Source organism: Arvicola amphibius, chromosome X (assembly GCF_903992535.2).
Source record: "Arvicola amphibius chromosome X, mArvAmp1.2, whole genome shotgun sequence".
NCBI lineage: Eukaryota > Metazoa > Chordata > Mammalia > Rodentia > Cricetidae > Arvicola > Arvicola amphibius.
Window position 1 is genome coordinate 4,320,357 of NC_052065.1, and position 144,179 is coordinate 4,464,535.

Here is a 144,179-nt window from a genome sequence, read left to right on the forward strand (position 1 = left end):
CACCTCACATTCTTCTGGAAATATCAAGATTCCCAAAAAATATCCTGCTCATGGTAAGAGGAAGCCTTGTTAGTCAAGTACACATTTGCTCTCACCACATCTCCTGACATCCCATTAGTCATTAGTCAAAGCAACTCACCCAAGCAAGCCCCATGTGTCAAAGAATTACCTCCCTGGAAAGAACTTCAAAGTCTCTGGGCAAAGGGTATAGGTTCAGGAAGATTGGAATGAAGAGAAAAAAATCATCCAATATATTCAGTTATGCACTGTTAAAAAGTTTTCAATGAAAAGACAAGGATAAGGCAAACAAAAAAACTGATTTGTATCCTTTACTGGGTTTCCTAGTGTAAATACGTCTACTGTAGTTGGTTTTAAACTATCAACATGACCCCAACAAGCACAAATACAGGACTAAACATATGTAATGGTTTCTAGTGGTCAGTCCAGCATAGCATTGAATCTGCACCTTAGTCAAACCAGTCCCTCCATAAACTACTACCAGTCATCTGTCATGCTATTCTTTCTAATCCAAACCCATCTATCTTTATATCCTTTCTACCTTTCACACAAAGTATTTTTGAGAATTTCACACATGTATACAATAGAATTATAACTACTCCTCCATTTCATCTCTCCAACTCCCCATATCATCCCTGCATATCCCCTTCTAAATAAATGTCTTTTTTGATAACCCACTAAGTACAGTTATTGCTGCTCATATTGCATGGGTATGGGGCCATCCGCTGAAGCATGGGAAACTTATCAGTGGTCACATCGTCAAGAAAGAATCCTGCCTTAGCCAGCAACTGCTCAATGCCAGTAGCTCCTCAGCAAGGGGTGGGGCATGGGGGATGGCCTACTTATCTATGCTGGAATTTTGGCTGGCTTGGTATCATGATACTGTGCTGGTAAGCACAGCAGCTGCGGGTTCTTGGTTGTGACAATCATGCTTTGCCCACAGAACAGTATTTCACAGCACCTTTCCCCACTCTTCACCTCTTACTTTCTTTGCACCTTCTATCCCTTATGTTCCCTGGGGCTAATGCTGCTGTCCCATAGGGTTGAGCATACAGTCTCTTACTCTCAGCACACTTACCAATTGTGATTCTCTGCATTGATTGATGCCCACTGCAGAAAGAAGCTTCTCTGAGGCTGAGCGCAGCCAAGGTCTTTGCACATAGATATAAATATTTAGAGGGCAATTTGACAGCATGATCATTCAGCAAAATAATTCTACCATAGGGCCTATGACTTCTTCAGTCATGGGCATTTGACTAGTATTACAGTACCGGGCGTGAAATGCCCACCTGGGGAGAAAGCCTCAACTCCAATCAGAAAGCATTTAGTTACTTCATAACCAGCATGCTTTGTCTTTCACAAAGCTCTCTTAAAGTAACTCTTCCATCCTGGCATTTTCATAGCACCTTTTTATAGGCAGTTTATTTTCATTCGTGTTTTTGTGGTATGTATAAAGCGCCCATCTTTCTTGCTCCCTGCCTCCAAAGTAGTGTGAGGTAAGGGGTATTTGTACTACGTCTGGAGATCCTGGTGTCCTTTGAATAGAGTATGTGTTAGTAACTGTATAGTGGATGGGTGGATATAGGGAGACACGCCAAAAGATAAATAAGTTACTTAGACTTACAACACCAGTGATATGAACAACATCATTTAAAAAAGAAAAAAAGACAGCTAAGAATTAACAAGAAACCAGCCTCCCAATCATGGAAATTCTTAAACTGCGTGATCAGAACTTTTCTTCCGACCGTAATCAGAACTGAGTATTTGAAATCCCCCACAAAAACTAATTCTGAAAAACAAAACAAAACATTCTCTTCTTCAACATTAGGGAACAGAAGCTCTGACACCCACAGAAGTTTGGAAGCCTTCAGTGACTACAGCAGTGGCAAATGAACTGCTTCATATTCCATTACAGTTTTCCAGAAATCCTCCATTTTTATTGTTAAGAGGAAGCCACAGCTACAACCACCTGGCAGCTGTCAAGACCTGGGAATTCTCATTAGTGGCACCAGGATGGTTTTCTGTGGAAAATGCCCTTTTTCTGTCCTATCATCAAAGTCCTCCCTGTGAGTGGGGCTGTCTTCCAACTTCAGTGCAAAGCACAGAGAGCCAGTCTGTTTGGAAATGAGATCATTGCTGAGGCAATTTTGAGAGTTTGTGATTCAAGCATACTCCTATTGTGGTGTTTGGAAAATGAAAAACTAAGATTTTCATTTCTGTTGCTTTTCATCTTTTCTTAAAACCCTTGTATTGCCAGGAGAAACATAACAAAAGACAGGTAGCCCCTTTTCTCTCAAACACAGCATCTTTAGGATGGAGATATGGCCCTGGATCATCAAATATACATACATAAATTCTGTTTTTCTTAACAGTCACAAATAGTTTTGTATATGTAGGTAGAAAGCTTACAGGCCTAGATAGTACCCCACCTTTTTAGTGAGGCAAATCGTAGGAAAACATACACACTCCTCTCTTGATCTGCCAATGTCAATAATCTGCTGTCGTAGGGTTCAAGACATGGCTCAGAGGTTAAGAGCACTTGCTGTTCTTGCAAAGGACCTGGGCTGGCTCCCAGCACTTACACATAGTGGCTCACAACCATCTGTAATTCTAGTTCCAGAGGTTCCAATGTCTCCTTCTGACTTCCATGGGCACCGAGAATACAGGTGGTACACAGACATAAATGCAGTCAAAATACTCCTGCACAGTAAGTAAATAAGTCAAAAATAAATCATTGTCCTAGGAACACTTATATCATGTTGGTAGGATTGTAAATTAATAAAATCACAATATAAAATAGTGCGTAGGCTCCTTAAAAACTAAAATCAGAACTACCATAGAGTCCAGTGATTCTACTTTGAAGTATGTGTCCAAAGAAAATGAAACCTGTACATCCAAGAGATATTTTCACTCTCATGTTTATTCTAGCATTATGTATAAGGTCCCAGAGAAAAATCAACAAAGGTACATGTAGCAGATGAATAAATCAGGCAAATATCTTATTTGAACAAAGTAGAATATTATTTGACCATAATGGGGATAAACTCCTGTAATTTCCAGTGAAATGAATGGAACTGGAGGACACTGTGATAATTGAGGTAAGCTCAACATAGAAATACAATTAATATATGTTTTTCTTTACAGTGGAAGCTAAAAGTATTGTAGAGGAAGAAGGTAGAATAGTGGTGACTACAAGCTACAAAGATCAGTAGCAAAGGAAGTTAGATAGGGGTTGCCTAACAGATATCAAAATCCAGGTAAATAGAAGAATTAATTTCCATATATATCAGAGTAACTTTAGTTTAAAGGGTGTGTTTTATAAATGGCTATGAGATCTAGATGTTCCAAATACAAATAAATAGCTGGTATATATCTAGAGGCATGGAAGTGCTAGCTATGCTGATTTGATTATTGTATGCCATATACATTTATTAAATTAACAATACCCTAGAAATATGTACAGTTATGAGTCATTTAAAATACAACAAAATTATCCATCCTATAAAGCACCTGCAAATTTAATGATGTCATTACTTTTTTACTGCTGAGTAATACTCCGTTGTATAAATGTACCACAATTTCTTTATTGATTCTTTGGTTGAAGGGCATCTAGATGGTTTCCAGGTTTTGGCTATTACAAATAATGTTGCTGTAAACATAGCTGAGCAAGTGTCCTAGTGCTATGATTGAGCATCTTTTGAGTATATGCCCAAGATTGATATAGCAGGTTCTTGAGGTGGATTGATTCCCAGTTGTCTGAGAAACCACCATACTGATTTCCAAAGTGGCTGTACAAGTTTGTACTCCCATCAGCAACAGAGGAGTCTTCCTCTTACTCCACATCCTCTCCAGCATAAGCTGTCATCAGTATTTGTATCTTAACCACCTGACAGGTGTAAGATGGTATCTCAGAGTTGTTTTCATTTGCATTTTCCTGATGGCTAAGGATGCTGAGCATTTCCTTAAGTGTCTTTCGGCCATTTGAGATTCCTCTGTTGAGAATTCTCTGTTTAGATCAGTACTCCATTTTTAATTGGTATTTTGATGTCTAGTTTCTTCAATTGTTTGTATAGTTTGGAGATCGGTCCTCTGTCTGATGTGCAATTAGTGAAGATATTTTCTCATTCAGTAGGCTGCAGTTTTGTTAACCATGTCCTTTGTATTACAGAAGCTTCTCAGTTTTAGAAGATCCCACTTATTAATTGTTGCTCTTAGTGTCTGTGCTACTGGTGTTCTGTTCATGATGTAGTCATTTGTGCCAATGAGTTCAAGGCTACTTCCTACTTTCTCTCCTATTAGCTTCAGTATAGCTGGCTCTATGTTGAGGTCTTTGATCCATTTATACTTGAGTTTTATGCACGGGGATAGATATGGATCTATTTGCCTTCTTCTACATGTTGATATCCAGTTATGCTAGCATCATTTCTTGAAAATGCTTTCTTTTTTCCATTGTAAAATTTTGACTTCTTCATCAAAAACAGGTGTCCATAGGTGTTTGGATCTATGTCAGCATTTTCAGTTGAATTCCATTGACCTACCTGTTGGTTTTTATGCCAGGGCCATGCTGTCTTTATTACTATAGCTCTACAGTAGAGCTTGAAGTCAGGAATGGTGAACCTTCTGGAAGTTCCTTTATTGTACGGGATTGTTTTGCCTATCCTTGGTTTTTTGTTTTTGTTTTTCCATATGAAGTTGACTATTGTTCTTTTTAAGTCTGTGAAGAATTGTGTTGGAATTTGATGGGGATTGCATGAATTTGTAGATTGTTTTTGGTAAGATGGCCATTTTTAATGTTATTCCTACAGATCAATGAGCATGGGATATCTTTCCATTTCCAGATATCTTATCCATTTTCTTTCTTCAAAGACTTAAAGTTTTTGATATACAGGTCTTTTACTTGTTTGATTAGAGTTACCCCAAAGATATTTTATATTATTTGTGACCATTTTAAAGGATTGTTATTCTACTGATTTCTTTCCCAGCCTCTTTATCATTTGTATATAGGAAGGCTACTGATTTTGTTTGAGTTAACCTTGTATCCAGACACATCACTGCAAGTATTTATCAGTTGTAGTAGTTCCCTGGTAGAATTTTTGGGGTCACTTATGTATACTATCATATCATATGCAAATAGCAAAAGTTTGACTTCTTCTTTTCTAATTTGTATGCCTTTGATCTCCTTTTGTTGTCTTATTGCTCTAGCTAGAACTTCAAGTACTGTATTGGACAGATAAGGAGAGAGAGGACAGCCTTGTCTTGTTTCTGATTTTAGTGGAATCACTTTGAGTTTCTCTCCTTTTAGTTTGATATTGGCTATTGGCTTGCTGTATATGGCTTTTATTATGTTTAGGTATGTTTCTTGTATCCCTGCTCTCTCTAAGACCTTTATCATGAAGGAGTGTTGGATTTTGTCAAAGGTTTCTTAAGCATCTAATGAGATAATCATGTGTTTTTCTTTCAGCTTGTTTATATATTATATTAATTATATATTTCTTTCAGTATGGTGGATTACATTGATATATTTTCATATGTTGAACCATCCCTCCATTTCTAGGACGAAGCCTACTTAGTCATGGTGGATGATTTTTTTTATGTGTTCTTGGATTTGGTTTGCCAGTATTTTATTGAGTAATTTTATATCAATGTTCTTGAGGGAGACTGGTATACAATTTTCTTTCCTTGTTACATCTTTTTGTGGTTTGGGTATTGGGGTAACTGTAGGCTCATAAAAAGAATTTGGCAATGTTCCTTCTGTGATATGAGATTTCCCTCTGTATGCTGTGATTACCATTGATGAATAAAGAAACTGCTTTGGATCTATAACAGGGCAAAAGTTAGGTAGGCAGGGAAAACTAAACTGAATGCGGAAAAGAAGAAGGTAGAGTCTAGAGAGAAGCCATGTAGCCCAGCTGGAGACAGACACGGGAACTTTAGCCCATAAGCCACAGTCATGTGGCAATACATGGATTAATAGAAATGGGTTAATTTAATATGTAAGAGTTACCAAATAAGAAGCTAGAGCGAATGGGCCTAGCAGTGATTTAACTAATATAGTTTCTGTGTGATTATTTCATGGCTGAGCAGCTGGTGACCAAAAAGCAGCTCTTTCCTTTTGTTTCTATTGCATGAAAAAAAAAATGAGGAGTATTGGTATTAGTTTTTCTTTGACATTTTGGTAGGAATCTGCACTGAAACTATTTGGCCCTGGCCATTTTTTTGGTTGGGAAACTTTTAATGAGGCCTTCTATTTCCTTGGAGGCTATAGACCTATTTAAATTGTTTGTCTGGTCTTGATTTGATTTAATTTTGGTATGTGGTACCTAACAGAAAATTGTCCCTTTTTTTAGATTTTCTAATTTTGTGAAGTACAGGTTTTTGATGTATGACCTAATGATTCTCTGGATTTCCTTATTGTCTCTTTTTATACCTACCTTTTCATTTCTGATTTATTAATTTTAATATTCTCTCTCTTCCTTTTAATTAGTTTGGATAAGGGCCTCTATCATCTTCATAAAGTTATTTTTAAGGTTGTTTTCTTGTGCTTCAGCCAGATTGTAATATTCAGGTTTGCTGCTGTAGGTCACTGTCTTCTGCTGGTGCCACATTTCCCTTTTCTTGTTGAATGTATTTTTACAGTGGTGTTTATGCATCTAGGGTTGGGATGATTACAGGTATGGGTATTGATTCTTGTGTTGTCTTTGTTGGATGGTTGTTTTTTCTTCCTTTATTATCAGTTTCCTTTATTGTTTTCTGGCCTGAATGATCAAGGGTTCTGGTGATTGGCAGGTCTTCAGGTTCAGTAGCATTGTCTCAGCTGAGTTTTGTGCAGGATTGGGTGTCTAGATCCAGCATATCCTTCTTTTTTTCTCGATGGTGTGTGAATGTGCCTATGGAGTCTGTCCATCCAACTGGTGTGGCCTGTACCTTTGCCTATGGAGCCTACTAGAGTTACAAGAGAGGGCTTGCAATGAGGAGAATGATGATGTGGTTGGAGCTGGACAGTGGAGTGGACCTGGGAGGAACATAATGTAGCGGAGGCTGGTGATGGTGGTGCAACCTGCAGGCAGGTCTCTCATCTGTTGGCCGGCTGTTGGGGTCTGCTGTCTTTCCCGTCTTAATAACACAATAAACCTAGATTGGTTCCAACTCCAAATAATGTGTGACCTCATTCATTCACATAAGTAACAGCTGTATGTTATACACTTTATGCAATTTTGATAGTCCTTAACCCAAAGATATCAAGCATAATTAAAAGAAAAATAAACAAAAACAAAATAAAACTCAGTCCTAAGAAGATAAGAATCAATAAAAATACACATAGTTGAAACTGGGACTTCTCCATCTCATCAGACACATACACTGAAATATTATTAAAAAGTGAAGGGAGTCATGTGAGCTATGGATTCTAGTAGATCTATTTCCACACACTTACTGAAAATCTCAAGAGTCCTTTAAAGTACGCCTTAAATAGCTCTGAAAATCTCCTGGGATAACTCATTCACATTATGAAGATATATGCACTCTGGCCAAGAACCTGGAAGTCCAATGAGCTGGAGTTTTCTCGAGAGCTCTTCAGCAGTGAGTAGGATCCTGGGTTTTCCAATATTGCACCTATATTTGGAAATTCCATTTTTAGTTGCTATTGAGACGTTCTGCTCCCTTTGAGACTTACGATAGTGCAAAGTACAACTCCAAATAACAAGCACAATATTTTTTTTCAAAATCCTCAGGTACTTTTAACATCCATGCTATTACTTATTAGCTGGGCAACCATTAATCGAATCCTCTTCCTTCTTCATTCATGGTTGTCTGGGTCATGAGAGGGCCTCCCCACTAGCTTAGAAGACAACATCAGATAATCTTCAATATACTCAAAGACTCTGGCTACTCTGGTAATACTTAAACAGCTTTTACTAAGATAGCACAATAGAAGATGCCAGAAAAGCTTCCTATGGGAAATCACACTCAGACACAAAGACACCCAGACTAAAGACTAAAAGATGAAAAAAGGAGATTCCAAGTAAAAATAAGGAATGATGATAGTCATGAGGCGAAGTACTACATTTTGCTTTAACCCCTGCATTTCGTGAGCCACTGAAAATTTTGGAACAGAGGATATGCAAGTATATCATGTCCAGGTTGTAATATGTATTAATGTATCACCAATCTACTTTGTGTAAATGCGTTATTTAATTTAGATATACCAATTCTGATGCTTATTTGAATATTTTAAACAGACAGTGCAAGTTATAGTAATACCTTCATAAAGCATAATTGCCAATGAATTTGAAACAGTTCTTTGAATTAAAATGAATTATTTTTCAAGTTTCAGAAGCACTAAGGATGAATGTTTACATTCAAAATGAAGGCACACAACTGAAACCCAATTGTGAGGAGATGTAGTAACTGACAGCAATTAGAATAGGAAAGAAGCATATTAGACAAAAGTAAGCCACAGATACCACAGTAAATGACAAAGGCTATTTTCTTCAGGAGAGCAAAATAAGCAGTTTGAGTGTGAACAAAATTTGGAAGACACTAAGTTGGGCAATATTAAGAGAGGTAGTCAAGCTGGACATGGCGGTGCAAGCCTGTAATCCCAGAACTCAGGAGGTTTAAGGCAGGAGTGTGTTGAGTCTGAGGGCTGCCTAGACTACACATCGGGGAGGGGGAGGGTTAGGAGGGATATTTCCAGAAAGTATATAGTATATTTACTATGTGGAAGAATTTGGAGACAGATGAAGGAGGGGAGAAATGGTGAAATGATATTACAATTTCAAAAATGAAAGACATGATTTAAATAAATAAAATACCACTATACATCAAAAAATGTCTTGCCACTAATGCTCAAAAAAGATTTAGTGAAACAGACTACCTGAAATTAAAAAGAAAGGTTAAAAGTCTAGCTTTTTCTTGTTTTAACAGTGAAAAACAGAAAAGGGTTTATTCAATGTGATCCCATTGGGAAGAGGGACAAAGAGATCCAAGTCCATCTGCAAGGTCTCAGTCAAGGTATGATCCTACCCAGCATCGACCCACCAACTTCTAAGCTTCAGCCTCATGTTGTAACGAGGTCTAGCAAGTTGTTAAAATGGTGAAATCTCCAAGTTCCTCCTCTGCCTGGCAACTTTTCCTTCCTCTAGCATGGCATTTCTGGGGAAATATCTATTTCTTTGGGGTCTGTTGTTTTAATACTTTGAAAACCAGATTGTCTCTTTAGAATATCTTCACTTTTACCAAGTCTATTACAATTCCTCATTTTCTGTTTTAAAATCTCAATTTTGAAGTGGAACATGTTTATGTCTGAAACAAATATAATAAAGAGAATGCAAATAGGAACCAAGGTTAGAACACATTTAAAAAAATATGACTCATACCTTGATCCAGCTTACATTCTTGCATAAAAAGAAAACCATTTTAGATGGAGAAAAGGAAAAATACTTATTATTTCAGTTGTGGTAAATGTTTTAGAAAATTGGATGGAAAAGAATTTTAAAAAACATTTTGCAAAAAGGTTTTCAGGTACGCCACCAAACAAATGCCCTTGGAATACCAAGACCTTTACTGCAATTTCAAAGATCAACTGATTCAAAAATTGAAAAGCTGCATGTACTTTCCTGTCACATCCGATGAGTCATGTAATATAAGTGACACTGTCTAATTAATACTTTGGGTACATTTCATCTACAATGACTTATTGATTTAACAACAACAAAAAAAAAACCAATGGTGTCAATTAGAGATCTAACGATCTAATTTATCACATAGATACTTTCACTATTTCCCATTTCTCAAATGAGGATTTCAGCTAGACTGAGCAAAATTAGTTTTTTTATAACATGATGTTCTGCTATTTAACTTTTAAAATATGGATTTATTGGATTTTTTTTAACAAAAGACTGAAGTTTCCCTTATTACTTTGTTCTGCTGTATAATACATATTGAAAATATTTGTGCTCAGATTTTTGAAGCAAACATAGGGAAAGTGTCATGGATACAGTTATTAAAATTGTTCTGTACACATGCAAATGCTATGACTCATTGCCAGTTTATGAATCTGTTAACAGAAATAGAAGACAATGATCTTCTGTTCTCTGCTAGTGCTTATTGACTGAGCTGTGGAGGAGCTTTGCAAAGATTCATTGTACAGTGCTTTTAAATCCAGTTCAAGCTATCCTCTAAGCAGAAGGAACACTTGCCAAATATCCAATAATCAAAGACAAAAATTGTAGTGGCATTTACATTTTTCATTGACACCACTCTGTACATGAATAAATTAAACTACTTGCCCCAGCTTTGTAGAGTTATAATTCACACAACATACAATTAAATCATTTAAAGGGCACCATTCAATAGCTTTTTTAACATAGTTATGCATTTAAGTAACCATCCACAATCAAACTTTCAAAAATTTTCATCACCCCAAAACAACCCCTATGCATGTTGGTGATCATCCTCCATTTCCCCCAGCTTCCCCTTCCTGACAGCTTCTGGCAGCTACAAAGTTGGTTTTGGTCTCTATGAATTTTTTCATTGTGAATATTTCATATCAGTGGAATCATACAATGTACAGACATCTGTTACAGACTTCTCTTGATGATCTTAATGTGTTTAAGGTTGAAATGTTAACAAGTACTTCATTCATTATTCCTGAGTAATAAATTTATTACTCTATTGTATGGATATAACATATCTTTGCCTGCATTTATCAGATGATGGTATTTCTACCTTGAGGCTTGCCCTAGTATCATTTCCATTGCTATGATAAAACACCTTCACCAAAAGAAACTTGGGGGAAAAGGATTTATTTTAACTCACAATTCCTGGTTATAGTCTACCATAATAGGAAAGTTAAGGCAAGAATTCAAGGCAACCAGTTACATTACATCCAAAAATCAAAAGCAGACAGAAATGAAAGCATGCATGCTTACTGCTCTGCTCACTTTCCCGAGCCATGCATAATTCAGGACCCAAACCCAGAGAATGATGTCACCTACTTTCAGGGTAAGTCTTCCCACAGCGATTAAGGTAATCAAGAAAATCATTTACAGCCATGAGTAGAGGCCAAACCTATCTGGACAATCCCTTGATGAGACTCTGCTATGGGGAGCCCACCCTCTAGAGATGAGCAATCGGACACAGCTTATAGCCAAATTGAAAGTCTTTCTTCCAGATTGCTGGAACTACACTTATTCAGAACCTAAGTATAGCCCAGAGTGTTCAGAGCACGGAGGTTTTGAATGCAAAAACATGTGAAGGCAAAACCATGTCCTGGCATCTTGCTTCGCAGCTGTAGGGGGATTTCACAGAAGCAAGTAGTTTAGCAGAAGCTAAGTTAGCAGGAGCATCTTAACCTTGGTTCCTAGAATAGAGTTTGTAATTTTCCATAGCATTCTCCATGGAGGAGATCAAATAATAGTTAAACCTGAAAAGACCTTAACAAGATGAAGGACTCTCTACACTATTTGCCCTGTCCCATTTCCAGGTGATTCTAGTTTGTGTCATTGATAATTCAAGTAAGCATCACAGGGCTATTAAACAATACTGCTGTGACTATTTACAGACAAATTTTCATAGCTACATTTTTCTTTTCATTTTTCATGTGTACTCTAGCATAATTGCTGGGTAATTTGGTAATTCTGTCTTTAATTTTCTGAATTGTGAAAGTCTCTTACAAAACAATTACACCATTTTCCATCCTTACAACAGTGTGTTAGAGCACTAATTATTCCATCTTCTTATTGTAACTGTTCTCATTAATATAACCATACTAATGGTTCTAAACTTGGATATCAATGTAATTTTGATGTACTTTTCCCTAGTGGATAATGATGTTGAAGAATGAACTAAATTTGAAGCTCCAATGGGAAAAAAAACTTTATTGGATGCTAGACAGGTAAAAAAAAATTGTTGTCATTAGCTCTCTCTTCTGTTTTTGCCGGAAGATACATTTTCTCAGCTTCCTGTTTTAGCTTCCTGCTGCCATGTCTTTCTCACAAGTCTGGAAACTCCTCTTGGAATTGCAATACCTAATAAACTCTTCTTTCTGTAAGTTTCTTCTAATCATAGTATTTTATCACAACAACAGAGAAGAAACTATTACAGAAGTTGGTACTAGAGAGTGGGCTGCTCTGTTTTAAAAAAATGGCTGGCTATTTTGTTTTGGTTTTTGAAGAATGTGAAAGACTTTGGAGGACTGGGCTAGAAAAATGTTTAAATGCTGTAGGCCAAGCTGAAAGTGTTGTTCTAGCAGGAGCCTGGAAGACAGAGGTGCTAAGAGTGCTGCATGGGGGAGGCCAGATCAAGAAGTTACGGAGGGGGACAGCATTAGAAAGTGAGCTAGAAGCCATCCCTGTGATATTTGCAGAGAATCTTGTTGCCTTTTGTTGATGTCCTAAGAGCTTACCTAAGGCTAACTTAAAAAGGCACGTGCCACTTTCTTTAGCGGAAGAGAGATCAAGAATGCATGACACATAACCTGTGCCATAGTTATTAGCAATAAGATTTATGCAGATCTGTGATGAAAAGGAGCACTAGTAGGTCAGAAATACAAAATGTACACTTTGGAGAGACAAAGGGCACTAGGAATCTTATTGTTGCAGCTAAGGCTTATGGCAAAAAAAAGGGGGATTATAATAAGCACAGTTAAAGAAAGGGTTCCTATCTGTACTGGAGCAACAGGTAGGGTGTCTTTCGGGCAAGACTTTCAGCTAAGTTTTCAACTTGTGAAAGAACAAAGCCTAAGGAGTCTTCTGCCACTAGAAAACAACCACATACAAAAGCGGCTACAAAGGTGGTTCAAGGGGAACAGGGATCATCCTAAGCTGGTAGTTGAACTTGGCAGTGTCAGCCACGTGGTACTGACTTTAAAGGCATGAAAGATGGGAGAAGAAGGCGGTCATAGATTCTTCTGCTGTTTAAGAGAGCCACTGCCTGTCACTGGGGCCAGGTAGCATGTGGCACCGGAGTGCCAGCACGAAGGCCCCCAGAGACAATTGTGTGGAACTGTACAAGTGAAACCCGGGTTGAAGTGAAGTCTCTGAACTGTTGGAGACATCAGATCTCTGACACATCTGCCATGAAGGGCCATGAAGGACTGCATATAGGAAGTGAAACTAGGCTAAGAGAGAAGAGAGAGATTTACATCAGAGGCAACAGAGCTGGAGGAGCTGAGCCATCCAAGTCCTTTGAAATTAAAGTCCCATGCACTGTACATGGAGCTGGAGGATTGATTTATCAGTCTTACTTTGATCCAGTTTTTCCTCACTATGCCTCTCTTCCCCACTTCTGCAGTGGGAATGCATATTCTGTGCGATGTATGTTGGAAATATGTGTTGTGTTTTGTTTCCTTTTGTGGAGGGTCATATTTAAGAGATTACTCTGACACCCACAAAAGACTTTGGACTTTGAAACAGTGTTGAGAAAGGTAACAACTGTGAGTTTTTTTTAAAGTTTCCTAAATGCATTTAGCATCATGATATGGCACCAAGTCTCTGAGGGCCAGGGAGTGGAATGGGGTTCTTTGGATGAGAAATGGCCCACATAGGCTCAAGTATTGGTAGACTGGCTTCCCAGTCTGTGGCACTGTTTAGGGGGTAGTACAGCCTTGCTGGATGGAGTACAACTTCAGGGCAGGACTTGAGAGTTCATAGCTTGAGCCACTTCCAGTCCCCTTTCTGCTTCATATTTGTGGTTGAAGATTAGATCTTTTAGCTTATTGCTTTGACGGGTTGCTCCCAAGCCTTCTTCACCATTATAGACTCTCCTTCTGGAACCACGAGTCCAGATTACCTTTTCCCTCTGTTTAAAAAATTCATCACAATTAAAATATTTTCAGATTGTGCATCACTAATAATGTTTTTAATCACTTTTCTAACATAAAGCAATATGCAGAATGTTTCTGTTATAATTGAAATCATTATGTAAGTTGGCTGCAAAAAAATCTACTGGAAATTTTGTAAGATACTCATTTTTTATTTTAATAAGATTTGTTTTTCAATTTTGAACTGCTTAATCATACTGCGTTGACACAAGATTTTGTGAATTTACTTAACTTAGACAGATTTATTTTTTTTTAAACTGGTATGTCTTTTATTCAAAGTCAAGCAACAAGCCCACTTCATCAATGTGCATGCAAATGCCAAAGAGAGATGACTTTTTATTTGGTTACCTATTGGAGAAGCTTTCAGTATGCGGAGAACAATTTGAGTATAAGCAAAACTTTTTTTCAAATGAAAGTTATATGAAACCTAAATTCAGATGAATCATGCCCAATGAAAACCCAGCCCATAAATTAAGAACTGCCATAAGTTAAAAGAATATCAGTCTTCAAAGACTCTGATGACATGGTAAAATGTTTTCCTATATAGGGTCAAATAAGTTATGCTATTGAAATTAATTTGACCTGTTTCCTTTTCTCTTTGCCATGATTAAATTCAGTGTTTGTCTTAGATAGCTAGGATACAAGGGGCAAAGCTTTGTGTGCAAAGAACTATTATGAACAGAAAACAGGAAAGCAAGCCTATTAGGCATTCTGTCAAGACTGGATCTTGTCTGCTGATTCACTGTTTACTTTGGTCTAGACGAGCACTAACCACAGAAATGCTCACAAATAGAAGAGGGTAGAATCTGGATGAAGATAATTGGAGGCCAGTTTCAGTTGTTATGCTTGGGAGTTTTGAAAATTCCCAGTCATTTCTTGAATCTCTAGGATATCTGATAATAGTTAACATGTGTAATATCTGAATATTGAAAATATTGAAATATATATGCAATCATTATCATAACATATGCAATGATTAAAGCAAGTCATTGTGACCAACTGAGGAATACATATACCCGAAGTGGGTGATCATTTGTACTTTGCCACCAGCAGGATATAACTAAAGGACTGAATGGGATTAACACATTCCACAAAGAGTAAATTAGAAATGTTGGCACAGAAGCGAACTAAATGGAAGATTATAAAACAGGTAATAAATAATTATACCCTTTGTATGATGTACATATTCTAGTTTTAAGTATGTATTTAAAATGTAAGTATATATACATAGATATGTGTTCATATGAGTGGTTTACAATGTACATTAACAATATTAAAAACATTTATTATGGACAGCAGAATTATGGGTAAGTATTGTTCTTTTCACTTGACTGTTTCGTTAAATTATCTACAACAACTATATACTCCTTTTGTACTAAGAAAAACATCTTTCAAAAAGTAATCTGAAAACCTCCTATCAATGTAATTGAAAGCAGCAGTCTTCTGAGTAGAGCATAAGCAGAAATGGAGGAAATTACAAAGAATAAACAGTCCTTACCTCTCCTCCACACACAGCACAGAAATGAAACGGCCTTCCAACAAATTCAGTCTCAGATTCTCCAGCAGCCACTCTGGGTTCAGCAGAAAAGTGCACATTTCCTCGTGGTTGAATTGAAGATACACTGTCCCAGACCCACTGCAGCCTGGCAACACCAGACACTTCTAACCTCACTTAGGATGGGGCTTTCTGTACAGGGCAACACACAGCAGTGCACCACCTAAGGTTAAGCTTAGTGGTACAATTTCCGCCCCCACCTCCCACCCCACTCCCATTGTTTCTTCTTAGGAGAACTTGCATACCCCATTAATGAGTCAGAAATTTGTGCTTCTTTTGTACATTGCTCTCATTCTCGAATAACATATTGGATTTATTTGCGGGAATAAAATATACAGAAAATGTTTTCAAGTCAAAGGTAGCATGTGAGCTTAACGTGAAATGTCCAAGAACTAACGATTCCCATGACCAACTACATACTGAAGGACTTTTCTCCAGAGACCTTTGTGGTTATAAAGCGGTTCTCGCCCTGCTTGGAAGCCATTCTATTCTCTTTGGCTCTGAGAAGGCCATGGACTCCGCCCACTACATTCCTGCTGAACCAGCTGCTTATCACACCATTAGTGGGCATAGAAGAGAGACTAAGAGGATACATGAGAAAAAAAAAATATCTTGTCACCACTAGCTCACTTTTTTTTTTCAGCATCATCTCATCAGAGTATTTTTCCTTTTAGAGGTGGCATTTGTTCGTACAGCAATATCCCCACCTGCCGAGTATCATCCTCCTCATCCTCATCCTCATCCTCATCCTCCCCAACCCTGTTCTCTTCCTCATCATTATCACTGTAAAACATCCCAACCTCGTCCCTGTGCCCCATCCCCTGCCAACCCAGGGGCAACAGTATATTCTCTTAGTTACAGCCTCTGGTTTGTCTTGTCTCTATTTTATTTTTCTGAATCTTCAATACCTTATTAGCAAGTCACTCTATTTAGTTTCCCCTGCTGAAGCTGCTAATGTGCTCTGCGTCTCCTGACTAGACAATTCAATTGCCTAAAGGTGAAGGACACGTTATTAATGGGACATATTAAGCAAATACATTCCATTCTAACAGTTGAACTCATATTTGAGGAGATCAAACATGCAGCTGAAAATATGTCTTTACAATGCACGCCAACGTAGGTAAATATCACCGAGGGCTGCTATACAGACATTTCAACAATACCATGCCACTGTGTCAGGAGTCGTGCAGTTGGTTGAAGAAACCTTCAGAAAAGAAAAGAATTTCGGGGGATGAGTGGCACAGTCTCTCAGAAGGAAGGTCAGTTCTTTTGTGAGCAATGGCATTTGCATAGTCTCAAATAGGAGGACAAATGAGTCACATGTACAAGACAACTAGAACAGTGCCTTCTTTATCACTCTCCTCCGCAGTGCTTCAGCTCAGAGCCTGGAATGTTGGAGATGATCAAGAAATATTTGCTTAATGATTGAAATAAAAGACTGGTGGGATTATTTCCCTGGTAGTGGGTAGGTTTGACCTTGGAAATTTTACTTGGAGGTAGCAATTTAGTATCATAGCGAGTTCACAACAATAGGAACCAGGATGCTGAAGATCTTTTCTTTCCTTTTTTTTTTTTTTTTGCCTCCTACAGGATGAACAGTAGGCAGGTGGGAAGTCGAGAGACAATTAGGAATAGTTGCTTTAGCGTAGAAACAATCCCAGGACTTTAGCACTGAGAATAACAATAGTAGGGAGACGAGACAAAGGGAAACAGAAGGAAGAGTGGACAACGTCTGGATATGAAGAGAAAAGTCAAGAGGGACAGCCTCTACAGAGAAAGACACACTGCTTGGGTTTGGGGAAGTAGTATGCTAATTTAGGTTATCCAACTATTTGTTGGGGGCAGTTATTGTTCTTGGAGGTGGTGGAGGTAGTGATGGTGAGTTTATTGTTTATCTTCATCATTTTTGAACCAGGATCTTGTTATCCAGCCCCAAATGGTTGGCCTGCTATTCACTATAACTCAGGCTGGTATAAAATGCCTAGCTGTGCTCCTGTCTTAGTCTCCTGAGCACACCACACCTGGTTCAAACTCAGTGTTTAGATGGTGTTGGTGGAATGTACAAATGGAGATTACCCACGAGCAGGTGGAGAAATGGTACTAAAAGAAGGTGAAATTTCAGGTCTGGGAATGAAGATGTTCAGCCACATGGTCTCATTGACTTTAATGGAGTAGACAGTTAACAATGCAACAAAGGGGCCCCAAAGTGCAATGAACCTCCTCATCTTCTTGGAGGGCTGATTCAATTTAGTGACCATTGATTTTGTTTAAAAACTGGGACTAAACAAACAAAATAGGTTTTAAACTGAAGTTGGACAATTTAGATTGAATTCAATATCTGCTGACAATAAATAAGGTTATAAAAACACCTTCTCCAGACTGCCTTAAAAACAAAACTGATTTTCAGATGACTAGGGTAGTGTGACTGAGGAAATGAATAAAGTTATTGGGATGCTATTTATTATTTGAGCTTCTTTCTAATCTTACAGTTTCCTAGACCGGTGGCTCTCAACCTGTGGATTGCAACCCCCTTGGCAAAATTCTATCTCCACAAATTTTTACATTGTGATCATAACTGTAGCAAAATTACAGTTATGGAGTAACAATAAAAATGATTTTATGGTTGGGGTCACCACAACATGAGGAACTGTATTAGAGCTCACAGCATTAGGAAGGTTGAGAACCACTGGTCCAGAATGACTTCTAGTGGTTAGTGAATTCATTTAATGTCATATACAATGGGAGCCAAATAGAAATCAATTCAGGTCTGAAGTGGGTTTTGTGTCATGTCTCCTTCAAGGTAATGAGCAGCGAAGGGAATGCAGCCTTTTAGATGCCTGGTTCTTCCCACGGTCACGTACTGTGCTGAACTGCCCCTGGCCATCCTTTGCCCATTTTTACTGCCTTGAAACAGCAGAAAATATGGATGATTAAGACTGAAGAGAGCTTATTTTCTCAAAATTACCACATTTTAGTATTTTCTGATATTTCCAGTCAACAGAATGCAAATTCTCAATTATAATAAGAGAAACATTGTCAAAGTATGGCATTCTGTGATATACCCATAAGAGTTTAGGGATACTGATTGATTCATAAGCATAAAACTACTATACTGAAACCCATTACTTTGTAGGTCAACTGAAGAAATTGATTTTTTTTTACAAATCTAGTTTTCCCAAAGTAAAATTTTAAAAGAAGATTTTTAGACATCATTTTATTGAATATTCACAGTAGTCTAGTCTGTTATGGGTAAACTGAGTCACCCCCTCCAAATTCATAAATTGAAGTCTTAATCTCAATACCTCAGAACATGACCTTACTTGGAAATATAGGTTTTAAGATGAGTCATACTGAAGCAAAATGGTCTCCTAATATATTATGAATTTTGTCTTTATATATTAAAAAAGAACACTCTGCGAGCCATAGCTAGGCTCAGTACCACGTAAATATTGAAGTTGTGATACCGTAAGCCAAGAAACTACCAGAATTTGGGAGGAATAGCTGGAACAGACCTATACTTAGTATCTTTAGAGCAAGCGTGGTCATATCACTTTGTTTTGGCTTTTTGGCCTCCAGAAATGTGAAACAGTTAAGTTTCTGTTTTTTGAACTGCTCAGCTTGTAATACTTTATTGTGGAAGCCCAGAGAAACTAATACATTATATTATCCTTTATAAATGAAGACCAAAGAAGCATTAGCTCATAAATTGGCTTAAGAAACCAGACTTAAAAAGCTTGCATAACTATTCCCTTCCCCCAATGTCATCTTTTCAATTAAATAGTGGGGGCAAGTAAGGGTTACAGTAAAAAGATCATAATGATAGCAATAGTCCACTCAGTAAGTCCCTGAACGTATATTGAACCAATAAAGATGAGAAATTGTCTTGGTACATACCTCAGTAACATAAATGAATACTTACAAACACTAATACATCAGAGACATCTAGACCTTAACTACTGTACTCAGAATCATTTAATGAGAGCTGTGATGTTTGGAACCTAAGATATAGACATACAAATTTCAAATCTCAGCACCAACACTAACCAAGAGCTTCTTGTCCATTTCAGTACCAGTTATCTCCTGAGTAAAAGGTGTGCAAAGCTTTCGAGCATCATGAGGACTAAGCAAAAATGATAAAAATGCACTCTTAAAGCCATATGGTGCCAGGCAAACAAGACCACCCTGGCTGAGCTTCACCTTCCCCATAGATATAAGAAACTGAGAGCATCTATTCTGGCAAGGAAGAATGTAACTTTCTCAATGTTATGAACATTTTTTCTGCTCATTATTCTTAGTTCACATACCATAATGTATACTTTCATTTGCAGTGGGTGTGCTTTTTGCAATTATAAAGTCCTGGAAGTCCCGCCATTAACTCTAGCAGAAACACAAAAAGTGAGCTTGTGGATCTTAGCGTATAGTTCTAATTGGAAATCACTGCTACAGTATTTCACGAGAAATTAACTCAGACTTGCAGCTAAGAAAACAAATGCTTTGTTGCAGATTAGTTGGAAAGCTGCATTTTGTCGATTCCTTTTCAATGTTTCCAGTGACTTGGCTGACCTAGAACTGTATTGTGCCTCCCTCTGCCTCACTCGGGTATGGTGTTTTCTGATGCAGAGGAGAAGGCAAAGAAAACAGGCTTTTTGTTAATAAGGCCAGGGGAAGGTTTCCATTTTTATTGAGGGCAGCACTGAAACAAGAAAGACATAAAGGAACTACTCCAGGACTTATCTGCTAAATGCACCTGTTTGCGGCGGGTGAACATCAGTGCTGTTGGTATTAAAATAGAAACTGAATCCCCTTCTAGAATAACTGAGGTGTTGCAGAGGTGTGGGGGAAAGAGAATCTAGGCTGCCTTGCATTAACTTAATAAAGCACATTGATACTGTCGTACTGAACCTATCGTGTGAATCAAAACTGAATTTGAAGCAAAATGTATGCAAATTACAATGTTTTCTTCAAGTGTAACGTTTCAAAACCGCTTAGCCACATACTTTTCCCAACCCAATAGCAACAGAATTTTTAGAAGCGTAATTCAGACATGCTTCTTTGGTGAACTCTCTCTGTACCTTCCATTCATGAGTCTTAGCAACCTAAATTATTTAGGAATCCAAACATACCCAGTATATAAATATGAAGGATGCTTTGACAAAAATATCTCAACAAGAAGTGGTTTAAAGAAGGAAGTTTCGATTTTAGTTCACAGTAGAAAGGTGCGGTAACAATGGTGGGGAACTCATAGCAGCGGTAGCTTGAAGCAACTGGTTTACATTGTATCTATCCCAGGAAGCAAATCACGATGAATGCTGCTGCTCAGCTATTTTCTCATTTTTTAAACTGTGTAAGACCCAAGACCACGGACTGGTACCCTCATAATCAGCGTGACCCATTTAAATTGGTCCAATATGGAACAAGACACACAGAGAGATTTGTCTCCAAGGTGATTCTAGATCCTGTCAAGTTAGCAATCAATATTGCCCATCACAAGACCACCATTTGTAAACTTGACACCCAAACATAGCACTACAAGGGGAGGAGTCCCGCTTCCCAGCTTCCCAGCCAGCCACGGAGTGGGTGTAACTGAAAGTAAGATGTACTGAGGTACAAAAAAAGGAAAAAGCTTGAGGCTCATGGCCATCTCACAATACAGAATACAAGCAATTCAAAACTCTCCGTGGTGTTTAATAATTCCAACACCAAGTCTGACGTCCAATTTTTATCTGCTATTCAAGGCAGTTCCTTAAATGTGAACTCCTATAAAATAAAATAAAAACCAAGTTACCTGGTCCAATATACAATGTCACAGAATGAAAATTTCTGTTCCAAAAGGACAGAATGGGGTCATGGCTAGGAATAATCAGACCAAAGCAAGACTAAAACCCAGTCAGGCAAATCCAAATTCTAAAGCTTCATGTTGGGCACCTGGGACTCATGATGGAGATCATTTAGGGTCCAAAGATCTTGAGCCATTCCACTCTTCCAACTCTGCTGCCTACAGCATACATAGCCTCTCTTTTAGGCTGGCCCTACTCAACACCCATAGTATTCCTAAACAGACATTCTGTAGTTCTGGTATTTCCAATACCCTCAGGTACATGTCTCAATTTAAGCATCATCTTACCCTCTTCATTAGACAGTTTCTCAAGGTCATCTTACAAGGACTCAGACTCCAGTACACATGGACTAGACCCAGAAGTTCTCTGAAAGCATGGAACCAGACTCTTTAAGTTCCTCATTCTCATGACTGCAAAACCAAGACCATGTGAATGCTGCTGCCAAGTTCTGGTGTCAACACAAGATGCAACCTGACTCCTTTGACCCACAGCTGTAGCAGCTTCTGTATGTCTTGGTGGCTGAATCTGGAAAATAACCATCCTATGCAGTTGTTTTCAAGTAGGGAACCCTCTCAGTGGTGTTTTCAGTTCAAGTTGTCTTTTTTCAAAATAAATTTGTATTTTCATACGTTAGAACCTTTGGTGGATGGGATCTTGCCTGTATGGTACCTTTATTACTGTCCTGGTGAGTGCAAGGAGCTTTCTCTTTAAGAATGATAGATGTGTTGTCTTCTGTGCTCTCCTGTACAGTTTTAAACTTGCTCCCTGAACTTCACATTTTCAATAACCTTTTCATCATTGTAGATCTGAACAAGAGCATTAAGCAGTAGCCATACCGTAGACTGAATGCTACACTGTCTTGAAATTTCACACATCAAAGAAATTAGCCTCATGAACACTCTCAGGACGTGTAATGCAGCCAGATTTTTTTTGTCAGAATTTAGCCAAAATGGCTTTTAGACTAGTTCCTGATCCCCTTTGAGACCTTATAAGCCAGTCCTTTGCCACCCATGTTTCTCTCAGCATTCTGATCTTACAAAGTTCTTTCAGAATGTCCCAGGAAGCTCTACTTCTAGCATACTAACTTGAAATTCAAAGCTCTCCCATATTCCTCATGCATACCAGTTATAAAGGCATAAGAACCAAATGACCATGTTGATACAAGCCATGACCACATTTATGGTACCACAATCTGTATTACTTGCGGTTCTTTTGATGAACAGAGCTGATAGAGTAAATATAACACAAAGGGGGTTTATTAAATTGGCTTACATGATCATGGGCTGAGAAGCTGGTAGACAAGGCTGGATGCCTCAGCAGCCCCAATCTGATGCTGAAGGCCTCCAGGGTTCCTGAAGAGCCATTACTCTTCAGTCCACATGAGGGCCAAAGAAGTCGGGTTCTAGTGTTAGCAAAAGATAGCAACAACATTTGCAGCAATGGATCTGATAGTAGATGCACATTCCAGGAGGTGAGAGGGCGAGCAGATGAAAGGCAGTCCTACTTCTGTCTCAGATGGCTTTATACCTGGGCTACCACTGGAATGTACTGTCTACTCTGGAAGAGGGTCTTTTCCCCTCAAGTTAATCTTTTCAGAAAACACCCTCTCAGACCCATCCAGAGACTGGATGGGTCTTAACTGATCCCAGATATAATCGAGTTGACAAGATTAACCATTGCAGCGGTGCTTGTCCACACAGATGCATTTTGGCTGGTATGTCTGCAGGTCATCTGGAGTCTGCACTATGGTACACTGGAGTAAACACTGTAAAAGGCAGTCACGATCCACACACCTCCATCCTACTTCCTGGGGCCAGGGGGATGTCTCAGATATATACCTCTGTCAGTGATTGCAGAAATGCAAAAGAGCCCAAAGAAACCCACAAAGCCTTCCCAAGCTCAGAATTAGTGCACTGGCATCTGATTATCCAGGCCAAAGCAAGCCATAGTGCTAAGCTGAGGTTTCTAGTGTGAAGAATAGACCTTGCTGTTTTAATAGGAAAAATGGCAAAGATGTGGAGTAAAGCATTTGGATATGGAAAGAACAAAAAGTGGAACCATCAGCATAATCTATCAAGTTTCCCAATTCCAACCGACTCGACTCTAACCGAGATGATCTCTAAGTAAACACTGATGATTATATTTCTGAAGAGAATAAATTGACTTCTAATCATTCCCAATATGAAGTCACCACAGTCAACTTGCAAACAGAAAAACAGTGTTGATTGATGGGGAGTCGAAGCTGCCTATGTATTGGCAAGCATTAGTCATCGCTGCTAACATAAGTGATGTTGCTGGCTCAACTCTAATTAGAAAAGAATGTTTAAAACAGGTTTCTCAGCTAGGGGTGAGGAGCTATTGGCAGTTGGTGGCTAGTGGAGGAGGGAGAGCCACTTTCCTTTTAAACAAAGTGGCCTCTGGTGGATTGCAGTGCTCCAGTGAATGGTCCTACACCCATGCACTTATTGGCAGCCCTAATTGGACTCAGGGTGTGTGTGCATGCATGCATGCATGCATGCGTGCGTGCGTGTGTGTGTGTGTGCGTGTGCGTGTGCGTGTGTGTGTGTGTGCACGTGTGTGTGTGCGCGTGTGTGTGCGTGTGCGTGTGCGTGTGCGTGTGCGTGTGTGTGTGTGAGAGAGAGAGAGAGAGAGAGAGAGAGAGAGAGAGAGCGAGCTTGAAGTTGGGTTGCGGAACATGTTGGGGGGTCTGAGAGCAGCTAGAAAGGAGATCGTGAGGTGGATATGATGAAAATGCATTCTATTTGTGCATGAAATTCTCAAAATATAAATTAAAAAAACCTTCAAAACTCAGGCTTATTTTTAACGGCCCCCAACTTAAGGGAAATGCTTTCTCTGGTGGGAACCAAAGTTGCCCCAAAGGAAAGCCCGTACTGGGGTGCATGTGAGACAGTATAAAAGTTAATTTTGTGTCAACCAAACTGGGCCACAAAGTGTCTAGACACTTCTTAAAATACAATTCTGGGAATGTCTAAGGAGAATTTCTAGATGAGATTACTGTCCCAATCAGTAGGTTGTTCTTTCGGTGTGGGCAGGCAGCAGTCACTCAGCTGTGGACCTGAAGAGAACAGAAAGTTGGAACAACAGAGTGTTCCTCCTTACTATCTGAACTGGGATGTAGGACTTCTCCAGCTATTGGGCCCAGACAGGAAAAAATAAAGCTCTCCTTGGGTCTCCAAACCAATATCTTTTGCACTGTACCTTATTCCATTGGCTACGTAGATTTCTTTCTTTCTGATTATAGGCCTTGAGAAATCTGTTTCCATAATCATATGAGTCAATTCCTTATATGCAACCAATCAATCACCTATTGCTTCTGTCTCTCTGGAGCCCCTGACTAATACAAACAGCAAAGAGGAACCGTTCATTTACAGTTTCTGCAGCCTCTGAAAGGTGTCCAGAAAAATCTAAGCTCCGGCTGCAAAGTAAAGCTCCAGTTTGTTTTCCCCACTCGTCTAGCTTCAAAACACCAGCGGCTACTAATATTGATCTGTCCAGACTGCATTTATAAAGATCTGTAAACCGATCAGAGGGGAAATTAAATTAGACTGTAATTCTGCAGTACTCTGGAGAACATTAGCTTGCAAGAACACTCAGGAGGGCCAATTAGAAGCATCATGGCCTAGCTGGCCCTGGAATACAAACATGTTCTCTCTCCTTCCACAAGACATGAAGTGCTACTTGTATAGTTCCTGTCTCATTTCAAGGGTTATCGCCGCTTGTGTCTAGAAGTACTGATCACACATCAAGATTAGGAAATGCCTAACGTAATCCTGTTAGCAAGACTGGACCAGGGTATCAAGTCAGCTCAGCGATGCAGCTAGGATTAATGTCAGAGAAGTGGTAATATGGGCCCCAGTGGGGAAAAAGATCTGAGCTCTGGCAATAGCCACTGAGAGAAGGAAAATAACAAGATAAAAGCAGCGAAGCAATAACTCTTGAAAAAAAAGGAGAGCCCCTCTTCACTCAGCTCAAGTTCAAAGCCAGTTTTTTTTTAAAAAAAAATATCCAGGTAAGAGAAGAAAATGGCCATTGACCTATCCTGTTTTATTTCATATTTGTAACATCCATTCCTGTTTTCATAAATAAGTAAAGTGAGACTTGTCCAAAGTGAGACCCATGGGATGCTGGCACACAGCTGTCAGACTCCAAAGCCCATGTTTTTTCTATTAAGGAAATGATGAGACAAAGTGAAAGTACAGAAGGTTTAGAAGGGACAGGGGAGTCAGACCTCTTGTACTGCATCAGGGGAAAACATCCTTAATTAAAAGTACAGGCAATTGTCAATAGTAGCTGACAGAAAGTTTGTAGGGGAGAAAAGAAGCTCTGCTTTGAGGCACAGAAGCCCAGAAATAACTGGGGAAGTGTTTGACAAGAGTTATATTACGGTTTTGCCTGTTTATCTTCATGGTGAAGAGTAATGCTAGAGACTGTCAGATGAAAAACCTTTGAACTTGGAGGGCTTACCAAGGATAGCGACCCTGAGAAGTGAAAAGACAATTAGGAAATATAAAGTATATTGACAAGCTCTGTGCTGATGGTCTAGGCTGGTCTCTACAATGGCATAACACTTTCTTCACTGTCCCCAGAAACAAGTTGACTACAGATAAACCGACACCTAGAGTCATAACATGTTCCCAAGTATAGTCTGTTTATAGAAAGTAAAGGCGCTTCTTTCACCGCGTGGTTTCAACAGGACTATTTGTTTATGAAAACCTTCATGTCTACTTTTCCCTTGGTCACAAATCCCATTATCCTTCCTTCACTCTCAACTCCAGGTCTAACACTAAGAATACAACTCTGCTTTCTTCTTAGGGTGATTCCTCCTTCGAGGAAATCTTCATTGCCCCGGTTGGTGAGTGTGTTGTCATACCATCTTTGATAGACAATCTCTTTAGGGTCATGCTTCACATAAAGGGAATATCATGGGAACTTCTTGTCTGAGAAGAATCCTTAATGATCCTTTCTGCAATGACCAATATCCACTAACTGATAAGTGCTAGAATATTAAGGCCTGGCCATATTTGTTGAAATTAGCACACCCTCAAGGGTCCGATGTCCCCCAGGTTTTCCACATACAGTCATCCATAGCTGATCTGCTTAGCACTCGCCCCCTCTTTTACCTACTCCTGCTTTTTTCCTTTCATTCCACACATGGTGATTTCACAGTCACTCTTTAATATGTTTTGTTATTATTCTCATGTGGGGGGAGCAGGAAAGAGAGGCAGAGAAAGACAGATGGGGGCTTGTGAATATGTGCACTCAGATGCCAAGGCGAGCATATGGAAGTCAGAAAGCAGCGCTCAGGAGTCAATTCTCTCCTTCCACCGTCACATCTGGGGATCGAACTCAGGCTGTCAGGATTGCACTAAGAGCAGTTTCATCTGCTAAGCAGTCGCACTGGGCCCCCACAGTCACTCTTTAATAAGCATCGTGCCCATTAAACTTTACCTCAAGGTTTGCTTCAGGATCCCAAAGGATGGCACTTCAAATTGAACAGGAGAGGGCAAAATTGGGGAGGGGAGTACTCACACACACACAATGATAGAGCATTTAATATGCTTGTGCTCCACTAGAAATTCAATAAATTAGGAAAGAAAACTCAAAAGCATCAACCTATGTTTAGTTAGTAAAATGGAGGCATTGCGTTAGTTGAAAACATAAGAAATTTAGCATACTGGAGAGATGTCTTGGTGCACGCATGTAGGCAAGCGCTTGGACCCCCAGCACTCATACAAAAGCTGGGAGGAAAGGTTGCTGCCTGTAATCCTAGCATTTCAGTAGAGATGGCTGAAAAGAACCAACTGTATAGCTAAATTAGCCAGAATTGGCAAACTCTGGGTTCAGCAAAAGACCACCTGCCTTAATACCTCAATAAAGCGGAATGCAATCAAGGAAGATGCCCGTTATCAACTTTGTACTTCCACACTATCAGCACACATGTGCACTCACAAGCAAACATGCTGGCTGCTAGGTCTAGGTTCAATAAGAGAACCTGTCGAAAGGATATAAGATGGAGTGAGAGCAGAACACTCAATGTCCTCCTCTGGCCTCGGCACATGCTTGCACCTACATACATATGCATATGTGCACATACAACACACACACTCAATATTGTACATAGAAAGGATATGTGTGGCATTTTCCTCTCAGAATCCTTATGCACAATACACACATACACAATTAAGAAATATAACATTAATCAGAATTTATGTGGCTATAAAAGAGTTGGAGAATGAGGATATGGAAGGGGCTGTAGTGAAAAGATAGATTGTCTGTGAACTTCACTAGATGCCCTGAGGTGGACAGAAAAGCAGAAGGCATGAGGGACCCAATAAGCCATCATTCCAGGTGCCAAAGTGAAAGCTAACAGAGAAAACAAACTTACTACATGGCACAAAGCTGCTATGTCCAAACTCCGCAACATCTCACAAATTAGAGAAGTCACAGGACTGTATCCAAATGACAAACTCTAGCCAGAAGAGAGGGAAAGAAAAATCTAGAAAATTTAGTTTCCAACTTTAGGTAGGAGTAGTGATAGAGTAAGCTGACCCAGACAACACAGAAAACTCTACCAACAAATAACTAAGCTCCTCTTCCCAAATCTATGAGTCACGGTCCGCCTTTTTATCTCTCACAAAATTGGTAGCCTCGTTTCTCTTTTGTTCTTGGCATAGGTCAGTGCTTCTGAGTAGGGTCTTTGGGGTGAAAGGTCTTGTCTCCTCTCTCTGTATGATAAACATGGTTTAGCTCATTTTGGTCAATGTTAGTGGGAAATAGACAAAAAAAAAAACAGTAAATGGACTTAGAAGTTGAGAGAATTTCAAAGAACTCGGAATGATATGTGGCAGGCGATCTGCTTTGCTTCTTTCCATCTCAATTGAGAATAATGAACAACTATTAACCCAGGCAGAGCCTGCAAAGGAATAGCCATGATGTGTACAATTTATTCTCTTGTATCAGAGACAGAAAGAAAAATAGCTCTTATGAAAATAGCCCAAGGCCACATCAATCCCCATGAGCCTTCAACACACGACCCTTTCCCCATGTTAAAAAAGACAAACTCCAGGGCATCTTTTGTATCTTTTCCATCTCTGAGGCTTTGCAGATGGATAGCATGGGGACCACAAAACACAATTTGATAACTTTAATGACCCTTTTTGCCAATTCTGGCAGGGGCCAGAGTAGCAAATGGTCCACTAAGTGATTTTTAACTTCATATATTAATGGTTCCCCGTGAACATCCTTTCATATAGTCCCTTTTCTGGGAAATAAAACTGCAGGTATCCCTGTGAGATTGAATAAAGTTAAAAGAAGGGAAGAAAGCAGCCTTGTTTGGGTTCTTTGCTTTCTAAACTCCAGCCCTCTAGCATGATGGCCAAGCAATTCATATTCCCCAGGAAGGGAAATTTACTGCACCAAGTGAAGGAAGGAAATTTCCATTTACCCAAGGGCTTTTTGAAACATATTTGTGTATGTGTGTCTGCTTGTGTGTGGAGTACATATATGTACATATGCATGCACATGTGGAGGTCAGAGATCAATGTCTGGTTTCCTCTTTAGTTGTTCTCCATCTTAATTTTTAGACAGTGTCTCTAAAGAAATTTGAGTCCACCAATACGGTCAGGTTGGTTGGTCAACAAGCTCCAAGGATCTGCCTGTTTCTGCCTCTGCATCTGACTGCAGATGTACATTACCTTCCACACCGAGTTTTTTATGGGGGTGCTATAAATCCAAATTCAGGTCCTCATGCTTGTACAGCAAGCACTTTACCAACAAGGTACCTCTCCAGTCCCCTAAAAGAGATTATTTATGCCACATAGTTTCTGTGTTCTGAGCTAAGGGTGCTAGTCTAGTGAAAAAGAGGTCAATTGTTTACATTAAGACTTGGGACAAATGAGATGGTTTAGGGAGAAAATTGCTGCTGAGCCTGGCAATCTGAGCTCAATTCCAGGAGCCCACATGATAGAAAGAGAAAACTGACTTTCACAGGTCAGCTCCTGAACATGGCAATACCCACAAAATAAATAAACAAATATGCTGAAAATGTTTTAAAATTTAAGTTTAATTCTATTGGGGATTTTTATGCCTCCATGATTACAAATAATGGGTCCTGGTTTCCTAACTGAGAGAAATGTGGCAAATTCCTTGGCCTCCATTACTATATGCTATTGTTTGCAATTTGATACAAAATGTATTACTTCTCTACATTTATTGCATATGCTCTCTCTACCAGAAACTGGGTGATGGGTAGAAATGTCACTATTAGGATAGACACACTCTTTGTCTTTAAGAAGCCTGTTTATACTCAAAAAGACAAAAAATATTGCACTGATATTGTTATTAATAAGACAAAGACAAAACTATTTCACAAGATCAAGAATCTTCCCAGTAAGGCCCAAGAAAAAAAATGGCTTCCCAGGAAACTAAAATGGGAAACAATGAATAGATGTAATTGCAAAAATTCATATTTTTAGTAATTAACTCAAGTTTCTTGAGTAGCTACTTTTGGGCACTTTGGGAGAAGAATGAATGAGACATGATTCTAGTGATAACTCACTAGAAGAAGAGAATCCGATCTGTGAGGAATCAGCATAGAACAATGTAGTGAGCACAATTGTCAAAATGTCTTCGGTCTCGTTTATAAACTCAGAGAACTGGGTAGTGCTCTAAGACTGTCAGAAAGAGGCAGTGATGCTTGAGTGAATCTCTTTTGAGTTTTCCAGGCAATGGCACTGCATAAAAGACATGGGGAAAAGGCCAAGTGAGGTAAACTGCTCTGCAATCCAAGCATGGGGCACAAGGTAAGGAATAGGAAGAAAGAAAGGTGGAGATTAGCCAAAGAAATCTGACACCAACCTCCCAGCCCACAGTGCAGACTGCTAAATGGGAGAGGCAAGTAATGCGATTTGGAATGACACTGGGCCTGCATGAGACCTACTCAAGACTGAGGAAGTCTGGTGGACTTCAGCTGACAGATGATACAAGAAGGATAGCCCCAGTCAGAGCTCATAAATTAAGAGATGAGCCAGGGCTAGTACTGTGAACAGGTTTCTATTCCCTGATTGAAGATTAGAGCTCCAACAAACAAGAAATAAGGTGAAGGCAGCTGAAATAATATGAAGTGAATGAGTGTCAAGAAGATCAGAAAATGATGTGTTGGAATAAAAGATTATTTTTTCCAAGATCACTGCTAATTCACTTGCACTCCAAATGACCTTATCTAAAATGAAGGTTTGCACAGCTGCCAGATTGCCCTCCAACTAGCAGGCATCATGAAGAGACCTCATTTCCGATCCCTTAGTCCTTAGCAGGGGGTTACTGAACAATGTTCTGCAGGAGATTTGCAAATTGATTTTTCCCCACCTATTACTCATCAGTGCTAATACCTCCCTGTAGCATATCGACGTCATACTAAATTTGACAGGCCCAAAGGATTCAGAGCAGCAATTCTCAAGCTCCACTGTACAACAGAATCACAAGAAATGGAGGAGAGACACGGGGAAACAAAGCAAAACTTGACCCTATCATCCAGCTCCCAGAGATTCAGACTGGGGCTATAAACATCAAGATGTTTTCTAACTTCCGGTTGATTCTATTGTCCTGATATGGTTGGGAATGACTGTGGAATATGGCCCCAAATGGCCCTGGAAAAGAGATGGGAAGGCAGAGAACTGGTGTTTTCTATATCCTACCATCAAAGCCTTGCGGAGCCTAACTGAAGGGTGCTGCTCAACGTTTTGCATTGGAAAGCAGCAAAATGAATTCAACTTATGCAGTAGCCTCCTTCCCAGCTCCTTGAGTAACCTAGTTATAAATGGAGACACCTGGGAAGCGAAATGGACACAATTCCAACTACCAGAAGGGCTCTCTGTGCTCTTCTTCCTCGTGAGTCTAATAAAGAGAGCTATGCCATCTTGATGGAGCTCTGCACTGACATTAGCACTGAAAACATCATTGGGATAAAATACAATGATGATATGTAAGGAAGCAAACTTTCATAAGGAAAATACATGAACACATTATGGCAGAGAATGTTAGAGCCACAGACAGCTTTGACGTCAGCGAGGATACTGAGAGATGATGTGTGGAAATGCTCTCCAAAGGATTGACCATTCACACTTCAGTGAGAAGGCTCTGCCACGATGAAGAGCCTAAGAATTCTAAGTCTAGATTGACTTTGAGTCAGTATCAAATCAAAGTATATGAGGTAAAATATAGGAAACATAATGTATGCTAAACCGTGTGTAAAATATCTTATTCTCGCCAGGCAGTGGTGGCGCACGCCTTTAATCCCAGCACTCAGGAGGCAGAGGCAGGCAGATCTCTGAGAGTTTGAGGCCAGCCTGGTCTAAAGGAGCTAGTTCCAGGGCAGGCACCAAAGCTACACAGAGAAACCCTGTCTCTAAAAACAAAACAAAAATATTCTCAGAACAGACCTAGAAGGTAGGAATTACCAATCCACTGATACCTATCAGTACCTAGAAATCCCATATAAATAAAGGAACCAAAACCTATGGCTTAAAAAATTACTGAGATACAGTATACTTGGTGGTCAAAGTAAGCAACTGGGAATTCAAATGCCCAAGTTAATAGTGTAGGTTCCCGTCTGTTTCTTTACTCCCTCTTTACTTCTGTTCACTCACCTATAAAACAAACCCAGCAACAACTTCTCCCTCATCGAGTTCTGTGAGAATTTAATTAGTTCACACGTGAAAATCACTTTTCGGACTAAGAATAGTAAGATATAGAAGAGTGAGAAGTATATGCATTACGTGTAATTACTATGGCCTGTTGCTCCCAAAGATAACCAGAAAAGGGAGTTTTCTCCAGGAGGAAGGCATAGCTATAGATACAAATGAGAGAAGTAATGAAGAGTGACCCAGAAACTGAAGAAATGCTAGAGACTTGAAATGACCAAGAACTAGACAAAGAGGAAAAACCGAGCAAGGGTATCCATTGCCCCAAACCTCAGGGTACAAACCACAGTTGTAGAAGCAGTCTTTTACAACAGAGTACTCGATGCATCCAAAAAGAATAATCCTTTGGCCTGGAACAAGAATCTAACTTGCAGTGAGGAGCTGCCCCCCCCCCCCTCCGCCGCCTGGCTTTCAGCCGCCTTACTAGCTTATGCCCCAAAATAACAACACAAAATTGTATTCATTTAAATACTGCCTGGGCCATTAGTTTCAGCCTCTTACTCACATCTTGACTAACCCAGATCGAATAATCTGTGTAACACCACAAAGTGGTGTCTTACCTGGAAAGATTCAGCATGTCTGACCTGGTGGCTGGCTTCATGGCGACTGTCTCCATGAGGAGAGGCACCGCGGTCTGACTAACTTCCCAGCATTCTGTTCTGTCTACTCCACCCACCTAAGGGCCGGCCTATCAAATGAGCCAGGCAGTTTCTTTATTAACCAATGAAATCAACTCAAAGAGCAGACCCTCCCACATCACTAACTGCTTAGCAACGGTGCAGTATTTGGAAGAACCAAAGATGAGCCCAGTGTTCTCTTAGGATGTAGGTAACACAGAGAGCAGACATTAGGAAGGCTAGTGCCCAGACAACACTGAGAACTGATCTTTCAAGAAAGAACTCCCTGTATTTCCCAAGCACTTGTTGTGTCCAAGGGCCTAAGCGAAAAGCCAATGTCTTATTGCCCAAACAGACGTAGAGACTATAAAGCCAGCCAAAGCATTGCCCTCCAGAGGGAAGCAGCTAAATTCTTTGACTGCTGAAGTCAATCCTCCTTCATTTGGCCAGTGTGAAAGAGGATTTCCCAAGGACAAGGCTACCTGGCCAAAGCTCAGCAATACTTGTGAAAATGGAATGTCAGGAGTGATTTTCAAAGAAAATAGCATTTACCTGAAACTGGCACAAAAAAAGCTAAAGGGAATCTAAATAAAGAAATTGGAGAAAGTTGTCAACTAAGCACCAGGCTTAGTTGTTCTTACCAGGGAATAATAGGTATAAAGAAGAGATAAATACAATCCTAAATAAATACATCACTGCATAGAAAAAGAAGGAAACTTCACATATTCTTTTTATAAACTAAGCCAACATTGCTTAAAAAAATCCAATAAAGATTACACAAAAGAAAACTAGGCATGTTTTAGTATGAAAAATGCTAGATCAAATAAGGACATGGAATTGAACAGACCAACTCAGTATCAGTCATTATGGTATCATTGGGTTATGGAAGAACCTATTAAAATAATCTACTATATTAATTAACAAAGTACTTTATATGTGTTAGTTATTGATACCTTACATATATCCATTGTTTGATTCTCGATTAAACTCTGTGAGGTAGACTCTGTTGCTATCTTAAGTTACAGAAAAGAAAATAAAGTTGCAGAGAGCTTAGGCAATTTCCCCAAGATGGCACAGCAAGAAAGCAGCTAAGTTAAAATTTGAACATAGGCAAAGCTCAGAGCCTATGCATTCTTTCAAGATGTCATAAGGACTCTTGCTCAAATAAGTAGGAAAAAATGGCATAATATCATCGAAACAGATGCTGAAAGACATTTGATAAAATTACCCACCATAAATAATATCTTGGCTTCTTTTATTATACAGCAAAAATACAATAATATATAATTAATATAAAATTCAAACATAATAAAAATAAAATGTATTAGACATTTAATATTATGTATAGTAACAGCGCATATAATGTCATATTTCCTATTTTTACCATTTCAGAGTATAAGTCAAAGGCATAAGCACATTTGCGTTGTTTCACAGTCATTTTTAGCATCCATATCAGCTGCATGAATGAAAATGAAGATACCCTCTCACGGGTTACTGTTGAAAATATGAACTGGTCAGCCTTCATAGAGGTACTCCGGCAATGTTTACCTAAATTACAAATTTACATGTCTGCTGAACCAACAGCTTGATATTGGGAAATTGATCCTGCAGACATTTGTATATTTATTTATTGTGGCATGCGTGCATGTGTTTACAAAAGAGGATAAACACTTAAAATGCTCAAAATGGCATGGGTTAACTAAGTTAAGGCTCATGCATACAAAGCAATATTGCACAGCTGTGAAATAAATACAGCATATTTTCAAGGTACTTACCTGGAAAATTTGTCAAGATATGATATTAAATATAAAAATGCTACCATTTAGTGAGTAAACAGTACAAAGGAAAGAATATAGCAGATAGTACTGGCTAATATGTAGTTGTTGGTTAGTATACTTCTAAACTAATTCTGGGTGTGTGTACATGACCAAAACCACATTTAGCTCAGGCAGAAGAACCAAGTGGCAGAAATAATAATGAAAATTATGAATTATTAGAGTTCAAGGAATGCAAGGATGAAGAAAACAGGAACTGTAAGAAACAGTGGAGTGATGCTTTTATAACTCTGAGAGCAAGAGATTAGAAATTCATAATTTATGCTTAACCATACTACAAGTGTAAGAATAAAATACATTTTTAGACATGCAAAAATGCAGATAATTTGCATATGTATGTATGAAATGCCTTTAAAAACTTATTTTAGCACAAAGAGAATATTACATGAAAAAACTTGACAGAAGAAACAATGGTGGTTGAGTACAATCTGACATTTGATCCTTAGGAAGTTCTCTTGACTTTCCATGAAAGGCTCCCTATAGCATATAATGTTTATATAGATAGAATTCTATACAGGCTATTTTATTACTTTGGAATTAGTCTGGAGGCAAAGCTGACGACAATTGCAGCTACAACATAAAATCAAGTAAATCTACATTTTGTGAAAATGATAATATTACAAAATTGAATGTTATCAGGTGTTATGAACAAGCCGTATTTCTCCCCTTCAGAATGGAATATTAGTATAGTCTATGTAACACGAGTAAATCAAGGAATACAAGTATATGCTTAGTCTTTAAAAGAATGCTATCAAACATCAGAAAGACATTTTTTAAAGGAATCAACTCAAAATATCTATCTCTAGGGAAAGGCTGATAAGTGAGACAGAGGGAAATAATTTATTTTTCTTTGTAAAGTCTTTTTTGTGTGTTTTAATTTGTATTGTATGCAGCTATTTTTGGGTGTTTATGTAAGTATGTGTAACCACAGAGGCCAGAAAGAACATCAGATCCCCTGAACTTAGAGTTATAGGCAATTGTAAGTCACCCAATGGGGTACAGAGAATGAAATTTCTATCCACTGAAAGAGCAGAAAGCACTCTACTACTGAACCAACCCTCTAGCCCTTAATTCTTAAAATAGGAAGCAGGAATAACTTGCCCAACATAGTGCACCCAGAACCACATTCCAACCCAGATTCATCGAAGTACATATGGATATTCTCACATGTATGTATGCGTCAGGATCCCTTGTAGGCTTGTTACAACACAGAGTTCCCCCTCTACCCAGTGATTCTGACTCACTACACTCAAGGTGAAGTTTGAGAACTTGTAAATATAATCAGTTCCCACATGGTGGTGATGTTTCTGGTTCAGGAACCACACTGTGAAAACCAAATGCGACACCATAACCCCCATTTTTTGAAGTCAACAACTTGGAAGCAATTGTTTTTTTTATTTTGTGTGTGTGTGTGTGTGTGTGTGTGTGTGTGTGTGTGTGTATGATGTATCATGAGCACAGTCTTGTCTTTTGTGGGATGGCGAAAAGAATGTGGATTTAATTTTTATATTTGTGCCCTTAAAGACACCATAAAAAACATCTTTTGACTCAACCTGTGGTTTAAATGACTTCCTCCACTAGGAAAATGGTTTATCTCCAAGTGCCCTCAGTTTCTCCATTGTCCTTTACAGGTTATGTAATTGTTCAGTCCAGGAGTGATATCGAAGGTAAAAAAGAAATAAATTATCTCAGGATTAAAGTTCAACATCCAGCAAGTAATGTTTACCATGTTCTGTTCTGGTAGAAATCTTTGGGCAATCTTCACAGCTCATTGAGTGGCTAAGAGAAGGCCTCTGTCCAAGGAATTGTTATGATATTTTATTTCAAATGACATAAAACCCTGGTGTTATCATGTAAGTCCTGCAAAAATTAGACAGCTGAATACATCATGATCTAACAAATATGTCTGCCTTCGCCTTTACTCCTTCACTTCTGTCCCTATAGTTCTCCTTTAATAATGAGCTGTTGGTTCACTGGATTTTTCATCATGTAGATACAACACCTTTCTGTGGAAAAATATCACCCTTTATAACAGCTCACATCAGAAAAGTAAATGCTTTCATCGGCAACAGAATATGCTGTAAATTACTAATTTAGAGGCCTTCCATCTAAGAGAGGAGCATGTAAAATGTTGCTGGCACTTTAGTTAACATTAGTTCAGCACATTTATTCTGATTAGCACAAAGTGCTTCACAAACATTCAGACATGAAATGCCAATAAATCAATTACTCTATAGGAACAAATCCCTTTAGAAGGTGCATTAGCTTTCTTGAACCACTAGGTTACCAATTAGCAACAGAAGGTCTCTTTGTACTTACTAGTGGTCCACGGGAGATAATGCCATCCCTGAAGTGTTAGTACATTTCCAGGGTAGGATCCAACAAATCATCATTATTGTTGCTTATTAAATTTATAAAATTGTCCCTTTCCTGGCTTTCCCTATTAGGGAGCCAGTGCACAATTGAAAGCACTTATTAAGTAAATAGATTGTAATCACAAAAAGTAATTGGTAGATTTTTTGTAGTCTATTAGTTAAAACTGATGCTAGCTGCTGATGAAAAGATTAAGTGTAATTGCTCAAATGCTATAGAGCACCTTGGTCAGAAATTTACATTCTAAAAGACCTGTCCCTAATCAGTAGGTGTTTGTCCTTTCTGCTGGGTCATTTTATGTATTAATTTGGCAAGACCATAGTAGCCAGCTATTCGGTCAAACTGCACTGTAGACACTGCCATAGCAATATTTTTAATTAGTGGACTTTGGGTAAGGCAAGCTACCCTCCACAATGTCAATATGTATGCCTTACTCAACTAACTGGGGGTGTTGAGAAAAAGAAACTCAAGTCCCAGGGGAAAGGCAGGGTTTTGCTGAAGACTGCCTTCAAATCTAAGCTGCAACACCAGTTCTTCCGTAGAACTCAGGCCTGTGGACCTGCCTTTCAGGTTTCAAACCAATTTCTTTCTTTTATTTGTTTGCTTGCTTGCTTGTTTGCTTGTTTTGTATAATTGCTGATCTAGTTCCATAAAAATCTCTCTTTATAATATGGAATTATTTATTGCAGGTTTACCCCGTACCCACAAACCTATATCCATCCTATCAGTTGTTTTTCCTGGAGAACCCTCCAATACACAGTTCAAGAACAAGAATGACCCTTTCCCTTAGGGGGCTTTTCCACCTTCAGTAAATAACTCTCAAGGTCTCTGTGGTCATTACCTCTATTCCTGAAGGAAAAACAGAGCATGAAAGAACACACAGAAAAATTGTTCCCAGACTACTGTATCACTGTTTCACTGGCTAGAAGTTACTCACATGATTCTTCCCACAAGCAAAGGGGGCCAAGAAATACAGTTTGACTTTCTAGGGAAAAAAATGAAGATATGGAATTTAGAGAGGAATGACTTGGCTTTGCTTGCTATCATCTTTTCAGTGTGTGTGTGTGTGTGTGTGTGTGTGTGTGTGTGTGTGTGTGTGTGTGTATTTAACTCTTGCTGTCCTGGAACTCGCTCTGTACACCAGGCTGGCTTCAAACTCACAGGGATCACCCCTGGCTCTGCCTCCCTAGTCCTAGGATTAAAGGCATGCACTATCACCCCCTGATGCTGGCTATAGTCTTTTAAATGAACTCTACCAAGCCAGCATCCTGCATTCCACTACCAAATGAATGTTATTTACAGACAAATTGTTCTAATTGACCCTCAAAGTCACCATTTTGGACCACAGACGTTCCTCCTCTGAACTGGATAAAGCCTCCAAAGTGTTGTCTGGATGTCATTTTCACAGGTCATTCACCAATATGACAGAATTTGCTATTTACCATTCATCACACTCAATGTAGTCTCCAAAACCCAGAGAAACTTCTCGAAAGAAAGTAAGAATGGCCCGTCTTTGTCTCCTATAGGGTAGGATGCTCTCTTTTTCCTCATCAGTATGTCTGTCATTTAACTATCCAATTAACTATAATATAAACACATAGAAATAATGTCATCCATACTTTATAAATAATGGGCAGGTGAATGAATACAAATATTCCTTAAATTAGCTTTATACTTAGAACCCAATAAAAAATTTAAAAATTCTATATCAATTACTTCCTTTTATGGAGAATGAAATAAATCATTATTTTCAGAAGGGATATTGCACAAAGTCAATAGAGTTCATAAAAGAATTAAAGTCTTATCTGGCCTAGTGATGCAAGTTTGCAATCCCAGCTACTCCAGAAGTTGAGGTAAGATGATCACAAGTTCAAGGCCTGCTTGGGTAACATAGTGAGGCGCTATCTCAAAATTTAAAAGTAAAAGAGGATCTGGGATAAAGCTCAATGCTGGAAGACTTATACATCTTCCTTAAAATCATCGCTTCAGTCCCCATTATTAAAAAGAGGGAAGGGAGGAAGGGAGGAAAGAGAAGAAAAAAGGGCAGAAGGAAGGAAGGAAGGAAGGGAGGAAGGAAGGAAGGAAGGAAGGAAGGAAGGAAGGAAGGAAGGAAGGAATTCATTCTAAATCCCCAAGCCAATTACTATGGCTCAATGGCTCTAGGCAGAAAATGAAAAATAGTACTAAACACACCAATTTATATCCCTATGTAAACAACCACTACCTAATTATATGTGATATAATCATTTATGTATTAGTTGATGATTGCTACTTATCACTTCCTTTAAATAATTATACATATGAGTACATATCAAAAGAGCCTTATTTTTATCTCTATGTCCCTAAAAATCCCCCTGTCTCTTTACATATACAACTTCATCATCTGTGATCTGTTTCATGCCATCTCTTTCTCTGCCACTGAATTCTAGTTCCCATTGTGCCCTAGTCCCATGTCCCCACCTCCTACTAATTCTCTCTCTAGGTATTCATATGACTTCCTACCTAGCAGGGATAGGAGGCTGGGAAAGATAGAGAAGGAAGGAAAACCAGCGATGCCCTCCAAAATGCACATCATCAAGCAGAGGCCATGTGCTCACCTTCAGGCTTTTCATCTCAATCATTGCTTTTGTCTTCCCCAATTCCTATTGTTTCACTATTGAGGAGAGATGGATTAACAAAAAAGAGTCTTTGTCCATGACAAGGGGATGTGCAATGAAATTGTCAGGAGCTTCTGTGCACCTGGGCTTATACTGCCAAGAAGTGGTGATGTTAATAACAGCATTTTTGAGAGCTTTACTATGAACCAGGTATTGACAAACAGCACACTCTCTTGGGACTACCCCACAGTGTGTGTTTACTGAGTGGAAATGTAAGAACAGTTTTTAAGGAAGAGGATAGAATTGAAATCATGGCCTTGGCCTAATTGAAGTAATAAAGCCTTCTTTGTAGACATCTCTAGGGTCCTCAGATTGCATATAGAGGTGCCCAGAGTACCACATCAAATGTCTGAACGTATCATGAGACATTTTGAATGTTTTTACAGAACACTGTCACATCTGTCAGATACCATTGTTAAATTGTGCATTCTGTCCCATGACGTATTTGCCGAAGCTAAGTGTACAGTTGTTGCTATGTCACATTCTTCCTCCTGTAAGTTTTTGCTTCCTGGTCATAGTTTTGCAAAAGTGGTGAACATACTTACAATACTGAAAAGCTAAGTTGGTAGTCAGTTTTCAAGTTTTAATTCCATGTTTGCTCACTTAACAGCAGGTAAATTTATGACTCAAATTTTATTGTAAAATAAAAGTACTGAATGAAAAAAACAATGTGAAGTTAGAAACTAGAGTGGTAGCATCCAATTTGATTCCAATGTTAGAGAAAATCTTCAATGTCCAATAGCCACTCATATTCATCTATTCTAAACTATTATAATATAAACACAAACTATTGGGACTACCTCCTTAATCCACTGAACCGTTAAGTATTTTCTTACCAGTTTTTTTTTTCTTGCTCTATGAACAAATCACTGAGAAACTAAAAGCAGTGTGAATGGAAAAAGTTAGAAAGCTTTGTGAACAGCACTACTTCTGAACAGTAACAAAAAACATTGGTGTGTACTACAAGCACTCCCTCCTCGTGCTTACTCTGGAAGCATCAGTCTTGAGGCTCCATCAGGCATGCTCAGAAACCAATACAGTGGCTTAGTGTATTTATAACAGAAGAATTTATAAAGGCTAGCGACACCGGTGACTTACTTCTGCAAATAAACATAATTTAATCAAAATAACAAGTTTCCAAGAAGTTTCAAGTTTCTCTGGTCAAAACCAACTTAAGGCTTTCATGTCACCTCCCCAGACGTATGCAAAGAGCAGTGTGCTCCATAGCGTTTGCTAATTGGCCTTCATTCCTTTTCTGCCACGTTGGTCTCTCAGAAGTCAATGTCTAAGAACACTAGCACTAGCCCCTTCGGATTCTTTGACATCCCACAGTTGTGTTCCTCTTCCTACTAGGGATCCAGTTCTTTTGAAACAAGAACAACAGTAGGATTTTTATTACAGAGAATTACAGATATAAATTCTGTATCCAGCACTTTTTCTGGGATTTCAGAAAACTAGAATTGAAAACCATTGTATTGTAGCTCAAGCACAAAGACTTGACACTAATCCCCAGATCCCATGTCAAAAATAGTCAGGCATGGTTGCATGCATACTGGCAAAGCAGAGACAGGCAGATCCCTGGGGCTTACTGGCCAGCCAGTCTAGTCTATTTGGTGAGTTCCAGCTTGGTGAGAGACTGTCTCAGACTTTCTCCTGAGAAAAGATGAATAAAAAGCACCTACAATTGTGTTCTGGCCTCAACACACATATACAACATGCAAACACACATACACTATATATACATATATGTAAATGTGTATATATACACACATATATTTCATATATATAAGCACATACAAACAAAAATATAACTAAAAATAGTCTATTAATTCAAGGCCTCATGCAATAGATGCCTAGGCAAGTTTTAAAGCAGTATAGTCCTAGTGACATTCACTCTACTAATTTTGTTAAAAGATGGAAAGAAAAAAAATAAAAGAAGAAACCATTGAAAAAAGATGAGATTTCAAATAAGGATTCGTTTCCAACTTTCCATTCAGCAGGGGAAATGATTGACTTCTTCAAGAAATGGCAAAGAATTTGCTAACAAAAGAAAATACTGAATGTTAGAAATGAAAGGAGTTTTACAGAGTTTTTAGGATGCTTCTTTTTCCAGAGTAAGAAATTGACATTGGAGGGACAATTGAAGAAGCACAATGATATAGAATAAAATATAAACTTTAGCATCAGATAAGCAGCAGAAGGGTATTTATTTGTGTGAACAGAGTTTCTTTTTTTTTCTTGTTTTAATGTTCTTGACCAATCCTGAAAAAGGAAATTGCTTATTCTGTTGCATGTAAACACACACACACACACACACACACACACACACACACACGGGGTGGGGTACCCTTCTCATAAGCTACAGTGTGATCACTGGTTCCTATTCTCTATCTTTGCTGCTTCAGGAAATAGCATACCCACAAAATTCCAACTCTTTTTTTTAAGTTATTTTTGTATTTAGGGACCTGACTGCTGATTAAACACATCCCAACAATCACAGGCTTTTATAATACCATTGAAGATCTATGGTCTCTAACTCAGATAGACTAGGGTAGCCATTCAACCATCTTTACCTTACCTGCGATAAAAATCCGTGGTCACAGCTGGCTAAAGCAGTCCTACGAACAAGGAGGTCTTTCATTTTTAAGTATTTTGCTGCTGTGCTGTTGTATGTCTCTCTCTCTCTCTCTCTCTCTCTCTCTCTCTCTCTGTGTGTGTGTGTGTGTGTGTGTGTGTGTGTGTGTGTGTGTCTGTGTGTGTGTGTGTAAGAGTGAACAATTCCCTATGGTGGATTTGTTGAAAGGCACTAAAACAAAAGTGAACTACCCTGTGACTTCCACTAGTGATGGCCTCAAGGGCTTCCTTTTCCCAGGACTTTCAGTAGAATATCTATTTACTGACTTCATTTTCTCTTGTTATTCACTCCTCAGTGTATTGAAATTAATTTGAACCGCCTCTCTCCACTTCCCTTTAAGTTTCCTAATGCCACCAAGGTGTTTTCATTCCTAATCCGATGAACCCTTCTTTATTCTTGCCTTATTTCATTTTATCTTGCATTCATGTGTGTTTGTGTTCATATGTGTATGGGCACACGTGTGTGCAGGTGTACATGCATGTGGATGCACATGCAGAGACCAGGTCTTGATGCCAGATTCCTTCCTAGACCACTCTCCAATTAATATTGAGGCCGTATCTCTTGCTGAACCTGGAGCTAAGTGGGCAATTAGGCTATAGGGTTTGCCTATCTGCTTACTACACACAGAGACTAAAGTCAGGCTGCCATATTTGACTTTCTACAGCAGTTCTGGAGAGCTGAACTCTGGTCTTTATGCTTCGGTGGCAAACACTTTATCCACCAAGGTATCTCCCCAACCAGGACTAGTTTTAAATTATAGAAGCATTCTACTTGTCCAAAAGATCCCTCCTTGAAACCTTAATTTCTGTATTATATGTTGGTATTTTTCTTTGTCCTTCTGATTTCTCTTTTATAATGTCTGTCACAGACTTCTCTAGGTCCTCTAATATTGATATTCTCTGAGGTTTTTCAGTGGCACAACAGTACAAGACTCTCTTTGTTCTTTGAAGCAATCTTTAAAAGTATAGATTTGGCTGCATTTTTTCTTGACTTCAAACCTTTCAATCTTTTACTAGGATGGATTCCAAATTCTTTAGTATGGAATTCAAGAGTATTTATCATCCAGTTTCTGTTTTTATCTCCAGCCTCATTTCTCATCACTCTGAATTTGGCAATTTCATGCTGTATTCGCACAGAATTAATTATAAATTTCAAATGTACCTCGCTCTCTCATTTAACTCATGGCTTATTCTGACCCTGGAATCCTTCTCTTACTTTGTTACCAGCTCAGAAGCTACATGGTTCATAGGACTTTCCTGCCTCCAGCCTAAACTCTGTTAGGTTTTGCAACCAAATAAACCCAAGGAATGCTATATTTCTTTCCATATAGCACTTATTTAATGTATTGCAATTCTAAATATACATACTTATCTGTCTCAAGAGGATGAATTATATACAAGAGGAATTATGTTTTACTATCCTATTACCAGTAGCTAGCAAATAACCTGGCTTAGCCAGCAGTAGATAAGTTAGGCTATAGTGTGAAATATTGCCCCTCAAAGCTCAGTGGACCCACAAAGCAAAACTTTATTTCTTCCTGTCACAATAATCTGACACAGGTCAAAAGCCTTTATATTGAAGTTCCTCCATGTGGTGACTCAGAAATCAAGCCTTTGTTTATTGACCTCGGCATTTCAACACATTTCCCTCTGGGCCCTGAGATGAGTGAAGTGTGAGTCTAATGCTGGGATGCTGACTTGTAAATGCTTTAGCATGAACATTGTAGGTACCACTTCCCAAACATCTCACTGGCCAGGAATAATTGCATGACTCCAGTTTAACTGCAAAGGATGCTGGAATATGCATGGCCTGGGTGGCACTGAGTTTTTAACCAATGGGATAGCACAGCAGTAAGCCCCAAGAAGATCAGTACAAGTACATACCTTGATTCACTTAGCAGACAATAAAATTCTTGTTAGCACATTTTTAAAAGATGGGGAGCTTGTGTTTGAGCTACTCAGAAATGAAATATCTATATATCAATCTTGAAGTCCTTTCAACATTTCCCCAGCCACTAGTTTTCTGCTTCAGGATTTTCTTGTTGTTGTTGTTGTTGTTTTCCCCCTTTGGTTTCCATCTAAAACTGGAGGGGGAAAAATAAATAAATCTCACCCATCTGAAAACATATATCTACACTACTAGGCTTCTGGGGTTTAAATAAGTACAATCTATAACTCTTTGTCATCATTATCAGCAGTCACTGCTGCAGGTCCAGACGGAAACCACTATGGAGACGCCTTTGCATTAGCGCTTTCTCCAGAGCCATTGTGGGACCATCACTCCTCCTCATCAGCTCAGCACAGACTCCTTTCATTCACTCCTCATATCACAGCCAATCATTTTAAACAGAATCAAAACTAGTCCTAAAGCAGAGGAACATAAAAATGATTACCAAAAATTTATAAAATAGTAGACCAAATAATAAAAGTGTCAAACTGTTCCATTCTATTCATTAACCCCTTCCCTTCCCTCTGCTCATCAGTCCACCCCTGCTTGCATTTTCCATTATCTTTCAATATCATTTAAAATTCCCCCTAGTGATATTTGCCTCCAATGATGAACTGTCAGAAAGAATAACAGCGATGGTATTACTAGGGGCAAAAATGTTAATAACAAACAAAATAGAACTATCAATCAAGTACCACAAAGAACAATGTTGATGTTATATTATATACCCCTTAAAAAGATATCAAGCCTAGGGATATGGCTCAATGGGCAAACTCAGTACCTGCTGTATGATTAATGTATGATTAATGAGTACCTGCATTGGGATTCCTGGCTACCAGGTCAAAAAAAAAAAAAACCCACAAGCTTATCTGTAATCCTAGCACTGGGAGGTAGAGACAAGAAGATCGTAGGGGTCTCTTTGGGCAGCCAATGTAGTCAATCAAAGGTCCAGGATCAGTGTGTGACCCTGTCTCAGAAAAATGAGGCAGGTTTATCTGTTGGGGCTAGGTTCACCATGTTCTATGATGTCTACATTGTGATCAGTTGTTTTCTATAGTGGTATCCAGTTGCTATAAGAGAAGCTTCTTTGGTGAGGGGAGAGAGCTATGCTTCTCTGGTGCTATAAGGATACGTTTTAGAATTGAGGCACTCCTTTACCTCTACTTCCTAGCATTCCTGGTGCTGTAAGGACTATGATGGGTACTACTGGGCTGGGGAGAGAATCATCACTATCAACTAATTACAAACTCTGCAGCTACAGCAGTGACCTGCCTGGAAGATGCACTGTTACACTAGTGGTACAAATGTTATGGGAGTAAACTACCACATTTACTGAATTTAAGGTCCACTCCATAAGATGGAACCCATGCCTGACACAGCTAAAATGGCCAAAAAAAAAAAAATGAGACTAGATAGGCAATGAGCATAGGAAAAACCTACATTTACTATTCTGCTTAAAGAACATAGTAATAAAATGATTCTTAATGGCACACTGTGTTACCCATAGATCAGTGCCTCACTCAGTCCATATTAGAGAAATTTCTTTCTGCAGTAGATAGGAACTAACACTGAGACAACTGGACAACGTGCAGCTAATGAAAGCCTTTGAAGTGTTAAGTCTTAAATGATATGTCTTCATCAAACCCTTCCCCTCAGGGTTCGGGGATAAGAGCCAGAGATTATGGATGACACCAAGGAAACAGTGTCTTCCAGACACAACGGGACAGGTACACATGTGAACTCACAGTGACTGTGGCAGCACATATAAGGTGTATAGGCTCAAACCAGATGGGATCCCATCACTGAGAGGGGGAAATGGACAAAGGGTCTCACCCCTAACCAAGAAACTTTCTGCAGATGATACCCACTGGCAAAGGAAAATCAGTTTTCTCCAAAAGAGAGTCACTGGGTATATTAACCACATTCCAAGGCAGGCCCCGTACACAGGGGTAGCTGCCCAACACAAAAGGAATTCAAAGTAGTGTGTGTGTGTGTGTGTGTGTGTGTGTGTGTGTGTGTGTGTGTGCTTTTTGTTTCATTCTGCCTTATTCTGGCTTTTTATTGGTCTTTTGCTTGCTTATTTCAATTTTGTTTCTCTGTGTGTTTGGTTTTGTTTTTTCAAAGAGAAAATATAATATTGGGTGGGCAGGGGCGTAGGAAGGATCTGGGAGAGAAACTTGATCAAGATATATTACATGAAAATATTTTAAATGAAAATATGTATTCAAAAGAGAAAGAATGGAATGGTGCTGTTCTTGTAAAGTGGGAACAGTGGGTCCTCCTCTAAGATCTGTGACCTCACTAGACTCAGGGATTTCCTAGGGATTTAGTACCATCTTGAGACTCACAATGTCTCAATAATATGGCTCCCAAACAAGATCTGAATAATGACAATATCAATAGACATGCTTATGAGGATGGAGGAAATCTTACAGGGTCCTAACCTGCCAAATAATTACAGACAACTAAAGACTGCTGAGAGAGGGAGGGAGGAGCCCCTTAACTGATTATCCTTTACAAAGTGATTAGTCCTGAAATCATACACAAAATCATACTAAATGGACTCAGTGGGTTGTTTTTATATAAGTACATATTTAGTGTGTATGTGTGTATAATAATACAAATCAAAGAAAAAGAGACCATCAATTTGAGAAAGACTAAGGGGAGGGACACAGGAAAAGTTAGAGGGATGGGACATGGGAGAGCCAGGAGGGAAGAAAGGGAAAGGGGGAAGTGATGTAATTGTGTTTTAATCTAAAAACAAATTAAAAAGAAATCACAGAGCAAAAGAAGAAGACATTCAACACTGACCTCTGGCCTCCACATGCACATACACATTCAGAGGTAAACTCACCTGCATACATGTGTACATACCTGCATACATCGTATACACATGCAAAACCTATCAAGAATACTTAAGCAACACCAACACATATATACTTTAATATAGGCCCATGTAATGCATTTAACAATAACTCACACAATTAAATCATTATTTCTACTCACATTTTTTTGGCAGTGCTGAGGATAAAACCCTGATTTCACACATGCTAAGGAAGCACTCAACTTCTGAGCTATACCCCAGCCATCGACTTAGAAATTTCAACAGTCCCTTCCAGAAGCCAAGGGTAAAGCATTTAAAAAAGTGAACATACTCACATTCATAAACTCACAAACTACACACACGTAAACAACCACAACTGTAGAAGGCTTCAGCAGCTTGACTAGTATTTGGTCAAACCTGAAAGGAGTAATTATAGAGTATACCTCTGCAGCACAAGAGCCATGTCCTAACTCTCGTAAATAAAATGTGAGTAGTGTCTACTGTTTTGTTTTACGTACAATCGAATTTAAGTGTTCAAAATAAGTCCTATCTAATAGCAACTCTTTGAACTCATTTCTGTCCTCATTCACTACTGGAGCTTTCCAATGCTAAATAGTCTCTACACCTGAGAGATGACATACACCATGGATTGGTTTACTAGAGCTACAACAAACTACCATAGATTGTCTGTGTTAAACAACAGAAATGTATTCTTGCACGATGCTGGGAGCACAAATCTAATTAACTATTCATCCAACTGTTTGAAAAGTCTTAATAACTGTTTTTGTACATAAAATTAATAGCTTTCACAATTATCAATTATTATCACAGCACTGATTTGTTTCAATAATAAATATGCAATTACAACCCAGCCAACTGCTAGAACTTCAGTGTGTAAAATACATTAAGGATATTTTTCTCTCCAAATTCATATCAATATTTTACTTTTATTTTATTGTATTTAAGATTAATTTTCACTATTTTTAATTATTGTAGGTATGTGCGCCTCCACGTGGAGATGTCCATGTGAGTGTTTCGTGTCTGTGGAGGCCAGAGATGTCAGATCTTATGGAGCTGAAGTTACAGACAGTTCTGGGCCTCCTGACATAGGTGCTGGGAACTGAACTCAGGTCATGTGGAAGAGCAGCAAGGCCATCTCTCTACCCCCACCCCATTCCTGGATTTAAAGAGACTACTTTTTGAAAACTTTTTATTGTGGATTTCACATTATGCATCCCGATCCCATTCTCCCTAGCCCTTCGTATCCACCCCTCTACCCTTGCAACACCCCCTCCAAATAAAATGAAATACAATTTAAAAGAAAAAAAAAAGTCTTCGTGTGGAAACTGTACTGTGACACAGCAAGTCCACACAGTACACCCTTTAGTTCACACATCTGCATTTGTGTTTACTGCAATGAGTCATTAGTCTGGCTTCTGCTCCTTTATTGATAGTGGGCCCTCACTGGGACTCCTCGTGGATATTCTGTTGTAGCCTGTGTCGTGGAGACCTCTGAAGCTTTGGGTCTGCAGGACCGGCCCCTTCACGTGCTCCAGCAGTCCTTAGATGGGGTGGATATTGGGGTTGGACCTACTGATAGTCCTGCTTCTGGACCTGGGTGGTAGCTGGGTTGGTCAGCCTGCTAGCTCTCCCTAATTCTCACTGCCAGAACCAGCTCTCCAGCACTTCCGCTAGCCAGCTCAGCGGATGCTGCAGGCAGCAAGGAGTGGACCAGTTCTGAGCAGTTGCAGGACGGTTAGCTGGTTCACCTGCACCCACACCCCCAGGAGGACCTCGCCTGTGCTGCCCAGGTGAACTGCAGGACCCGTTCTCCGGAGGGCTACAGCTGGTGGGGGCAGTACCTGAGTTCCTGCCCTCACACCTAATGCCAGAAAAGAGTGCTTTTTAAAAAATTCAAATGACACACTAAATTTATATTATAAATGCGATTTTACAGATTAGATGGGCTGATGAGCCATGTAATCAGAAACTGTTTATTTCAAAATTAAGGAATTATTGTTAGACAGTCATTCTACTACGTGGATTTTCCAAAGCCTGAGGCCAGACCTGAAACTGAATAATGGTCCATGGAAGGAGGTAGACTTTGGTTCATGTGAACAACATATCTAATTTTATGTGAAGTAAGCAGGATACACATTCTTTCTCATCACACGTGGAGTAAAATTTGATCATGGTCTAGGGCAAACAAAAATCTTTTTTTTTTACATGTTTCTTTTTTTGGTTGTTTTCTTTTTTAAATTTGTTTTTCATTTTATATACCAACCCCAGTGTCCCATCCTTCCCCTTCTCCCGCCCCCAACCTTCACCATCCCCAGCCACCCACTCACTCTTCAGAGGAGGTAAGACCTCCCTTGGGGAGTCAACAAAGTCTGGTATACCGAGTTGAGGCAGGACCAAGCCCCTCCACCCTGTATCAAGGCTGAGCAAGGCATCCCACAATTGGAAATGGGCTCCAAAAGTCAGTTTATGCATCCGGTATAAATTCTGCTCCCATTACCGGGCTCTCTCCACCAGATTAAGCCACACAACTGTCACCCGCATTCAGAGGGCCTAGTTCGGTCCCATGCAGGTTCCCCAGCTGTCAGTCCAGAGTCAGTGAATTCCCACTATCTCGGGTCAGCTGTCTCTGTGGGTTTCCCAATCATGATGTTGACCACCCCCTTGCTCATATGATCCCTCCTGCCTCTCTTCAACTGAACTCCAGAAGCTCAGATTGGTGCTTGGCTGTGGATCACTGCATCTGCTTCCGTCAGTTACTGGATGTAGGTTCTATGATGAGAATTAAGGTAGTCACTAATCTGATTACAGGAGATGGCCAATTCAGGCATCCTGTCCACTGTTGCTAGGACTCTTAGCTGTGGTCATTCTTGTGGATTCCTGAGAATCTCCCTAGTACCAGGTTTCTCCCTAACACCATAATGGCTCCCTCTATCAAGATATCTCTTTCCTTGCTCTCCTTTCTGTCCCTCTCCCAACTTTACCACTTCAATCTCTCGTGTTCCCATCCTGCATCCCCTCCCTTCTACCCCTGCTCCCAATTTACCCAGGAGATCTTAAGTATTTCCTCTTCCTGGGCCCTCCTGTCCTTCATAGGGTCCTCCTTTTTACCTAGCTTCTCTGAGGTTGTCAATTATAGCCTGGTTATCATTTACTGGCCCAGCTTAGTGGTGTGAGCTTTAAATCCCAGTATCCTTAAGCAGTGGATCCCTGAGTTTGAGACCAGCCTAGTCTACATAGTGAGTTCAAGACTAGCCAGAGCTACACAAGGAGAACCTTTATAAATAAATAAATAAATAAATAAATAAATAAATAAATAAATAAATAAATAACAAGAACCCAAAACAAGAAAATCAAACCCCTAAACATCAAGGAAACAAACAAACCAATTTAAAATTGTGTCATGGAACTAAACAGAGTTCTTTAAAAAATGAAATACAAATGGATCAGAAACATTTTTTAAATGTTCAATATACTTAGTCACCAGGGAAATACATATTAAAACTACTTTGAGATTTCATATTACACCAGTCAGAATGTCCAAGATCAATAAAACAAATGACAGCTCATACTGGCAAGGATGTGGGGTAAGGGAACACTCTTCACTGTGTTGGGAGTGAAAACTGGTACTGTTGCTATGGAAATTATTGTGGTGATTTCTCAGAAAGATGGGAATCAATCTACCTCAAGATTCAGCTATTCCACTCTTGGACATATAACCAAAGGACTTTATATCCTTCTACAGAGACACTTGCTCATCCATGCTCACGGATGCGCTATTCATAATAGCCCAAAATTACAAATAATCTAGATATCCATTAACTGATGAATGAGTAATGAAAATGAGGTATAATTATGCAACGAACTGTTATTCCGTTGTTAAGAACAATTGATACCTGTGTATCAATGTTTACTGCAGCGTTGTTGACAATAGCTAAGTTATGGAACCAAACTAGGAACCAACAAAGGAATGTATAATAATGATCAGAAGGAAGGATGAACTTATGTCCTTTCCAGGAAAAAAATATATGCAATTGAAGATAGTCATGTTAAGTAACTTAAGCCAGTCTCAGAAAAAATAGGTATATATTTTCTCTCATTTGTAGTTCTTGATTTTATATAGATCCATAAACTTATGTATTTATATATGATATTAAAGTATAAGCAAAGCTGTCTGAGGAAATAGATGGGACTAGCATGCAGGGAGAGAGGTAGAATGTGCTCAATGCACAACTACAATAGTGTGGAAGTGCTCTTATACAGCAAAGGACCATGTACAATGACTATATACAATGAAAAGAAATGGTACTTGCCCCTAGAGCAGAGTACCTTAAACTTCATAGTGAAAAATAAACACGGTACAGATTCTTGGCCTATTTCAGAACCTATGGTGTGATTAGAACATCAACAATTTTAATATTATGCTAATCCAGAATGTCACAGACTTCATATTTGGCAACTATTAACCTGAAAGCAAGACCAGACCTATAAATGGGATGACAGGTTAAAACCAGGGAAGACATGACTGGTGAACACAAGACCAGTTTAACAGATGGACAGGCTCAGCCCTCTGATGATGCTATGAACTAGACAGATGAAGATGCCAACCAAGTGGCTTGGAGGAGAAAGGAAAAAAAAAAAGGAACATAGCACAAAACATCTTTCTTTTCCTCAAACCCTCATCAACGGCTTTAAGCCGTGAGCTCAGTCATGCCATTACTTCATCAGCTCTGGGCCGGAAGCCAGAAAGGATGAATCTTCCTCCGAGCTCTAGTCTTGTGGCACTCTAGAATGCCGCGCGGGCCTCTTGCCAGGCTCCCGGGGAGAGCTGTGTGTGAAGAGGAGCTCACGTTGGGATCACCAAATTCTTCTGCGACTATCAACATACTGGGAGTTTCAAAATCCGACAGACCTCAGATTTCCATGTGTTTTTAAGATGTGCACTTTTATTCAACCGATCTGGTCAGGGGACAGGCAAGCCTTGGCTGCCTTAACACCTCAACCCACTCTCAGGAAGACCAACAGCCTTCATGCGTCAGGTTGGGGACAAAAAAAAGGGGGACCACGATAGCTGACCACTCAAAAACAAAAACAAAAATAAAAATCTATTAAAGCAGAAGATTTTAAAATTTTTCTGCAGTGTATAATGTACACAAGGTCACCTCCTCTGAGCAGACATGGGACATAGATTGGGCCATCCTCCTTTCTTGAGTAGGGGAGGCTTTTAGGAGGGTGAGGAACCTTCTGTAGCTAGGTATTTTAGGGATATTTGGAATAACTATTAAAATAAACAAATGAAAAACAATCAATGTCCTCAGATACACTGTAGAATTTGGGGTGGGGGATGTTTGCTCCAACCTACTGCTGTCACCTTCAGCGGATCACTTTTTTAACCCTCATTCAGAAGTTCCAAAATGAACAACACACTTTTTAATTAAAAAAATAAATCCATGCCAATCATGTCTCTCTATTCCTCTCTTTCTGGCTTCTTCTCTTCCTCCACCCCACAGGCTCTTTCTATGCAAATTAGGTTTGTCAAGAAAGGGTGTAAAACAGGGCTTAGTAACAGTCTGCCTAGAATCATTAGGTGTACCTGGTGGAGGAGCCCCAACTCTCCTTACTCCTGCCTGTTGATCCATATCTGCTAGAAGGAGGATAGTGAGAACAAGACGAGTCACCAATCTACTTAGTACTTGGGCTTCATGGTGCTGGGAGGCAGAGGAAAGATCTCCTTCTGTATCTGGTCAGAGATGTCTGCGTACATAGTGGTGCTACCAGACAGAACTTTGTTGGCATTGAGGTCTTTGTGGATGTTGATATCACACTTCATGATGGAACTGAATGTAGTTTTGTGGCTGCACAGGATTCCATATCCAGAAAGGAAGGCTGGAAGAGAGCCTCAAGGCAACAGAACCACTAGTTGCCAATAGTGATGACTTGGCCATCAGGCAGCTAGTTGTTCTACTCCAGGGAGTAAGAGGCCATCTCTTGCTTGAAGTCTACAGCAACATAGCACAGCTTCTCCTTGATGCCAAGCCCCATTTCCCACTGTCTGTGATGGTGAAACTGTAGCCAGGCTCAGTCAGAATCTTCATGAGGTAATCTGTGAGGTCATAGTCAGTCAGGTTCAGATGCAGGATGGCATGGGGAGAGCTTAGCCCTCATAGATGGGTACAATGTATAAAGCCCCGTCTCTGAAGTCCATCACAATTCATGGTGCCATGACCTGAGGTAAACAGGGACAGCATGGATTAGACTACTACATACATGGCTGGGGTGTTGAAGGTCTCAAACATGGGGTGTCTTTTCCCAGTTGGACTTGGGGCTCAATGGGGCCTCAGTAGGCAGCATGGGATGTTCATCTGTGGCCACATGCAGATTTCTGTAGAAGATGTGGTGCAGGGTCTTCTCCATGTCCTCCCAGTTGGTGACAGTGCTGTGCTAAATGGGGTACTGCAGGATGATAATGCTTCTATGTTCTGGGGCTAGGTAAGAGTCTTTCTGACTCAAGCTCACCATCACGAGCAGGTGTCTCCGGTAGCCAACATTGCAGAAGAAGTTGGCCCAGGGAGCATTGTCACCCATTAAGCTGGTTTTGTACATGCCAAAACCGTTGTCCACAACAAGCTGCAGGGATATTGCATCATCAAGACTAAACTGTTGGCAGGTGTGGACTTGCAGCAACCTGGTTGCCAGAGGCCTGTGCTCTCAGGTGGGCATAGACTTGACCAAGATCTGAGTCTTAATTCCAGCTTAACTATTTACTGGCACTAGGAAACCTGAAAGCTTGTCTAAGTACAGTTTTCTGGCAAAGACTAACTAACACAATAACTACCTTACTGCATAACAAATATCAAGTTCTTGAACTATATCTCCATGGCCCAATACTTTGAAAGAGAATTGTTTTTAATTGTGTATATGTGATATATATATATATGTATATATGTATATACACACACACGCATATATATATATATATATATATATATATATATATATATATATGCGTGTGGGGGGGGGGAGACCTGAGTGCAGGAGCCTGTGGAGGCCAGAAGATGCTTGATTCCCTGCAATGAGAGTTACAAGGAGTTGTGAGCTACCCAAGATGGGTGATAGGAGTTGGACTTATCCTCTGGAAGGAAGACTATGCTCCTAACTACTGAGCCATCTTTCCAGCCCTTCTATTCAGTACTTTGAAAAACTAGTAATTTATATGCAATATTTGTACTAACTTTGACAGTAAGTTATCAGCACTATTATTTAATTTCGTTATTAAGCTTTTCATTCCATAGATCTATATCAACTCCTCTAGAAGACTAGTTTCCTTGGCAGTGGGAGTTTATGAGGCAATTTAACTTTATTTAGGGTAAACTACCATCTCTATTTGCCTAGGGCAGAGGAAGATATAAACTATGGAATTTTCAGTGCTGAGACAGTAATATTTTAGGTAAGCCAGACATATTCTCTCTGCCACATATCCACCCTGATATTTAGCTAAATTCTTAGGAATTTTAAAATTAAAAATTTTTCTTCTTCACCTTGGTTTTAACTGTTTCAGCCTACTTGAGCAGGCCAACAAATCATAGAAAGCTGTAGTATATTACTTTATAGCTATTTCCTGTTAAAAAGAAACATTCCATTGCTATGACATGTTCACTTTATTGTTGCTAAAGGGGTAATCACTGTGATGATGGGCTGTTAAGAAGTGGTGCTTTCCATCACACAGCTCAAATAACGGTTTGCTCTAGAAGTTCAAGGACTTTGTTAATTGTTTGCAAACTATAGAAGGCATGCTGTAAAAACAAAGTCCCAAAGCAACATAAGAGTGAATTTTGAAAAAGAAGTATGAGCTATTGTGACTTTTTGTATGATATAGACTTCAGAGTTCCTTGTCTCTTAAGTACCTTTCTTCCCCTCCAAGAATACATTTCTTAAAATTTTCAAAGTAGTTAGGCAATTTGGGATTCCTTTGGGATTTTGATGCCAAAGCTCCGCTGACATTTTGAGGAGATAATGGGTATAATTACTTTGCCTGTAGCAATATCGCTGCCTTTAAAATAAAAGCCTCAGGACTTTTTAATGTATTAGATTACATTCTATTCAAAGGGACAGGATTTATTATACAGAAAAAAAAGTGCCAAGAGAAAACTGATCTTGCTTCCCAAAGTCATTATTTTTCAAACATAAATCTCAAAACTATTAGCACAGATTTGTGAAAAATGTATTCCTCTAATCTTCCTTTTTTAAAAAAAAATGCTAAGTTTCTCTGGTATGTCAACATACAGTTTTGATTTTCTTCCTTCAGTGAGTCACTAACCTTGCTTCTTTGGCAAGGCGATGAGTAAAATGCTCCTTTGGACTCTGAGTCACAGGGGATGAATAATAGCAGAAAGACCAATGTTTTCTCACCATGACCAATGTTTCAACTGCTACACAGAAGAAAGGCCAAAAATGATGACGAATGTGTTCCTTAAGATCAAGCTTCCATATAGAACAAAGAAGCAGAACTGAGTGCCTACAAGGGAGTCATCACGAAAGTTTTTTTTTTTAAATGGCAGAGTCTATGTGTGTTTGGTTACTAGAATAAAGAGGACTTGGTCTTCAGAAGGAGTTGACTAATGACTAGCATTCAGAGTGATAAGAAATGCTCCAGAAAGAGCCAGAAAAGAGACACAACAGATATAGGGGTGTTTTATACACTTACATAGATGGTATTTGTCTCAGGTCCTAGACTTGCTCAAAACACAAGTGTAAGAGCCCAGGTATCTATTCCAGAGTTCTTCCTACTACAAAATACCACTGAAATTCTGCCATGGGCATTCTTTTCCTATACAAGGATCTGTTGGTAAAATATTTAAGTGCTCTCACAAAGTCTGCAACTTAAACTCTTAGTTCCTGTTAGAATTTATGTACAGGAACTGAAATATTCTTGTCAATTGTATTATTGATTTTTTCTAATGATTAAACTGAACAGTTTTGATGGTAGAGAAGAGAGGTCTGAGTAAAGAGATAGGGCTTTTTATTATTCGTTGGTTAGTTGGTTTTATGATCATGGAAAGTAACCCAGACTTCCACATTGTAGGTAAAAGTTCTTCTTCCCCCAAGCCGTATCCAAGCCTTGAGTCACGGAGCTCTAAATACCTTTCTTTCCCAGACTCAGGAGGACAAGTCACTATAAGCACAAAAATAGTACCATACTAACGGAGCCTTTCCCAATTTCACCTAAGATCAGGCTCTAATCTCCTTCAGCAGGAAACAGACAGTAAATAAAGAATGTAAAGAAGCCTAATATGACAGCCACACAGCTTCCTCTCATCCAGATGGGATTAGGCATGAGAGGAGGCCACAGAGGTCTCTGGTGGGAAAGGCTTTCACATCCATCTGTCCTGTGGTTCTGAAACTGGTACCTCTAGTGCTCTGAGTTCATTCTGTCCTCTCTCCAGTCACAAGCTTGATCCCTCCTTGCATAATTTGCTAGCACTTTCTCCCAGTACTGGTAGATAAAGGTATGCATATGCTATGTGCCTGTTGTATGGATATGTTCATGCACTAGGAAAAGAAGCAAAATATCAAAAGGAAATGATTAGCCTGCCCCTGCTGCTATATGAGATGCACTGTGGACACACAGCTTCCTCATTACAAGGCTTAGAGATCAATACAATAGAAAGCAATGACTTCATGAAGAAATTGAGGCTCAGAGAAGTTAAGGGCTTCTCCCAGGGCACAGAATTAATCATGGAAAGAGCTAGCTAGGCAGTGTATCCAAGGCTAAGACCAAAACTGATTTTCTTGATACCATATGCATTAACACAATTAGGATCCTCATTTTTTTTAAAAAAAAAAAGTCTCTATTTTCTCCCTCCAAATTCTGTTAAACAGATAGTATATCATTAATGTTCAGTAGACAGAGGTATGTCTTTAATCAACAATATTCCCTGCATGCCAGAGACATGGCATGATATAGTAGATAAAAGGTTATTCTAAGACAATGACATTTAAATACGTAGCCTCAACTAGTAAACTTCACAGGCCATTTCAACTTTCTGTCACATTCACTGATTATCAGAAAAAGTAGAAAAAAAGTATTGTAAAATATGGGGAAACTGAGTATAAATCACTCTGTACACTATGCACTATGGGGAAAAAGGAAAATAGTAGTAAAATTGAAATGTCCAAATCTCCATCAGCTAGCAAGCAGGTAAACAGACCATGTTGTAATCATACCATAAGATAAATGTTACACAAATTTAAAAAAAAGCAAACTACGGATGTATAAAACAAGGATGAATCTCAAATACATGATGCTCAGTGAAGGAAATCAGACTCTGAAGGCTATACCCTGTATGGTCCCATTTATATGACATTCTGGAAAATGTAAGGCTGCCTAGACAGAAAACAGATGGGCGATTGCCAGGGATGGGAGGGGAGGTGGAAAGGGCTGAATATGAAAGGGCATGAGATGACTTTGGAGAATGGCGGCCATGTTCTCCATCTTAAATGCAGTACCAGTTACATGACTGTCTAAGTTTGTCCAGGTGCACAGCAGTGGCCACATTAAAAAGGGTAAACTGCATCTCAATAAAGCAACCTGGAAAAAAATCAAAGTAAAAATGGGTGGCAAACACTTCTAATTAGTCATAAAATTCTTGTTCAATTTCTTTGAGGAGCCACTTGCATTTCAATGCCTAAGATGTTTTAGTTCCTTTGGTAGAAGCATTTTCTATGGGTCGTACAGCATCTTCATGATCATGAATGATTAATAATGGCCTCCTGCTCGAAGATCTCTACGGATGCTTTGGTGAGAGCCATATTCCAGGTCAGTTTCTTTTTAAAGCACTCTCCTTTTGGCAAGAGGCATGCCTTTACTTTAAGCTTCGAAAGTGTTCCGAGCTGAACTACTTTCCAAATTCAGAAATCAGCCAGACAGCCAGCACCTCCTGGCTCCTTATAATATGGGAAGACCTGACCCTGTTATCTCCCAAAGAGAATATCCAAGAGCCCTGCCATAATTACCGGACTCAGGAGTCTGCCTTGCCCCTTCTTAATGCTAAGCAGGCTGCTGCTGAATCAGAAGAAAAGCCTATAGAGGCTTTCACTGTTTGAAATGGCAAAAAAAAACATTGCCAGGGTAAGCATTCAACTGACATTAGCAGGACTTCCCATCTCAGAATCAATTTGCAACATTTCAGTTTTGAAAGGTAAAGGCCAAAGGGATAAGAGCTCAGGTTTTTTTGACAACAGGAATGCATTGCCTTTCTGATATAAGAGATTTATTAAAAAAGAACCCATGCACTCTGGCTGGGGATTTCCAGTTTTGTTTTGTTTGAACTTGAGAAAACTATTTCAGTTTTTCTACATGGTTTGTTTTTGAAAGTCTTGACAATGGCAATAATTGAAGGTACGTGTTTAAAATCCACAACACTCAGACTTATATGAAATAGTTGGTATTCTTATATAAAACTGCAATCTGTACCTTTCTTTCTAGTGAGGCAAGGAAACGAGGCAGTTAGAACTTATAATATTTAGCCAGAAAGCTCCAATCTTGAGCCAACCTTTGTGCCCTCTGATTAGCAATTAGAACAATCTTGCAACAGAAGACAACCTTCCTTTTACTTTCTTAATCATTTTTAACTTAACTCTTCTGAAATACACAGGTTCTGCATTTGACTACTTTTTTGCATGTTAACTTCTTGTGGGAGGGAGGCCCATTTCTTTTAGTTGAGGGAATTCTTCTTTCATTCCTGTGGATGCTTTTTAAATAATTTTGCTAATTCTCCCACCCACATTCCATGCAACCAGCAAACTCCAAAATTTGAAGTTTCCATCAGAGCCTTTGCCAGGCACGTAGGAAGCTTTAAAATTCATCCAAGCATTGAGACAATGCTCCCACTTTGGAGAAGTGACTGATTGGATGAATTAAATGTACTTCCGAAGTCATTTGCAAACAGGTATAAAGAAGGTGGGTGGGGGGTACTAGTTAAATATAGTCATCAAACAGTGGTACTTAACTCATCAAGTCCCTGTATTATACATTCTTTCCGAAGAAGCCATGTGCTCTAGAATTTTCTATAAGTGAGTTAAAATAGAAAAGAATATAAGTATCCACTGATAAAACAAAATTAGCAAGCTATAAAACATCAACTAAAAGAGATGTTATGTGATCATTTAAAATAACCATTAGGCAACCTTCAGGAATATGTAACAATTTTCTTGTAATAAAGGAAGAAATTGTTTAGGTGGTACGTGCATTACAATTATCATCCTATAAAATATATGGCTGTGAATAATAAGAATCTAAAAAATACAGAAATTGTAATAAGGCTGTTTAAATGGGAGATATATGACTAACTCCTGGTTTATGCTTCAGCACTGCAATTATAGCCCCGTTCAATTTGAAGAATATTTTTAATCTGCACTGTTCTTATTGGAGATAGGAATATGAATCGTGAGTTTATGTGAGGCATTCTGATCACCATGAATTCAATTCAAGCTGCAGTGTTGCCTAGCAACAGGTTAACTTTTCTGCAGTGAAATTCCCTAGTAGCAGCAACCTATGAAGTATCTCATGAGGAATTCCCTACCTTAAGTGCACCTCATACACTTATTATTTCATTTTCATATTCCACTGCCTTGAGAGGACTTTATAATCTAATCATGTGGGAATATTAAAATTGAGAGTGGTGAATTTTAAAATCCACACCCTTAGATGTTTACCTCTCTGCCTGGAAGGAGAATAGAGTATAGACTTACCTGAATTTCTGCTAGCTTTTAATAGACACCAGATTAAAAATAACAAGAAACAGGCTGGTTAGAGCTTTGTTTTATAAGTTATGGATATTATCTTGACACAAATCTAATTATATGTGATGTTTCTCTTCCTGATTAATAATTTTATTTTTAATTATTATACTATTGACATAAGAGTAATCCTTTTATGTTATACAACCCTGTGATTTTTAGTATATTTACAGAATCATGCTACCATCACCTCAGTCAACTTCAGAATCTTTTCATCATCCCCAAAAGAAATCCTTAATCCATTAGCCCGTTACTCTCCATTTCTCCAACAACCTTCCCATCAAGCAACTGTTGATCTTTAAGGAACTGCCTAATCTATAAACTTTATATTAATGGAATGATATAACACGTTCCCCTTGCATATAATTTCTTTCACTTAGAATAGTATATGCAAAGTCCAAACTTGAGGAAGCATACATCAGTACCACATTCCTTTTTATGGCCACATACTATTTCAATGTATATGTATGACATACTGTATTTTACAGCTATCCATTGATAGATGTTTGTATTATTTCCACCTTTGAACTATTTAAGAATAATGCTTATAAACATTGATGTATACATTTCCTGTGTGGACATAATTTATCATTTCTTTCAGAAATATACCTAGATATGGGATTGTTGGTTTATCTTGTAACTGATTAACATTTTGAGGAAATGCCAAACCGTTTTCCAAAGTGGCTTCACCATTTCATATCTTTGCCAAAAGTATATAAGGGTGCCAGCTTCCCCACATTCTTACCAAACACTTGCTCTTGTCTGTCTTTTTGAACACAAGCATCCCAGTAAGTGTGAAGAATTTTTCTCATGGTCTGAAATCCCACTTGTCTGATGACTAATGACTCTAAGCATTTTGTCATGTGTTTATTGGCCATTCGTATATCTTCTTTAGAGAAATAGCTGATTCTTTGCCCATTTCTACACTGAGTTATTTGTCTCCTTCTGTTGAGTTGCTTTTTTCTTTCCATTTTATTCTTGTGATGCTCAGATTCATTGTAGAAATGTGTTGACATCAAGACCTTCACAAGCCTCAAAACACTCAGGCCCAAACAGTTACTTACCCCTGGCAAGGGAGGAGAGGGGAGGGCAGTCACTATGCATCAGTGTCAGGGAAAGGAGACACAGCAGGCCCCAGGGAATGCTCCTGCTGAACAAGCTCAGATCTTTCTGCTATCCTCACATCACCCCTGACATCAGAATCCTGCTGTTCTGCCTCCATACAGCAGGATGCCTGCCTGCTCTTGCTCTTAAACAGTACTTAGAATATACAGGGAAAAGGTGTACTGGAGCAAGTAAAGAATAGCCATTACTAATGTCTGCCATATTATCTCCACCACCATAGTCAGTTTTAATGCATCTGTGCTACTAATTATTTACTATCTGCTCCAGGGAAATCTGAAGAACAGAAGACAAATACATGAATGGAACATCTTAATTTCAGTTAGAAAGGATTAGACAAGGGATCCATAATTTCTGCCCTTGCTTGCTCTAATTTTGTTTAGCACATATCTAGTACATACTGCTCTCAGTGTTTCGCAAGTATTAATTAATTTAATGCTCATAGCAGTACTCTGAATGATACAGCATTATTACGTTCGTTTTATAGATGAAGAAAACAAAGCATTGAAAGGTCAAATGACCTGCCATGGGTCAGTGGCTGGTAGATGATGAAGCTAGATTCTAACGAACCCTGGCTCTGTTTTATGCTTTCAACTGCCATATGACATTCCCCGGAAGATTTTGTTGTAATATGTAGCCATTAAAAGAGAGTAGAGGAGAGAGGAGCATACTGAGCCCACTTCATGTAAAAAGATTTCTTTACAGAAGATATATCTTTAAAAAGCCAACAACAACAACAACTCATTCCAAACACATTTTTTCCAGTAAATGAAATCATTAAACATGCAATTTGGTTTGAAATTCTAAAGGAATCCTGCCACGAATTTGTTCCTCCAAATAGAATACTGCAGTCATGCAATATTAATTTGTTTTCCTGTATGTGAGCATTGCTACCCTGAAGACAGGTCACCCACTTATTGGTGATAACTAGTAGTCCCTAACTCATTTTACACATGGTCAGCTTTTTCAAAATACCAAATGCCATTGACTGGATCTATTGAATTAATTAATGTGCAATACACAGGGCTGCAAGCTGCTTGCTGAAAGCAGACCTTGCACAGAGAAAGAACACATCCAGGCATTCAGCTCCTGAAGACAAACAGTATCCTTGCTCTACCCCATCCCCAGAGAACTGCTATTTCTTTTACATCTCTCTCATCCAAAGGCGGTACAAAACGCAGAACATGTTTACACATTTGGAGGCAACATTTCCAACTCCTACTATGGGTGCTTCTTTCACTATGACCACCTACCACTCTCTCCCTCACCAAACCTCCACCTTGTCTTTTCTGGCACTCTTCCTAAACTTAAGGGAATTATCTTTATCTTCTAGATTTTTCTCTGCTCCAATCTGGCTCCTTGTTCATTGGAGGCTGACCATTTCCTTCATCAGCCCCCTTCTCAAAGTACTCCTTCAATTTTCATACAAAAATTACCAAAATCCTGAGATCCTTATCCCAACGCACTGTTCTTCGTGTGCCATGTGTCTGTGACAACTCTTTTACTCCTGTTAATTAGCAATTTGGAGTAGAAACCCAGTAACAAAGATGTGAAGCAAATACATAAGTCCCTGGAGGATGGAGTGGGGCAAAAGCAGGCATTGTGCTTATCCCCAGTTGCTATAACCTGGGTAGATTTGTTTACACAGAGAGGAGGAAGAAAGGGAGGGGAAAGGGAAAGAGAGGCATGCATACACACAAAGGGTTCCAGGGGGAAAGTGTGCAGTATACATTAAGATGAATAAGAGGCTATTTCAATTTCCCCATAGCATCTCATCTATCCCGCCACCTACCTCTGTCCTTTGTCATCTCTGAGTCCAGGAACTCACCACCTACCAAACTTTCAGTCCTCCGAGATCCTGTGTTTTCTTCTCCAAGTACCTTCTTCCCAATAACAAAACCACCAATTAACTGCCATGGTCACACTGTACCCTAGAATTGTTACCACCAGGAGATTTATATATATATATATATATATATATATATATCACTTAACCTTTCTACTCTCCTGTTCAATTACTCTCAGTATACTATACTTGTTCTGCCATTATTAACCACCTCTTTTATTTTTATTTTATTTTTTTATTTATTTATTTTATATTTTATTTATTTTATTTTTTATTTTTATTTTGTTCCAGTTCTTTCCACTCACTTCCGTGCTTTACTTGTTATCAGTTAAGTCACTTGCATGCCAATATCATTTGTTGTTTCTTTACTTCATCTGCTGCAAAATGCATAGCCTCTCTTCTCTCCTCTGTACCTTTTCAACAGAACCCACACCTTTCCATCTATCCATCTTCTTCTCATTCAACTCTCCAGTTGCAACTAGAATGGCTTTTCTAAGAAATAAACCTAGCCAAGGTGTTCCTCCGATTAACAATCTCTCAGGGACTAAATTACTCTCTGAATAATGTCTAAATTCTTCATATGATCTTAAAGTCCTTCTTATTCTGGTTCCTTGTATTTCCAGGCTTCCTTTTCAAGTCAACCATATTCCACATGATACATGCCCAATAAGCTGCTAACTATATGCAGTGTTCTTAGACACTTACTAGGTCTCACTCATTCTTCCTGTATCTTTTATTCTGTAAAGATTGCTCCTTCTGCTCAGAACATCTTACCTCTCTCTCACTTCATCTACCTGGATGGCCATCATCTCTCATATCCTAATCGTTTCTTATACAGAAAGCTTTTCTTGGCCATCTCCCACATTGCACATGATGGCAACTTTCACCGAAAATGCAATTAATCATTTATTTGCCAACATCACTACTATGGAGTTAAGAAAGTCAAGAATTGTGTTTCATTTGTTATGTTTTCCACAGTGACTAATTAGTCTCTGGCATATAGTAGAACCTCAAAAATATGTGAATGACAAAGCACTTAGTTTAGGGGAGTTATGATGTGAAACTTGGTGCTTCTTGGTAATAGGATTGTCAGAAAGTTTTCTGTTATCATTTTGGACCACTTCAAAAATTAGCACTGACTAATGTGACTACAGAGATGCCGTAGCAGATATTGACTGCCAACTCTTCAAAGCCTACCAACTTTTGCTTTAAGTATCAAGTAAGGAATTCAATCTAAACTTTTCTGGCTACATAAACGTGACCAAATTTAGAGAGTTAACATCTCTCCAGAGGCAATTCTCCGCTAAGGAAAAATGGAAGGCGATGGGTAGATATCCCAACTTTCCCTTAACTTGGATGGAAGAATTTTGAAGCAAGATCTATGTAGTCTCCCAGACGACCCTCACAGGGGTGAGCCCCACTTTGTCACAGCAGCAACTTGCTTATGAATAAGCCTGCGGTTGGCCTCCTTCAGTGTCTCGCCTCCTATATAAACTACTGAACCGATTTCTTTGCAAGCTTTGCTTCTGAGGAAGACATTGTCATAATTTTTTGATCTCTTCTTCAACTTTAGTTTAGTCAGCCAAGCATATAAACAAACTATAACTAATTGCCTGACACTGGTATAGCTTTTATGCCTAAAAAAAATCTTTCCTGGTGGTTATTAGCATCTGTTCTTCATTTTTTTCAGATTCATTAATGAAAACTGAATCAGCATTTTGCTATTATCACCATAGTCATAATAATAAGTGTACTAATGAACTAACAGAGTATTTGGGGCTGGAGACATGGCTCAGTGGTTAAGAGTACTGGTTGCTCTTCCAGACGTCCTATATTTGGTACCTACCACCCACATAGTATCTTAAAGTTGTATGCAACTCCAGTTCCAGGGGATGAGAGAGCCTCTTCTGGTCTCCCCGGGCACCAGACGCACATGATACACAGACATCCACATAGGGAATATAGGCACAGAATATGAATACCTGAATGGCAATACCTACTACAGCATCTCTTTACTTATGTACACATAATGTGTTTTTAAAAGAGTAAACATAAAAAGATAATTGCCATTAAGTAGCAATTTCTTTTTAAAAATATTAGCTGAGAATTTACTGTGTGGTGAATTATTGTCTAGATTAATTCATTATCCCATCACTACAACCCATTTATCCATCACTACAACCCATTTATCCAACTCTTTCCTTTGTACTTTTTCAGTGCCTATACCTGTGACTCTCCCTAAACTTCCGTTTTGTCAAATGTATCCTGATTTTGCTTAACATTCCATGGGCCCTGTAAAGCAGAGTGGTAGAATAAATCCAGAGTCTGTAATTCAGAGAAGTGTTTCCTCCAGGAAGCCCAGAGCAGCCCAGGTGAGGTTTGCCACAGACCGGCTCAGGGTAGCCACTCAGACCGTGGGAGAAGCAGGGTCTTGGTAACAGGAAGGCACAAGTTCGGCGAATGACAGACAGACACAACACACAAGAGAGTGGTTGGAATCTGCTGCAATTTTACAAAATTCATGTTTTCATTATATAGTATTCAAAGAACAAACCAGAAGGTCATGTGTCATCAGTTGGCACAGTATGAAATCTTCTCTTAGTCACATTATCAGGGACAGGTGTTAGACATAAAACATCCTTAGAAAAGGAAATCTTGTGCTTGGGAATGTAAACCTCAGTCAAGTGGTTTCATCTTAAGAATAGAAAGTTTCTGTCTCATTATCGCTATCATGGCCTTTCCTCTTTCTAACCCTTTGTTCATATCATCTAGTGACCAAATATGTCTAATCAGCTCCCTGCACCTGTGGAGATATACTTTTTAGTACCTTCTTATGCAGGAGACACCACGGGGGTTGGGATCTAGCAAGCCTATCCATAAAGTTCAAAGTATACTATAACTGTCTTTGTCCATCAACATTAACCCATCTATTCCCTTGCTCATCATACCCCCCATGTATGACAAAGGTTCTGCTGTAGTCTCATACATTCCCATACTGTGATTCCCTATCTCAGAGCTGTTCCTGAAGAGAATGATCCTTGTCTTGTATATGTAAAGACTATCATTATTATGAAAGAAATTGTGCAAAGCTTATATCCCGCATAGCCAGCTAATCGAGAAACCTGTCTATGCCCCAAGGGCAGCCAATACCGGGCTGTCTGCCATTGACCTCCAGGAAGCCTAGTCCCATGGGACACGTCGCTACCGTACAGCATAATGACATATGTCATGTCACACAGACGACACTGGAGTTGGTGTGGCAGAGGTTCGCATGAGAATTGTGGTCAAAATACCAAGTCCAAAACCAAGCAGGGGCTTCATCCCTCAGATCACAAGGAACATGCCTACATGAGACATGCTGGGTTTCTTACTCAAGTAAATGAGAGAACATGCACCCTAGGGAACTATGGGACACCCCATTAAGAGAATTTGGCAAAGGTCCATCTCTGGATATGAGTTATGCTAGATGTTTGGGGGAGAATTGAAAGAAGCAGGGTTTTGGTCTAGATTGGATGCTCTTGGGAAACAGGAGTAATTGCATGGCTGAAATGCTCAGTAAATCTAGAAGAGGAGAGGACTGGAACAAGGCAAATAAAAGCTGTGATTGCTAAAGCAGGAGCAGTTATCATATTCACTGAAAGAGAAATATATTCAATCATTCCTATGGCTTGAACAGAGTTTCTTATTTTCTGTACTCAGATGTGGTTTTGATTCATTATGGTCAATAGTACAGACTTACCCTTGAGCACCTGATGTGCTCACTCTTCTACCCTGGCAACACTAGGAACCATATAATGGAACCAGGCCAACTCCCAGAAAACAAATATATCATATACACATAAAATTCATTAAGATAATAGATGGACCTCTTGAGAGCATAAATTTTTACTAAGCATTTTTCAAAACAAGGGGACATGCTATACATGGTATTCTGCATTTATTTTCTATTTCTGTATCAGCACATATGCATACCACCACCTAAGCCAGACTGCAATCTAAATAAGATCATATTGTATTAATATACTGCAATTTTCAACTATCTAATAAATAGGCATTTATTTTATTGACAATTTTTTATCAGAGAATAAACTAGAAAAAATTGCAATATGTAACAGCAACTTAGCCTCAAGAGGGGCTTTGGCACTTTCCATTGCCACCAACAATGGTATGGATATCAGTTTCCCCACTGTACCCCAAGAGCTATCACTCATTGCTTCTTGGTTCTTTTTTGCTGATATCATGATATCATGCCTAAAGATATCACGATCTCAGGCCCAGAAATTAACATTCTAGGCTTGACTTTCTTGGAGTCTTCAGTCGACTGTCTTACTCAGCAAATAGGTATTTGCGCTCTAAGGAAGTGGGACTCACCCAACAATGCCTGCCTTAGCAACTTCACCTCTTTTTCATTTGTCTTCTGCTTGTCAGACTACATCATAAATGAAGCTGTGTCTTCTATCCCGGCAAGACTGACACTGCTTCTGGCTCTGGCAGGCCTATCTTTTGGTTTTGTTTTCTTTTCCTGGCCACTGTAATCTCCTAACTATACTCTCTTCCCCAGTCTTTCTTGTCTAGCTTCTATGTGGCTAGAGCACTGATCAGAATGTCAACCTCTGGTTCGCCCTGGCTTTGAGTGCCTATAGCCGAGAATCCAATCAACACTCCCTTTCCTTGCTTTGTGATTTTTCCGTATGTCCCTCCCTTTTCTGGAATATAGTTCCTCCTGCTTTTCTCAGGTTCCAAAGCTCCTTCAAATCACCCTCCTCCTGGAAACTCTCCAAGGTACCCAAGTAAAATGGATGAACTCTTATGTTCCCAGAGACTTGCACTTCTGCTTTCCTTTGGGCCCCTTGCCTATCACACCGTCAGTACCCATTGTCTGTATACATGGATCACTGCAACGTGAAGATCTGCTGTTTTCAGCTCAGAACAATAATTGTTATGTGTCGTAGCACTTGACACAGGGAGACTCTATAAAAATCCCCCCCCAGCCCGGCAGTGCCCAGGAGACAGAAGCAGGAAGATCTCTGTGAGCTCAAGGTTAGCCTGGTCTATGTAGCTCTAGAACATCCAGGCCTATAGAGAGAGATCCTGTCTCAAAAACTAACCAAATAAACAAATGCCTTTCAAATGTTCTGTAAATATGTTTGTTAGAGTTACAGAATTTGAAAAGAACAGTAACATTTGCTCAATATGAAAATTTAGGTGTACATGAGATTTATTTGATGAAACTACACAGAAGAAATTGCTATCTTTTACAAAAAATAAAACAAGTCATTTCATGTTTTTTAAAAATGTTTAACTTGTAAACATTTTATTTATCCCCTACCATCCCCATCATGATATACTATTAGAAAGTGTCTGTTGCCAAAAATGAGCACTTTACATTTCTTAACCTTATAGTCACTTGACCTACAGGGAATTGTTGGCCCTAGACAGCTTAGTCAACATTATCTGGCAGGGAGGATTAATAAAATGCTAATTTTTACTTTTTTATTAAATTTTATACATGTCTATAATGAATTCATCTTACTTTCTCCCTCCCCCCATCTTCTTCAGTTTTTCTCCCACCCCATCAATCACCCCCACTCACACACACCCTAATAGTCCCTTTCCCAGATTCATGACTTTTGGTTTAGCTTAACTGGATTCTCTGTGTGACTACTACACTGGGATTTTCCAGTATGATCTGGAGAATCACTAGTGCATACACAACCGAAGGCAATAACTTCCCTTTCCCCGAATCAACCCTGTGAATACAGATCAGTAATGAGCGGCGGGTATCACACCTTAATTTTCCCACCATCCGCATATCACGGTTGATGGGTTCATTCTTGTCCAGACCCAGTGCAGTCATAGATAGTGAGAGTTTGCTATGGTGGTGATGGTGGGTTGTAGCTAGAAGCCATTTACAGCCCCTATCCTGTTTCTCTGGCTTTTATAGCCTTCCCTGGCCCCTTCTTCTGCAATGTTCCCTGCATCCTGGAGGGGATGGGGGAACTGTCATGTTTAGGCCCAACTACTCAACTGTCACTTATTCTCAAAATATCAGGGGTTTTTCTGGTTTCTTGTTTGTAGTTTTTAAGTTTGTGTTGACTTTAAGTTTTGGTCGTGCTGAGGAACCTGACCCAGAGCCTCCCAGTCGACCTGCAAGTGCTCTGCTTCTGAGCTACACCTTAAATACAAACAGGGTTTTAAGCTCTTCCTGTAACTAAGGGCAAAATACTTGTAAATCTGGGTATATAATATTAAGATAAAGTCAGTACTGCTATTCCCTCCCCCAAAGGGCTATTTAACCAGTTTTTTGGGAGGCATTTGGGACATTATTAAAATTCCCTCTATTTAAGAATTTGTAAACCAAGGGAGAAAGATGGAAGGCTGACAAAGGTACATACTGAGTTCAATTCCCCGAAAGCACATAAAAGTGGAAGGAGAGGCCAACTACATGAAGCTGTTCTTTGGCCTCCACATCTGCATTGTGGCATGCATGTGCCCATTCATGCACATACCATACACACACACACAATTTCTTTTTAATTAGTTGATTTGAAGGCCATAAAAAGATAATTACAGACCTAAGGAGTGCTGTAAAGGGGACAGCAAGTACACAAGTTGTTTCTCGTGTGACCCTTGTAGAGTGACTTTCATATAAGAGCAACTGCTAGAGAGAATATGACCTGTCACCTAAAAAAAATATGACCTTTCACCTAAAAATAACGCCATGCACATGTCCCCTTATACAATATGACAAAACCCCCACATCTGGAACTGGGAATTTGATTGCAAGGAACCTACTACAGAAATTGTGATCTTACTGGCAGTACCACCAGGTTCTGCTTGGGCCTTTCAGAATTTAAGCCAGGCTTTGGAAAGCTTCCCCTAATAACAAAATTGTCATCAAGAAATTCACAGGAGTCATGTACATATTGCTTTGTGATCAAGATGCCAAAGAAACAGAAAAAGAAACCAAGCCCACCTCATGCGGGCTACTCAACTTCAGGGTCCTATTGAGATTTATACTTACCCAAGGATGACTTGTGGAAGAAGTGAATCAATCTCTTCCTGGAGATAAGTTTCAAGGACTAGCGTTCAAAGAAAATAAATCACAAAGAGAAAAACTCTCGAGAGAGAAAGTCAATAAAATAGCCTCCTAGTGACATTACCGTTTCATCAGTGACAATGCTCTCCCTTCAAGGATAGCTGAGGAAGAAGAAGGAACCTTGTGTCCACACCCCAAATTAGAGCCCGATTGAAAGTGATAAAAATTGCTCTGTGCAACACTGAAAAATGCTCAAAAATCCATACTGTTGTGAGGATTGCTAACAACAAGGAGACAGATGCAGAGCTTCCCGAAGGCTTCGTGGTTGGCTCTTCCTATAGTTTAAGATGATACTCCTTGAAACAATCTCAGTACCTGGATGATTGTCATTTGAAATAAGGAGACTTGTGGGCCGACATCATTGATTGCCGACAAACATTTCCTACTTCTTCTTTGCTAAGAACAATCCAGATTCCTGTAGCTAGGTGCTGCTACGAAATTAGTATCTCAGGTGTGAGAATAAAGTACAGCAATGACTGCCTTCCTTCCATGCCTAACAGAATCCAACCAAGAGTATCTACTTATTTAGGGAATTATTTCTTTTAACTTAACACTTTTGACTGTAAAGATAAGAACTTGTAAAAGCTTTAGTATGTGGCAAGGAATATCTGTCTGGTTTTAAAAAAATAAAAATGTCAGTTTTATACTTCAAGATGATTCTAATCCATTTTGCATCTAATTTGGCACCGGCTTTCCAGCATTTTTTCCTCTCTTAGCCCTATGTACCAACCACCTTTAAAACCGTTTTGCTCTTTGGCTGGCTTTCTCGTGAATGACCTTCAACATGTGCTGGCTGTATGCTACGATGAAAGTCCCATTTTCAACCACTTGAAATTCTCAGGTAATGATTTCTGATTACTCTCCAACCTTTACGGTGCTTTCCATATCCCTCTGTCAGTAATTATTATGGAAGTGAGTATCTAGATGAGTGCTCATCAACAAAACATAAGAAGTCTACTGAAGATTACTAGGGAAACATCATTTTCACCGAGAACTATTTCTATGTGTTGTTACTGTTGCCGTCATCGTCGTCGTCGTTGTTGTTGGACAAAGCTGGGGCTCCCATTTTGAAGCCATAAAGAGGATATATTTCTGACTACACCAAGTGTGACATAGACTTAGGGAAGATATCATTTAAGTTTGCGGCATCACAGAGCTATATTACTGAACTAAGCTGCCTACTTCTGAGCTTCTGGTTAAATAAACAGTTTCAGTTTTGTGATATTAGATATTATTAGACAAACGTTCTGTTACCTGCAGGGGAAAGTAGTCCTCAAAAAGCAGTAGGAATAAGTGAAGTACATGTTGGCTGGAGAGATGGCTCAGAGGTTAAGAGCATTGCCTGCTCTTCCAAAGGTCCTGAGTTCAATTCCCAGCAACCACATGGTGGCTCACAACCATCTGTAATGGGGTCTGGTGCCCTTTTCTGGCCTGCAGGCATACACACAGAAAGAATATTGTATACATAATAAATAAATAAGTGTTTAAAAAAATAAGAAGGGCTGGAGATATGGCTGTGGTTAAGAGCACTGACTGCTCTTCCAGAGGACCCGGGTTCAATTCCCAGCACCCACATGGCAGCTCACAAGTGTCTGAAGATCCAGTTGCAGGGGATCTGACACATTCACACCAATGCACATAAAATAAAGTTAAATAAACCATAAAAATCAAAAAAGAAGTACAAATCTTTGGGATTTGTGTTCAGGAATTTAACCAAATGTGGATTGAAAATACTTGAAAACCATTGCATCTATGATGAGCTCCTTGAAGCCTTTTCTTGTCATTTTCTCTATACAACACAATCTATGGCAACTGCTGTGCTAATAAGTACGTTACGTAGAGATGACTTAATCACGCAAGAGGCTTGCATAGGCAGCATGCAAATAGTACTCCATTTTATATAAAACACTCAAACATCCACAGATTTTAGAATCTTCACAAGGTCTTAGAACCAATCTCCTGAAGATACTGAGGGAAAACTGCATATTATTTGAGTTCTGAGCGGTTACAATAAAAGCAATTTCAAAAAATCCACATGCTTAACTTTATTGTACCCGTGCAAATCGCAATGAGACTATGAAGGCATATCTGAATTTACCGCCGTATGCTCTCGGGCTGGAGACTGGCAGGCATAGGGGTACAATGAGAACAAATGATTTATTCCCCAAAACTTGCATGGCTCTCTTCAAGAAACATATTTCTGAACCATTTCCTGAATCTGAACCCTTACTTACCTACCTGGCTTTCCATCCTCAGACATCTAACTGTACACAGCAGCTCTCTGGCTCTTTCGGCATGACATGCTGCCTTAGAAGACCTCATTTACATTAGTGCTATTTCAACAGAAGGCACTTTGCCTAGCACTTTCTGAACGCTGACATCCTGTTACTTTTGGTAGTTCAGAGTTTGCAGATATAAATTATGTTGTACTATATGTAATAAACTTAATTACAGAAGCTTCTGATGACTGTGATTTACTTCTCAAGACCAACAGACTTCTTTGAATTTCCCAGCAATGGACATACCTTCTGATTAAACAAAGAATCTACTCTATATTTTTGGGAGTTGTCAACCTGAAAGTATCAAATAATTTTGATCAGTGCTTCAGTAAAATATACACAGAAGTGGAAAAGGTCTTTGAAGAACTTATCCAAGCCTATTGTTATTCACAGGTGAAGAAAGTGAAGTTCAGGGGGATTTTGTCATTGGCCAGAAGAGCTTGAGTGTTTTTGTTTTATTTTGTTTTAAACTAGTGAATAAAGCAAGCAAGTTTAGGGACTGGAGTAATGGTGCAGGGGTTAGGAGTACTGACTGCTCTTGTATAAAGGACCATGGTTCAATTCCAAGCACCCACATGGTGATTCAAACTGCCTGTAACTCCAGTTCCAGGGGATCTGAAGCCCTCTCCTGGCCTCCATGGGCACCATATGCACATGATACACAAACCACGTGCAGCCAAAACACTCATGCACATAAAATAAATATTTTAAAGCATCTTTAAGAAATTGTTAGTGATAGTTTGATGATGTCACATTTGAATCTGATATGAGTAATATACCATAAATTACCTAGAAATGTAAAGAAAAAGAATATTAGAAGTCAGCTAGGCCCTGTTTACAGTGTGCTCCCTGGACCAATAGCAGTGACAGCACCTGGGAGCTGTCACCCCTACTCTAGGGGTGCTAAGTCAATATTCTGTTTACCAAGAGCACTTAGATGATGCATTTGAAGGCTTGAGAAGCACCAGCCAGGTTGACTTCCTTTAGTTAACTGAGATTCAGTGAGAATAAATTGTCTTTTCACCTCTTAGACTTAATATTTTTTTAACAAATTTCTGAAAGAGGGCCGAGAAGATGGCTCAGAGGCTAAGGGTGCTTGTTTCCCAGACCAGTGACTAGAGGTAGAACATCTGGACTCTTACGATGAAAAGAGAGTTGTCCGTAAGTTGTCCTCTGCCTTTCACATGCACACTCATTTGCGCACACACACACGCACAATCAATAAGTAATATGTAATTTAAAATTTTAAAGAATGAGTTCCAGAAAGGGGACTCCATTAAAATGAAGCATAACACAAAGATTTCTAGAAATAAAATATTAATGGAAATTACAAAATAAGTACAAACCCAAATATAAAATATGTTATCTCTACTTTGCCCATAGAGATCTTTTTTATATTTTCTTTCTCATATATTTATGTGCATATGTATGTGTCCATGTGAGTTTTTGTGCGGTGTGCACTTGTGAGTGCCCACGGAGGCTTAAGATGGCTATGGAACCCCCTGGAACTGGAGCTACAGGCCGCTGGGAGCTGTAATGGGGGTGCTGGAAATGGAACCCAGGTCTTCCTGAATAGCAGGAAGTGTTTTTGTCTCCCTGAGCAGCATCTCCGAAACACTGGAATTGTTCTTGATTTCTTTTTGTCAGTTGAAATATAGCCAACTGCAATCAGAACATGCTTAAAAAAATAATTCTTGCTTTTCAGTCATGTAGTATATGTATCAATAACGTAGAAGTTTAGGGGTGATTAGATCACAAACTTGGGCATGAAATAAACGAAACTTTGTGCTTCTATAGTTGAAATTAACTGCTACTTTCTGTCTCGCCTAAACTTTGTCGTTAGGTAAGTTGGCATCCCTGTACTTTCTCCCAGCTTATGTCAATGTTTTTATGGTTATTCCAGTGTCGATACATCCAGGGGCAGAAGGAGTATCGGTCTGCTTCTCATTGGACCCTCGGAAAGATTCTTTATTTGGTTCTTGAATATGATCCATTTGGGTCACAGCTTGGTGTCAAAGTAAGTCCTTATTAGTCTGTCTGCCACTTTTTTCACCACTGGGACCATGCTTTGGAGACATGTTAATTTCACATCTAAACCCCTCCTTACAGAAACAGCACTCACAAAATCCAGATAGGTATATAACGCGTGAAGTAAGAAGTAGCAACCGGGAGGATTAAAATCCTGTGTAAAGGTGACAGCAATTCTAGGACAGTGGCATTTTTGAGCATTTCTCTCTCCATTTGGCATAAATTCTTGTCAGTTTAAGACGCAAAAATGAAGTTAGTAGAATAGTAGAAATTTCAGCAGCCCTCATCGACCTTGTAGCTCCCCAAACAGGGCAACCTCATATTTCTCTCGTGGCCCTCTTCAGTTCATGATATTTTCCATCCACTCTCACTTGTAATAAAAATAGTAATAATTAGCTCATTCCTAGATAGAAACAAGGCTAGGAGGAGAACCAGTGACAGTCACTAATCAAAATTCAATAATATTGGTCTCAGTATTATGAAATTATGGTATGCTATTCCCAGTGATTTTCAGTACTTTTCAGTATTCCGAGGTTTGCCCTTCACTTATAACCATTATCAATAATATCCCCAAAGTACAGTACTACCAAGTTAGAAATAGCAGTCTGTAGTAAGCCTTGAAATAGAAGCCCCAAAATCCTTAGCAGGCTCAAAAGCCAAAGTGTTTTCAAAATGTGATCATGTTTCCTAGGCATGGACTGGAAGAACCCCAGGTAGACTCTGTCATCTGTGGTTTATTAGTACTTGAGCTTGTTTTACTCATGGTAAAAGTAACAGCAACAACAAAGCTAAATTCTTCCATTTGTTTTTAGACATCTTGGAAATGGTAGATTTGACTCATCTGCAGCAATTGACATTGCATTTATGTGTGTGGACAAAATATAAACAGATTTAGGAAAGGAGGCAAAAAATAAAGAAGTTTTTCTTTCATATGCAGCTCTAGTTTGAGCAAGTATCCAGGGATAGGTCTAGATAAAATAATAAATTGTGTGAAGATGTTTTTGAGATAGTCTCATATTTACTATAGGTGTTTTTGTTTTTATTTTCTTCTTCATTTTATCTTATTTTTGCTTTGTATTTCTCCAAAAACTGAGAGTCAAGGCATGAATGCCATTTCTGAATATAACAGTGAAAACATACCCCAATCACCAAGGATGGACTGAGTTGGCTGTTGTGGGATATAGGTACACTGTGTGAAATACATTACTGTGATTGGTTTAATAAAGAGCTTAATGGCCAATAGGAAGGAGGTATAAGTGGGACTTTTGGGCAGAGAGAAAGGAAGTAGGAAATGGATTCAGGTGTGCATTAGACGCCAAGGAGACATGGAGGGAGTCAGACATACAGAATGAAAGAAAGGTAAAAAGCCATAAGGCAAAACAGATATTAATATAAATGGAATAATTTAAGTTAGAAGAGCTAATGGATAAGCCTAAGTTAAGGCCAAATTTTCATAATTAAGTCTCTGTGTAATTATTTGGAATATTGCTGGCGGGACAGAGAAAGACTTGTTAAAGTTGGCCACTTTAGAAGCCATAGCACTTCAAAAGGAGTCTCACAAAAAGTCCTACAACATTCAAAATCATGCATAGGATAAGAACTGGAGATGGTTATATTACACCTGTAATCTGTGTGCTCAGGAGGAAGACAGAGGCTGCAGGATTGGGAGTGTGAAGTCTTCTTTAGCTACAATGTCTTCTTCAGGCTCCAAAAATAAATCAGAAAGAATAATAGAACCAAGCCAGGCATGAAAGCACAGGGTTGTAATCCCAGCCCTCGGGAAGTGTAAACAGGAGGGTTAGAAATTCAAGGTCAGCTTCAACTAAGATAGCAAGTTTGAGGTCAGCCTGATCTAGATGAGATCCTGTCTTAGAAAATAAAATAAAATACAAATGAGACTGGGGAAAATAAGTCAGTCTGTAAAGTGCTTTAGAGTGCAAGCATGCAGACTTGAGTTTGGATTCTCAGCATCTAAGTCAAGAAGCTAAGTGTGATGGTTCATGCCTATAATCGGAACAATGAGAGTGAAGCCAGGAGAATCCCTGGAGCTTGCTGCCCATCTAGTCCTGCTGAATCAGTGAGCTTCAGGTTTGACAAGAGATACTGTATCAAAAAAGTATGCTGGGGACCACTTGAGAAAGTCATCCAGTGTCAACCTCTGGACTCAACAGACACCAACGTGTGTACACATATCATATGCACACATACAGAATAAAACAAGTAAATGAAGATGATGTTCACAACACAAACATTTATTTTCCACCTTGTATATGCCAAGCACTGAGCCATGGTAAACCAAACAATGCCTAGTCTTTAGTAACACAAAAGCAAATAAAATGAAGTGGATTAAAGAGCACTGTGAGGAATAAGAGCCAATTTACACAATCCAAAAACGTCAGCCTGGTCTACAAAGTGAGCAACAGTACAGCCCAGGACTGTTTTACACACACACACACACACACAACACACACACACAAACTCTCTCAAAAAAGGAAGAAAAGAATAAAGAAGTATATTCTGAAACCAAGTGACATGGGAGCATATGAACCACATCAGGGCTTTAAGTTTAAAGTATCGTAAGAAGCCAATGTGGGGCATTTCCTACTGGGGTCATAAGATCTGATATCAGGAAAGATTCTCCATGCCCTTGCATGGAGAATAGACTAGTAAAGTGTGTGTCTAATTTACCATTTAGGAGCTCACTGCAGCAGTTCAGAGAGATGATGGTAAATCAGACTGGAAAGGTTAATGTTGTCTGGTTTTAATGCAATCACAGTAGACATTTACTGAGCAATCACTGGCTAAGCGTTTGCAAACGTTTTCCTCATAACCAGCTGGCAGAACATTGTCTGACATTAGTCAGACTTTCATTGCTGTGGCCAATAGCTGAGAAAAGGAATTTAAAATGAAGGAAAATTTATTTTGACTCATGGTTTCAAAGCTATCTCTATGAGCATCTGGCTCTGAAGTAAGAGAGAATATAATGGTGCAAGAGGTCCCTAGAACAAAGTTGCCTCATGGCATGCAGGAAACAGAGGTAGTATCTTAGTTACTTTTATGTTACTGTGATAAAAGGTACAGCTAAAGCAACTTAAGGGAGAAAAGGTTTGTTTTGGCTTATAATTTCAAAGGGTTGACGTCTGTAACAGTGGGGAAGGCATGGTAGCAAGAGCATGAGTCCGACAGCCAGGAAACAGAGAGAGAACTGGAAGAGAGACCAGTCTATAAACCCTCAAGGTCCACACCCAGTGGCATACTTCCTCCGGCAAGACTCCACCTCTTAAAGGTTACACACCAGCTGGCGACCAAGTGTTCAAACAAATAATCCAACATCTTACATTCAACCCTCAATAGAAAGGAACCAGAATAAGATCAAATCCGTAAGTACATGACCTCAGTGATCTACTTCTTATAAATAGGCCCCCATCTCCTAAAGTTGCCAACTTCCCCCAAACAGTGGGAAACAGTCTTTTTGTTAGGGCACCCTTCACATCCAAATGTAACATATCTATCTACTAAAGGAATCTGAAATTTGCTTTCTTATAGAATCCAGGACACAAAAATCTGAAATTTAAAGATGGTAAAGTATCATAGACAAGGGCACACAGGTAATAAATAACAGACCCTTAACTCAAAAAAAATGTTCTTTCTCAAAGCTCAAACTATTTTACCTCCCAAGAAACTAAAGGTCACAATTATTGGTGTTTGCTACTATTTGAGACAAATCTATTATATTTAGGGTAAGAAAGGAGTACCGTTGTATGATAAACATGGACAATGGAAGAGAAAAACTAAAGTTAGGATTAGAATTAGGGCCAGGCAATGTTATGTTTAGGATAGACTTTTTAATGGTGGAAGCCTCTAGAATGAGAGATTCTTAGATTCACACAAGGTAAGATATTGGAGGTCGTGCATTTCAGGGAATAACCCCATTAGACTGTATGTGGCCTTTTGCACCTGAAGGAGGCTCGTACAAATGATTTTGTTTTGATTCTAAATGTATTGGTAGATAAAGTACAAGTCTTTATAAGACAAGGTGGAGGTGGAAGAGACGGGCACAGGCTTCCTTGGCAGGTTGGCTTTGAAAGCCTGAGTGAGAATTGACTTTGGAAGAAGCAGCAGCTGACATGACTGTTCCCCACCAAGTGAGAGTTTAATAAACAAAATCACAATTGGCCCCAGCTTAGAGTTACTGTTTTTGAGAATGACATCCAAGATGGCATAATCGCCGTGGAGAAAATCACAGGCTGGTTTGCAGTTGGAAATTGCTAGGTTGGTGGCAGCTGTTGCTCACTCATGGTTGAACTGCTCTGTCATTAGATTTCAGAATAGGGTAACACAAAGGAAGAGGATGGTGCCATCAGCTTCCTAGGCTACTGAGCAAATAAGAGCTTAGGGAAATCTTATTTACAGTCAATCAACTGCTTCTTATATGTGGTCAGCAGTATGTTAAATGCCTTATAAACCACAGTAGGGTGACAGGGAGGGAAAGCATGTCACTCTTGTTCCCCTCAAGGAGCTTACGACAGTGGCAGCATTCAAGAGAAATTACAGATACAAAAGTGTGTCAGCTATCAGTATCTTATAGCCCAGTCACACAGCCACAGTTTCACCTTAATCTGTTATACTAGAACTGGATGCTGTGCAGACATTTCTTCTTTGCTGGCTTGCTGAGTGTTAGAATTTATCAGTCAAAAGCACAGAGGTAGATGGCACAGCAAAGGACCCATCTCCCCAGTGTGTTTTCTATTTCTTCCTCACTTCTGAAGTAAATAATAGCCAATAATACAAAGAACCCCTATATGGGTTCACCCCTTAATGGAGTAGAACCCATGCAATTAGGATTCTCAGCCAGTTTCAACAGTGTCCCCATAAGCAGCCTCATATAGTGGGCAGCCTCCCAGTGCTTCAGTAGTACTCGTGGTCAGATTCATGAATCTCACCAGCAACTCCGTGAGAAGCTTCTCAATAAGCTTAGTGGGTACCTAAGCCAATGACTACTTGTTGGCAAGGCCTCTCTGTAACACTTATGTGAAACTGTCCATCATCCAATGGACCAGGATTACACCCTTCCCAGCCAGATCTGCATCTCAGCCTTGTGGGGAGCTGATGGAAGTTCAATGTATGTTCCTGCCTTGGGTAATTTGCTTTAGCCCCAGAGCCAACACTTATCCTTTTTTATGACAGAGGGATGGTCTAGCTACATAGCCCTGGTTGTCCTGGAACTCACTACATTGAGTCCAGAAAGGGCTTCGTGAAGAACTGTAACCTGAAGTGGAACCAGCTTATGGGGGAAAGAAATTCTAAATCCTGAGTGTGTATGAGCTTGCAGGGCAGGGGTGGGTGGGGGGACACAGTCAAACACAGAGATGACAGATACAAACACAGGCAAAGACAGGGATGTGGAAAAAATGACAGAAAGAGACAAAGGTTAGCCCAAGGGTCAGACTAATTCATTATTAACATTGTGAGAAGTAATTTGTTGTTGCTGTTGTTTGTTTTGTCTTTGTTCAGTTTCTCTGTGTAGTCCTGGGAGTCCTGGAACTTGCGCTGTAGGCCAGGCTGGCCGCAAACTCACAGAGATCAGCCTGCTTCTGCCACCCAAGTACTGGGATTAAAGGTGTGCGCCACCACCATCTGGCTTATAAGAAGTAATTTTAGTGGGGGAGTCTAGATTAAAATTAACCAAATACTTAACTCGAGAAGTAGTTACCAAGTATCTCCACTAAGGCAGGTTCAAGGCACAATTTTCCAACAGAGCAGGAGACAGGCAGTGTCACCCAGAGGGGCCTCCATCCTAGTGGAAGTCAGGGGCCACAGCAGAACAATGACAGTAAACATAAACAGGACAAACATGTTTCTAGGTCTTAGCAAAAGAAATGAAAAAGAAAAAAATAGAGCGAATGTGTCTTGGGTTCCTTTTGCTTCTGAAATAATTTACCATACACAGTAGCTTAAAACAACACATTTATTTTCTTAGAGTTCGGACGCCGGAATTCCTGCAGTTAAGATGTCAGCGGGACTTCCTTTTGCTACAGGCGTCAAGGGAGACTCATTCCCTTACATCTCTAAGCTGCTAGAGGACACCCTCATCCCCTCCCTTATGATCTTTTTTCCATCTTCAAAGCTACCAAAGTGACATCTCAACTCCTGCTCCCCGATCCCTGTCAGGTGTCCTTTTCCTTTGACCCTCTTTCTTCCTGTTATTAAAACCTCCTGCTATTGTTTCAAGCCCACAGAGTCTCATATAATTGTTCACATTAAAGAACCTTAATCACATCTTCAAAGTCACTTTCACCGTGTAAGGAAATGTATTAACTGGTTCCAGAGGCTATAAATGTAGACTTGCTTAGGTGACCATAACTCACCTGCCAAGGGATGGCTGTAATTGTGAAATGAAGATCACAATGTCTCATTTTAATGGGCAAAATCTGAACTAAATTTGAGAGTGACCTATTAACATACACTTATGAAGAGTGTTCTGGAAATAACAGCCAGTGCAAAGGTCCTGAGGCTGATAGGTTCCTATTGTATTCAAAAGAACAAAGGAACTACCACAGCTAACATGGTGATTAGAGAGGGTACCAGCCGATAATAAAGTCAAAATGCAGGCAGGCAAGTCAATTGGAGTCAAGGATTGAAGTTGAGACATTGTTCCACATTAAATGTTAAGGGTTTACTCTACCTGTCATGATGAAAATATAATATAAGGAGTAATCAGCTTTAAAATTGATAAAAAATACTTTATTGAGAATGCTGAGATCAAATAGTGAAGAAGTAGAGAAGAAGGCTACCACCTACTCACTGTGGACATGGAAGGAACGAAAACACAGCTGGAACCTTTTGAACTCAGTCCTTTCCACCCCTGTGATGGTTTTCTACAGTGATAGATTGAAAGAGCAGACTTCATATATTTTTTTGAAGAATCAGAAAGTAAAAGATTTTGAGCGGGACAGAGATAGGTTAGTGTGTCTAAAGGTAGCATTTCATTGTGGCAGCATGAAGAAAGGCTGCCTCTCTGCACTAAAAGTCAGGTGTATGCATTTTTCATATTCTCAGTACCTCTTGCTATGCACTTGCACTTGGTAGAACTTGAAATGTCTAACACGTGCATGCCTTGTGATAATGATTTCTCGGCTGTTGCCGTTTTATTTTTAATTGCTAACACCTGACAGTTCAGATGGTTCCCTTTCCTCAATCAACCTGATGCTATTTAAAAATAGGATTGCACGTGTGGGTAGGAAACAGGCTTTTCATCTAGTTTCAAGCCGATTCTCACAATACCCCTACCTCTTGTGCCCCTAAGGATTTGATCTTTCCCTTGTGGCTCTGCGAACCTGAGAACTGAGTTTATTAAGAACTCAGGACACCCCGTCCTGAAGAAGCAAGATCAGGTTAGTCTACCCAAGTGTTAATTAATTGAATTGAGGGGTGCGGTTTGTGACAGCGTTCCACGGAGCAAACTTACCCTGACACTAACGGTCTGAGAGGCTAGATAAGAGCTCATAAGCAATCATATTTAAACAATTAAATTTTCTCTGATTTCAGCATAACAAGTACCGTTAGAAACCAATTTTTATTGGTTTATTCACCAAATAATTATGACGCACCTGCCCTGGGCCAGCCATTGTTCTTGGCACTTGGAAAACATCAAGGAGAAAGCTTCTTGCATCATGTGTTTGGATTTCCTGATGACTTGGAAAAGAATTCCCAATCTTCCACAATGAAAGGGAATCATCGAGGAATTCTCCATGAAGATGATCCAGTCGAGGCAAGGGAACATTGCAGAAGAGGTGGTAAAAAGATTCTAAGAGTCAGAGAATCAGGGAGTTTGCTGTGAGACTGTGTCTCCTCTGAATGTCAGAAGCTATATCCATAAAGTCTCAGCAACATGTCTGTCCAATCATGAATGAAACAAGACAGGACCAAAGTAGGCAGGGGAAATACCATGAGGCCTCGGCCCTACACAAAGAACTGCAGGCAACTAAAGAATAATGAGAGCAATAGAAATAGTCTTCTCCAGGAAACATCACACCAACTGCTTATTCAATACCATATGGTCATCCCTGAAAACGTATATTCAAGTAACATTATACAGACTGAGCAGGCTGTATTTAGGAATATATACTTTGAATTTGAAAGAGAGTAAGAAGGGTATATGGAGGGGTTGAAGAGTGGAAAGGGAAGAGGAAACATAATTATATTATAACCTCAGAAGTAAAAGAAAAATACTTTAAAAACTGGAATATTTACAAATATTCCAGTATACAGAATGCATTGCCTCTTATTAAATAATTATGAGCATAATTATGAATTTGGATGATGCTAAGATTGTGGTTATTCAATAAATTAGAAAATCGAGACCTCAAATTCATACAGCAAGAAAGATCTTAAAGCTGGGTGATTTCAACCCACCTAGGCAGAAAGACGACAAAGAGTATAGTTAAGTGTGCTGACCGTTTTATATGTCTATCTTCCTAGGTTAGTCATTGGGCATGTGTACATTTATCAGTTATAGGTTTTGATGGTTTTCAACAGATTTTTCTTCTTTCTTGTGAAACTATGTTCTCTGGGAAACCCAAAGGAGAATGGTTTTTCTCTGCTTTTTCATTGCTTCAGTAATATCTAGAACCGCACGGAGCATATATGAGGTGCTCACCACAAATTTCTTGAGCGAAACATCTGATCCTCTGGCTCCTTAGAGATGGCTACAAATTCCAAGCCTTGGCTGGATGATGCCTCAGAGGATACTCAAAGGTGATTTTTCCTCAGTTGGGAATCTGTTAGAAAATGCCTACATAAAACTGGATACTCAGAAGCCATACTACCTAGGTTTTCCTTTGGTGACCCCTTTTTGCCTAAGAAATTTTTTGTGTCCTGGAGTTTCTGGATACATAAAACAAGTATACAAATCAAACAAAACTAATAAACCATAAAGAATTTTTTCTTTTTTATTATTTTTATTTTTAAAACAACCTTATTTTACTTATAATCTCAGTCCCCTCTCTGCCCAGTCCTTCCACTCTGCCCACGTTTTTCTCCCCACCCCACCCCCATCCACTGCTCAGAGAGGGTAAGGCTTCCTATTGGGAGTCAACAAAGTCTGTCACATCACTTGGGGCAGGATTGAGGCCATCCTTCCTGTATCTATGCTCAGTAAGGTATCTCTCCACAGAGAAAGGGCTCTACAGATCCAGTTCATACACTCAGGATAAATACTGGTTCCATTTCTAGAGGTCCCACAAATGCCCAAGCCACACAATGCCTCCCACATCCAGAGGGCCTCATTCAGTCTTAACGCAGGTTTCCCAGATGTCAATCCGAAGTCAGGGAGCTCCCAATTGTTCAGGTCAGCTGTCTCTATGGGTTTCCCCATCATGGTTTTGGCCCCTTTGCTTATAATATCCTTCTCCCTCTCTATGACTAGACTCCAGGAGTTTGGCCCACTGCTTAGCTGTGGATCACTGCATCTGATTCCATCAGTTACTGGATGAAGGTTCTATGACAATTGAGGTAGTTATCAATATCATTACAGAAGAAGGGTAGTTAAAGTACCCTCTCCACTATAGCTTAGATTCTTAGCTGGGGTCCTCCTCATGGATTGATTCTTGGGAATTTCCCTAGTGCCTGATTTCTCTTAACCCCATAATGGCTTCCTTTCCAATGTATCTCTTTCCTTGCTCTCCCTCTCTGTCCTTTACCCAACTTGACCTTCCCAATCCCTCATGTTCTCCTCCCAGGCCCCCTCCTTCCCTTCTCACTCCTCTACCACCCTCCACCCTCCCTTCACACTGCTAATTTGCTAAGGAGATCATGTCTACTTCCCCTTTCCGGGGGGATATATGTAAGTCTCTCCTAGGGTTAATCTTGTATCCTGCCACATTACTGAATGTGTTTATCAAATGAAGCAGTTCCCTGGTAGAATTTTCTGGTCACTTATGTAAGATATCATATCATCTGCAAATAGTGAAAGTTTGACTTCTTCCTTTCCAATTTGTATCCCCTTGATCTCCTTCTGGTGTCTTATTGCTTTAGTTAGAACTTTGAGTATACTATATTAAATAGATACGGAGAGAATGGACAATCTTGTCTTATCCCTGATTTTCATGGAATCACTTTGAATTTCTGTCCATTTAGTTTGATATTGGCTATTGGTTTGCTGTATATTGCCTTTATTATGTTTAGGCATGTTCTTTGTATCCCTAAACTCCCCAAGATCTTTATTATGAAGGGGTGTTGAATTTTGTCAAAAGCTTTTCCCACATCTAATGAGATGATCTTGTGTTTTTTTTTCTTTCAGTTTGTTTATATCGTGCAATACATTGACAAATTTTAATATGTTGAGCCATCCCTGCATCTCTGGGATGAAGCCTACTTGATTATGATGGATGATTTTTCCGATATGTTCTTTGATTTGGTTTGCCAGTGATTTGTTAAGTATTTTTGCATCAATGTTCATGAGGGAGATTGGTCTGTATTTCTCTTTTTTAGTTGCACCTTTGTGTGGTTTGGGTACAAGGGTAACTGTCACCTCATAAAAAGAGTTTGGCAATGTCCCTACTGTTTCTATTGTGTGGAACAATTTGAGGAATATTGGTATTAACTCTTCTTTGAAATTCTGGTAAATTTCTTCACTGAAACCATCTGGCCCTGGGATTTTTTTTGTTTTCGGTTGGGAGATGCTTGATGACTGTTTCTATTTCCTTAGGGATTACAGGTCTACTTAAATTGTTTTCTTTTCTTGATTTAACTTTGCTATGTGGTACCTATTCAGAAAAAATGTTCATTTCCTTTAAATTTTCCAGTTTTGAATAGTACAGCTTTTTGAAGTATGACCTAATGATTCTCTGGATTTCCTCTATGTCTTTTGTTATGTCCCTTTTTCATTTCTGATTTTGTTAATTTGCATATTCTCTCTGCCTTTTGGTTAGTTTGAATAAAGACTTATCTTGTTGGTCTTGTCAAAGAACCAACTCTTTGTTTCATTGATTCTTTATATAGCTTTCTCTGTTTCTATTTTATTAATTTCAGCCCTCAATTTGATTATTTCCTGTCATCTACTCCTTCTTGGTGAGTTTATTTCTTTTTGTTCTAGAGCTTTCAGGTGTGCTGTTAAGTCACTAGTGTGAGATTTCTCCAAGTTCTTTACGTAGGGCTCTTAGTGCTATGAACTTTGCTAGAAGTATTGTTTTCAAGATCTTCAATGAGTTTGGGTATGTCATGTATTCATTTTCATTGAATTTTAGGAAGTCTTTAATTTCTTTCTTTATTTCTTCCTTGACCCAGGGGTGATTCAGTTGAGAATTGTTCAATTTCCATGAGTTTTTGGCTTTCTGTAATCAGTGTTATTGTTGAATTCTAACTTTAAACCATGGTGACCCAATAAGATACAGGGGGTTTCCAATATATTTTTTTTTATCTGTTGAGGTTTGTTTTGATACTGAATATGTGGTCAACTTTTGAGAAGGTTCCATGAGGTTCTAAGAAGAAGGTATATTCTTCTGTGTTTGGGTGGAAGGTTACATAGATGTCTGGTAAAGCCATTTGAGTCATAACTCCTGCAAATTCCTTTATTTTGTCTGTTAAGTTTCTGTCTGGATGTTCTATCCAGTGGTGAGAGTGGGCTGATGAAGTCTCCCACTATTAGTATGTGGGGTTTGATTGTGATTTAAGCTTTAGTAATGTTTCTTTTACATATATGAGTGCCTTTTTATTTGGGGCATAGATGTTCAGAATTAAGACTTCATTTTGGTAGATTTTTCCTGTAACAAATATGAAATGTCCTTCTTCATCTATTCTGATTGATTTTAGTTTGAAATTTATTTTGTTAGATATTAGGATAGCTACACCAGCTCATTTCTTAGGTCCATTTGATTGGAAAAATCTTTTCCCAACCCTTTACTCTGAGGTAATGTCTGTCTTTGAAATTGAAGTGTGTTTCTTGTATGTAGCAGAAGGATGGATCCTGTTTTCATATTCATTCTGGTAGCCTATGTCTTTTTATAGGAGACGTGAGACCGTTGATATTAAGCGATATTAATGACCAGTGACTTTTAGTACCTGTTATTTTTGGTTTTGTCATTGGTGGTGGTATTGTGTGTGTGTTTCTCTTCTTTGGGTTTTGCTGTTGTGGAATTATCTATTGCCCACGTTTTCGTGGGTGCAGCTAACTTCCTTGGGTTGGAGTCTTCCTTCTAGTATTTTCTATAGGGCTCGATTTGTGGATAGGTATTGTTTAAATCTGCTTTTGACATTGAATATATTGTTTTCTCTGTATATGGTGATTGAGAGCTTTGCTGGGTATAGTAGTCTGGGCTGGCATCTGTTCTGTGGTCTCATAGTGTCTGCATAATGCCTGACTAGGACCTTCTGGCTTTCAGATTTTCCATTGAGAAATCAGGTATAATTCTGATAGGTCTGCCTTTATATGTTACTTGGCCTTTTTCATTTGCAGTTCTTAATATTCTTTCTTTATTCTGTATGTTTAGTGTTTTGATTTTTATGTGGTGAGGGGACTTTTTTAGTCTAGTCTATTTGGTGTTCCATAAGCTTCTTATGCCTTCATAGGCATGTCCTTCTTTAAGTTAGAAAAGTTTTCTTCTGTGATTTTGTTGAATATATTTTCTGTGCCTTTAAGCTAGACTTTTCTTCTTCTTCTTCTTCTTCTTCTTCTTCTTCTTCTTCTTCTTCTTCTTCTTCTTCTTCTTCTTCTTCTTCTTCTTCTTCTTCTTCCTCTTCTTCTTCTTCTTCCTCTTCTTCTTCTTACTCTTCTTCTTCTTCCTCTTCTTCTTCTTCTTCTTCTTCTTCTTCTTCTTCTCCTTCTTCTTCTTCTTCTTCTATCCCTGTTATTCTTAGGTTTGGTCTTTTCGTGGTGTCCCAGATTTCCTAGATGTTTTGTGTTAAGAATTTGCTGGATTTAATGTTTTCTTTGACAAATGAATTTATTTCCTCTATAGTATCTTCAACACCTGAGATTCTCTTGTTCATCTCTTGTATCTGTTCCTTATATTTGCATCTATAGTTCCTGATCATTTACCCAGATTTTCCATTTTCAGAATTTCCTTGGTTTGTGTTTTCTTTATTGCCTGTATTTCAATTTTCAAGTCTTGAACTGTTTCCTTCACCTGTTTGATTTGTTTTTTCTTGGCTTTCCTTGCTTTCTTTAAGGTATTTATTGATTTCTTCCAATTTTTGTTTGTCTTTTCCTCCACTTTTTTAAGAAACTTTTTCATTTCCTTTTTAAGGGTTTCTATTATCTTCATAAAGTTATTTTTAAGGTCTTTTTTCTGCTTCATCTGTGTTGGAATGTTCAGATCTTGCTATTGTAGAACCACTAGTTTCCGGTGCTGCCATATTGCTTTTTATATTGTTGAATGTGTTCTACACTGCCCTCTGTCCATCTCTTCCTTCAGTGGGTGCAGGTGGGGCCTGTTCTTCAGGGAGTCCCTCTCCCTTCAATTGGTGCAGATGGGGCCTGTGACTTAGGTGGTCACTCCTCCTCCAGGTGTCTGTGGGTCAATGCCTCTGGTAGAGGCTGATATGGCTCTGAAGCTCCTCCAGGTATAGGCAGGGCCAAGGCTCTGGTGGTCACAAATGCCATGAGGGATGATTAGGAGTATGGGGAGGCAGCTCCCACATCTCTGGGGCTTCAATGTGTGGGGGTGTGTCACGGGATGTGCCTTCAGGATCTAGGGCCTAGAGAGTCAACTATAAAGATTTTGTTTTAATTCTTATGGTATCTTTGGCTCCCTGGCTCATATTATCCCTCCTTCCTCACTTCAATAGGACTCCTGCAGATCAGCCCAGTGCTTAGCTGTGGATCTCTGCACTCTGCATCTGCTTCCATTAGTTACTGGATGAATGCTCTCTTGACAGTTGGGGTAGTCACCAATCTGATCACAGGAGGTGGCCAGTTCAGGCACCATATCCACTATTGCTAGGAATCTTAGTTGTAGTCATCCTTGTAGATTCGTGAGAGTTTCTCTGGCATCATATTTCACAAGAAAACCTACAGAAATAAATAACCTATCTCATAGAAACTTACAGTGTGAACCAACAACCAGAAAGCATGCATGGGACTTACCTAACCCCCCCCCTCTCTCTCTCTCTCTCTATATATATATATATATATACACACATACATATATATGTGTGTGTGTGTGTGTGTGTGTGTGTGTGTGTGTGTGTGTGTGTGTGATAATTGAGTAGCTTGATCTATTTATTGGATGCCGAACAATGGGAGCAAGGGCTGCCCCTAATGCTTTAGTTGGCTCCTGGGAATCTATTCTTCATACTGGGTCGTTTTGCTCAGCTTAAATAAAACAGGATGTGCTTAGTCTTACTGCAACTTGATATGCCATGCCTTGTTGATATATATGGGAGGCCTGCCCCTCTCTTAACAGAAACAGAGGAGGAGAGGGTTGGAGGAGGCAGAGTCCCTTGCTAAACCTGGAGCTTTTCATTCTGGCTAGGCTAAATGGCCTGAAAGACCCTAGGATTCACCCATCTCTGCCACCACAGCACTGAGGGTAGAGGCATGTGCTGCCATGTCTGACTTTTACATGAGTAACAAGGATCCATACTGAGGTCCTTATACTTGTACAATAAACATTTCAGTCACTGAGCCATCTCTCCAGCCCTATATAATGACATTTTTTTAAAAAAACTTAAAATAATTAAAACCATTTAAAAGATAAACCATTTTAACACAATACAACCAGTATATATACTAATTTGATCATCGCATGATGGTAAGAACATATTATCTGTATAGAAATTCATTATGCTTCTATAAGAGCGGAACTCTTTTTATGCACAACGAAAACTGGGCAAGGAGGTGACTTAGTTAATAAAGTGCTTACACTGAGTTACACGTTCTCATACGAGGAAACGCCCACCCCTACTTTGTGTTTTACTCACATCTACCCTAATTCTTTCTGACGTCCTTTTGGGAAATATTTTGCCATCCATGCCTGGTTGGCTCTTGAGTTGACTTCTTATTTAATTCCCTTTGAATTCTGGCACACTGATTTGTTATTCCTATGGCTACCATTCCTAGCTCCTCTCAACCCTTCCTGAAACTTCCTGAGTACCATGGCTACCAGTATGGTCAGGCACTTTTAATATAGCCTGTCTCTCTTTCAAGAATATTACCCTCTTGAGTTCCTTATATATTTTGGAGATCAGACCTTTGCCTGTTGCAGGGTTGGTGAAGATCTTTTCCCAGTCAGTAGGCTGCCTTTTTGTCTTCGTGACAGTGTCCTTTGCTTTACAGAAGCTGCTCAGCTTCAGGAGGTCCCATTTATTCAATGTTGCCCTTAATGTCTGTGCTGCTGGGGCTCTACGTAGGAAGCGGTCTCCTGTGCCCAAATGTTGTAGAGTACTTCCCACTTTCTCCTCTAACAGGTTCAGTGTGTTCAGATTGATATTGAGGTCTTTAATCCATTTGGACTTGAGTTTTGTGCATGGTGATAGACACAGATCTACTTTCATTCTTCTATAGGTTGACATCCAGGTATGCCAGCACCATTTGTTGAAGATGCTTTCTTTTTCCATTGTGTGCTTTTAGCTCCTTTATTGAAAATCAGGTGTTCATAGGTTTGTGGGTTAAGATCTGGGTCTTCTATTCGATTCCATTGGTCGACTTCTCTGTTTTTATGCCAGTACCAAGCTGAGGGGTTCCCAGGTGTCCAGGAAGACACCCCCAGCTAGTTCCTTGGGCAGCTGAGGAGAGGGAGCCAGAAATGTCCAGATCCTATTGCCATACTCATGAATATCTTGCATATCACCATAGAATCTTCACCTGGCATTGGATGGAGAAAATGACAGAGCCCCACATAGGAGCACCGGACTGAGCTCCCAAGGACCTGATGAGGAGCAAAAGGAGGGAGATCATGAGCAAGGAAGTCAGGACCATGAGGGGTGCGTTTACCCATTGAGACAGTGGGACAGATCTAACGGGAGACCACCAAGTCCAGTTGGAATGGGACTGATGGAACAGGGGACCAAACCGGACTCTCTGAATGTGGCTGACAGTGGAGGAGGACTGAGAAACCAAGGACAATGGCAATGAGCATGAACTCTACAGCATGGACGGGCTCACTGTAAGCCTTGTCAGTTTGGTTGCTCACCTTCCCGGACTTAGGGGGAGTTGGGAGGACCTTGGACTTAACATAGTGAAGGGAACCCTGATGGCTCTTTGGCCTGGAGACGGAGGGAGTGGGGATATGGGTGGAAGGGAAGGGAGGGAAGGGGGAGGAGGAGGGGAGGAGATGGAAATTTTTAATAAAAAAATGAGAAAAAAAGAATATTACCCTGCCTGGTTTTTGTCATATCTTTACCTTCTGAATACCTGGTTCTACCAAAGTGACCTTCACAAACTATACTTCTAAAGAGGACTGATTTTTATTACTCAGTCCAGCACAGTGCAATCTTGGTCCTTTTTCCACTAATGTTCCCAAAGATCACCATCATCCCCACTGCCACTTACCCCACTATGTTGCCTTTCCTCCTAATGTCTAGCAGGGTCATAGAAGAGAATTTGGAAAGATTTTTAAATTTTTACTCTGAAACTTCTGCTTTAGAGACTCCGTTTTGTTGCAGAGAGCTGCTTGTTCATCCCGGCCACCCAGAGCAGAAATAATCACAAAGAAACCATTTAAATCACTGCTTGGCCCATTAGCTCTAGCTTCTTATTGGCTAACTCCTACATCTTAATTTAACCGTTTCTATTAATCTATATATCACCACGAGGTCGTGGCCTACCAGCAAAGTGTCAGCATCTCTGCCTCCAGGCAGGGATCCATGGAATCTTTTTGACTCCACCTTTCTTTCTCCCAGCATTCCATTTAGTTTTCCCCACCTACCTAAGTTCTGCCCTATCAACAGGCTAAGGCAGTTTCTTTATTCATTAATGGTATCATAGCACACAGAGGGGACTCCCACATCACCGTTTGAAAAGGGGGGTTCTTACTTCTTATATCTTGTGAGATGGGTTAAAAATCAGGTGGCTATAATTGCCATTTATTAGTTTAAATGTTATTAGTGTTCATCATTGTTATTTATGGAAAAAAACACAATTAAAATGATGGCAGTAGCCAGGCATAGCAGCATATGCCTATAATCCCAGCACTCATGATGCTGAGGCAAGAGAGTCACAACTTTGAGACAAGCCTAGGGATACACAGTGACACCTTGTCTAAAATAAAAGAAAAAAGGAAAAGAAAAGATAAAGAAAGAAAAAGAAAATGGAATACCAGTTCCATCTTCTATAATGGCAAATGGGCATGTCAGAAAAGAAATACAATGACAGACAGATGGAAGGATTTCTGAGATTACCTTTGAGAGTATTTTATTTGGCTACCAGTACTTAGAGCTTCTGGGAAGGCTTATGCCAGGGAGAGTTAATTAAATACAGTGAATCCTGGGGCTCAAAAGCTGAAAGCCTAATGCAATCCAATGTTTCATAAGAGACTACTTAAATTGAAACAGTGGCAGAATTATCTAGAAACTCATGTTGAAACTTCAAGCTTGATATGTTTCTCACTTCATTTTTTGGTTATGATATAACATACAGTCCATTTCAGCATACTGCCCCCCATTTATGGATGCCAGAATCTCCCTGAGTCACTTCAGAAAGGCAATTTAAGATGAGATTGATTTCAATGGCCTTGTAGATGTTGTTGTGTCTAATAATGATAATGACAGTATAGAGAAGCGTGTAAGTCGCTGGGAGACAAAGGCCCCAAATTTCATAAGAAAATGCTCATTTTCCTTCACCAGCGGGAGATAAAGTTGAAATTTATTTCTACTGGTGGCTTACAGCCCAAAACATTCAACCATTTTCAAGGCTCACACATTAAAGTAATTTGGAAATCACTCAATTTGGAAAAGCACAAGTATGTTTTTGTTTTCTAGTTAGGAAGCCAGAGTCTTGTATTCGCTTCAACCTTTTGTAGAGTATCAGTCACTCTGGGACTGCTGAAGTTTTAGTAGCCAGCATCAGGGTACATCTAGGGAGGGTCAGCATATGCTTTCTGGGAAAAGGAACAGCAATGACGCTATTTGTCAAGGAATAGTGGTTACACCACTCCCATAAGTTCAGATCATTTACACATGCCACCCACTAGCCCCCTTGTAGAAGAATGAGATAGCCTTTCTTCTTTAGGATGAAGACAGAATAAGAAAGGAAACAAAATCAAAAGTAAGCACCCAGTGATGACCTAAATGTCTCTGGGAAACTCTAAAAGAAGCCCCCACCCTTGGCTGCTCCCATTTGAGTTCTGCTGGAAACAGAGTTTTCAGTATCTTAGTCTACCCATCCAATTTACTTAATAAGGAAATGCATCTAATTAAACAGGCATATCCTTCTCTTCTAACAGTGTTCAACTTTACTCTCACTTCTTTTTTCAGTCTCAGCCTGTGGAAGTCAGCTAAATATGCAGATTCGAGTAACCATATTTAGATTTATGCAAATATATAATATAGAGAAATAAGAATTACAGAATGATATCAGTGTCACGCTTCTCTGCAAATTACAAAGATTGTAGAATATACTTTGGTTCCTTTTCAAACCATTTATACTCTCCATTCTTAACTTTTAAATTACAAATGTAACACAAATCATTAACCAAAGCATCAATTTAATAAAAAGATTACATCTCATAGGGTGAGATCATTTGCAAATCTATAAATAAACTTAATGGCATATAAATTACTTAATGGAAGGGGGAAATAGCTTCTCATTGATTAAAATGCTTCCTTCAGTTACCTTTAGCCTATAATAGGCCCATTGATGGATTAAAAGGTGGCCCACATACCATGTCTGTCAGGGACAGAGAAAACACACTAGTACTTCTCCACTTTTATCTTACATATACAACATCGGAGATTGTATTAAAATGCAGAATTGGGATCATCAAGGCAGAGTTAGAGCCTGAGACTCTTCTATTCTAACAAGCTCCAAATGAGGTTACTGTTCTGAGGACCCAGTGCAGAGAAGCCTCAATGCTTTATGAAGGTTCTGTCCATGCTTACATTTTCTACTGCAATCAAATATTTGACTTGTACGATGTTTTGGTTGTTGTGATGCACTCTTGTAAGTCTCTTCAGTCACGTGAAGCAGATTTTATGTCTTGGAAATGTCAACTGAAAGGATTTTTGTACATTAGCTCACCTTTTCTTCCCTCCCATTCAAGAAACAACTGTCACTGTGCTCCCTGGAACATACAAAGGAGGCAACAGAGCGGAACAAAACCTGGGGATTTTGTACAGTGAAGTGTTTTTCCATATTGTCTCAAGTCACAAGTTGCAGCACCCAAAAGTCATGTCCACCTGTTGTCAAATGCCCCTTAGGACACTGAGAACTTAATCTTATGGAGAAGTACTGCTACACAATAGTAGGGTGTTTATCGTGCACTATAAGGATTCTAAGTACTTAACTGTGTTCACATATCTAATCCTGAGTACAGTCCTGCAAGGCAGATACTATCATTTATCCTACAAGTGGACTCAAACATTTGAAACAAAAAGGAGGAGTATCATATCCAAACTCTCGAAACAAGTAGGTAAAAAGTGTCAAGACTCATATCCAAGCATCACTGTTTTTGAACCTGTACTTGTAACCAGTTTAGGAAACATTTGGTAAACTTCAAGAATAATATTTAAGCTGCATCAAAACACAATTACATATTAATTTAATCATCTGGCACAAAATAATTACTATTTATGGATCTTACATAAAAAAGCATGTGCTAATACTAATCTGTGTCTTCTCTTGTTTCTAATGCTCTCCCAGGTCAGTCTCAAGTCATGCGGGAAGAAGGATAGGCACACCTTATTCAAGTGAGATCACTCTCCTTGCTAGGCCCACTGATCCTCCCTCTTCTTCCTGTTGCTAGCAGAACACACACAGCAAGTGTTGAGTCAACATAAATAGAGATTACATTCTCAGAATGCAATATGATGACCCAAAAAGTTAATTTAAAAAAAGGGACACGGTTGATTGATGCACTATCATTGCATGATAAAAATCCTGCAAGGTAAACTTCAGACGACCAGGAAATGATTTATTCACCTGTTTCTGCACACTCTAAGCAGGACATTGCATTTGTGCTCATCACCAAAATGAAGCAGTAATATTTGAAGACTCAGGGACAGCAAGACAGATAATGTGATATTGTACAATATTAGGAAGCCATGAGGGCAGGATACCTGTATTTCTTTAATAGGGTTTCCTATTTTGATGGAAATTTGGTATATCTTTTCTTTCAATCCACTGAATCCACTTGGTGCTACTAGTATGTGCATAGGTATAAGGACATCACTGAAGCTACCTCTAGGCAACTAACCAGGTGTCACATCTCCAAAGAAAACTTATACCCTTTACCCGCAAGCCACCATGATTGTTAATACCTCAGCTAGGAGTATGGCATTGTGATCCCTGCCTCCTTCCATGCTGGGATTTTGTCTGGCTGGACCTTATGCAGATCTTTAACAGATGATTTGGGTTCATACTACCCAAAGAAAAAGTCCCAGGTCAACTTGCTAACATTGGATAAGAACTTGATCTAATGACTTTTCTAAATGTTTATAGTATTTCTAATAATCACACTGGCAAATAGGGTGATTTGTTTTATGCATTAATCCCGCAGGACTAAATCTCTGGAAGCTTCGTTTGTGAAATAATGACTTCATCTACTTTCTCTCATTAAAAGAAGGGAAAACTGTAGCTAGACTTACATTCCCCAAAGTGTACAATGGAATCACAAATTCCAAGTCTACTTTTATGGCCTGAAACTTTATGAAAATGAGCTGGCACTTGTCAGTTCAGGCTCCTTTGCTACAGTCGAGAGTGTGAATTGCGAGCTCCAAAGGGAAGCTGTTGAACTGCAGAGCAACATAATAAGAAAAGTAAGATAATGACAGTTATTTACAGGAACTGCGGCACAACAGTCTTCTCCGTATTCAAAACGAGCTATCAGTTTGGGAAGAGCTTCTTTCTGTTATGAAACTAAAACTAAATTAAATATCAAAATCAGTTTGAAGATTCAAGGTTAAAGTCTACCTAATATCTCCCTAAAATAAAATATAAACCCTGACACTTCACAACTTTAAAAAAGTTAAAGTATCTACTTTCCAGCTTGAAATCAAAATAATTAACTATAAAATTTACATTTTTCTCATGTATAGGATAAAATAAAATCCTCACCATTGTAACTCTGTGTACAATGTTATCTATTTACCTTTTATTTTAGTAAAAATGCATTTTTCTGTACATATTTGTTCTACTTCCTTAATTTATCTGTTTGGTCCGTAGTGCCCTTGAGTATATGACTCTACTGTAAGTACCCAACAAACAGTGATTGACTTGAATATATTACAAACACACCTGATGCTACTATGGTTTATACAATAGAATTTTTCATTGATTTATATGACACCTCATTCTAGAAATGGAGCAATGGCAAAAACATTAAGCCCCAAACAACCACTCAGGGAATGGGAAAAAGACTCAGAAGTTAAAAGCATTAGTTGCTCTTACAGAGGACTCTGGTTTAATTTCCTGTATCCACATGGCAGCTCACAACCATTTATAACTACCGTCTGAAGAAATCTAATGGCTTCTTCTAGCCTCAGCAAGCACAAGGGAAGATGTAGTGCATAGACATACTTCAAGCAAAGCACCCCTACACATTTTTAAATGGCACTCAAAGACACAATAGAATGTCAAATGTTGATAGACAACAACAAAATAATTTGCCTCTTGAAACTTGATTTTTGTCTTGCCTCAATTTGCTAATGTTGTCCTCTTGTGTTCTCTGCCTCAAATCTTTTTCTGAGATTTAAAAATGTAAATTTTCATGCTATACCACAACCTTTCAAAGATCAACCAGTCTCATGCAAGGCATTTCTGTAAGATTTTACTTTTGTAAGTACATTTCTAATAGAAAAATTCAATAACCTCGGGTTTTTACTTTGGTACAAAGAAAACATGAAGCTATTGTGTAGTCTGAGTTTACTATAAATATTCACAAACAAAACCAAACAGAAGCACAAACTAAAAAGCAAGGCAAAGAATATAGAAATATGATCTGCAACTCAAACCTAATATTTATCCAAAAGTTAAATGGATGCATTAAATATCTTTCAAAATCAAATTCCTGACAGTTTAGAAAGAACCAGTAGGGGTAGAAGAGGGAAATGAAAGAGAGGGAAATGAAAAATCTATTTGGTTCTCAGAACAAAATGAAAAGGAAAGATTATACAGTAGAATGGGAATATACATGTGAATTCAACCATTCACTTAACAAATACAACTCGGTGTTGTTCAACATGCCAAGGATGTAGGAACAAATCAGTCCCCCAATCCTTGTCCTTACAAAGCCCATATGTAAATGAATGAGGCACTGATAGACAACTCAAAATAAGCAAGAGTGCTGCAAAATTAGGGAAGTCTATAGTCATAATACTCTGAGCAGAGATTGAGATAAAGTGAACCAGTCAGGGTGAAAGAAGCTGGGGGAAGCAGTTAAAGAAGTTGAAACAGCAAGATCAAAGACCTTGAGGCATGAGAGTGTTGGAAATGTTGCTGAGTTGTTCAAGAAGGATTAGTCAGGCAGAGAGAAGCTGCAGAAAATGTCAGGGACTCTACAGCTATAGTAGGGTTTTGTTTTCATGAATATGTAAGGTCTCAGTTCTTTCTTCTTTGTTCTAGTGTGCTGCTGTTCTTTGAGCAATAGAACACTGTAATTTGCTTTACCTTCTATGTCATTGAAAGCCTATGCAGTTTCCATCTGGGTTTGAGCGTGTTCAGTCTGAGATAAGACAAATGTCATGTAAGTCCAACTACCTTGAAACTGTCACGTTGCTGCTCTAGGCAAGAGCCCCAGGAGAACTCATCCTTCCGTTCATCCTGTCAAGGACCCAGACACATGGATGGATGTGCATTGACACTTCAGTACAGCCCATTTATTTAGTTCAGCCATGACCACAGTTGACTCTGTGATGAGGAGAAACAACCAGCCAACATTTGCTATTCTAAGCCACTGGGTTCTGAAGTGATGTCCTATAAAGCAACAATAAATGGAAGTTGAGCGTCAGAGCTACAGTAAGAATTTCTTTGCTAATTTATGAAAGCAAGTAGTTGGAGAATTTTTGAACAGAAAGAATTGGATTTGATTCACAACTTTGAAGAGTCATTGTGGTCAATGTATAGAACAAACGAACAAATAATTACAATTTTATAATTATGGCTGCAGAAACCCCATTTTGCAAGAAAGCAAGGGAGTTTGCTCTAGAAAAGGAGAAGTGGGGTGATAAATGGTTAAATAGGTGTTGTAATAGGGAAGTCGAGCCCACAGGATTGCTGATAGGTTGCATGTGGAATATGAGAGAGAAGAATAAAGGATAGCATTTAAGATTAGGAACTAAGAGCTAGGAATGATGGTGCTTTTACTGAACACCTAAGAAAAATAGAACCCAGCATAAGTAGTGCACATCTGTAATCTCTTGGAATGCTGAAGCAAGTTGAATCATGAGTTTGAAAGCCAGTCTATTTAGCAAGAAAAGCATGAGCAACAGAAGAGGAAAAGAGATTACTTGTATTTGTCAACATTTTTGAAAACTTCAAAGGAAACCAACCCATGGAGGAAGTTCTTGATAGGTGCAGTTTCAGTGGCAAAGAGCAGACTAGATGGAAGTGGTTTCAGAGAGAATATGAGCTAAGGAAGCAGAGACGAAGAAAGTGACTTTTCAGATCAGTTTTCCTTAGAGACTGATGGAGAAGTGAGCCCGGCGAAAGGATGGTGGCTCTACTGAGGGCTCTTTGCTAATGTTGTGGCTTGGCACTGGGAACTGAATTCCAGTTAAAGCAGGAGATAGGATTTTATGTCAAGCAGATACTCAATATCGATAACAAATAAAAAAAAAAACCTAACCACAGCTAGGTGGTAGTGGTGCCCACCTTTAATCCCAGCATTTGGGAGGCAGAGCCAGATGGATCTCTGAGTTTGAGACCAGCCTAGTCTACAGGACGAGTTCTGGGACAGCCAGGGCTACACAGAGAAACCCTGTCTCAAAAACAGGTGAGCACATTGGAAAGAAAACAAAAACACTAAAATAACTAGAAGGAATTGTGACCTAAAATTTCTAATTAGAAATAGAATTAAAACCCCTTCAATATTTCAAATGAAACTGACACATTGAAAACTTGAAAATCATCTTTCGGGTATATTCCCAAGAGTGGTATTGCTGGATCCTGAGGTAGGCTGATTCCCAATTTTCTGAGAAACTGTCATACTGATTTCTAAAGTGGTTGTACAAGTTTGCATTCTCACCAGCAATGGATGAGTGTTCTCCTTACTCCATATTCTCTCCAACATAAGCTATCATTAGTGTTTTTTTATATTAGTCATTCTGAAAGGTGTAAGACAGTATCTCAGAGTTGTTTTGATTTGCATCTCACTGATAGCTAAGGAAGTTGAACATTTCCTTAAGTATCCTTTGGCCATTTGAAATTCTTCTGTTGAGAATTCTCTGTTTAGTTCAGTACCCCATTTTTTAATTGGGTTATTTAGAACTTTACTGTCTAATTTCTTGAGTTGTTTATGAATTTTGGAGATCAGTCCTTTGTCTGGGGTTGGTGAAGTTTCATGCATGGTGATAGATATGGATCTATTTTCATTCTTCTACATGTTGATATCCAGTTGTGCCAGCACCATTTGTTGAAGATGCTTTCTTTTTTCATTGTACAATTTTAGCTTCTTTGTCAAAAATCAGGTGTTCATAGGTGTGTGGATTAATATCCAGGTCTTCAATTCAATTCCATTGGTCAACGTCTCTGTTTTTATGCCAATACCAAGCTGTTTTCATTATTGTAGCTCTGTCACAGAGCTTGAAGCCAGGGATGGTGATGCCTCTGGAAGTTCCTTTATTGTACAGGATTGTTTTGACTATCCTGGGCATTTTTTCCATATGAAGTTGATTATTGTTCTCTCAAGGTCTGTAAAGAATTGTGTTGGGATTTTGATGGGGATTGCATTGAATCTATAGATTGCTTTTGGAAGAATTGCCACTTTTACTATGTTGATCCTTCTTCCTATTCAAGAGCATGGGAGATCTTTCCATTTTCTGGTATCTTCTTCAATTTCTTTCTTCAAAGACTTTTAAGTTCTTGTTGAATATGTCTTTCACTCCCGTTGTTTGTGTTACTCCAAGATGTTTTATGTTATTTGTGGCTACTGTGAAAGGCAATGTTTCTCCGATTTCCCTCTCAGCTTCTTTATCATTTGTATATAAGAGAGCTACTGATTTTTTTGAGTTGATCTTGTAGCCTGCCACATCACTGAAGATATTTATCAGCTGTAGAAGTTTTCTGGTAGAGTTTTTGGGGTTACCAATGTACACTACCATATCATCTGCAAATAACAAAAGTTTGACTTTTTCCTTTCCAATTTGAATCCCCTTGATCTCGTTTTGTTGTCTTATTGCTATTGCTAAAACTTCAAGAACTATGTTGAAGAGATATGGAGAGAGTGGGCAGCCTTGTCTTCTTCCTGTTCAACTATGGTCATACCAGCATTATTTGTAATAGTCAGAACCTGGAAACAACCTAGATGCCCTTCAACTGAAGAATGGATAAAGAAAGTGTGGCACTTTTACACATTAGAGTACTACTCAGCAGTAAAAAACAATGACATCTTGAATTTTACATGCAAATGGATGGAATCAGAAAACACCATTCTGAGTGAGGTAACCCAGATCCCTGAAAATGAATATGGTATGTACTCACCCATAAGTGGATACTAGCTATAAACAAAGGACATTGAGCCTATAGTTCATGATCGTAGAGAAGCTAAGTGATAAGGTGAACCCAAAGAAAACCATATATAGACCCACCTGGAAATTGATAACAGACAAGATTGCCTGACAAAATTGGGAGCATGAGGGCAGGGGGTAAATGAAAGGGGAGAAGGGGAAGAGGAGGAGAGAAAGGGAGGGTTGAGGAGAACTTGAGGGAATGGGATAGTTGAGATGGAGGAAGGACAGATATGAGAGCAAGAAAAAGATATCTTGATTGAGGGAACCATTACGGGGTTAGCAAGAAACCTGGCTCTAGAAAAATTCCCAGGAATCCACATGGATGACCCCAGCTAAGGCTCTAAGCAATAGAGGAGAGGAGGCCTGAAGTGGCCTTGCCTTGTATTCAGACTGATGATTATCTTAAATATCACCATAGAACCTTTATCCAACAACAGATGGAAACAGAGGCAGAGTCCCACATTGGAGCACTGGACTGAGCTCCCAAGATCCATTTGAAGAGTAGAAGGAATGAGAATATGAGCAAAGAGATCAAGACCGTGAAGGGTTCATCCACTGAAAGTTTACCTGAGATAATGGGAGCTCACCAACTCCAGCTGGACTGGGAAGGAACAAGCATAGGACCAACCTAGCCACTCTGAATGTGGTTTAGAGTTGCATGGCTAGGGCAGATTGAGGGGCCACTGGCAGTGGCACTGGGATTTATCTCTACTGCATGTACTGGCTTTTTGGAATCCTATTCTCTTTGGATGTATACCTTGCTCAGCCTAGATATTGGAGGGAGGGCCTTGGACCTTCCACAAAGCAAAGTGCCTTACCCTCTCTTAGGATTGGAGGGAGTGGGATGGGATGATGTGTGGAGGGAATGGAGGAGGAGGGAGTGAGAATTTGGATTGGTATTTTTTTAAAAAAAATCTAATAAAAAAGAAAACTTGAAAATCTCCCAGAAAAGATTACAAATATGAGAAGCTTTGATAAACAAACAATCTAGAATAAAAAGGAGAAATAAAATACAGAAAAATAGAGATAATTAACTGTAGGTTATTTCCAAGTGAATTTGTATAAATTCCAGGTTGTTTTGTTTTCTATTGTTTTGGAGACAGGGTCTCACTATCATAGCTCTGGTTAGCCTGGAACTCACTCTCTAGACCAGACTAGCCTTGAAGTTAGAGAGATTCTCCCATCTTTGCCCCCTGAGTTCTGGGAGTAAATGTGTGCTTCACTGCATGTGGCATAAATTCTTCATAATGAGCTCAGTAAAAGGCTAAAACTTTAGTCAACTAGCACAAACAGCAGGATGGTGCTCATGACCGACAAAACAAAGCACACTGCAGCAGGAAATTTGAAACATGGAAATGGGATTCTGGCTGTGGAACATCTTTGTTTTTGCTTGAAAACCATAGCATATCATTTCCATTTAATATTGTTATGGAATATCTGATTAATTCAATACGACAGCAAATCAAATTAAGGTGATTGATGACCAGAAGAAGGAATTTTTATTATTTGAAGTTATTAAGGCAGCGTGTCTAGATAAGGCAAAAATCAAGATGAAAACAAATATAATTAATAAGCACATTTTAAAAATAGCAACTGAAGGACACTTGCTGAAATAATTTAGATATTAGGAAACTTGAAATATTAAAGAAAACACAACAGACTGCTCTAAAAGTAACTGTAGTGAAAACTGTTTGATTATTACATCAATTCCTTTTTTAAAGAAGGCTTGAATACCATGCTTGTGGTTGGGCAGACATAACCTTATTATGATATCTATTCTCCCCAAATGAAAGGTAATGCAATCCTCATCATAATCTCATGAGAATGTTTCTTAATCTAATGATATATTTGTGAAGCTCATCAGAAACAATAAAGAATAAAGAGGCAGAAAATATAACCATATAAACGGTTGAAGAGAAATTAGTGGGCTTAATTTCTCGGATAGTAAAATGATTTATAAATCTCAAATATCTGAAATAAGGGAACACGGATAAAAGATTTATAGACATAGTAGCAAAACAGAAGAAATTATATGGGGAAAACTCTATAATGCATACATATTTGCCATATGATTAAGTAGTTAGTGGAAAGAGTTAAGAAAGGATTGATTTTTCCATGAGGCATTGAAGTAGATAAAAACTTATATATTACATTATATACCAAAATAAATTCTAACATATTTAAAAATAAACATAGTCAAATCATATAAAATAAAAATGGGTATCTGATTTTTATTTGGAGAAAGGTTTCAATTTAAAAGCAATCATTTGGCTGGCCATGCCACTGGCATGGGGGTCAAGTCAGCAATCCACTCTCCTTCCTGTCCTCCAATTCCAACTCCTCGGTCTTAGCCTGTTTTGTATCAGACCACCTGCTTGAGCTTCTCCTTTTTTATGTCCCCATTCTCAGGAAATGTTCAGTACAGTTTTTCTTCCTCACCTCATCCCTTTATCTCAGCCCCCAAGAACAGGAAGCACTCTCCTGTTGCCATGGCGCAGGCCAGGGAAGCAGGCACTTCACTCTCTTTCCAATTGCCCAGCCTCATCTGGTCCTTGTGGTAGACCACCTGTAGGGACCTGTCTTTCCTCACTGTCTCTGTTCCCTGGGGACTCTACAGATCATGGTAACTTGTGGAAGCTCTCAGTGACCCTTGTAGTCCATCCCCATTCCTGAATACCAGCTTCCAATACCTAGAAGCATGCTCTACCGAGGATCCCCTGTGGTCACAGCTGGCAGGGTCTCAGAAGCAATCCATACAAGGCCACAAACAGTCACCACATGCTCCTAGACATCCAGAGAAGGCAACAGAAACCAAGGAATAGAAAATCCACCTAGCAAAGACAGGTCCAGATATCAGTACCTACAATTATACTCATTTCAAGTATGGATATCTAGATGTCAGCTTAAAAACAAAGTCAAAAATAGTCAAGACAACATGTCTCCAGTAGAATCTAGTAACCTAAAAGAAGATGTGAATCAATCTATTAATAAAAACTACGAAAACATAGTCAAATGAAGTGAAGAAAACTATTCAAGATCTGAAAGTAGAAATAAAATTTAAAAAAGAAAGCTCAAACTGAGACAAAACGGAAAATGAAAAATTTTGGAATGCAAACAGGAACGTCAGAGGCAAGCCTCAGCAGCATAATAGAGATGGAAGAAAGAATCTTAGACATTGAAGACAAGATAAAGTCTTCAATCAAAGAAAATGTTCAATTTAAAAAAAAATTCAGGCACAAAACATCTAGGAAATCTGGCACAGTATAAAAAAACTAAATCTACAAATAATAGGAATAGAGGAAGGAGAAGAAACCCAGGTCAAAGGTACAGAGAATATTTTCAACAAAATTAAAGAAGAAAAAAATCCTTAATTTTCTTCTAAAAAAGAAAGTGTCTATTAAGATACAAGAAACATAAAGAACATCTAATAGACTGGACCAGAAAAAAATCCTCCATGATGTATAGTATTCAAAACACTAAATGTACAGAACAAAAAGAATATTAAAAGCTTCAAGTGAAAAAGACCAAGTAGCATGTATAGATGGATCTATTAGAATAACATTTGCCCTGGTGCTTAGTTGTGGATCTCAGCATCTGGTTCCATCAGTTACTGGATGAAGGTTCTATGATGAAAGTTAGGGTGTTCACCAATCTGGTATCAGGTGAAGGCCAGTTCAAGCTCCCTATCCAGTAATGTTATGAGTCTTAGCTGGGGTCATTGTTGTTGATTCTCTGGGAATCTAATCGAAGAGAGGGAGAATGGAATTTATGAGCAATCATTAAGAGTTGGGCATGGTGGCACACACCTTTAATCCCAGAATTCTTCGGAGGCAGATGCAAGTGGACCTTTGTTAATTCAAGGCCAGGCATGTTTACTAGTTCAAGACAGCCTGGGCTACATAATAGAGAAATTGTTTAAAAAATTATCAAAATAAAAAAGGAAAAACCAACATAATACCATAAAAGTAAACTGATAAAATGACTGAGAGAAATACGTGCAAAAAAAAGATGATGGCTAATATCTGCATTATATTGTGATCTCTTAAAGTTATTAAGAAATATAAATGCTAATAATTATGGCTTCTTATGAGAAAGACAGAGCAAGTAGTAGCTGAGTAGGCTCTACAGGCTTTTCTCTCACAGATCCCAAATAGAGTACCTATTCAATAGACAAAACTATCAGAAAAAAAGAGACAAGGAATCTGGCCATGGTGGTAGAGATCTGTAATCCCTGCTACTTGGGAGGCTGAGGTAGAAGGATCATAAACTCAAGGCATTTGTGGGCTATAGAGTGATTTTAAGGCTAGCTTTGCAAATTAGTGAAAACATCACAAAAATAAAAGTAAAAAGAAGCCTGAGAATATAGTTTAGTGGTACAGTGCTTATCTGAAGTCCTAGGCTCAATCCTCAGCAAAAGTAAGGAAATCAGGGGCTAGGAAAATGGCTTACTTGATAAAGTGCTTGCAATGCACTTGAGTTCAAATACCCTGAGCAAAAATAAAGCAGAGTGCTGTATTTGTATACTAGCAAACCAAACCCCACAGTATATTAAAAAGATTACTCACCACGACCAAGTGGGGTTTATTCCATGGATGCAAGGGTTCAATATACACAGATCAATAAACACCACATCAACAAAGTGAAAGACAAATCCTCATCATTTGTCAGAGTGAGTTCCAGGTTCACTGAGAGACCCTGTCTCAAAAAATAAAGTGAAAACTAATAAAGATCTCTGACACCAAATTTGGCCTTGACAGTCAAGAATTTTAAAAAGCAAGGAAATCATGTGAGAGACTACTGAGCTTGCTTTTAGTATAACAGAATGAAAAGATGCATTAAGAAGGTAAGAAAGAAAGAGTTACCTGTGGAATCCTTCCCTCAGCCTCAAGTAGCACACAGAGAGATCCCTTGCTTGAGAAAGGGAGAGAAAATTAAATCCAGGTCCAAGAATTGAAACCCACCCAGTACCAGGCCTGGTAAGATTAAATCCAGTACTGAGCAAAGCCCCCAGGATACTTCCCCCAAGCCAGTACCTGTAGGTTGAGCCATAGGAACACCATTAAACCATCTCCTACAAAGAGCTAGTACTTTGAAAAGATATTTTAAAGCCTTTCCTGGACTAAGAAAAAAGAGAAGGGAAATTAAAATGAACCAAATCAGAGATTAAAAGGTGGGGGCATCATAAAATCCACAAAATTACAGATGAAGAAATTGGCAACCTGAAGGGATCAAAAACAAATAACAAGACTGAGTCAATAAATAAAAGTTTCTCATCAAAGAAAAACCTATAAGCAGATAGCTTCACTGTTGGCTCTCGCAAACATTTAAAAATAGTTAATACCTCCTTACAGTTCAACCATAAAGGAGTGATATGGGATTACCCTCTGTATGCTGTGATTACCATTGGTTAATAAAGAACTTCTTTGAGCCTATGGCAGGGCAGAACAGAAGTAGGTGAGGAAAGCTGGCTGAATGCTGGGAGAAAAGGGGCAGAGTCAGAGAGAAGCCATATAGCCCCACTGGAGTCAGATGCTGGAACTTTACCCAATAAGCCATAGCCACGTGGCAATACATAGATTTGGGGAGATGGGTTAGTTTGGGATATAAGAGTTATCCAGAAATACACTTAAGCTATTGGCCAAACAGTATTTCAGATAATATGGTTTCTGTGTGGTTATTTTGGGGCTGAGCAGCCAGGAACATCTTGAAATTTGCAGGCACATGGATGGATCTAGAAAATATCGTATTGAGTGAGGTAACCCAGACCCAGAAAGACAAGTATCATATGTATTCATTCATAAGTGGCCTTTAGACATACAGCAAAGAAAACCAGCCTACAAATTACAATCCCGGAGAACCTAGACAACAATGAGGACCCTAAGAGAGATATACATGGATCTCATGTACATGGGAAGTAGAAAAAGATAAAATCTCCTGAGTAAATTGAGAGCATGGGAACCATGGGAGAGGGTAGAAGGTGAGAGGAACAGAGGTGAGTATAGAAAAATGTATAGCTCAATAAAATTAATTTAAAAATTAAAAAAAAAACTATTTGGTTATGAATGCACAAATTCTATAATAAAAGAAAATACTATCAAACCAAGTCCCACAGTATATTAAAAAATATTACTCATCATGGCCAAGGTAGGTTCATTCCATGAATGCAAGGATAGCTCGATATGCACAAATCAATAAACATTATCCACCACATCAAGAAAATGGAAGACAAATCCCAATAATATTGTGCTTTACAAGAATTCTATTTCAACCTTCACCAATTCATTCTCTTCCATATTAAAGGATTTCTAGGATTTCTCCAAGGACATAACTGTGTGTTGAGTAAAGACAACTGCATTTCAACATTCTTGACTCCTTACATCTTTGAATTCCTTCTTTTATATCACACCAAGAAATTATTGGCATACCAACTTCCATTTACATAAGACACCTTTGAGTATAAATTTTAGTCCAACAACTGAACAAATAGAGACAGCTGCCTGAATCCAAAATATGTGGCCAGGCCAGGCTTCTTAATTAGTTGAGCCCAGTGTACTTTGATGGTGTGTGTGTGTGTGTGTGTGTGTGTGTGTGTGTGTGTGTGTGTGTGTGTGTGTGCGGGTGCGTCCTTTTTAATTATTGCTGCTATTTATTAGGGGAAAAGTCATGCTTAAAGATATTCTAACCTCAGTCATCTTATTAAATAAAGGCTTTTGGGAATTTGAAAGGAATCTCAGGGATGCAATCTTCCACTGTCCCTTCGGCCTCCTTAGGCACCAAATATTTTTCAAAATCCTATAACGACTAATAAATTAGATGACTTAGATAAAATAGACAAATACCTTGAAAGATACAAACTATAAAAGATGACTCAAAAGGAAATAGAATATCTGAGTAGACACAAACTATAAAAGATTTAATTGAAACAAGGCATGATGGCTCACTCCTGTAACCCAACACTAAGAATGATAAAGCACAAAGATCACCACAAGTTTGAGTAAAGCCTTGGTTACATAGTGAGTCCCAATACAGCCTGAACTATAGATTAAGACCCTGTCTTGAAATATCAATGAAAACAAAAAGTAAATTGGTGATTAAAATTATACATATATTACACACAAAAATTTGCACACATATTCTCCTGTTGTGGTCGCCTCGCCTATACTTCCTGCCTGGCTATTGGCCAATCAGTGTTTTGTTAAAGCAATACAAGCAACAAATCTTCACAGGGTAGAAGACAATTGTTCCACAGCACTTCTCCCTGCCCTTTTTTTCAAAACAAAAACTCTGAATCTAATCTCCTTTGTTTAGCTGTTTCCTGACCATTATTTATAGCAACTTGTAACCAACACTCAAAACAAAGACAAACATCCACAGTCAATTTGGGGGGGGGAATGTGGGTATAGTTTTCCAGGCTACTTCTTGCTGATTGGGGGTGCTGATAATCTTATGTCAACCTGAAAATAGTATACTAAATGAAAGAAACTATTCTCAAAATGCTATATATTATATAGTTCTACATATATGAAATGTCCAGGAAAGTCGAATAGAAAGTCAAATCTTCCAGGCCTAGGATTGGAAAAATCAGCAAGAAACAATGACTGTCTGCTAAATATGTGAGGATTTTATTTGCAGTGAGGAAGATGTTCTAAAATTGATTTTAGCTATGACTTTACAGCTATGTGTGTACACAAAATTATATATACTGATGAAATTGACAATGAAGGAAAGGTTAAATTTGTATGAAACACAAGACCCTTTGACATACATATTGTACTAACTATTGAATCATCCAGGTTTCATAGACCAGTAATTTGATAAGTACCGGAAACTTTTCAATAACAGATATATAAAAGCTTATCAATTTTAACATACAACCTTAACTGGCTATTCAAGTCACTATTATTATTCAAATTATATAACTTCATATATATAATACATATATATGTGTATATATATATATATGTATATATGTAAGAAAATGTTTTAAATCACACATAATAACACTACCCAAAAGAGTATTGATGCTATTTTATCACTTTTTCTGTGCTAGGATATATATGCAAGCACATGAGATCACAGAATATATAATAGTTTCTGAGTTAGCTATTTTATAACAATGATATGAGAAAAATTTCATATCAATAAGTATACAATTTTGATATTATTATTATTTGTATTCATTTTGGACATTACTTAGGATATGTCCCAAACACTTAGAGTATTTTGTTTCTCATAAACAATACAAAATAAGCATTATTCATAAGCACCTTCATCCATGTATAGACTTGATTATGAATTTAGATAATGATTAGAAATAGAAATTTTCAGTTAATATCTACATAGATTTGTTATATAGTGTAGTGTTTTCACTGAGATTATCTACAGCAATCAGCAGCATATGAAAAGTATGTTTTTCACTATCTCATACAAAAACATGTGTTAGCAATCTTTTTAATCCTTGCTAGGAAAAGATACCTTATAATTCGTTTAATGTGCTTTCAGTTCACATTTTTAATGTTTCATATGTCTCTACTAGCAATTTTAACACTCACAGCCTGAATTCATTTTTACTAGTTTCTTTCTTTCCCTTTTTAATTCATAACAACTCTTTAAATGTTAAGTATGTCAATACTCTGTCATGAGTGTTTTAAGTATCTTTTTCCATTTTCACAGATATGGTGCTTTGAATATGGAAATTATTACCTTTTTCTCACTGCTTTCTTGAGACAGGCTCTTGCTATGTTCGCCTCACACTTGAGATCTTGCCTCAGTTTTCCTAGCACTAGGATTACAAATGTGTGTGTCTCACCACAACTGTTTTAAACCTGACTTTTTGTGGTCAAGTTTCTCAGTTTTAAATGACTAATAAAGGCATGCAAAATTTTCAATGGCTTTACGACATGGACGGGCTCTGTGTGAGCCTTGTCAGTTTGGTTGCTCACCTTCCTGGACCTGGGGGGAGTTGGGAGGACCTTGGACTCAACATAGTGTAGAGAACCCTGATGGCTGTTTGGCCTCAAGAGGGAGGGAGTGGGGGTGTGGGTGGAGGGGAGGGGAGGGAAGGGGGAGGAGGAGGGGAGGAGATGGCAATTTTTAATAAAAAATAAATAAACTGGAAAAAAATTTTCAATTGCATTAGCATTCTGGGTAAAGTAAATTAAAACTATACTGAGAGTCTCTCTCACCCCAGTCAGCAAGGCTACCACTAAGAAAACCAAAACAACAAAGGCTGGCAAGGACTTTAGGAAAAATGAGCCCTCTGTGCTGCTGGTGAAACTATAAACTATAGAAAGCCACTATGTAACTCAGTATAGGAATTCCTCGAGGAACTAAAGAATGCTCAGAGTGGGAGACATGAACTCCTCCAGGAAAGAGCTCATCAATTGGTTATCCAATACACCAAATGATCAGCTTGAAAACATACAGACTAGTAACATTATACAGCTTGGATACGTTGTACTTATTCATTTAGGATGTATGTATGTACGCATGCATGTAAGAATAATAGTTAATAAAAAGAGGCAATTAATTCAAAAGAGAGCAAGTAAAAGAAGTTTGGAGGGAGAAAATCAAAAGGAGAAATGATTTAGGTATATTATAATCTTGAAAATAAAAAAAATTAAAAAAACCAAATGATTGCGGTTTTTCCATTCCTTGGTATAATATATACTCAAGGAAATTAAAACCAGTATACAATAAAGATACTTGTTTACACATGTCTACTATGGCAGTCACGCATGTCTACTGTGGCACTATTTATAATGCATCAGCTATAGAATCAGTCTAAGGATGTACCAATAGATGCATGAATAAAGAAAAGGAAGTGGGTATTGTATTCATATATTAAGAAAATTTAAAAGCCTGTTTAGTACAAGAAAATGTATGGACTTGGGATCACCATATTCAGTGAAATAAACTAGGCACACAAAGAAATATATAGAATATTTTGTTTCACATGTAGACTCTAGGGGGTGGGAAAGATGAAGAAACAAGGGACTAATTGAGAAGAGGACCAATGGGAGCAGATGCTTAGATGGGAATGGCTTTTTAAACATTATCTTAATACCAACTTCTGAAGAAAATGACAAGGAAAAAAATTTCTTTATGAAAGGACACTTTTTGTAGCTCTATTATTTTGGCACTCTATACTAATTTGATAATATACATACTGCTGAAACGACTGATAATATAGGACCCTGATATGAGGACAAGAACATAACCAAAGAAGAAAGAAGGCATCCTTGTTGCTCCCTGCCTGACTGGCTCTAGCCCTGTGGATGGGAATGGGCTGCCAACCATCTTCTTGGAATCACCAGGCAGTCTTTATGTTCTCACTGTCCGTCACAATCACCCCATCTCACCGCCCCTCCCCTTTACCTCGCTCTCATAGAGTTTCTATCATTGTGATCAAAGAAAACTCCTAAAAACCATTTGCCTAGGAGAGGACTTACTTTATCTTACAACATCTGTTCTATTATCTAGGGAAGTCAGGACGGGAACTCAAGACAAGAATCTGGAGACAAGAGCTAATGCAGTCCATCGAGGAGCACTGCTTACTGGCCTGCCCTTCATGGCTTGCTCAATGTGCTTTCTTAAACACCCCAGAACTACCTGCCCAGGGGTGGTACCACCTACAGTGACTGGATCCTCACATATTAATAATTATTGAAAAATATTTCCTCACGGGCTAATCTGGTGGAGACATTTTCTCAATTGAGCTTCCCTCTTCTCAGATAACTCCAGCCAAGTCAAGTAAAAGAAAAGAAAAAAACCACTAGTCAAGACAGGCCCCCAACAAATTACATGATTTATAGATTTGGTGTTGTTGTTTTAACCGTTAATCATACTATTCCTAGTATACATTTCATCTAGCAAGCCATAGGTACCTAGATCAAGACATGATCAAATAAGAGCCACCATGATGACTATATAATTAAACTTGCTGCTCTTTCTCCAACCTTCGCTGAGCCTTGGCTTCCCATGCTCCCACTCTAGAAGGCAAAGTTGTTCCAATACTCTAGAGCACCTGGCCTGAGATGGCCCAGTCCTCAGCCTTGATCCTTAAAACACCCTTAACAACGATATCAGCCATACTAACATTCTCCACTGCTTCCCAAATACCTTGGTTTGGCATGCAGGTTTCTCCTCAGGTCATGGAATATCTTCCTACAAACATCCACATTGATAACTTACAAAATTTCTTGGTTTTGCTGAAATGTCACTTTTTAAAGGATGCCTGACGGAACTACCTGTTATGGAGTGGATTGTTGAATTACTCCCTCTTCATGCAAGGTGGCAGAGAAGGATGGGTATTTTTATGAGAAGAGAAAGTGTCTGTGGTGGCACACCCCAGGAGGATACGCCAGAGGCAGAAAAGAAAGCAACATGAGTTAGAAGAGGTCGAGAAACCAGCGTGCTTTCATGAAAGGACCCATGGAGGGGGCAGACATCTACAAACCAGTAAGAAAGATGCCCTACATACCAGAAGCTGAGCTTTCTGGAACTTATATCATGGGACTCTAGCCTTCACAACAGTGAGAAACTGAGCCATTGAATCCACGCTTACTTTCTATGGTTTCCTGTACAAAGTAACATCCCACTGTCTTCACGGGTTATCGTCATTCCCCCTTTCTGCCTGTACTGCCAAACACCCTTGCCTTATTCTACCCTAGTCCTTAACACCACATAAAAATACCAAATTGACTTTCTTTTCATTTTATTTTATATTGTATGCCTTCTCCACTGGAATATGAACTTGGTAGGTACAACAATTTCTGTTGCTTTCCTTCACCAGTATAGCCACAGTGTAAAGAACTGTACCTACATCCTCAGTTAATATCTATGTGGCAAATTAATAAGCAAGAGCCACCTCCTCTTTCCTTTAGGTAAATTGTTTCTTGGTATCTGTATGTCCTCCTCCAATCCACGTTATGGCATCTTGGTAAGTCCTTGAGGTCCCTATTTGCTCCTGTAACTATCAGTGCATTCTGACAGATACTAACATGCGCATGAGGGATTGCTCTTCTGGGAACATCTGAATTTCAAGTCCTCCTTATCCAGGACATGTGGAGTTTGTTACAGTTTGAATCTGAAATTTCTGCCACAGCCTGATGGTTGGAATGCTGGGTCCCCAGATGGCGATGCTATTTTGGGAAGCTCGAGCACTTTTAAGAGTTGGAGAGCTTAGCTGGTGGATGTAGGTCACTAGAAGAGACCCTTTGAGGATGATACATGGTTGGCTATTTGTTCCTGCCCCTTGATCTCTGCTTTTGTGGTTTGCAATGATGTGAACAATGTCTGCCACCTATCTCTACCACGATAAACAGAGCTGTTCCACCATCTTTTCACCACCCTGTGGACAGGGATTCTCTGAAACCATGAGCCAAAACAAGCCTTATTTCATGCAGGTATTGTGATCATCGCAACCCAAAAGAACCAATAGAGTGTTTTACTTTGGGGTTCTTTTCAAGCAGAACATGAACTAATGATGTGAATTCTGGTTGCTCAGTTGATAGGTAATGGCAGGGTTCCGATGAGAAAGAGCAGCCCAAGTAAAGCAGGGAAAGGAGAAGGCTCGAGGTGTGTGTTGAACTGGTCATGGGCGACTGGAGAGCACCCTTAGTAGGGTCCACTAGAAAATGATGACAATTGAAACTTAGAACTATTCCTTCACTGAAGAGAAAGTATTAGTTGCATCTAAACACGCTAACTCTCATCCCTGCTCCCTACCCTACTCCCAGGCTACTGTATATGTAGGCTCAGAACGACGCAAGCAGCGTCCTGGTAACCTCTTGCAGCAGGCATCGGAAACGACCAGCACAGCTACAGATAAAATCACAGGGAAGAGAAAAGAATGGACCACAGAAGGCATCAGCTGTACTTTGTTACCACAGGTTACATTTTAAGAATCACTTTAGAATCTCACAGTTGAATTATTTTCATCTACTATTTCTAAGCTTTCATCTTTCTGTTTTCCATACTCACATGAACTTTATCTGCCTTTGGGTAAAAACAAGCCGAGTATCCCACAGACAGAGGTTGGTTGGCAGGTCTTAATCCACCTTTATTTTCAGGAGCAATGTCACCTGTTAGAGTGTGAGAATTCTTCCCCACCCACTGCAGCCCTTCCTTTTCAATAAACTTCACTGTGTAGGTAAAAGTATTACCTACAATCACTGTTCCTCTTGGGGTAAGATGGGTATGATATTTCAGTAGGAACCGCTGCCTGTCATATCCGACTCCCCTGAGAATCTCCTCAGGCAATGTACCCTTCTCGCTGATTAATTAAAACTGTCACACCAAGTCAGCCAAATGGTACAGTATCCAGGAACAATGATGATTTGCTCAGAGACAAAATATCTCCAAAGGGGGATTTTATCTAAGACACAGTGTTCATCCCCCCCACCCCCGCATGAAATCACAGCTAAATCTCACATTTTCAGGATCCAACTGCAAGGGGAATGAACAGGTATCTATTTGTTTGTTTGGCTGCCTCACATCCGTTGGCATTTCTGCTGTGGAGAAGGAGCAATTCTTTCACCCCTTCTCTTGAATCCAGTCAGGTGTCTAACTGCTGTGACCTTCAAAGAAAAGCAAAAATGGTGCTGCGGCCTTCCTTTTCATTTCTTCCTGTTTGTTGCTTTGTTTGCTTGAGATAGGATCTGAAAGTGGAGCCTGCTCTCTAACTCATAAGCCTCCTGCCTTCCATCTTCTGAGGCTTGAAATGACAGACCTGTATGTTCAGTCTGTACAATGTGGTGGTTTACTTGTTAAAATTTGGTACTTCCATTCTTCATACTTTGCCCCCTAGTCTAGGAAAATTGAAAGAACTAAAAAAAAGTAACTCTAGTTTCTTTTCCTTTCAGTCTCTAGGCCAGATCAACAACCCTTTTTTCAGGGGAATTTACTATTTTCCACAGATATGTAAACCCAGCTGCCCTAGAGGCCTGCCTCATTCTCTTAAGCACTGAGCACAAGTCTCAGAAAGGCAGTCACCCTACTCTCACCTATCAGAAAGAGAGTTAATGTGCTAGACCAAAGACTTGTGCAGGCAAGAAAAGCAAAGCATTTGAAAAAAGGAGTTTGTATACATTTTATTTTCTTGTGCCCTTGCCTTAAATGCATGCTATTACTTTGAAAATGGGGCATGCATGGATTGCATTACAATGTCAATCCAAGAAAAACAATTAACCAAGTAGTGAAAATACAGTTCAGGATAACTATTCTAGCACCTTCCCAAAATAAAAACAGGAATTGGAAAGCATATTTCTGTTTTTGATGCTCTAATGAAGAGCATCACATCCCAGGGCAAAGATGAACACAGCTGGGCCACATCTAGGCCACCTAAATCTCATACTGTAGGGTCTGAGGTCTCTTATTTAAGTAGGGTCCAACTTATATCCAGAAAGTGGAAAAATGTCCATATTGAGAGCTGGGCTATAATAGAAAATAGTTATCTGGTGCGGGAGAATTGTCTGTATTCTGTCAATCATGTTTTAAATAAATGCTGATTGGCCAGGCAGGAGATAAAGGTGGGAAAACCAGACAGGAAATAGAAATGATACAATGAGAACAGAAGAACTCTGGGAAGGAGGAAGCTGATTCCTCCCACTCCTGCCCAGACCACCGAAGCAGCAGGATGTGATCTGCCCCACTGAAAAAAGGTACTGAGCCACATGGCTAACATAGATCAGAAAAATGGGTTAATCAAGATGTGAGAGTTAGCCAGTGAGAGGCTAGAGCTAATGGGCCAATCAGCTTTATAACTTATAGAGATCTCTGTGTTATTTCTTTGGGGCTTGCCAGCTGTGGGGTACCGGGCGGGACAGAAACCCAAACAAGCAGGCCTGGTTCCCTCATGTTACAGTTATCCGAAACACAAACACTAAGCACACAGTGTCTTAAGCCTGAAATTCTATTTAAGGTTTATCATTTGGCTCAAGGCCTTGTTTACCTTTACAAAACAAAGATCGTATTTCTAACTCAGTGATGGGAGCAGGTCTTGCTAAGTGACCACCAACATCTGTTGTTTTTCTTTTTCTTTTTGATTCTAAGACTCCAGTTCAGGACATGGGAAAAGCAAAGTGCCAAGATTCCATTTCATCTAAAGGTGATCATATGGCCCAGGTCAAGCTAGGACATAAAAGTGAAAATCACTGGGATGGGATGCCAAGAAAAGCTTACTAAAAGACACCTACCTGCTTCTAAAAGACACCTACCTGCTTCTAACAGCAATAGTGAGGCTGGAGAGGTAAGCCAGTGGTGAGAAACACCTGCTGCTCTTGCAGAGGACCTAGATTCAGTTTCCAGCACCCACATAGTGGCTCACAAACAACTGTAACTCCAGTTCCAGGGGATCCAGTGCCCTCTTTTGACCCTTGTGGGCACCAGGCACACATGTATATGGTACACAGATAAAATAACTGTATAGTACACAGATAAAATAAAAAATAATAAAAATCAATGCAATGATACTTCCCCTTATCCATTCTTCATTTGTGGAAGACGAACACAGTTTGTGAAGGCACAACAGTCATCTGTCAAACCTGAAGACACGATCTATGGCATGCAAGGGAGACAGAAGAAACCTAATTTCTCACAAAGCCACTATGCTAACCCCTTCCAGATGAGTGACAAACACCTACTTGGTTAAGCCAAATTCTCTAACCCAGGTTTCTGCTTGGGGGAGTCCTGGAAGATCCCCAAGGAATACAAAAGTATATTAAATGTATGCAGTACTGAAAATCATCCATCATTGGGTTTTGAAATGAACAAGTGAACACAGGGGAGTTATGGGCTGTAAGAATTAAACAGAAGAAAGGAGTCCCTGAAAGAGAAAATCCTGCAAGTAGGAAATATAGGGCCCCGAATACCAGCTCCTCATAAAGACCTTTTCTCAGATTTTACCCTGCATCCAAACTAAAGAAATAGAAAACTACTTTCATGACCCCTTGAAGTAGAAGAAAAGAAAATATTTCTCTACAGCATCTTTATGAAATAATAACTTCAATGTTCAACATGCTTGAAGCATAAGGGAGATTTTTTTCTGGGACATATCTAGGTGAGTCACAATTCTAGTTACAAAGCTTTCACAAACAACAAAGAAGGCCAAAGGTTTGCCTGAATGATGGCTCCCCAGGAACTGGTGGGAGGCATGAGTTCACTGATTCAAATGAACACGAAATTGCTGGGTTTATTCTCCTGAAATACAGGTGTTATTTGCTGGACATCAGCAGTGCACAAATTGGTAGAAACATTACCTAAGACCACTTTAATTTTTCACAAAGAACTTCTTAATTAAGAACTGAGATGTCAAATCACTTGGAAGAAAAGATGTGGTCCAATTTTAACCTTTAATCTAAAACATTCATATGTCTTTGTTTCTTTCATGAAGCGTGCATAAAATTAAGGATAGGCCAGCATTGAAAATGATGAGAGTTTCTTTTAAAATGGAATGGTACTACACTCTTTGCCATTTCTCTTTTAGGAAAAGGCTACATAATCCATAAGTATATTCTTATAAAATTTTGCCAACAAATAATTTGCAAGGATTTTGTAAGTCAGTATTTGGTAGGTCATGGTGGTTTTTTTTTTCCTAAATCCCACATTTCATCCATTCTATGCCACTGGGGCACCAGAACTCTTCTCAAACTTTAATGTGCAATAAGAATTATCTAGAGTTTTATTAAAACTACAGGCTCTGGCATAGCAGATGCCACCTGAAATCCAGCATTTCTAATAAGCTCCCAGGTGATGACAGTGAAGGTGGTCCATGAATCACACCTCAGCTAACCAGAGAGGGAGAGAATGGGCCAACTGGACTGCTCATCAGGAGCATTTAGGGCTCTTTAAAAAAAAGTCTTGGACAGCATCCCAGGCCTACAGAATCAGAATCTCCAGGAATGAGGTACAGGAGTTTGTATTATTAACCATCTCCCCAGGCAATTCCTATTCAGCCATGAGATGCACCTGTCTGCAATGATCAGAGCAGCAGGGCTCAGAGAAGAGCTGTTCACCCCCTCACTTGGAATCGCCTGAGGAACCTGATGACCACACAAATACCTCTCTGCAGAGCCCTCCCTTCTGCTGTCTAGGCAGTAGGTAGAGGGGTGGAGGAAGTAGGAAAAAAATAAGGTGACTGAATAAAATGAGAAATTGACGTCACTTCAACTCCCACCTGGCAGGAATAGAGAGGGCCAATTCTCCTAGAAGTGACAGCACGGAGCTCGCCTCCCACTGCCTGACCACCTGCACCTCCTTCCTTCTCTTCCTCCCCCTGGCAACTGTGACAGCCAACGCTGCCCTCCAAGGCTGCTGGGGGCCCTGGTTAAAGAAAGGAAGGAAAAGACAGAAAAACTGAGGAGGAGAGGGAAATAAAAAAAGGAAATTTATGGAAATCATAAACAGCCATTGGCTTCTGCTCACACTCTGCTCAACCCAATAGAAATAAATGCCTATTTAAATGTCTGTACTTGCTGAAATAACATGATTTTGATTAAAAGAATGCAATCCCATTTTATAAAATTACATCTATGTGCAGAATAGGGCATGAGAAGCTGCCAATAATCTTAATCTCTAAGTGATAGAAGATAGGGTCGTTAGAACATTCCATGTTGTTGGGAGTTTCACATCAATAAAGATTATGCTTTATAATCATAAGTAAATAATGAGACCACTTTCATTTGGGAAAGCCAAAACAAAAGATTACAGTACTAAAACAAGAGACAGATTAACAAGGATTTAGTCCCTACATTCTAAGAGCTCAGGAATTCAGAAGTCAGAACATGGACTCTTTCTGCATTGCAAAGATACATAGCTAGAGTAAATATGCAAAGTTTGTCTTTCTGGATCTGGGTTATTTCACTCAAGATGATTGTTTCTAGCTCTACCTAGATTACCTATCAATTTCCTTTTTTTCTTAACAGCTGAATAATATTTTGCTTTGTAAATGTACCACAGCTTCATGACCCATTCATCAATTGATGGACAACAAGGCTATTTCCAGTTTCTGGCTATTATTCTATTATTAATAGAACGACAATGAAACAAGTATCCTATAGTAGGATGCAGAGTCCTGTGGGTATATTCCCAAGAGTGGGGTAGCTGAATCTTGAAATAGATATATTCCCAGCTTCCTGAGAAACTGCTATGCCAATTTCCATAGTGACTGTCCAATTTTTCACTCCCACCAGCAATGGATGAGCGTTCCCCTTATTCCGCAACCTTGCCAGTATGATTTGTCATTTGTTTTTATTAATCTTGGCCGTAGTTACTGGTCTAAGATGAAATATCAAAGTAGTTTTGGTTTGTATTTCCCTGATGGCATAGGATGTTGAATGTTTCTCAGTCATTTGTTTCATATTTTGGGAACTGTCTATTTAGTTCTATACCCCATTTATTACACTGGGCCATTTATGCATGGTACAGGTAGAATATCCACGGAGGTTTGTTACCTAATAAGACACTGATGAGGGTGGAGTGAGAAGAGAATTGTCCAAGGAAGGAGAAATAGAATACAGTGCTATAAAGTGATAAAGGGGAAAGTGGAATAGAATGAAACAGAAAGGGGTTGGGCAAGCAGAAAAGAAAAGGAAATATTGAGAGGATTTCTGACACTAAAGTCCTTTTGAAAATCTATATCAAACAGAACCCACTACTGCCAAAGATTTCTAAAATATATAGCCTTATAACAGGAGTTTAAATGGAGTTATCATATAATAAGGGAGAAATACCCCCAATTAGGCATCATATGCTACCAAATAAAACCTCTAGTACCAGGAATGGGTTCCATCCTTTTTAATCATTGGTCAAAGGGTTTCTATAGACACCCCTAAGCATTACAGTCTAATGTTAATGTTATTGGTTACCCAATACAACCTGATGGCAATATCGTATTGCTGAAGACATCAGATACTTACATCATTGAACATGGGCAAATCAAGCTGGTGCTCAACTGGAAGCTTTACCCCTAATGACCAGTGTTCAAAGCACAGTAAGGTGCTATACACACCATCAGAAGAGAAAATTAATAGTCTCATGAATGAACTCTCTGAGCTACAATAGCAACCTGCCTACAAGATATGCCCACTGCTGAAAGAGTGGTACAAATTTTATGGGGGTAATCAGCTACTTGTTGATTCGATTCAAGGCCCACTTCATGACATGGAACCCATACCAGACACTGCCATTGAACCAACATGAAACTATGTTCTATGTCATAGACCCGAGAGAAAGATTTACGACTATTATTCTGCTAAATGAACATAGCAATAAAACAGCTCCTGATGATGAATTGCTATACCCATAGATCAATGTATCACTAAACCCTCATCAGAAAAGCTTCTTCTTGCAGTAGATGGCAATTGACACAGAAACCCACAGCTGGTTAATATGGAGACAATAAGACACTGTGGAGTGTCAGTCCTAAATAGGGTATCTACATGACACACTTACGCCTACCTTCAAGGCTTAGGGATCTATGTGGTAGAGAAAAATGGAAGACTGTAAGAGTTAAGGATTGGTAGATGACACCAAGAAAACAGTCTTTTCCAGGCACAGCAGAGCAGATACACCAGATCTTCAGCAGTTTAAAACAGACAAAATCCCAGCATGAAGAAAGGAAAGTAGGCACAAATCCCCACACCTAGTCAAGCAGCTATTCACAATAGACCGCTGCTGGAAGAGGGAAAAGTCAGTGTTCTCCAAGAGTGACATTGTGTGTATCAGCCATACTCCAGAACAGACCAAATGCTCAAAAGTAGTTGGCCAAAATAAATCAGACTCTGTGTTTTCATGAGCTTTTGTTTTGTTTTTGGAGAGAAAATACCATGAAGTTAGATAGGCAGGGTGGGTATGAAAGGAGTTGGGGGTCAAAGAAAATGATGAAAATATATTGCCTGTGTGGTGGCTATTCTTGGTTGTAAACCTGGCTACATCTAGAATGAACTACAATTCAGAAAGAGAGGGCACACTTTTGAGATTGTTTTGTTTGGTTTGAGTGAACCCACTTCTAGTATGGACCTTTGAGGTAAGAAGACAAATGCCCTTAATTTAGATCTTGAGGTGGAAAGGCACACCTTTCATCTGGGCCACACCTTCTACTTGAAACCTATATAAGGACATGGAAGAAGGAAACCTCTACACTTTGCCTGCTTGCTCTCACTTTGCTAGCTAATCCAATCCTTCAGTAGCATTAGAGTCTACTTCAGGATTCCAGTGTCTATAGAAGACCAGCTGAGATGTCCAGCCTCGTGGACTGAGAAACTTCTGAATTCTGTGAACTGAGAAACTTCGGGATTCTTAAACTTTCTGTTCATAGCCAGCCATTCTTGGACTAGCTGGATCACAGCCTGTAAGTCATTCTAATAAATTCCCTTTAGATGGTGTGATGGCTATTCTTGGTTGTCATCTTGACTATATCTGGGATGAACTGTAATCCAGAAATAGAGGGCACAGTTGTGATCCAGATCTTGAGGCAAGAAGACAAAATGCCTTTGATCTGGATCTTGAGATTAGAAGGCACACCTTGATTCTGGGCCACATATCCTGCCGGAAGTCTGTACAAGGACAATGGAGGAAGGAAGGGTTCATTCTTCACCTGCTTGCCTCCGTCTTGTCAACACATCGATTCCTTCTTTGGTGTAGGAAGTTAAGGCCTACCAGACCAAAAGGAGCCAACCTGAAGTCTGCCTGGAGCTCTCAAAGGTCCTGCCATTAAGGAACTACCAAGTGGTGTTTCCTGAGTGCCTAGCAACAGATGCTGTCAAAGGTCTTGATCGTGCCTAGCCAATGAGAGATGAGCATGAGATGTCAACTGTCAACGGATCAGAATGCCTGGATGCTGGGAGGACATTATATAAGTTTTTCCCCATTGTCAAATAAATGAGTCTTCTGTAACAGTTTTACCTGACTCCTGGCATCTGTGTTCATTGGCATTGTGCCTTTTCACCCCCTCTCCCAAGGAAGACATTAGGACCAAGCAAAACTTTGGGATTCCAGCATATATAGAAGACAAACTCAGATACCTAGACTCATGTTACTGAGTAGCTACGAGATTATTGGACTTTCCACTCACAACTAGCTATTGTTGGACTATAGCCTGTAAGTTATTCTAGTAAATTCATATATATTCCAATAAATTATATATATGTATGTATATACATATATATAGAGAGAGTCCATAATTTCTGTGAGTCTAGAGAACCCTTACTAATACAGTATGAAATTCTCAAAAAACAAAAACAGACAATCAAAAATGATATCTACCTATGTGCCCCCACAACAGGTGACAGACCATATTCCTCTGCAGGGAGTGGCATTTGGGCAATAAGTGCAAGATAGATTCTAAGTGCAAGTTATTCTGTCCATAGCTGGAGTGTTCAGTTTGTTGAAGGAAGAAAACTTACAAAGGTTAATTTGCATGGGTCAAGTAGATTTGAAGAGAAATGCATGGGCCAAAGTCATCTAGTAAAGATATGTATAACACTTTAGCAACATGATATTCTTTCAGGTATAACAGTGAGATGAGTTCATTATCATGGGTATGGCAGGAAACTGAGCAACTAAAGCCAGAGCCTCAAGAAAGCACTATTTCTGGGTATGCTGGGGTTTGTTCCTTGTGCTACTGACACTAAAACAGAATCACCACATGTAAATAAATGTAATGGAAACTAGGCATGACATCGTTGTCTCTATAGAAACTCGGAGGGTTCTATATAGCAGATGAAAGATGAGCCCAGGAGGAGAAGAATCTAGGTAAACAGAGTCTGCTTACATGGGAGTGTCTTGGGTTGATCAACCCTCTGCTATCTCCTGTTGACTTTAAGTGCAGTCATGCAAAATAGCAAACAGTGTCTACAGGCCAGCCCCAGTCTCCTGCATAAAGCAAGAGGCGTCAAGAAAAACAGATAAGGCTAACTGGTGGGAGGTAGGGAAATTAATGAAGGTTAATAACTCCTTGGATTTTGAAATCCAAGTCAGCAAAATTTGTTTAAAGTTCCCAGTTTCTATACTTGTACTTCCCCACCCACAACAAAAAGGGTTCTTTGTTGTTGTTGTTGTTTTGTTTTTTATTTCCCTTTCGATAGCTCAAGCTTCAGCAAGGAACACTAGCTCATGAAATGGCAAATTTGAACTTGAATACTAAGGTGCAAATGCTTAAACCATTATGAGGACACTTCTTAACAGTAATAGGGATGGGCAGGAATGAAAAAGGATTTTCAGCTTTGGACCAGAGATATTCTTTGGCCTAAGACAAACTCAGGCATTGTCATCAAAGACAGGAGGGGGGGGGGAAGCCTGTTCTCCACCTTCTTATTAGTTCTGTTCCAGCCACTGGGCTGCATTCTGAGAAACAGGGAGATTTAAAAAAAAAAAAGAGCCTTGTGACTGAGAAATGCGAATGGGACTGGGAAAGAGAAAAGAGGGCAATGGAGAGATTTAATGGAGACAAGTGTTTGTGTATGTCACAGGTGTGGGCCCTGTGGCCAGCTCTGAGCCAAATATTTCTATTCCCTTTACCGGGATATTTAGCAAGTAGAGAGTTTCCAGAGAAACTGCCATGCCTACGGCCTTTTTGCTACTAGAAATGCAGGATTTACTAGGTTCTTTGCAGTGACTTTGAAAATATGTGTGATAAAGCACCAATAGCTGAAATCAAAAGAAGCATCTCAAGGGAAGGGACAAGTGATCAAAGATAGGAGATGAAAAACAGCCACAGCCTTATTTGTCAGGTTTCTTTGTTAATTACACTTGAATGCCATTTTAGCTTGAAAGGATGCTACTCTAGGAGGCTTTGGCAGGTTGGTTAATCTGTGTTTCTCAGGAACCCAGGCCTTAAACACCTGATCAAGACCCCCAAAGAAGCCAATAATACAGCACTAACTCTGTAAGCACTCTCAACCTGAATATTGCTATGGGGAAAAGTCATTCTAGAGCAGTGCTTCTCAACCGTAGATTATTTCATTACTACTTCATAACTGTAATTTTGCTACTGTTATGAACTATAATTAAATATCTGATAGGCGACCCCAAAGGGGTCGTGACCCAGGGGTTGAGGATCACTCACTGTTCTAGATCAATATTTTGTAATTTCTTCTTTTACAGACCAATGAGATAAAATCTCAGAGAAGATGCACGAGGGAGCTGGTAGGTTGACTATTAACTGCCGGAAGAACCAAAGCTTTACCAAATTCTTTCCAAAATACAGTGCATACAATATACATGCTGTAAAAAAAAACTGTATGTCTTAAACTCAGCCTTCATTGCCCATTATTACTGTTAATCAGTCATGATCCAAAACTTCTGGCATCAAAAGGCATTGACATCCTGGCCACCCAAAGTGTAGCCTATACTAGCAGTGGCAGTAGCAGTATCTAGGGGCTTGGTGGAATACACAGTGAGTTTCTGGCTCTAGCCCAGACATGTTAGACAAGAATCTGATTTGAACAAGAATCCCAGGTGATAGTAGAGCACTTCCAGGTTTGAGAAGGCAGTTCCAGATCTTCTCTCAAGGAGGTCACTCACGTCACATTCTATTCTTAGTAGGAAGCAGGTTTAGAAGAGAAAGGTCATCAGGGCTGCAAATACTAACCCAGAAAATGTGAAGTGCTTTATAAATATTGAAAATGGCCATCCAAAAAGCTGTCCAGGAAGGCCAATATACACTGTTCTAAGGCATATCTAACTACAATGGTAGTTGACGCAATGAAAGCAATTTTAACAATGAACTTGAATATTTCAACACAACCAACCACAGAACACCAAATCCATCCCTTTCATGCTTTCCGTTTCTGCAAAATGACACATGGTTCTTTTGGCAGAATTGGCTACCAGATTTGCAGTGGGAATTAGACAAGAACATCTTCTTTTCCTTCAAGATGCAAGGATGGGGGCTGAAGCAAACAGGAGGGAGCACTTCTGAGGCCACAAGTCAGCAAAACAACCCGCAGAAATGATGCCAAACTCTCAATGCCAGAGGGAACATAAGGGCACAGAGCTGCAGGAGGAGGGAGGGGCAATACAATGCCAAGTGCCTGGCATCAGAGAGGAGCATGGAAGTAAATTTAGTTTTAAATGACAAAGAATAACTGCGTATAATCATTGTATATAATATGATATTTTAGACTAGGTATATATTGTGGAACGGCTAAGTCAAGCTGATTAGTAAGCCTATTACTTCATATTCTTATTTTCTGAGTGGTGAGAATACCTAAAATCAACTATTTGAAATTTTCAAATATTAACATATTTACTCTTAACTATAGTTGTGTACACTCTTGAGCTTATTCCTTCTAACTGAAATTCTGTGCACTTTGTGCATTATCTCCCCAGTCTTTACACAGCCCCCGGGGCCACCCTTGCACTATTTTTACAAATACATTGAACACGCACGTGAGAGCATGGAGAATTCGCCTTTTTGTGCCTGACTTATTTACTTAGCGATGCCTCATGTTCTCCTAGTTATCTTGTTGCTGCAAATGACAGGATTTCCCTCTTATTAAAAGTCTGAGTCATAGACTAGCACAGTGATTCTCCACCTGCGGGCCATGACCACTTCGGGGGAGTTACATATCAGGTATCCTGCATATAATATATTTACATTATGATTCATTACAGTAGCGAAATTACAGTTATGAAGTAGTAATGAGATAATCTTATGGTTGAGGTTCACCACCACATGAGGAACTGTATTGAGGAGTTGCAGGATCAGGAAAGTTGAGAAGCACAGGTCTAGAGTATTCTGTATATAGTATGTGTATAGTATACTGTTGCAGTTTCTTTGTTCTTCTGTTGATGGATATTTTGGTTGCTTCTACATCTTGGCTACTGCGACTGCTCCTGAAGCTCCCGGAGTCCATGAGTACATATTTTTGACATGCTGTTTTCATCACCTTTGTACATAGCCGTTGGAGTGGGAATGCCGGATCACATGTAGATTTTAGTTTTAATTTTTATGGAAATGCCATTCATGGTTCTGTTTTTAAATAATGGCTATCCTGGCAAGGAGGCTTGATACAGAACTAAAAGTGAGACTAGGAAATTATCTTGGAGCAGAGTAAGTGGGTATTTCTAGATTAAAATAATAATCTTTATTTTTAAGTAGCAAGGCTGCAGAACCAGCACAATCCAGGCCCGAATGCTGTGGGGAGAGCTTAACCTAACCAGTGGAACGGGTATTTCGCTGCTTGCAGCTGAGCCCCGCGCTCTGCCTTCTCTTCTTCCTTAGCCTCCTCCTTCCCACGTTCAAACCCCTAGTTTAATGTTGTTCAATGGATTCTTTTAAATCAACCGATTTGTCACCTTCTTCGAGACTCAAAGCACTGATGGTCCTCCAACATTCATATGTGTGTTACCTGCTCTGGTTACACCCAAGGCCAGCTTTATAAACCTGACAGTCCACAAGTATAAGAAAAAAGGACTCGAATAAGTAGGTAAAGGGCTAAAAACTTAGATTATCTCACATAATCAAGCGTTAGTGATAAAGATATTAATTAAATAACTAACAATATTATTCTGTGGACAAGGAAGATAATATAATGTTAACTAAATTCAAGGTTGTTATAACAAAATTTGTTAATGGTGTTATTATTTGTCTTGGGCCTAATATCAAATTTCTCTGTTGTATTTTTGATACTGTTAATTTCCTAGATAATTATCCTACCTCTTTTTGTTCCCCTTGGGGTTTATGCTACTCACATACCTACCAACTACTCCTAGCTGTTTTAAGAGCCTTGAATCCTAAGAGAACATAATTGGCTAAAAATAACAGTCCACTACTTGATTCTAAAGGGTAAATGGGTTTGTATCAGTGGTAAACGCTGATTTCCAGTGTGGATGGTGAAGTTTCACCACTGATGTTGAACCATAAGTTTGGAGAGGAGAAAGGAGAAAGAAATACTCTCTTGCTGCATTCCTAATACCCACCATCTTCATACGGCTTGTTTGGCACACACAGAGGATCCTGGGATGGTGAGAAGCTGAACTCTGTGGTGTACACTGCCAAATGTTACAGCTCCTACTTAATGTGCGCCCCCTATATTGCTTGTCAAATTAGACATGCTTGTAATATCGGTAATTACATGTTGCAAGCAGGGGAGCTACACTGTGAAGTGTACTTAGATGCTAATGGGACTTCGGGGAAATCCCTTTGTACAATGCCTCTAAGGCTCCTCTCACCTCTGGTCTGGAGGCTGGGCATAGGTTCTTTTGTCATGCCAACAGTTTATCCATAATTTCCTGGTGTCCCTGACAATTCTGAGTGTTTCTTAAGAGGAAAAGGGTAGCAAAAAGCTAATCTCCAGGGAACCTGGAAAACTGTTTTCCATTTTACCACACTTAAGTCATGTCAGCATTATCTTTGCCGACCACATCAAACAAAAAAGCTTAAGACAGGTGGGGCATGGGAGGAGCCTCAAAAGTTCCCAGGTTTTAATTTCCCATTCAGTCTTCTGAGACTCTTCTGTACCCACGCTCTAGGACAGCCCCAGCTATTGCCATTTCTGTTCCCGACAGATTCCTTCCCTTAATAGCTACTGATTTATTGAACACCTATTACAAGCCTGTCAGTGGACTGCAAAGAAAATGATTCCAGTCCTCAAGGCAGCCACAGGAAGGTGGAGAATAGTCGTACATGAAGAAAGTGGTCCAACCAGCAGGGTAACTTCAACAATTCTGACATACCAGTGTATCACAGAAATAGCAAGAAGGAGGACTCCAGGAAAGTGCACATACATACATGTGCATGCACCTGTGTCCACAAACATGCAAGTGTGTTTTCGAAAGCAGGGGTAAGGCAAGCACAGTTGGTGTCCCATCCTGACTTCGGGAACCCTTTTGTGCACATCAGCTTTAGATAGCTCACTCCCAGCATCTAGTCCTTGTTCTCGTTTCTGCAGAAACGGGCCACTTTGTGCACTTCTACACAGCACTCAAGTGTCCGGGAGTTTGCTTCACCAGAAACAGCTCTTATTTCATACAGGTATTAGTCGCCTTCATCTCTGATTGATGCAACCGTGATGTAGTATCTATCTACTCTGTCTCCAAGAGTCTCTTAAGCAGTAGAGCTGAAGTAACTCCATAATATTACATCTCTGCTTGACCTCTTTCCCCTACCATCCCTCTTTCCTACTCTCCTATTGATTTTCCATGAGAACACCTACAGATAAGTTACTTGTACAGTAACTCTTATTTTAAGGGCAACTTCTTGGCTGCCCAAATGAAGGCAGAGAGAAAGAAAAGGAGAGAAGGAGAGAAAACTTTATTGATTTTTATTGAGCTCTATGTTTTTCTCTGCTCCCCTCCTTGCCACTCCTCTCCCCCCTTCAATCCTCCCCCAAGGTCCCCATGCTCCCAATTTACTCAGGAGATCCTGTCTTTTTATACTTTCTACTTCCCATGTAGATTAGATCTATGTATGTCTCTCTTAGTGTCCTCATTGTTGTCTAAATTCTCTGGGATTGTGGTTTGTAGGTTGGGTTTTTTTTTTGCTTTATGTTTAAAAACCAGCTATGAGTGATTACATGTGATAATTGTCTTTCTGTGTCTGGGTTACCTCACTCAAAATAATGTTTTCTAGCTCCATCCATTTTCCTGCAAAATTCAAGATTTTTTTTTCTGCTGTGTAGTACTCCATTGTGTAAATGTACCACATTTTCCTTATCCATTCTTCAGCTGAGGGGCATTTAGGCTATTTTCAGGTTCTGGTTATGACAAACAAAGCTGCTATGAACATAGTTGAGCACATGTCCTTGTGGCACAATTGAGCATCCTTTGGATATATACCTAAAAGAGGTATTGCTGGGTCTTGAGGAAGGTTGTTTCCTATTCTGAGAAATCACCACACTGACATCCAAAGGGGCTGTACCAGCTTGCATTCCCACCAACAATGCAGAAGTGTTCTCTTTTCCCCACAACCTCTCCAGCATAAGTTGTCATCAGTGTTTTTGATCTTGGCTACTCTTTCAGGTGTAAGATGGAATCTCAGAACTGTTTTGATTTGCATTTCTCTGATGACTAAGGATGTTGAACATTTCCTTAAGTGCCTTTCAGCCATTTTAGATTCCTCTGTTGAGAGTTCTCTGTTTAGGTCTGTACTCCATTTTTTTATTGGATTATTTGTTCTTTTGGTGTCCAATTTCCAATATTTTGGAGATCAGACCTCTGTCTGATGTGGGGTTAGTGAAGATCTTTTCCCATTCTGTAGGCTGTCATTTTGTCTTGTTGACAGTGTCCTTTGCTTTACAGAAGCTTTTCAGTTTCAGGAGGTCCCATTTATTAATTGTTTCTCTCAGTGTCTGTGCTACTGGGGTTACAATTAGAAAGTGGTCTCCTGCGTCAATGTGTTCAAGTGTACTTCCCACTTTCTCTTCTATAAGATTCAGTGTGGTTGGCTTTGAGGCCTCATCTATGAATTCCCAAGAGAGTGGGAAAAATTTAGCAAGACAAAGGAAGTATGAGTCTCCTCTTGGTGGTAGGGGCAGTAAAAAGGCAGTGCTCTGGACAGATATATCAGACTGCATGAGCAAAGGCACACTCACATCTAGTATCCTGGAATACATGTACTTGGATGGCAAGTACATCTCACAACAATGAATTCATTAGCATTGCATGCCAAGAAGACAAGTCAGCATAAATAGCTCTTCAAGAGTTTGGGACACTTGTGCTAGAATCATCTGAGAGATCATGTGTGATTCCAGTTTGGAATTGTCCATGTTGTGTGTATTTATACTGTCAAAACACTAAAATTGAGAGGCTTGGGAGTTGTGTGTAAAACTGCTTTACCAATAAACCATTTTTTGAAGTATTTTTTATTTAATATGGTTTATTTTTTATATTTAAAAATTCCCATCTCCTCCCCTCCTCCTCCCCCTTCCCTCCCCTCCCCTCCACCCGTACCCCCCCTCCCTCTCCAGACCAAGGAGCCATTGGGGTTCCCTACTCTATGATAAGACCAAGGTCCTCCCAACTTCCCCCAGGTCAACAAACCATTGTGCCACGCACAGAAGTTTGCTTCTTTTCCCATAGGCAATGGGGAAACACCATTGACTGTTCATCAAAGTATATTTATGGAGCTCAATATGTATTTTATATCCAGCAGACTGACAGTGAGATGGAGAAAGATAAGTGCCTGAACCAAGGGAGGTGGAGGAGACATGGAACAATAGAAAGTTGCTGAGTTTATCGGATTGGAAATGAAGATTGATGGACAGGTTGACTGGGTAGACAGTTGCACACACCACCAACAGAGCAGAAAATACAGAGGAAGGTATCAGTTTGAGCGATATCCATCACAGGCCTCATGCTTAAGACTCGGGGTTAAGTCCTAGCCAGGTACTGCTGGGAAAAATCCATCATCTCTTCCATGCTGTGCTAATGTTTATCACCCGTGTTCTACCTGCCATTCTACCAGTTTCTGTTTGTAGTCATAAGTCTTTAGGCCTCAAGTGTAGTGAGGGGCTGCAGGCCGCTTCCCGCCGCCCTGCTCTCGGCCACCGGCTAGCTTATGCCCCAAAATAACAACACACAAATTGTATTCTTTTAAACACTGCCTGGCCCATTATTTTCAGCCTCTTTCTCACATCTTGACTAACCCATATCTAATAATCTTTGTAACACCATGAGTGGTGTCTTACCGGGGAAGATTCTAGCTTACGTCCATCTTGGGCTGGAGCTTCATGTGTCTCTCTCTGAGGATAGGCATGGCAGTCTGCCTAACTTAGGATAGGCATAGCATCTGACTGAGTCATCTACCTCACTTCCTTCTTCCTGTTCTGTCTACTCCACCCACCTAAGAGCTGGCCAATCACATGGGCCAGGCAGTTTCTTTATTAGCCAATGGGAATCCTCCATCATTTCCCCTTTTTCTGTTTAAAAAAAAGAAAGGCTTTAACTTTAACATAGTAAAATTACATATAACAAAACAGTTATCAAGTAAGAATTAGTTATAATATTTATATCTACTTTATCTTTTATCATAACTAAGGAAAACTATAACTATCTATCTATTCTTCAACTCCATCAAAGACTCCAGAAGGATATAATATTACCTAAGTAAACAAGAAATAAGCAACTTCTAAACTCTAGAAATGACAGAGACATCTCGCTGCCTGGACAGTCACCCAAAGTTCTTTTGTACTGTTGGGGCATCCATCTTCGGCCTACAGGCCCATAAATATCCATCAGACATTTCTATGCCCCAGGAAATTTCGAAGGCAGTTCAGTCACTATCTGCTGTGTCCTTCAGAATGTCTCGCAGACTCTTTCTTGAATCAGGAACCCCAAAAGATCATCTCATATTTAGTCCTCTCTCTGTGGGTTCTTCGTGTCCAGTTTATGCCAACAGTTCAGGCAAGAGCAGTTTCTTGCCCAAGTGGCTATCAAACTCCATAAGGATCCTCTTCGATGCCCATCTTCCTCTTGAAGTAGATTGGTGCTGCCAGGAGCTGACGTGTCTCATTGTCATGAAAAGCCTTAAGTTATTAAAACATCTAAAATGCGATATTCTGTAGTCTTTGAAAGACATGAAGAATGCCTATGTAACTTAAATATATCTCTAAATAGCTAGAAAATCTAACTAACATAACTACAAGTTTTACTAATATTGATAACTATCCATTAACAACCTACATACATTACATTTTTAAATGAACTACACAATCACAATACATTAATCAGTATCAGAAGTACATATACATATAACAAAATTGACCTTAAATTTAAATCACTAAAGCCAAATCCATATCAATGCAAATTACTTATCTCCATATTATATCCCCCTTTAAATGTAAAAGAACATTTATAAACAATATTTGGGAACATGGGCGCAGTTATTTCTCTCCATACTGCTTCCTGCTGAATGGGGACGCTGTTAATCAGATCTTTCCTAATGTAACCTGTGTGCCAGGTTCATCTTAGTCATCAGTTGAGCGAAGTGATTTTTTGAGGGTATTCATAGCAACCTTTCAGGAGGGCGTGGTCTATCATACCATATTGGGAAAGAAGCAATCCATCATCACCTTTGAAGACAGAGCTGCTCTGGCCAACTTTGGCTGTCTCAGGTCATAATTCATTCGACTTTTCAATTCTTTAGTTCTCTCTCTGGCATTTAAGTCAAGTGTTCCACAATGTCACTCTTCACGGCATCATGTCCTTTGTTAATGGCCGTCCTTCCCACAATTTACACTAGGTCACAAAGCCAGGTGTGTTTCGTCTTCAACTCTGCCCTCTCTCACTTGACCTCCCAGCTTTCCTGAACAGCTGTCTCAATAGAATAGCAGCTTTGACTTACTCCCTTAGAGGAGGAGCTGAGGATCCCAGTATCTGAAGAATTAATGTCAGGAACCCAGATACCTCTCCTACTCCTTTCATGGGACCTGAGAGAGCTGAGAAAGTGGAATTGTTGGAGGAGGACCTCAACCTCTCGGGTTCACAAAGTCTCTGCCGTTCCCCACACCCCTTCACTTCACATTGCAAATTCTCAACTTTTGCTTTTAGATGCATATTTCAGCTCAATTCTATCTGTTTCTCAGTAAAGTTGATGTCAAATGACATACTAGAGTTGCTTAATTCCTGCAGTTTTGCCACCTCCATGTACCCCCTCAACAGAATTATGAATGGCAAACCAAACCCAGACATTTTGAGAGCTAATTTTGAAGTCAAACTCTAATGTCTACCTATGATAAATATGATTATCAAACAATGCCTGGAACCTGCCAGAAGTGTATCTTGTTACATTTAAGTATGGAGTAGATCAAACTTCCTAAAGTAAGAAAGTCGCTGTATGTTATCATTTGTTATACAAAATTTTAATGCATTTGCAAATTTTTATCAGTAGCCAAGCAAATAATTTCAGCAATAACTTAATTACAGATTCAAATATTATCCCCAGTATCTCTTTTCAAAGTAATATTGATATCTAGTCAGAAATGCTTTTGTCCAAAACCCCAAAATCTCTACACTAATTGTATTTACGTAGAGTCTTTTTTCCACTTGAATTTCCACATTGTTTTTAAGCATCTTGGGAAACTGTTAAGGGGAAGATATTTAACAGCTAGCTAGCTTTCACAAAACAGATGTTCTTGACTTTCATCTCTATACTCAGTTCAGACGTAACTGGATTACTTTTTACCAATGTCTCTTAATACTCTCGCATGGGAACTAAGACAAATCAGAGAATATTTAATCTTGGAAGGGTTCTTTTGGAGTTTAGGAGTGTAAAAGAGATTTATTTATGAACCATTAGCAATATAAATGGGCACAGCACAAGGGACATAATCATGTGCTCTAAACAAAGAGTATGATTACACAGCAATAAAAACAGAATTCACATAAACATGAAAATTTTAATATATTTAACATTTTCTACTTTACTATTATATTAATTTCTGGAGTTTTCAAAAAATGGTTTTATTTAATTCATGTGTATATTTGTATGTCTATGCCACACATGTCGGGGTGCCTGAGGAGGCCAGAAGAGAGCATTGGCTCCCCTGCACCTGGAGTTCCAAGCAGCTGTCAGCTACCATGTGGATGCAGAGAGCAGAATGTTAGTCCTCTAAAAGAACATGAAATACTCCTAGTCACTGGGCCATCTCTCCAGCTCCACAAACTATTGTAATGTGACAACAGCGATTGGAATGATTCTCAAAACTAATAGCTGAACTTGAATTTGAGTGAGAAAAACTTACAGATCAAGGGAATGTTCATTCAACCACCATTTTAATAAAGCTTACATTAAATGCATTGCTATTTCATAGCCACACTGTACAGAGTAGCTTAATAAAGACATAAGATTTCTCTCGTTCAAAAGTAAAATGAAAAATAATAACGAATCAAGACTAATTCAGTACCTAAGATGAATCATGTGAGGTATTAAATCTTAATTCCTGTTACATAAAGAAATTTGAAGAAAAGCAGTAGCTATGATATGATAAAAATACCATGATAGTCTAAGAAAACAAAGATGGGATTAAGAACTGGCACATTTATTTTTCAAAAGATATTAATATTAATTATTAATATTTATAATTGATCTTAACTATACATAAAGGGTATTTATTTTATGTGTATGACTGTTTTGTTTGTATCTCTGTGTTACATTTGTGTGCCTGATGCCCACAGAGTAGGATCTCCTGAAACTATAGTTGTGAATTGTCATGAGATGCCTGAGCCAGAGATAAAGAACTTTATTACTTATAATATAGGAGACAACATGAGCTTCATGAGGTCATAGGCTATCTTCAGCATCTGCATCCCATGGTAGAGACACAGAACAGTCCCTGTGGATGCTAGGCACACAGTGGGTCAGAAAAATTCCATTCTCAGTAATCCTCTTTCTACCTTTAAAGGTTACTAGAAAAACTGCCTGACCTTTGTCCCAGATAAAAACATTTTTATTTAAGAAAATAGATCTGCTTTCTGGGCTTGGATGAAAACATCATCCCTGTATTCCAAGACTATAGTGTAGCTCAGCATCTTTGGAAATGTGGGTATAGTCTATGTTTTCAAAGATAGAAACAACGAACGTGTGCATCCTCTTACTTCCCCCGCAGGACTGACTAGAGTAGCACACAGTGGTAAATCCTTGATAATGTCTCTTTAATTATCTTCTATGTCTTTTATTCATTTCTCCACTTCCAAATAAGGGACTTTCATTTTTTTATGTTTCTTTTGTGCATATGAGTGCTTTGCCAGCATGTATGTATGTGTGCTATATGCATGCCTGGTACCTGTGGTGGCCACAAGAGAGACTTGGATCCCTGAATATAGGTGACTATAAACCTACATATGGGTGGTGGGAATCAAACCTGGGTACTCTGGAAGACCCGTTAGTGCTCTTAAATACTGAGCCATCTCTCCAGTCTCAACAAAGGACTTTTTAGATACCTGAAAACAATTAGACTACTACTGAGAAAGAAGAAACAAGAAAGTAGGAAACAGGTGCTGGAGACCAATCTGGGCCACATAGCAAGCTCCAGGCCAGCTTAGCCTGTATAGCAAGACTCTATCGCAGAAGAAAGAGGAGAAGGAGGAGAGGAGGGAAGAGGGGAGATAAAGAGGAAGCAACAGGAGGCATAAGATAATATTGATGATAAATCGGTCGTGGGCAGAGTCCATTAGAACTCTCCAAGACTTGCAAGCATTTTGCTTTAGGCATTGCAGTTCAGTCAACCTAAGGAAGGAAACAGATATGTATCTTAAATTAATTCAGGGTATAATTTTAATTGGACTGCATCTCCTGAACAACTGATTGAATTATCTTATTAGAAAACAGCTTCTAAAAACATCATTTGTTCTAATGGTTATCAGATAAGATGGGCTTTTCATGGAAAAATGTGATTTCTAACACCTTGTGATATATATCTGATATATAAAGGGCCCAGATTGGTCTCCAACACTTGATCCTCAGTTTCTTGGTTTTTTTTTTCCTTCTCAGTATCATTCTAATTGTTTCCAAGTATCTAAAAATTCATTTGTTGGGGTTGGAAAGATGATGGTTAAGCATTTATACATACATGCATGCATACAGACATACATGCATACTATAATTACACATAGACATACATTTTCAAAACAGTAATTTTAGTGAGTAGCTATAGTTCTAGCCGCAAACAAAAATAAGGATATTTTCAGTTTCTTTTTCTAGATACCTTCTAGTTTTTCTCAGTTTCCTATGGTCATCATTTATTAAATGCCCTTCCGTTCAGGTATTGATATTCCAAATGGCAGGGTCTGCTCTGAGAAGAGTTTCATTACTATATCCATAAGACTGTTTAGTGGTGGTACCCCAGAGACTTCTGGAACATTCTTCCTCAATGTGTGCTCCCTATATCAGCAGCACTACATTGAGAACTTACCAATAGTTGGGTTTCTCAAGCCCAAACTACAGCTACTAAATCAGAAACTCAGGAAGTGGCGCTCCATCTCACCTCTCTTTACCAAGTCTTCCAGATGAGTCTTACATGTGCTCAACTGTGAGAATCACTGCTCAAAAGTCTAATTCAAATGTCCGATTAAAATAGAGAATTCCCAGTGGTTTCTAAGTAAGGGAACCAGTTATCAACCAGAAAGCTGGATGCAAGTTAAAATAGGTCCCAAAGCAGGTTACAGTTGTTCTGAGAGCAGATAACTCCAGAGAGTTCCTAGAGTGTATGAACTAGAACACAACCCATTGTAACACACACATACACACACATGCACACATACACACATACACACACATGCACACATACGCACACGTACACTCACATACACACATATACACACACATACACATACACACACATATACACACACATACACATATACACACACATACACACACATACACGCACACACACATACACACACATACACACACATACACACATGCACACATACACACACATACACACACACATGCACACATACGCACACATACACTCACATACACATACACACATATCCACACACATACACATACACACATACACATACACACATACACATACACACATACACATACACATACACATACACACATACACACACATACACATATACACATACACACACATACACACACATACACACACACACATACACACACCCCTTTTTGGTTCTTTACTTTAATGTGAACTTGGAGTGGTTTCCATGTTTTGGCTATTTTTCCCCCTCAGAAGACATAACCTTCATTTCATAAACTGGCATTGACATCTCCAAAAAGGTTTCCTAATTAACCCTATCTTCCTCTGATGTGGCATTTTACTCTATGACTTGGTCTCTTGACATTTGCATATTCATTTTGAATGACATTAATCTGCATTCAAGCCACATGCTTTGAAAATACTCTGAGTAGGTTACATCCATCTGTCAGACAGGAGCCTCGGCATTACCATAGTTTTTCTCCTTGCCTTGTATCTTCTTGGCTTCTAGGCCTATGTAGGTCAATACTATACCAACCAATGACACACATACATGAGTGCATACACATATATGGGGGTGGGCTTGGCATTATAAATCTTTAAAAAGAAATATAACAAAGTATGGGAAATCATTTAAATTATCCTTACACCATGAATCTAGGATCAGATTTTGCAAAATTATTCCAATGCTTAGCACTCATCAGCAAATTAAATATGCTTAGGAAATCAATGAGGCCCATCTTCTTCCCCATGAACAGCCAGATACATAAGTATGCTTCTCTGTGGTAGCGATATACTGAACTCTGGTTACTGCAACATGGAAAAGAGAGGAGAGTGGGGAGGGGAGAGGAGGAGAGGACAGGAGAGAGGAAGGGAGGGGAGTGGAGGAGAGGGGAGGGGAGGGGAGGGGAGGGGAGGAGAAGAGAGAAGAGAGGAGAGGAGAGAATAGAGGAGAGGGAAGAAGAGGAGAGGAGAAGAAAGGAGAGGAGAGGAGAAGCAAGAGGAGGAGAAGAAAGGAGAATGAGGGAAAGGAGAAAGGGGAGGAGAAGGATGGAGAACAAAGGGAGGGAGGAGAGAGGAGAGGGAGAACAGAAGGAGGGAGAGGAGAAGGGAAGAGAGGAAAGGAGAATGGAAAAGAGGAAATGAAATGAGAGGAGAAGAGAATGGAGGAAAAGAGAGGAGAGGAAAGGGGGAGTGGGGAGGGGAGGAGAGAAAAGAGGAGGAGAGGATAAGAGAGGGGAGGAGAGAAGTAGGAAGAGGATAGGAGATGGGAGGAGAGGAGAGGGGAAGACAAGAGAGAAGAAGGGAGGGGAGGGGACAGAAAAGGAGGGGAGGACAAGAGAAAAGGCAAGGCTTGGGTACCCACAACGCCAAATTTTCAGTGCTAAAATCAGGAAGGTCTGGCAAAGAGAAGTGGTTGATCACTTTCTCTGAAGCACTGGTCAAGCAAAAATGAAAAAGAGCAGACTCAGCTTTCACATGTACCTGATTCATTACTCCAGCCATTGAGCCAATGAGATAAGACCATAATTAGATTGTCTGAAATCTGTTGACTGGATATTATTCTCCATGGAAGTCCTACAGTATACAAAAAGGTCTGATTTTCCATTTGACCAATTTTACAACTCTGGTTAGATCTTTGCCCTTTCCCATGACCCTCCAATGCTCAAAGACATCCATTTTTGCCTCCCACATCCTGCCCATCAAACATGGGTTCACAGGTGATTTCATCCACATTACCTTAGATTGCTGTATAGAACAGGTGCTCTTAAATGTGGCCACCACCACCACTAAAACCAAAAAGTAGCAGGAATTAACAACAACTGACCATTAATATCTCTTAATATCAATGGGCTCAATTTGCAAATAAAAGGGTACAAGCTAACAGAATGGATACAAAAACAGGACCCGTCCTTCTTCTGCATAAAAGAAATGTACCTCAACCACATAGACAGACATTACCTCAGAATAATGCTATAGAAATTCCTGCAGCCAGTAGCCTTTAAGTTTCCTGCCCACTTGGGCAGGGCCTTATATACTATATATACTGATGTAAAGCGTGCATCTGTGTATGCTCTCTCTCTCTTCCAGCTGTGACATTTGGTTGCTGTTCCCTGTTTGAGCAAAGCATTGTGATCTGTGAGCCTACCCCTAAATAAATAACCCTCTATTATATTCAATTATGAACTAGTGTGGGACTCCTTTTAAGCATCCTACCTCAGAGTAAAGGGTTGGGAAAAGATTTTCCAATCAAATACACCTAAGAAACAAGCAGGTGTAGCTATCCCAATATCTAACAAAATAAACTTCAAACTAAAAAAAAAAATCAAAAGGGATGGAGAAGAGCATTTCATATATTAATCACAGAAAAAATTCATCAAGTTGAAGTCTCAATTCTGAATATTTCTGTCCCAAATATAAGGGCACCCACATTTGTGAAAGAAACATTACTAAATCTTAAATCACATATCAAATCCCACACAATTAATAGTGGAGACCTGTGACCAATCTCACCAATTGACAGGTCTGACAGATAGAAACTTAACAGAGAAATAAGGGAACTTATGACTCAAAGGGACTTAACAGAAATCTAGAGAACATTTAACCAAACACAAGGAAGGTACCTTCTTCTCAGAACCTCATGGAACCGTTTTTAAAATTGACCATATACTCTATCAGAAAGCAAATCTCAACAGATAGAAAAAATGGAATAACCCCCTGTATCTTATCAGATCACCACCAGTGAAAGAGTTCCACAACAAGATAAACTACAGAAAGCTTATAAACTCATGGAAACTGAGCGACTCTCAACTGAATTACCATTGGGTCAAGGAAGAAATAGGGAAAGAAATTAAAGACTTCCAAGAATTCAACGAAAATGACAGCACAACATACCCAAACTTATGAGACACTTTGAAAGCAATGCTAAGAGGAAAGTTCATAGCACTAATTTGACTATATAAAAATATGGAGAAATTTCACCCTAACGACTTAACAGCACACATGAATGCTCTAGAAGAAAAAGAAGTAAACTCACCCAGGAAAAGTAGATGGCAGGAAATAATCAACTCAGGGCTGAATTCAATAGAATAGAAGTAAAGAGAACAGTACAAAGAATCAGTGAAACAAAAAAATTGGTTATTTGAGGAAATCAACAAGATTGACAAACCCTTATCCAAATGAACTAAAAGGCAGAAAAAATATCCAAATTAATAAAATCAGAAATAAAAAGGGGGACATAAGAACAGATAATGTACAGATAATGAGGAAATCCAGAGTATCATTAGGTCATACTTTAAAAATCTGTACTCCACAAAATTGGAAAGTTTAAAAGAAATTGACAATTATCTGGATAGGTACCACATACCAAAATTAAATCAAGACCCGGTGAACAATTTAAATGGAACTATAGCGTCAAAGGAAATAGAAACTGTCATTAAACATCTCCCAATGTCTCCCCCCAAAAACAACAGAGCTAGATGGTTTCAGGGCAGATTTCTACCAGAATGTCAAAGAAAACTTAATACCACACAATAGAAACAGAAGGAACATTGCCAAATTCTTTTTATGAGGCTACAGTTACCCTGATACCCAAACCACACAAAGATGCAACAAAAGAATAGAATTACAGACCAATCTTCCTCATGAACATTGATGCAAAAATAACTCAATAAAATATTGACAAACTGAATCCAAGAACACATAAAAAATCATTCACCATAATCAAGTAGGCTTCATCCCAGAGATGCAGAGATGGTTAAATGTATGAAAGTCTGTCAATTTAATTCACCATATAAACAAACTGAAAGATAAAAAATCACATGATCATCTCATTAGATGATGAAAAAGCCTTTGACAAAACCCAACATCCCTCATGATAAAGGTCTTGGAACGATCAGGGATACATGGAACATACCTAAACATAATAAAAGCAATATACAGCAAGTCAACAGCCAATATCCAAGTAAATGGAAAGAAACTCAAAGTGATTCCACTAAAATCAGGAAAAAGATAAGACTGTCCACTCTCTCCATATCTATTCAATATATTACTCAAAGTTCTGGCTAGAGTAATAAGACAACAAAAGGAGATCAAGGGGATACAAGTTGGAAAGGAAGAAGTCAAATTTTCACTATATGAAGATGATATGATAGTATACATGTGATCCCAAAAATTCTACCAAGGAACTCCTACAGCTGATAAACACCTTCAGTGAATGGTGGATACATGATTAACTAAAAATAGAAATTCAGTAGCCCTCTTATATACAAATGATAAATGAGCTGAGAAATAAATCAGAGAAACAACACCCTTTATAATAGCCACAAATAACATAAAACATTAGGGGGAACTAATCAAACAAATGAAAGACCTATATGACAAGAACTTTAAGTCTTTGAAGAATGAAATTGGAGAAGACACCAGAAAATGGGAAGATCTCCCATGCTCATGGATAGGTAGGATTAACATAATTAAAATGACAGCCTTACCAAAAGCAATCTACAGATTCAAGAAATGCAATTCTCATTAAAATTCCAACACAATTGTTCACAGCCTTTGAAAGAACAATACTCAACTCCATACAGAAAAACAAAAAACCCAGGATAGCTAAAACAATCCTGTACAATAAAGGAACTTCTGGAGGCATCACCATGCCTGACTTCAAGCTCTATTATAGAACTATAGTAATAAAAACAGCTTGGTATTGGCATAAAAACAGACAGGTGGATTAACAGAATAGAATGGAAGACTCTGACATGAAGCACATACCCATAAACGCCTAATTTTTTACAAAGAAGGTAAAATTATATAATGGAAAAAAGAAAGCATCTTCAACAAATGGTGCTGGCATAACTGGATGGCAACATGTAGAAGAATGAAAATAGATCCACATCTATCCCCATGCTCAAAACTCAAGTCCAAATGGATTACAGACCTCACTATAAATCCAGCCACACTGAACCTCATAGAAGAGAAAGTGAATGCATTGGCACAGGAAACTACTTCCTAAATATAACACCAGTAGCACAGACACTGATGTTGACAATTAATAAATGGGACCTCCTGAAACTGAGAAGTTTCTGTAAGGCAAAGGATACAGCCAACAAGACAAAATGGCATCCTAAAGAATGGGAAAAGATCTTCTCCAACTCCACTTCAGACAGAGGTCCAATCTCCAAAATATACAAAGAACTCAAGAAAATAGACATCAAAATACCAAATAAACCAATTAAAAACAGAAGAATATCAAATGGTTGAAAGACACTTAAAGAATTGTCCAGCATCTTTAACTATCAGGGAAATGCAAATCAAAACAACTCTGAGATACTATCTTACACCTGTCAGAATGAAAAAGATCAAAAAGATTAATGACAGCTTTTCACTGCTAGTGGGAGTGAAACTTATACAACCACTTTGGAAATCAGTATGGTAGTTTCTTAGAAAATTGGGAATCTATCTACCTCAAGAACCAGCTATACCAATTTTAGGCATCTACCCAAAGGTTACACAGTCATACCACAAGGACACTTGCTCAACTATGCTCATAGCAGCTTTATTGTAATGGCCAGAACCTGGAAACAACCTAGATACCCCGTAATTGAAGAATAGATAATGAAAATGTGGTACATTTACACAATGGAGAACTACTCGGTGGTTTAAAAAAAATGGCACCTTGAAATTTGCAAGCAAATGGATGGAACCAAAACAATCATCCTGAATGAGGGAACCCAGACCCAGAAATACAAACATGGTGTGTACTCATACTTGGATATTAAGTGTAAAGTAAAGAATAACCAGGCTATGATCCACAGCCCCAGAGAGGCTAGGTAACAAGGAGGGCCCAAAGAGGGACACATGGGAAGGGAAAGTAGAAGCCATCACCCTGGTAAACTGGGGGCAGATGCAGGGTTGGGGTGGGAGATAAGAATGTGAGGGATTGGATTGAGCTGGTTGGGGGCAGGATGGACCAGGAGCATAAAGAAAGAGATGTCTTGATAAGGGAGACCATGTCAGGGTTAAGGAGAAATCTGGTGCAAGGAAACGCCCAGGTATTTATAAGGATGACTCTAGCTAAGACTCCTAACAATAGTGGAGAGGATGCCTGAACTGGCCATCTCTTGTAATCACATTGGTGACTACCCTAATTGTCGTCAGAGAACCTTCATCCAGTAATTGATGGGATGGAAGCAGATGCAGAGATCCACAGCTAAGCACCGGTTGAGCTCTAGGAGTCCTGTTGAAGAGAGGGAAGAAGGAGTGTATGATCCAGGGTGGTCAAGGTTATGTTGGGGAAACCCTCATGGCTCAGAGACTGGACCAACAGCTAGGGAGCCTGCTTGGGACTGACCTGGGACCTCTGCGTGTGAGTGACAGTTGCGCAACTTCGTCTGTTTGTGGGGTTCCTAGCACTGGGATCAGAACCTGTCCCTGGCGCTTGAACTGGTTTTTGGGAACCTGTTGCCCAAGCTAGGTTGCCTTGCCCAGCCTTGATGCAGGGAAGAAGACTGGTCCTGCCTCAACTTGATGTCCTTTGCTTTGCTGAAGCCCAAGGGTGGCCTACCCCTTTCTCAAGGGAGATAGCGGAGTAGATGGCAGGCAGGTAGAAGCAGGGGGGGTGGGAGGAAAGGAGTGAGGGAAAACTGCAATTGAGATGTAAAATAAATGAAGATTTCTAATAAGGAAAAGACCTGCATAATGACAATACCAGTTGGCATGCTAACATGGACGGGAAATTTCACAATTTCCTATTCCTAGATGAAGAGCTACAGGCAACCAATGGCCATTAAGAGAGGGGTAATTAGTTTCCTCTAAGAACAGGTTCTCCTATCCCAAGAGGCTAGTCCTAAGCACATGTTCATGCATACACACATGCACACGCATGCACACATGCATGCACATATACATACTACCCACTGTGTAACGATGCTAATTTTAAAAGAAGAGGTCACAAACTTGAGAGGGAGTCAGGGGAGCATGGAAGGAGTTAAAGAAGAGAGACAGAGGGTTAGAGATGATGTAAATACAGTACTCATGTATGAATTTTTTTCAACATTGATTTTAAAGAACTCCTTTAAAGTTACCCCCACATCTACAGATAATGCTTCTTACACAGCCATGGGCTATCAAATAAAAAGCCCAGTGTCTTCTGTAGAATAGACCCTACTTAATTGTTTTGAAGGTGGTATCACAGAGACTCCCCCAAAAGTCTATGGCCATTGTTATTGGTCACCCTTTGGAACTTGATGGTAAAACCATATTGCTGAAGATATCACATACTTAGTTAATTAAAAATTAATCTCAAATCTGCCAGGAAACTTCCTTCCTGATGGCTAAGTTTCATAATGCCAAAAGTTGCTCTGCAGACTTCTAGTGGAGAAAAGTCAACAGCTTTAGCTGTGAATCCTGTGAGCTACAATGATAAACAGTCTTGCAAAATGTGCCCACTGGGGCAATAGAGACAAGAATGTTAAGGAAGTTAACCAATTGTTTTCTGATTCGTTTGTGAACTATTCCACAGAAAGGAACTCATGCCTGGATCTATAAACATGGTCAAAAACCTATGGCTGGAGAGGTCATAAGCTCTAGTATTTTTATTTTGCTAAAGGGATATAGTATCATACTAACTCCTAAATAAATGGCTATGTTTACACCCATAAACTAGTGCAACAATCACCCCCTCATCACAGATGCTTCTTTATAGGGAAGACAATAGTAATAATACAGAGACTTACAACTGGCCAAAACGCAGAGAATAAGTAACTGTGGAGTTCAGAAACCTAAATTGGGCATCTATTAGCACAACCACTCCTGCCACGGCTTACATCATTGTGGAAGAGGGGAAAGAATGAGTGTAAAAGCCAGGGTAGTAGATATGTGCAGTAAAAAAAGTATTTGCTGAGCATTACAAGGGTTATTGCATACATGAACTCAGAAGTTGTGGAATCCTGCATACAGTCAAGCCAATCAACACTTCATTATGGACAAGAAAGAGGGAACATGGGGGACCATATCTAAATGAGAAGCTACTGGCAGGTGATGGCCACTGGAAGAAGAATAGTCAGTCTTCTTCAATGGTGTAGTGCATGGCACATTGCCCATGATCCAGTGGATGGCATTCTATATCCACGCATGTGTGAACAACACTAATTGGACTCAGTGGACTATAAAAGGATTGGGAGGAAGAAGAGGAAAACTTGAAGCATGAAGGTGAGAGAGGGAAATGGGGGTGACCAGGATGAGTGGGAGAAAGCTTGGGGCAAGTATGACCTAAGTACATTGTATTCATGTGTGAAGGTACTGAAGATAATTTCAAATGTTTTTTAAAGTTCCCTTGAAGAGTGTAATCAGCAGCTATAGGCGCTGTTTTGGAGTACTCGTTCCCAACTGCGGTCGCATACTGGAATCACCTAAGCAGCAGATGAAAAGTACTTAAATGTGAGTCCTAACCCAGAGAATCTCGATTAATTGATGAAAAAGACTCTGTCCTCTGAACTGGAAGGGGAAATTTTTTTTTTTAAATCTCCCCAGGAAATTGTTAGCATGTGGCTATTCTGAGAACCACTGATCCAGCCTTGATCTCATTTCTCCTGCCAGCTACTTCAGCTCCACCTGTAATCTTTTGTTCACAGTGCAGACCCCTGGGCCCTACCCGAGACTTCATGACACAGAAATCTGGAGTTTGACAAAATTCCTGACCCCTATGGTTCATAGGAAACTTATATCTTAAGGCCTCTGCTTTGTAATATCGCTGCTCCCGGGGCAAGGACCAAAGACCAGAATCTTAAGCAAAGAGAAGCAGTGTTCTCTCTGAGAATTTTAGGCATCAGACAGAAGGTATGAAGCATTTCGGTAAAAGAAGGGTTTCCCCAGCCTTCTGAGTCATGTCCCAGAAGCCGTCACCTACTCCTCCTACTCCTAAGAACATTCTGGTGT